The sequence below is a fragment of the Bradysia coprophila genome, assembly GCF_014529535.1.
Source record: "Bradysia coprophila strain Holo2 chromosome X unlocalized genomic scaffold, BU_Bcop_v1 contig_12, whole genome shotgun sequence".
NCBI lineage: Eukaryota > Metazoa > Arthropoda > Insecta > Diptera > Sciaridae > Bradysia > Bradysia coprophila.
In genome coordinates this window covers 6,522,379-6,637,933 of record NW_023503293.1, presented here as the reverse complement: position 1 = coordinate 6,637,933, position 115,555 = coordinate 6,522,379, and the positions used below count along the sequence as shown (strand labels likewise).

Genomic DNA, 115,555 nt, shown 5'->3' with positions numbered 1-115,555 from the left:
ATTAACCATTTCATGCACAGACTTACAATCAAATTCCTAAAAAAAACACCTAAAAAAGATATGACTGAATTAAATTCTTTAAAAAAAGACCTCAATAAACTTGACAATATTTTTTGGAACAGACGACATAAAATTGTGAATATAATCTCCAAATGTATCCCTTCGCTTGACTATAATATACCAAACAGATAATCCACACAATATACGTCAAGGATATCTATAATAAACCTTAAACAAAATCCCTCTCCCAACTTTTTCTTTCTTCTTCGTATAAATGAAACAAAACAAATTCTCATCTATAAAAACAAGGATTTGCGAAAAAAGGCATCCGAACAAATAAAAGTGTTATCCCAGAAAAAGGTTATCTCACACACTGACCCTGTGCGATTTGACGGCAATAATTTTCGATTTGGTTTCCATATATTTATTGCTCGTATTTTATGAATCCTTTTTTCCAACTTAACGAAACATTACACAATGGTAAGATGGAAAATTTATTTTAAACCCTAACGTTGGTTTTTTTTTGTGATCAATTTCGGGATTTAATGTGTTATTGAAGTGTAAAATTGTTTTGAATCGAAACACTCAACTCTCTGTTTTCTATTATAGTCTAATATTTATGATGGTATGGAGGAGAGTATCGGTATTGGTCTATATTATATATATATAAACCGATCTTTGCTGTATAGCTAAATTTATAGCCATGGAGGAGTTATGGAATTGGCCTTTGCGTGTTTCATAAATCTTGTCAGCGTCCGTTTTACGAAAGCGTTTTAGCGTGAAAATTGTGTAGAATCTTTCGTTTATGCACTCAGATGAACAATTGTTGCACGCGAAAACAAAGCGTTTTCTGTTCCGTCATCTTCCAATATCTTAAAATTCAAATGGACTCGGTGCACAAAGTGAGAGTTTGTGGATGAAAATGATTGGGAAAGATGCGTTGTCTTGTCAGCGTAGTAAATGGAAAGAGCAACGAAATCCTAATATTTGCGATCTCACAAAATGGTAAAAATTTGTCGCGCTCAAAGTCTCATTAATTCATCCGCTTAGCGAAAATGTTGATTAGTAGAAGAGGATCGGAATGAATTTCTACTATTTGTAGCGTAAGTGTTGAGCTGTTGAGCAACAATTTGCTTTACAACAATTTTTGGTGTAACTTTGTATCGATAAACTTACTTTGAGATGCTATTGAATTTACAGGGAGAGAAAATTGTAAATGATTGCGCACATGACTTTTTTCACAAATGAACACCTAGTATTTCACTTTTCCAAAAATCTAGATTTTCATTTGTTTAACGAAATTCTCGTGGAATCAATTACAAACCACATGTCGAATTTCACTTTTTTCTCTAGCTCTTCATTGCACAAAAACAAAGGGGTCGAAATTCTCTACTAGTGGCACTGGTGGGCTGGTTTCATTTTTATTTATTTATTCCAATGACTCATCTGATAACACCCACGGCTTCATCTGTTAACAACAACGACGATATCATATAGTAAACTATGGCTATTTTTGACTTATAAAGCAAAATTTATGTTAAAAGAAATGAAGTAGAAGATTCAGTTTTTCAATCTGTTGAAGATGCATAGATATATTCAATTAACAGATGATGCCGAATACGATATAGTTACCCACAAATCTAGACGTTAACTGAATATTAAAAATTAATCGAAAATTAATTCCAAAATTTCTTAGTAGTACGATGTTAGGTGCAACAGTATTTTTCATACCTAGGACCCGAAAAGTGCGACTTCGTCCAATATGAAAAATACTATTCGCACCACGGACTAAACGTCTTTTTTAGCGTATTCGATTCCAGACCTCGCCTTCGGCTCTGTCTGGAAACTTCTCACACGCTAAAGAAGACTTTTAGTCCTAGGTAGGTTGAAAGACGTGCTTCAAACTTGAAAAGTACGGTTTTCGACGCATGTAAATAGTTATTTACGTACGTGTCTTAGACAATTGATTTTAATTTAAGCAATTTCGCAATCCTGAACCAGGTACAAGCTAAATTGCAATCGTCCAAGACAATTTTTCATGCAAAGGACTCGACGAAAATTAACCGATCACGGTAATATAATCTACCCTCTTCCAAAATCAATAAAAACAATTTTTTGGGACAGAGACTATCAGCTTAAGCCTGGTTCCAGTTCACGGTGGGTGAACTGTTGTCAGTGTTGTGGAAAACAATTCGAGCCATTTAAACTTAAAACCATAAATGCTTCTCTCGCCTATCGGAGTATGTCAGTCTCCGTAATGATATAATAATTAAAAACAAATATTTGAGAAACATAATTATTACCAAACCGAAAATGGATTCCATTCCGCACAAATAAAACAAAAACCAACCAGAATGTTATGTTCTAGTAAACTCTTAATGTTATGAGTTAACATTTTTTTTTATTCGAAAAAAGAAACACAAAAATTTCTACTACAATTTCATTAGAGCAACAGTATAGAATGAAACTCATTGTTTCAGTTAGTCAGGCTTTTCAGTGAACCCTTCCAATTTAATATGGTGTGTACTTTATATTCGTAATATGTATAACCAAAATCCAAAAAAATGCCTGTGTATAAACACACAGTCATATTACGTTGGAATATTTTGGCTTTGTGAATAATTTTGTAATTAAAACTGTTGAGTTAGCCAAGTATGAAGATTTAGATAAAAACTGTCTGGATTTGCGTACATATAACATTGGTAACTGTTATACATTATTGTTCATTACATATGTTTTTTTTCAATTTTTTTTTCTTTTTCGAAACCATCATTATGGTCATATGTACGAATTTGTACCTATTGTGTGTGTCTGTTTTTTTTCGTATTATCTGCACATTGAATTGTATGCAATTTTAATTCTTAAATATTCGGGAAACCGAATCGTTGTTGCCTGGCATTACATTTTATATTTTTTTTATTTCTTTTTTTGCGAAATACATTTTATTTGTTTTAATAATTATTTACAAAAGGACAATGCCCTCTGCCCTCTCAACGCAACTGAATGAGTCTGTTCTCGTTTTTTTTGTTGCTGTATTTTCTTCGGTTAATTTTTAACATTTTATTATATTTTGAATTGAAGTTTATGTCTAAAATAAAAACGCATACGACTAATTCTTCCAACAAAAAGAGATTCACGAAAGAAAATGGAGAATATTTTATGAAATGTTAATTGAAGTAAAGAAGAAAAAAAATGGCATTGGATTGGTGGAATGATTTGAATAGAAATTATTTTTTCACTCCAGTAATTTCGCATTTTTTTCAAAACAATAATCGAAATTGCAATGTTTTGTGTCTGGAGCGAAGTCTTAACTGTTCAAATATGCAGAACATTTTTCATTGTGAATTTCGCAATCTTTTTATTTTTTACATTTCAATATTGTGCCTATACTTCAAAATGATCGAGTCAAGTGAACAGCACAGTCTCAAAATATTTCTCGAATTTTTCGAAAAAGGTTTTCAAGAAAATTGGAGAAAATTCACGAAAATTCGATGAAACATTTTCTGTAAAATATGTCCTGATTCTGATAATATATTCAATGATAAAGCATTGTGTGGGCAATATCGAACAATTGGAAGAACAATGAACAAAAACTCGAATGACGAAAAAAGAAAATTCTGAGCAGTGAGGTTTGGTTATGGATTATGGTATGGGCGGAAGTAAGTAATACGAAATGAATCTTGTATGGAAATGACAAGCATTATGACAGTGTAATCAATAAATCTGTTACTTCACTTATTCAAAGTATGGGTTAGTGTTTGCTTTACAATCTTGTACTTCATTAGTTTTAACCTACATCTTGATATATTAAAGGACATTTATCAGTGTTAATCGCTATTTTGGTCGCCGTCGTTGCTAATAACAGATGACAGACCCGTTAATTTTCATGATATAGAATTCAATGAATGCATGGTGTGAACTGCGCAAGTAATTTTATTTTAAATTGCAAATTCTAGCTAATTTTTTTAAATTAAATTTTCATTAAACTAAGCGTATGCGTGGCCGAAGGCAAAGTATACAATTACACTTGTCGAAAAACAGTTGCCGAAGCTAATTGCTCAAAAGCACACTGCTTGCTTTTATCGCAAAGTTCTTCCCGAAGTAGTGCAGTAACCAAGAATTGTATCCTACACACCGTAGGTTGAGCAATGATAATAAATTGAATTATTTAAAAAAAAAAGTGCCAGAAGTGCCAAAGTTGATTTATTTTCATAATGTACCACTATCACGAGCGTGTATGCGTCTATTTAACCCGTATAACCAAACCACCCGTGCAGGAACTTTGTTTGGATGAGTGAACAGCTGGAAAACAGCTGCTGAAGCAAATTTCTATCTAAATTTCACTGACGTCTACTGTATCTATTTCTTCATAAAATTAAATTTTCTTCCCAATAATGTCTCCCGTTTGCGACGTCGCCGGTTGGGGAATTAAAAGAAATGTTGATGACGAGTGGAAAGTGGGTCAAAATGTTTACGCTTTGGAGGGATTTCATTTGGGAATAGCCTGATAAGCGTTAAACACTCTAAAGAAACAAACACCACTTTCACATTCTCCTTATCTGTTATCAGCAGGTACACATGGATTGTGTGACAATTGAATCTGAAAATCGGTAATTATAATCTCGAAATGATTATAAATTGATAGACATGGACAACACTATTGTTTGAATAAGGAAAAATCATAAATCTAGATTAGCATAATATCCCATAAACAATAAACGATCCATCGTGTACACTCATCGTAACAAGGAGTAAGTATAATCAACAATTTGTATTTAGACGTTAAGTACACAAAATTTCCATTTCAATTTCGGTCTGTGAAACGACCGTTATACCATGTTTATATTTGAATTCTCGTCCAAAAATGATAAAATATTTTTCGTTTGGTTTTTTTTTTCATTATCTTTCCCATCTATTTATAATGATGTTTATCACACGCACTTTTTTCCGTTTCGTTGTTCAATTTCGGTAGAATATTCCATATTTTTTGTGTGTAAAACATACACATGAGACTAAAAAGAAAATTATTTTATTACATGGTTAGATAGACAGACATAACACACCATCATCATACATATGTATCTAAGTAGATGTTGTATTACTATACGTATACGTAATATGTAAATTGATGTAATCTTGCACATGGAACATGGGTAATACGTTTAAAAGTTCATTTGTAATTTTTGGTTTATTATTTTTGGATAAAAGAGCAATGAATGCTAATATTAACCGAAAAAAAATGTTTTTTGGTATAATCCCGAGAAAGAAAAAAAGTTTTGTTATTAAATAAAATTAAAAATTATTTTTTTTCTATCATTTGAGTCTATTTTTTCGGTTTGAATTTTATTTTATTTTTCTGGCTTGACTTATAGAGCATCAAATAGACTCGTAAAATAATAAAAACTAATTTAAGGTATATTTGACATTTTAAATTGATATTAATGCTTATATGCTTTATGCCTGTGCATCATACTCGCAGTAATGATAATAATAATAATAATGTTCCACACCACATATCGTATTATATTCCGCAGGTAATTGACAGTAAAATTAACATTTTTATGATTTAAAGTGGTAGCCAGAACAAATTCTTTAATTGAATATTTCTGGGAAACGTTGATATAGAGCGGTTCAGAACGATCATTGAAGATTCGACTGCTTTCACATTTACTTGGAAAATGTTGAGGGTTTTTTTTCCCTGTTTTATTTTGCTTTTTGTTACTAATGACAAAATGGACTTTAATTTATACTTTTTGTCACTCCTTTCCGTAAATTAACCGTAAATGGAAATCCTGATCTGATAAATTTCGAACCCCCGACACCAAAATCCAATGCTTATCGAGCAACACCTCTAACTATTCGACTATTGGGTCGTGAATCAATTTTAGAAGCATACTTAAAAGTAGTCCGCTTGATCATTCATATAATTTTTCGTTCATTCAGTGGATTTGCATTTCAAAAGTTAACTTTTCGCAGCTGGTTACACAAAACGTTGTATGTAACACGTTGAGAAATTCTTTTTTTCTTACTTTTCGTCACCTAATTCCATACAATTCCTCAAATTCTTACAAAATTTCTTTAGATTTGGGGATTTTTTAAGAATTTTAAGCAGTTAAATTCCTTAAATTAGGCAGAGTATTCAATAATGCATTTAATCTAAGAAAAGTTTAGTAGCGTACCGATATTTTATGTATTGGCCGCATCGCGATAAATCTGCTACTTAATTTGTTTAAAGAACAGAAAAAATAAAGATTCAGTAAATTAATGATATAGGCAAGAGGCCAGTGTTATTATTTATTACTTATTGATCGTTACCGGTGAAATTATATAGTTGAAAATTGGGAATTGTTCAGGTCTTATTGGGGACGATCGTATTGAATGAAATTTGTTGTTTAATTTTCCATGCAAATTTGCGATGTCTGTTGAACATCATCATCTTTATTTAGTAAAAATTCGGAGCATTAGCGAAGTTCAGTTTTCTTACAGTAGAGTTCAAATCACTCCTGTTTTGAACTGACACAGTTTATGGATATGCCGGTAATGTTAGCAAACTTTTGCTCACACATATTTTCGTCGCCACTTGACCGAACTCAGCCGTTACCTTTGCAAATTGTCATCAAAAATTCACTGGCTGCACACGATTTTCAATTCCCATCTGAAACCATCAACAGACGAGTCTTAACTTGTTAAGAATTAATTTTCGTATCATGGTCTGGTCTGAGTATGAAAGCAGAGGAAATAATCTGACTTGGTTGTTAACATGGTCTTTTTAGTTTGCAATTACTTACAGGGGAGAAATGTGAAATTTGTCATGTTTTCTGGTGTGGAAGTTGTAGTGGTTTGTAAATGATTCCACCCAAAATTTGTGAGAATCTAAGTTCTTTAGTTTAAATCTAGATTTTCATTTGTTCAACGAAATTCTTATTACAAATACAAACCAAAACAACTGGAATGGATGGACATACACATAGCTGAACTCAATTTCCACTTAGATCCAGTGAGGTTATTTTATTATCAAAAGCACGCACCATTTGCTCTACTCAAATTTTGCACATTAGATGATAATCGACAAAATTTGTAAAATTTCAGTCAAGAGGCACGACGTCTCGACTGAGCACTATTGTTTCAATAGGCAGTGCACATAAAATTAAGCATCCCACTAGGATAAAGACATGTCTATTTCCACTTGACTTTTTTATTTCTCTATTAAAAAAGGTTAACAAGAGAAACCCATGAGCACAAAGATTAGGGAGAAGAAAGGTTGGGTTGTGTTAATGGTGTGACAATCACGAATTGGTTGATTAATTTACCCGAAATGCAACATTACTTTATACCATTGCTAGAAACGTTTATTAAAAGGTTAAGTATGTAAAACACAATAAAACTTTCAGAAACGACCAATCGCACCAAAATTAAATCTGTTACTTCATTTGTTCAAAGTATTGCCTAGTGTTTTATACGAAGAGCACTTTAACTGTAGGTCATCGCTTATTTTTGTAGCTGCTCTCAACAACAAATGATTAGCCATTCCTGAAAGATTAAATGCTCTTCATTTTTCTGTTTTACATTTTAGTGTTTCTTTATCTAAATATATTCCCGGTGGTCTTCTCTATGTAATATAGGCTATTATCCGGAGCTCTTCTCCACCATCCAAAATGTCTTTCTCCTGAAGGACCCGGTTTCCACGGCTCATCGAATGCCGCGAACATTTGGACTTTTACACGATTTGCGAAAGCCCAATTTCTCATTGCATTCCAAAAGTTGCCCATATGTTGTACGGTATTCAAATGAGGTGGATTGAAAAACGTTTCCCCCTCACTAGCCCAACCAGTTTCACCAATGATCACTTCCAGATTCGGATTGAATCTCCAAAATCCGTCACGAGCACTGTAGTACGCGTCACTTATGCCTTGAACTGCCCGAATCGCATCGTCCGAATTGGGGCCCGGATATAAATTGCACATGATGAAATCCGATGCCTGTGCAATTTCACTTAAAATCTGTTGATTGGGTCCGTTCCATATTTCGCCACAAATGTGAATTCGTGTTCCAATGCGTAGGCCCATTGAATGTGCTCGGTCTCTGTTGCCTCTTAGCATACCGAGAACTCTCTGACCTGTTGCCAAATTTACCACGTACTCATTGGTAAATGTCAAGCCCCAAACAGTTCCTGGTCTAATTTGATTTGCCTCTGCAGCGGCAAGAAAGGCGTTATTAATTTCGACTTGTTGAATTGTAGGATTTTCATTTTGATAAATGCCCTGAGACAGGGACAGAACCACGGCTTGATGGTCTCTATTTATTTGGGCAGCAGCACGAGCAATTAAGCAATTGCCGTCTGCTTGATCCCAAGGTCCACCGTAATTCCATTCTAAAAACAAAATGAAAAATTTTGAACAAATTTCAAACAAAAAAATCATTTACGCCGTCTTACCACTAACTCCCATAGAGTAAGATGAAATCGAGTTGTGGTTCGTTAGAACAATTCTCAACATTTGGCTGATCTCCTCTAACGTGTAAGTGTTCCAATAGGAGCCATCTGACCTGACATATGGCGAGTAGCCAACACCGAAATAATTTATGGCTTGACAATGTACCGAAACAATCCCATAAAATAACAAAACTATCGTAAGGAGATGCAGCCGCTTCATTTTTAAGATTCCTGTAGAAGCGTCAACTGACTAACGAAACTAATTTACGACTGAAACGTAATATCGATCAATTTGGAAACTTTTTGGCTGTCGAAGTTATTATCATTGGCAACAATTTTAATCACTTCACACTCAATATTTTCGCATTTTATCAATTCATCCGAACAAAAGCCAAAGTCAAAAAAGATAACAGTGTACCTGGCTATCTGGTTCTACTACTTAAGATCTGTTGGTGGTATGGTGGATAGATGCTCTCTTTAAAATAGTTCAATTTAGTCGATTATTTAGTCGACTCCTTTATAGCAAACAATAAAGATGAAAAATACTAAATATCGGAGGGCCAAAAATGTACAATGAAAAACAGTGTAACCATGTACACTGTTAAGTGCGTATTATTTGAGCTGTCAAGATAGAGTTCGAATCCTAATTTCGGCAAGTGAGTGTTCAGTTCACACTGTTCACTTACAGTTGTCGTAGACTAATCAATTAAAGATGCTGCCAACCAATTCTTTCAATTTTGCTTTTAAGTTTCATCCTTCACTTTGACACCAGTAACTAAAGCGTGGAGATGAATTGAAAACACATGAAAGTGAACCTGAAAACGTTGTCATAAATTTCAGTTGTGGCCGCATTGCATTTATTACCTCGATTTACCTAGCCCCTAATACATCTGAATTTAAAAATCATAGGAATACTACACGCATTTCGACGATACGCAGGAAATTGATGTCCTTCTGTAGCAAAAAGAAATGCATGACGTACCAATACTTAAACATAGCTCAAGAACTTCAATTGACATTGTGAAATTTTAACAATTTTCAAATCAAAATTGCTCCAAAGTTGTATCGAACTAAAAATTCCATTTCAGATATTGAACAAACAAATAATGCACAAAATAAATATCTACTTGGCGTTATGTCTTAACATCCAACACCTCAACCTTTTGCAGATTAAATATTATAAAATGATCGTAAGATCGTTGTAGTGTTAGTATGAAAATGTTTTTCTCTCTTCTTTTATCTATCGTTTTTATTTTTCTTCTTCATCTTCTTGAAAACCATCGAGTTTTTACTCTCTAATTTATTGCATTTACAACTATTTGATTGTACAATTGGTACCAGCATAACATATCAAAAATATTTTTTTCCAATAAAATCCTGCGTGCGACCATGTATCCATAACACATCAACATAATATTCTCGGTAAAAGTTACGAAGTCAAGCAGAAATCGTGACTTGAGAAGAAAAAAACGATTCAACAGGGACACATTAGCAAAAAAAAAAAATCGAATTTGAAAAAAAAGGAACTAAAAATGTATCCCGCGTGCATAAAACATAACACGATTATGTAGAAAATAACAGAAAAAAATACCACGAGACCAGATGGTCAAATTTTTTTTTAGCATTTTATAAACAAAGAATTATAAATATATGACAATCCGATCGGGACAACAGATAGGTGAAGAAATATTAGCAGAATATTATTATATGTTGAACATAACTTACATAAAACACACATAAATATGTATATTATGACCATTTGTATTATTTGCATTTATTTGTTTACTTTTATTTGATTTCAATTTTATTGGAGTGCATTTCGCTGGAAAAATTTGCATCCTTGTTGGGCTGTTAGGAGGAAACTGAATTAGTAATTTGTGTTGTATATGTTTTATTCAAAATCATTTTTTTTCTTAATTCTTTTTTAGTCATGCTTTTTTCGCAATCAAATTTATGATTGGTCGTACGAACTTTTGAGAAATCTTTAAAATTTTGGGATATGGGATATAGCAGTAAAAAAAAATCTTAAAAATTTTGGGATGTCTAAGCTCGTACGAATAAAAAAAATCAAAGATTTACGTAATAGAAAATTTTTTAATTTTGATTTTGATTTATAGAAAACTAGCACTGTTTCCCGGCCTTCGGCCGGGCTGTACTGATGATATTAATTTTAATTTTATCTAATAACGGACACAACTAACTCACACCTAACGTCACTTTTCGAGTTCAAACTTATATAAAATCATCTCTTTGGTAAGACCTACAAAATACATATTAAAAGTCCTTATTTAGATTGAGAATATTTTTCACATACTAACTATGATAATGCCTTTTTATATCGATATATTTTGATAGATTTTCCTTCTAAGGCCTTTGACCATGATTTGCGAATAAGTTCTTCTTAGTTTTCTTCTTACTCATCCCGTTGATATTCACTGCTGAATGTAGGCCCCCTCTTTTGTTTTCCATTCTGAACGATCCATTGCCATTCACTGCCAATTTGTCCCCACCATTAGCTTGATCGGAGTTCGTCCATCTTTCTCGTGGCCTGCATATTGATTGTGTCATTGGTGGTCTCATTCATTATGGTTTTGGTCTATACGTCAGCGTCGGTAGGACACACGAATTAACAATTTTCCTCTTCACCACTGCTGTTGATTTTGCTTTTAAATATCAACCTAAGTTTTCCGAACGTTGCCCATCCAAGACTAATCCTCCTTTGACCTCTACTGTCTGATTGTCTAGACTATCAATAAAAAAAGGCATTAGCATAGGTAGTATGTGAAAAATATTCTCAATCTAAATAAGGACTTTTCATATGTATCTTGTAGCCTTTACCAAAGATATGATTTTATATCAGTTTGAACTCGCAAGATGACGTTAGGTTTGATATGTTCTTCGATATTGCATCCCATTGCATTGAATGTAACAATCTTGATTTAAACATAATAAACATTGGGAGTCAGTTTTCTAAGAACTACTTTTTGAATTCCCTATGTACTAACGCTGCCATGGCCATGTATCAGCGCATAGGCGTGCGTGGAAGAAAAATTTTGTGCCGGCCCACCCAAGTCAAAGGCTACTTTTATACAAAAAAGGTCGTCCGCCCGACTCGACGGTTGAATTACTGTCAGTTTCTCTAAAAAATCTTCAGCGCCCGCCGGATACCTGTTAGTTTTCTAAAAAGTTTCTGTCCACGCGACACAATTTTATTTTGTTTTTTTAAATTATCTTGTATTTTCGACAGATGCATCGAAAGTAAATCTTTTTGAAAACTCCTAATATTTAACAACATACTTTGATTTTTCTAATGCGTGTCATTTCTGCAAATTTACGTCTGAGAAGTTTGGGTCGCCTACACGATAGATAAGCTAAGGGAAGTCCGATAAATATTAACCCGTGGTTAGTTTTTTGTGGACACGTATGATATTGGTATGAGTACCCAAAAAACAACTCAAGCAAATTGAAGAGGTATAAGTGACTTTAACTGTACAATAGAGCGTGTGCGATTTTGAGAAAAAAGTTTCATATTTCAATAAAAAGAAGATTTACCATGAAAACCATTGAAAAAAATATTTAATTTTTTTTATAGAAATTATTGAAAAATATTGTTGCCATCCCGATGCCATCCCACTTATTAGAATCTTAGTAAGAATCCAATTAGAATGAATTAGAATGGTTCGGATATCCCTTTATTTTTATTCAAATTACAGCTTTTAAAGTGCGATATAAAATCAAGCAGACATTTTTCAGATATTCTGTTTACACTTTTGTTCTACAGAATAATAATCTACATCAATTAAAAATAAATTATTTATACTGCACACGGTCTATTCAATTGATATCAGAAAATCGCTTGGAATATCTGTTACTCCACTGTGAAATTTCAAATACGTAAGTTAAGTTTCGTTTTACTTAGATGGAGCAAGACTTATGAGTAAACAATTTTTTGTCTTTGGCGTGGACGTCTCCTTACTGTGTTGTTACGGCTGTGTTGTTTTTGAAAGACATCCACGGAGGTGTGGTCCACTGACCAATCGGAGGCCGAGGTACCACTGTGTTTAAAGTAAAGAAGTCTGCCACACCGTATCTTGGGACGCATTCGAAGAACTTTTTCGCTGACCCGTCGTTTTAGAAAGTCACCCTAGCGGGTTCGGTCCACGGATTCATCGGGTAGTCCTTGGTGCACCGAGATGAGCCGTGGTGCACCGAGGTGAAGCGTGGTGCACCGAGGTGAAGCGTGGTGCACCGAGGTGAAGCGTGGTGCACCGAGGTGAAGCGTGGTGCACCGAGGTGAAGCGTGGTGCACCGAGGTGAAGCGTGGTGCACCGAGGTGAGATGAGGTGCACCGTCTTTGTGTTTTATATTATAGAAGATGTGTGGATTTGTTTTTTATAGCTGTATAGCTAAATTAAAGATCACTTACTTACTTATTATTTGGAATATCTACACAGCTGGAAATATGGGATTACAATTTCTTAGGTCTGATGAGATTACTTTCAAAAAGTAATTATTTCTGGATTGGATTTTTAATCTTCGCAAAAAATTTAAAAAATGTCACTTTGATCAATCAACGACATGAAACATGTTCTCACTAAAACTGTACTTTGTTCATAATCGAGTTTTTGTCATTATGCAATGAATTTTCCTCCAGTTTAAATCAAAACTTCTTCACACCATACAGCCCATAAACTACACCGAAAATTTTCTCATATTAATTTTGAACCAAAATGCATCCCTCTTCAACGTGGTTCCCCTGAAGCAGCCTTCATGATTGATCCCAATTTTGGAACAAATTTCATAGTTTCTGGCCCCATACAACCAAAAATTTTGAAAACTAACGGAGTGAACGAATAATTTTCTTTCAAATGAAAGATTCCTTAATGTATGAAGGTGCTAATGTATCACTGATTGTTACATCCCATAGAATAGCTTTTTCACGACTCCAAGGATTTAAGGCCTGAGTATAACGGAACACGGACACGTGTCACTGTGGTCACTCTTAATTGGTCCAATACGTTTTATTGAATAATTTTACAGCGGGTAAATACTGGCCATTTCGCTCTGAGGCTACCTTTTGTCCGCGTTTTATGTTTTATTACTATACAACCCAATATACAACATCAATTTAAAAATAAAGAACCATCGTAGTTGGTATACAACAAAAACACATCATTAACACAATTCATTTTAACCGTTTTGAGCAGGTGATTTCGTAAAAATGAAAATGTCTGAAAGAGCTTTGCTTACCTTATTAAATAAATGAAGGCGCACGTATTTTTAATAATAATTTCGTTCCTTTTTCGTGGCAAGTCCACAGCACAGAAGGAAGGAAGGGAAAAAACACACACACTGCTCTACACACCCTTAGAGTATATTTTAATATCTACAACACAATATTTAACGTTTGTTTGAATATATAAATTTCTTTTGGTGCTCGCTTATTTATATTCTTTTAAAATTGATAGCATGGCAAGATCCGCTGTTGAAACAGGTGAAAATATCACATTTTAATAGACATGGTTTTGAATAAAAATGCACAATAAAAATTGAATCATGTTACAACCGCTTGCCAAAGTAAAAGAAACGGTTTTTATCGTAATGTCGGAACACGTTTTGTGTTAACATTTTATGTATGTAACCGTAACCAACACACAATGATAACCAACAACAGGTAGTGTGCCAAAAAAAAAAACTGCTCTCTAAGATCTCAAGAGCCGAAATTTGCACATAACAAGTGTTTGAACACCTAACCAGTATCCAGCAGAAATTTCAGCCATGGACCGATAGAAATCAAGAATCATTTAAACATTCGACAATGAATAATTTTTCAGGTAAAAAATTTTTTTGCTCGAAAGTCCTATGAAATCATAAGTCAAACTTAAAACCATACTCACCATCGGTGATCAGTCCCCAAATGTATTTATCGAATCTATTACTTCTTTACATTGATAACAAATACAACAAGTAGATTATGCACCTCTGTCCAATATGTTTATTTTGAAGATTTGGAAGTTATGTACCGAGCCGAAGACGTGGTACATAATCCAAAATGGACATATTTGACAGAGGTGCATACGCTATTTTATCTGTCGAGAAATAAGATGTATCCAGATAAACAAATTTGTCCTAGAGAGATAACTGCGAGATTTCGTTCTAGGCAGATTTTATTTCGTAAGTATGGGCTGGGCATACATTTCGTTATATAAGAACTAATTTACCAGAGTTGAACGAAATTACATAGATCACATATCACATATGACTAAGTCTGTCGATAATAGTTATCTTCAGCAGTATAACTTGAGTTACACGGTGCAATAATATACTTTGACGTTCATGATTTGCAAAACGAAGAAAATTTACGCAAAGAGAATTGTGCCATTGTTTTTGATAAGACCATCATCATGGTTATCATGCCATCATGGTTATTATTAGGGTCTGATGAGAACATCCGATGATGCTCCTCTAATTTGAATACGGCACCATTAGTTTACTAACGATATTTCAAATTAAAAATTGTTATTTTTACAAATCCTTCTATATAAGCGGAAATCATGTTCCGCAACCAACGATTTCGTTTAATTTTCTCCTTCACCATCCACAACCACATTTCAGACAATGATACATTATCGGCGAATTTACTAAAACCAAAAAAAAAAAAAAATTAAGATTCAGGAAACGCATTTATGTGTTTGGAATATATCGTCTTCGTTTTTTCAATAAGAACCTAGTCATGTTCGCTCATGAAATACTTTTTCTCGGTATTTTTTTTCATTTGGCTTGACTTTCATAATGTTCTCTGTCCACAAAATTGCGGTACGATGTTACAAAGAAATTCGGTGCTTCTGATTTGCAAATTATTTTTTTATGAGAACTGGAGAACAATATTTTTCGTAATGTGTAATTTGTGGACGTGAGGAGAAGTTTTTTTTTCTGGCTTAGTGAATTCGGGTACAATAAACTATCCAACGTCTTCAAGTTTACCTAACGTTGATATTGAAATTAGGACGGCAAAATGCAGGGAATAATTTTGGGAAAACGTTTTCCATTATTCCTCAGAATTTTCCTACATTTTTCAAAATTGTCCAAAAAACGTTTTTGGTGAAGAAATAGTAATAGTAAAGTAAAAAGAAGGGCTACATTCATTATTAATTACGAGAAAGAATTGCTTTATTGAGATCTATGAAATGAGAAGATATTGTGTATGTTACTCTACTCATCCACTGATTTTATTGATCTTGATCCTGATTTATAGAAGTTTGATAAGATTTTCGAAGTGTCATTTTATTAGCATTTTTAAAATTTTAGGAATTTTAAGAGATTTTAAGAGGTGTGGGAGGCCTGTAAATGCGAAGATCGCCAGTATGAATCCGATCGCAAAGTGATACCAGATTAAAATGTTAAACGTATATTAGTGTGTGAGTACCATAAGTTGGGGCACCGCATACCATGAGGATAGAACTGTGCAGAAGATTATTTGTCAGCATTAATGTACATTCCACGTTATGACCGCACTATGTGCGGCAAAGATGTACATTGTACTACTATGATAACAATTGGCTCTATCCCAAATTTGTGCTCAAGCATATTCAACTGTTTTTTTTTATCGTAAAGGGAACTGCGTCACGGCCACTTTACTACTGTTCGACAATATGATTAACCATATTTTATTATCAAATACTTGTGCATATCAACGGAAGGGAAAATATTATCTAATTTTCTCAGGCTATAACTAGACGTACAAATTTAGAAGAAAAACCATTCCACGAAACGATTCGTTGTTGTCATTATTCTGTTCGATCGCTGCGGCATAGTTCTACAAAATGAGCGTTTTGTGTGAGAGACCAGACTCCGAATTTTTCCGTACTATCCCCGACTTTTGCGTCGCAGTACAAAAGTTTACTGAAAATGACGTTAAATCGAAATTGGAACACTTCGGGCGTATTTTTGAGAGGCATGGAGTAGCAGAGGAGTTTGGTTTAGCAATGGTGCATCGCCATTTTGATATATCGAAAGACGAAGTTCTCGTCGAAACTCTGAATGATCAGAAATCGATTGGAGTTACTTCGCCTTGGATAATTAAGGGTAAGACTACGCGATTGGTTCTAAATCGCCTACAAAGTTTGGTTTTATCTGTGATAGTTTTAATGGAGAATAATTCGCATAATTAAATCGAGATTTTTCTCTTTAGATACCACTGTGGTAGCACCCGATAATGAAACGTTGTGGATAGAACACGACACGAAGATGAAGCAGTATGTGGTGCCTCAAACTTGGAGCTTCGATAAACACGGTAATCTAAAGCCACTCGAGTTTTTGTCAACCGATTCTCCAATGCAAACACCTGATGAGTCCTTTGCCGCTGAACTGTATTCAGAACTGAAGAATTTGGGCTTAGAAGGAATTTTGGGCATTCGACGAATTGTTAATGTCAAAGGTCGATCATCCTGGGAAACAACTCCTCACAATTCCCGATCTAATGTTGTTGTGTTTGGAACAAGACCCAAAGCTGACGTTGCGAAGAAAATGTTCACCGTTCTGTGGTGTTTCGATGAAAATGGAAAACTTCGTGCAGGTGCTGACTGCCGTGGCCACTGTCGTGGCCACTGTAATGGCCATGACTAAATTCTAAGTGGTGTCTACTGTTGCTCCGTTATTTACATTACCTAATGATAGGGTCGAAGGGCCTATGTATTGAAATGTAAATGAATACTTCCATTAATAAAGATATCAAATCCCAAAAATGTCAAACTATTTTTGAATTTATGATTCGAGATACTGATTCGAGATAATAAGAATTTAGCTTAATTTCCCTTTGTCAGTGATCTGAGAGGGTGTGAGAGATATATTGCTTCAAACGGATGTCCACACACTTCCTTTCCCTGTTTTATAGGTACACATTTTTGCCATGGAAGGTATGCAGTAATCAAACAGTTTTTGCCAATAGTGTGTCCTACCACTCGTCACTTTTCAAGTTACTGAACCGACGACATGGAGATTGAGTTTTTTTGGAACACATCCAGTTCGGCTGATTACTGATAGCTCAGAATCCTCTTTAAAAATTAAAATTTCAGATTTCTGCACTAGTGTGTAAATTGACATTGTATTCGTAAAAAATGAGGATTTCATTGATGTACATAAAATATTGTTGCTAACACGATAGCATTTAAAAAGTTTAAACATTGCGCCTTTCTCGGAGAGCTTCGTTTTGTTTCTACTACAGGAGATAAGACGGAAATTATCGCTTTCGTTCAATATGCTCAAATTCTCTAACAAGTTTCACGCTGTGTGTTCAGTCGAATTCAGTCGAGGTTCAACAACTAAAGAGGATTGTTAAGCAATTAGATACGTTCCGCAAATACATTATAAGTGCTTCAAAATGTAATTTTTGATAAGTCGGTTCAAGCAAGTTTTTTTTATGTTGTACGCACATGAGCGAAGCGACCATTGCTAAAAACTCGTAAAATATTGTAGGTCCTGTCTCAGTTGAGCTACAGTATAGTTTCCACTTAAAAAGAGCACTCCATTTAGCCTCCGTTTACATGACAGTTGTAAAATAGAACAAATGAACTGTAAACGGAGCAAAAAATTGAAATAAATTCAATTTCCGTTCCGTTTGCGTGACAGTTCTTTTGTTCTATTTTACAACTGTCATGTAGACGGAGGCTAAACGGAGTGCTCTTTTTATGTGGAAACCATACTTAAATTTGCAATTTTATTGGTTGACTTAATAATTTTGTATTTGCGCAAAACATTTCAACTTTCAAAAATATGCTCAGGACATCGAAGCATGATTTCATGTTTCGGGGTTTGAAAACGAGGGTTTTTCCAAAGAGAAAATTAAGAAAATAATTCACGGAAAAAAAAGATTTGGAAAGAATTGTTTGCTAGAAATATATTTATATTTGTGACAAATATATTTATATTTGTCACAAAATTTCAGGTAATTTGCTTGTCACAATTATATTTAATTATTTGTGACAAATTATTTCAAAATATATTCGTTACAAATATATAAATATTTGTAGCAAATATGTAAATATTTGTTACAAATATATTTAATTATTTATGACGAATTATTAAAAAAATATTTGTGGCAAATAATTAAATATATTTCGGACAAATATTTATATATTTGTAACGAATATAGTTAATTATTTGCTACAAATGTTTATCTAATATATTCGCCACAAATATTTATATATTCGATACCAATTTTTTACATTAAATTGGTATTGAATATTTCTTTTTTTTCCGTGTTGAACCAAGTTTAAGTATTCTTAATCAAGTAACGCAAAAGCTTATGCAAGAATCATAAAGTTAGATAATGTGACAAACATTCGGCACATCCGCTCATTGTTACAATATCTGTACTGATTTTTGAGGTGATTATGCAGTGATGGACATTTAACTTTCAAAAAGGTTATAAAAATCACGTATGACACTGCTAACCGATTTGCTACCGAATTGTAGTCAGGATATAACGAAAAATATCACAATTTTGATTATTTCGATTAGAACTTCATGCAGGTGGTTATTGTCTGCTTGCATTACGAATAGGGAACGTCTTGAAGTGAAGAAATGAGAGAATTATCTTGAGGATTTTTTACCTAAATTTTTTGTACAGGCGGAGAAAAAATCACACAATGTCACATGTATATTACCAATGTCAAAACATAGCTACCTATGTTTGAAAAGTTTCACTGCAGAGTGAAATAAGCCAGACAGGAGCGGTTCATTTTCGAAACGTCAAATAAGGGGCCTAATACATTGCATGAAAATGAACTCAAATGACATAAATTGAACTAATTTTACTACTAGATTATTCAGGTCCCTGGTCAAATCAAGCGATCCCGCCTGAGTTTTCTCGAGTTTCGTCCCTTTGCATGAAAAACTGCATACGTACCTCACTTCGTTCGGGCCACAGCTATTGAAATTCTAGTGAATTATAATAAAATCAACGTATTCCATTCAGTTCACGCAGTTCGAATCCTATTAACCTTTTCTTAACATCAAGCAACACCACATAGCGATTTGATCAGTTTGTTTTAAGCATCGTGTAATGCTTTATAATCAATCTTGTATTTCATTATTCACGCTGTAAGTAGGGTCGAAATTCAAAATCTTTCTCACGCAAGTCTTTCTAACGCAGCGTCATTTTTATTCAATCCGTCTGTTCCAAGGCCATACGAATTGTCAAACTACTGTCAAATTTTATCCATAGAGACATAACCTCATAAATATTTGTATGAAAACCGAGCTCTGTGGATGAAATCGTGTTCGTTCGGCCAGTCAAATTTCGTGCTTACAGTTACTTGGAACAAACCAGGGCCTATTATTTGGGAATTAATTCCCAAAATTCCCAAATATTCCCAAAATTCCCAAATATTCCCAAATATTCTCAAATATTCCCAAATATTCCTAAATATTCCCAAATATTCCCAAATATTCCCAAATATTCCTAAATATTCCCAAATATTCACAAATATTCACAAAAATTTAAGACCAGGTAGACGTAGACTTAAATAAAATTTGAACGATTCAGTGGATATCATGCTTATAAAATTTGTGATACATAATAAAGTGTTTTAAGCCAGCGGCGTTGGAGGTACCCCAAAAAAATGTATGTGTTGGGGCACCGCATACCATGAGGATAGAACTGTGCAGAAGATTATTTGTCAGCATTAATGTACATTCCACGTTATGACCGCACTATGTGCGGCAAAGATGTACATTGTACTGCTATGATAACAATTGGCTCTATCCCAAATTTGTGCTCAAGCATATTCAACTGTTTTTTTTATCGTAAAGGGAACTGCGTCACGGCCACTTTACTACTGTTCGACAATATGATTAACCATATTTTATTATCAAATACTTGTGCATATCAACGGAAGGGAAAATATTATCTAATTTTCTCAGGCTATAACTAGACGTACAAATTTAGAAGAAAAACCATTCCACGAAACGATTCGTTGTTGTCATTATTCTGTTCGATCGCTGCGGCATAGTTCTACAAAATGAGCGTTTTGTGTGAGAGACCAGACTCCGAATTTTTCCGTACTATCCCCGACTTTTGCGTCGCAGTACAAAAGTTTACTGAAAATGACGTTAAATCGAAATTGGAACACTTCGGGCGTATTTTTGAGAGGCATGGAGTAGCAGAGGAGTTTGGTTTAGCAATGGTGCATCGCCATTTTGATATATCGAAAGACGAAGTTCTCGTCGAAACTCTGAATGATCAGAAATCGATTGGAGTTACTTCGCCTTGGATAATTAAGGGTAAGACTACGCGATTGGTTCTAAATCGCTTACAAAGTTTGGTTTTATCTGTGATAGTTTTAATGGAGAATAATTCGCATAATTAAATCGAGATTTTTCTCTTTAGATACCACTGTGGTAGCACCCGATAATGAAACGTTGTGGATAGAACACGACACGAAGATGAAGCAGTATGTGGTGCCTCAAACTTGGAGCTTCGATAAACACGGTAATCTAAAGCCACTCGAGTTTTTGTCAACCGATTCTCCAATGCAAACACCTGATGAGTCCTTTGCCGCTGAACTGTATTCAGAACTGAAGAATTTGGGCTTAGAAGGAATTTTGGGCATTCGACGAATTGTTAATGTCAAAGGTCGATCATCCTGGGAAACAACTCCTCACAATTCCCGATCTAATGTTGTTGTGTTTGGAACAAGACCCAAAGCTGACGTTGCGAAGAAAATGTTCACCGTTCTGTGGTGTTTCGATGAAAATGGAAAACTTCGTGCAGGTGCTGACTGCCGTGGCCACTGTCGTGGCCACTGTAATGGCCATGACTAAATTCTAAGTGGTGTCTACTGTTGCTCCGTTATTTACATTACCTAATGATAGGGTCGAAGGGCCTATGTATTGAAATGTAAATGAATACTTCCATTAGATATCAAATCCCAAAAATGTCAAACTATTTTTGAATTTATGATTCGAGATACTGATTCGAGATAATAAGAATTTAGCTTAATTTCCCTTTGTCAGTGATCTGAGAGGGTGTGAGAGATATATTGCTTCAAACGGATGTCCACACACTTCCTTTCCCTGTTTTATAGATACACATTTTTGCCATGGAAGGTATGCAGTAATCAAACAGTTTTTGCCAATAGTGTGTCCTACCACTCGTCACTTTTCAAGTTACTGAACCGACGACATGGAGATTGAGTTTTTTTGGAACACATCCAGTTCGGCTGATTACTGATAGCTCAGAATCCTCTTTAAAAATTAAAATTTCAGATTTCTGCACTAGTGTGTAAATTGACATTGTATTCGTAAAAAATGAGGATTTCATTGATGTACATAAAATATTGTTGCTAACACGTTAGCATTTAAAAAGTTTAAACATTGCGCCTTTCTCGGAGAGCTTCGTTTTGTTTCTACTACAGGAGATAAGACGGAAATTATCGCTTTCGTTCAATATGCTCAAATTCTCTAACAAGTTTCACGCTGTGTGTTCAGTCGAATGCAGTCGAGGTTCAACAACTAAAGAGGATTGTTAAGCAATTAGATACGTTCCGCAAATACATTATAAGTGCTTCAAAATGTAATTTTTGATAAGTCGGTTCAAGCAAGTTTTTTTTATGTTGTGGGCACATGAGCGAAGCGACCATTGCTAAAAACTCGTAAAATATTGTAGGTCCTGTCTCAGTTGAGCTACAGTATAGTTTCCACTTAAAAAGAGCACTCCATTTAGCCTCCGTTTACATGACAGTTGTAAAATAGAACAAATGAACTGTAAACGGAGCAAAAAATTGAAATAAATTCAATTTCCGTTCCGTTTGCGTGACAGTTCTTTTGTTCTATTTTACAACTGTCATGTAGACGGAGGCTAAACGGAGTGCTCTTTTTATGTGGAAACCATACTTAAATTTGCAATTTTATTGGTTGACTTAATAATTTTGTATTTGCGCAAAACATTTCAACTTTCAAAAATATGCTCAGGACATCGAAGCATGATTTCATGTTTCGGGGTTTGAAAACGAGGGTTTTTCCAAAGAGAAAATTAAGAAAATAATTGAACCAAGTTTAAGTATTCTTAATCAAGTAACGCAAAAGCTTATGCAAGAATCATAAAGTTAGATAATGTGACAAAAATTCGGCACATCCGCTCATTGTTACAATATCTGTACTGATTTTTGAGGTGATTATGCAGTGATGGACATTTAACTTTCAAAAAGGTTATAAAAATCACGTATGACATTGCTAACCGATTTGCTACCGAATTGTAGTCAGGGTATAACGAAAAATATCTCAATTTTGATTATTTCGATTAGAACTTCATGCAGGTGGTTATTGTCTGCTTGCATTACGAATAGGGAACGTCTTGAAGTGAAGAAATGAGAGAATTATCTTGAGGATTTTTTACCTAAATTTTTTGTACAGGCGGAGAAAAAATCACACAATGTCACAATCACAACGAAACTATTTATTAATTGCATTACACATGTATATTACCAATGTCAAAACATAGCTACCTATGTTTGAAAAGTTTCACTGCAGAGTGAAATAAGCCAGACAGGAGCGGTTCATTTTCGAAACGTCAAATAAGGGGCCTAATACATTGCATGAAAATGAACTCAAATGACATAAATTGAACTAATTTTACTACTAGATTATTCAGGTCCCTAGTCAAATCAAGCGATCCCGCCTGAGTTTTCTCGAGTTTCGTCCCTTTGCATGAAAAACTGCATACGTGAATTATAATAAAATCAACGTATTCCATTCAGTTCACGCAGTTCGAATCCTATTAACCTTTTCTTAACATCAAGCAACACCACATAGCGATTTGATCAGTTTGTTTTAAGCATCGTGTAATGCTTTATAATCAATCTTGTACTTCATTATTCACGCCGTAAGTAGGGTCGAAATTCAAAATCTTTCTCACGCAAGTCTTTCTAACGCAGCGTCATTTTTATTCAATCCGTCTGTTCCAAGGCCATACGAATTGTCAAACTACTGTCAAATTTTATCCATAGAGACATAACCTCATAAATATTTGTATGAAAACCGAGCTCTGTGGATGAAATCGTGTTCGTTCGGCCAGTCAAATTTCGTGCTTACAGTTACTTGGAACAAACCTATTTTGACTCTGCCGCTATTATCCGTAGAGTGTGTGTTGTTTGTATTGAGGGTATTTAGTTTACGAATTAAAGATTAGACGACGACAAAATGTAGTATCAGTAGGAATGAAATTGAAATGTGGACCAACTTAAGATGAATATACAAAATATGGAATTTTTTATTCGTTATTGGATAACTTTTTTTTTTAATTATTATTTTCAATTATTTTATAATAGTTGTTTGTGAGGGCTACATGCGAAAGTGCCTAAAATCAATCGTCCAAAACAGATACTCAAAAAAATTTTCATGTAAGGGGTCGAAAACCCGAGAAAAATCTCGAAACTCCCTCATTTTCGGCCCCGACACATGAAAAGAAATTATTCTAATTAGTTTTAGATTTATAACAAATCAAATATGTTTGAAACGGCATTAGCATCCTCATTTTCAAACGTTTTCAAAATTGATGCACAGTTTCCTCTCTGAATTTCTATTGAATATTGTTGTATCAAGAAATTTGTCGAGCGCTTTTCTCCAGTTTTTTGTTGCAACAGTTTTCCGATTTTATTTATGAATTTCTTAGTGTCCTCTCCCATTGGCCCGAACGTTTCGAAAGCGATGGGAGTGAATATGTAGTCACGTTTTAATGCCATGTAGTGATTATGTTTATGACGTTCTGATTGATCTGCGACCGAGCCAGCGATTTTCGCTGATTGGGCCAGGTATGATGGAGCAACGGTGTCGCTCGTTCCCATGGAGTGATGGTTACACCGTCAACGCGCTTTCCGTCCGATCTGCTTATTCCAGGCGGTTCTAGCATGCTCGGGAAATCGATTTTAGATAAGGCATTCAAGGTTATTTTATTGAATCCTACATGTCTCGGAATTCTGCCAGCGCCCCTAATGCACGATAAACCGTGGTGGCCGTTTTCTTCGACAGTTTTTCCACATCGGCATGTGTGTTTTTCGCATACTTTCCCTCCCAAACGTATGGCAATCGCAATTCGAGCTGTATTGTTGTTCAAAAGTAGTCCCAACTCCAAATTCAATTGACCTAATAAAACATTTGATAAATTTTTTGATTGAAAAATTGAAGAAAGATATGCGGGAATCGCCAAATCTTCAAGTTTTCTTATGCCAATTCCAGCCAATGAATAACGTAACGATGTTTGTCTCCAAACTTTCGGGGTCATTTTAATGTTGCAAATATTTTCCAAAGTTTGTCGAAAAAGTTCATCAACTTCTTCCTGAAGATTTTGAAACATGAAAGTTGGACAAATATGGAATTGTTCTTGAGCTTAACAACCATTTTACTTCAAAATTTTTAGGCCCTGGACGGGACGATTGTGCCAGTGAAATTGTGAGAATTCCTAGACGAAGAAAAAAAACAAATTTTCAAATGAATAATGTGGTCATAGAGAAATCGATCATGGTAAATAACGAAATATTTCTTTTCTTTTTCGTTATTCTGGAACGCACACACGCACATTAACCAACCGTACACACAAACGACAGAATACAAATTTCAAATAAATTAAAATGCAAATGATCTCTATTCGGTTGATCATCGTTCACCTATCAATCATTAGCTTAATTGCCTATATACAATTTACTGATTGGATACCCCATGCTAAGGTGTTATGTTATGTATATATTGGACTTGGCGTATAATATTAAATGTTAATCTAATCAGTTTTTGTTTTACAAATTTGAAAAACGTCGATAAATAATAGGTGTAGATATGTTTATAAATGAGAATCGATTTCTTATGTTTCGTTTTTGTCTGCTGTAGATTGAATAATGTATAAAGCGTTATGGTATGGTATATGGCAGGTATACGGTATGGTATACTATATAATGTACTTAACGTACAAGTAAAATGTGCAGATAAATTAAGTTTTATAAAATCGTGATTAGAATTTTAATTGTTATAAAATTGTTATTTGGAGATCTTTCATTGTTGTTATATGCAATGGATATAATTGCTTGTCACTGGTCACCCTTCTCACCGGTCATATATTGATTCTTCTTTAATTTTGTTAGAATTTTTCCGATTTTTTTTTTTACTTTTTTTGAACCAACACTCTTTTTGCATTCGCTCTACCATTACACCATGAATCATTCGTGTGCATAAAATGCAACATTGGTTTCCTGGCTCAATGTAATTGTCAAAATTCGACCGATCAAAGCGGGTAATGTACGAATTAGTTGAAATCCAAAAAAACGTCTTTGAGCACATGTGATTTCAGAAACGACAAAATTAGATATTCAACAATCGATCGTAAGAAGTACATCTTGGAACGGTAAGTCATAGTCGATTAAATTGTCCAAAAAAGCACTGTCTACCTAAGCAAACGGACACTCTGTTGTATGCTATTTTAGGTGCACAAAGAACAGGTTAAGATACCTCTGAGTTGATCACAAAGCTGTGCCTATTTTAAGGGAATAAATTGCAGAAAATGTCTAAATTGTCTAAAAATTTATATCGAAAATATCCACTGAATCGTTCTTTGGGTGGCAACTGCTTTCAAGTTGTCTTTAACCTGTTTCTTAAGAAACCTATATGATAATGAGAATAAAAGCGACTCTATGATACTCTTGGTATGGTCGTCACGATACATTCACCATCTAAATTTCAAGTGGTCAAAAGTCAAAATAATACGTACCCTACCCATGACAGCGGTAAGTTCGTGTCAGAAAGTTCATCTGTGGCACACACTTCTAGAAGAAATCATTGAAGCGATACACCATCAAATATCCACGACAATAAAAGTCATCCTTATAACCATTAGCACGACAGAGTATAGTTCACCAGGCAGGAGCGCTGAGATTTGACTAGGGACTTGAATAATCTAGTAGCCCTATATTTTTTGCGAATAAAATTTTTCAATTTATGGCAGTGTTCATTTGAGTTCATTTTCATACAGTGTATTAGGTCCCTTATTTGACGTTTCGAAAATGAACCGCTACTGCCTGGTTTATTTTACTGTGCCGTGCAATTAGTCATCTTCAATAACAAGCTCACAAAAGGGACTGAAGTAGTTCGAAAATACTTCAGTTATTTCGACTTGGGCGATAGTGTCTGAGTCCGTGGCTGTTTGTCAGCATCGAAATCATTGGAAATATATGTATTTGTCATACTTTGGGGACGAAAATGAGGGCAATGAGGGTCTCTCGGGTTTTCGGCCCTTTGCATGAAAAATTACAGGTGTAACTGTTTGGGATGGTTGTTTTAGGACTCTTTTGCTTGAAGACTTCGTTCGGCCTACAATTCGTGAAATTACCTAAAGTCAATCGTTCAAAACAAACACAGAAATAACTAATACGAAATCGCTGAAACTTATACGGATAGTAAGTATACCTTCAAAATTGCGTGACGTCGCATGATGTCTTCTCAATTAATTCGTGTGTACACATACTAGGTTACCCACCCTCCGAGAATGTAAATTTGAATGATGCATTTTTGAAGGACATCTAATGGATTCCATTATTTCATTATATTCGTTGACAAAACTGACTGACTGACTACACCTAATATATAAACTGATGTGCATTAACTGTTATGAGTTGGTTAGTGCGCTGTGCTGTATGGTTAGGTGTGGTGAAATTAACTATGCGACATAATGAACTACTGGAATTACATACATTTGGTGTAGACGCATCTACGCTACTCTATGCTTTGAATAATAAAACCATTCTTCAATATGGGTGGTTTTATTAAATAAAATTTTAAATCAAATAAAATCACATTATAATGTCATTGCATTTTATTTATATTCAGAACATAAATAGAATTCCTAATTATTTCAAGAGGAGAAAGAGACAGAGAGATTAAGGTATTTAAATTTTATAGTAGATACATCATGAAAATTCGTTAGTTGTGTCACCCAATGATTAACATTTTACTTAAAAATGAATCAAACGAAAATAAAATTTCAATTTATTCAAGATTTAGCCTTGGCGTTTCAATGGCGGAAGGCACACACACACTCATGTTGAATATATTTTCGAAGAAATTGTTTTCGGAGGATGCTGAATGCTCATCGGAAAATATTAAACAGTTTATTGGGTATTTGTCTGTTCACCTTCGACAAAGGTAATGTTTGGTTTCAGTGCACAAGATCCTTTTATAGGTTTGGCCAGGAAGATTTCCATATGGAAAGGAAGCGCCTCAACTCTGAATTTTTCTGGAATAATTATTTCCTTAAGTTGGCCTCACAGTCATCCGTTTTCATTCCGTTTTGCCTCCGTGTACGTAACAATTGTCATTTCAAACACTATTCATGTGCATGGAGGCAAAACGGAATAAAAACAGATGATTGTTAATTCAGACTTAGTGAAATGGTAGATGATCATTTTGGGACTAGATCATTACTATAGAGTGAGAAAAGACCATTCAACTGGTCTCATTGGAAAAAATTAAGGTCCAGTTAACTAGGAACAAACCAGTTAATTTAACTGAGCTCGATGGGGCACACTCTTTTCGACATTATCTTTTAACACTCTACCAGAGTTTCGCTGCTCTTTGTTGCTGATCTTTGAGACTATTTCATTACCGAAATATTTTACTGTGCCAGTTAGTAAGCTAAGTGACAAGCCTTGTGCCGGTATCGGGTAATCTGGCACACGAAGCAAAAATATGACATTCGATGTGGGATAATTTGGCACACGGTGGCAAAAGAATGCACTTTTAAACTAAGTAAAAGGTGAACTCGCACACGCAAATTCATGGCTGCAAATGCTTTTTAGCCATCTCATCGACTTAATGACTCCTTTTACAAAATTTTGGTATCGAAAAATTGTGTGCGAGTTAACCTTTTAAGTAGTTGAAAAATGCGTTGTTTTAGCACCGTGTGCCAAATTACCCCACGCCTAGTTTAAAAGTGCGTTCTTTTGGCACAGTGTGCCAGATTCCCCGCAGACCAGTTAACCGCTTTGCTGTTGGGTTGGTATAGACAAAGCATGGGTTTACACATACGTTTATGTGAACATATGAAAGTTTTTTCGAACCTTCATAAGTGAAATAAAAACATGCGACTTGAGTTTTGCGTCTTCCATATAAATATAAAGCGCAATTACATTTGTTGAAATGTTAACCGACAGATGACTAAGCCTTCATTATCGTCAACGAATCCGTGCAATTAGGACAGGAATATTGTCTAATCAATGATAAGACATTCGACCACTGTTGCGATCTGAGAAAAAATTGAATGCTTTTGCATTAATATGCAGTTCAAAATACCATTTTTCATCAGGCCATGGCGACAGTGGAACTCGAGACAGTGCTCTATCGAATACTAATGATAGCTCAATATGGGGTTTATGTCTTCCATTGGAGACTCCATCACCCAAATGAAGTGACTTCTGTTGGTTTTCTCTATAAAATGTACCTCTCGGAGAGGAACAAACGACTGCTTTTTGATACTAATTTTTGTAAGCTCGAAATCTAATGTGTTTAGTGTGGACACATTAGATTTCGAGCTTACAAAAAACACAACGTACTTACTGCACCTGTAATAAGTAAATTCATCAACCGTTATTTCACCTCACAACCTTTTCAGAGTTGTGTCACCAAAAACATCATCAAATTTTTAAGTATCGAAATCACTGTACCAAACTTTCCTGCGCACAGAGATATATGACTTTGTTTTAGCAAAAAGAAGATAAGGAAGTCATCATGTCGTCGGTGCGATAAACCCTTTCATAATAATTCATAATAATTAGACTGATGGACTGAATAATGGATTTTTGGTGCTCCAGTCAGTTTCAATTACTCGACAATACAACATGAAAGTGTTTTTATTCAGTAGCTTGGTGCTGGTAGCAGTAGGTGATCTACACACTACTTATCTATTTCGATTTTACAGTTGCTGATTCAAAAGTGTCGTTGATATAGGTCTGTGTTTGGCAGCTGAAAGCCAACAATTGACCGAAGAGAATTGGCAATGGATTCCAACCATCAACGGGGAAATGGAATACGTTGACATTAATGCTATCGATATGGGTATGGAGCCTGCTTTCAATGGAATGAATGACATCCTTTTCCGTTTGTTCACCAGAAGTATGAGAAATTATTTATGAAAATTCTTGAAAATTTCGAAATATATTTTCAAGAATTTTTATTATAAATTTTCACCAACAATATCCTGCTAACGTTTTAAAAGGAAACAGTGGTCAGAACGACGGACAAATCATTCGAATTTACAACAATAACGATTTGATCAACAGCCATTTCAATTTCAATCATCAAACAAGGTTTCGAATTCACGGATGGAGTGAAGGAGGCAACCGAACTGGTGGATCTTTCAGAAACGCTTTCTTGAATCGTGGTGAATACAATGTCATAATTGTGGACTGGGGTGCTGGCGCAGGAACACCGAATTACGTTTTGGGTGAGTAGTGTTGGTAAAAAGTAATGAGAATTTTCCTTACTAAAAATTATTGTTCCATTGTAAGCTCGCAGTCGAGTTAATGAAGCGGGTGCAGTAGTGGCACGGTTTATTGATTGGTTAAATTCAGCCGGAGTAGCATTTTCATCAATTTCCGGTAAAGATCTTTCAATATTTTTATAAGTAGATTACTCAATACGTTCTTGGTCCGGTCAGTCATCGGACACAGTCTAGGTGGTCATGTAAGTAAACTACTTTAAGAATGGGAAAGTTTTATTTTACCCAAAAAAAATGGTTTTCAAAGGTATGCGGTGCAGTCGGTAAAAGAGTGACGCGTGGTCGACTCTCTTCGATTGTAGCTTTAGATCCGGCGGGTCCACTATTTACAATCGACAGACCCGAAGATCGTCTTCATTGGACGGATGCAGATTATGTAGAAGTTCAATTCACCGACATCGGTAGATTGGGCTTCTCTCAACCGATTGGCCACGCAAACTTTTATCCAAACTGGGGTAGGCTTGGCAAAGCTATTTCAGAATTTGTTTTTTGTGTTCCACTTTAAAATTTTCCATTTAAACAGGAACTAGTCAACCGGGTTGTGGAATTGATCTAGCCGGAAGTTGTGGACACGCTTTAGTCAATGATTTCTTCGAAGAGGCGCTAACGCCGGCCAGAATTTTTGGTGCTATCAGATGTCGTGGATTTGCTGATATCCAGAACAGAAATTGTGTCATCAGCGGGCCAAGCAGAAGGATGGGCGGTGAGCCGGTCAATGATGGTTTCAGTCCCGCTGGAAGTGTGTACTTTTTAACCACCAATCCAGCAGCTCCATTTTCTCAAGGACCGAGATAATAGCAGTACCATTGTCGACTTAAATAATAGATTCGTAATACAATCAATTGATGATTAGATTACCAATTTTCGTTGACGTTTTTTTTTGTTTTCATTTGTTTGTTGGCGCTCACTTTCCACTTCACTGGGAACCACATAACCAAAGTTGAGATAACCTTTATCATCGCAGCAAAGAGTAATCATAAAGCCATTCATATTTTGAGACCATTGACGTCTATTGCTATGCTATTTTTATCGTCATATTTTATCTTCACACCTAAAAACTGTGGGATACTTACCTCCAGAGAGAGACTTCTGAAAAAAGTACTGATTCAATTTCATGGAAGACTTGTGAACTTTTACAGCATCGTGAATTGTCTGCATAAGAATTCAAATATTACGTTCATAAGTACCTATCAGCTAATTTAAATCAAGTCGCGTCAGCAAATACGCTTTCAATGAACGACAAAATTGATTAAAGGTGAGAGAGAATTTGTGATCGTTGGCGGAAGGCCATCAAACAACGTCGAACCAGAATAAAGACTGAAATGAAATTAGTCTCACAACAGAATGTCAATGCCAAACTAGGTGTTACTAGTGAGTGTAAGACATCAACCAATTAGCGCCAAACTATTTTTGTTCGCGATGCATTAGGGATGACGCATATAAGACTATAGAGAGGTTTTTCTGAAATATTTATGTTAAGGGCAGTTTGGGAAATTTAGGAAAATGTTTTCCCAAAGATTGTGTCCTTAGTAAAAAGTCGGTTACATTTCGAAAAAATTGTCCAATTTTTCGATATTTTTTGTCCTCGGAGTTTAACTTTCAAATGCCGACTTTTGGTTAAGTTTTCAATCTTCCTATTTTCGAAGTTCAGAGTGATGATTTTCACTCAGTTCGTAATTCGTGGATGAATTCTTAAAGTTACCAACACTTGAGAACCACCGCCCCAAAAAAAAACATCCATCTTGTCAGGGTTTAAAGAGAAAGCAAGCCCAAGTTAAATTTAACTTCGGGGAAGCTACAGCGATAAATTCTCTAAATGACCTTCTTTTCGGTATCGGGGAATCTGGCACACTGTGCCAAAAGAACGCACTTTTAAACTACGTATGTCATCGACTTAATGACTCCTTCTACAAAATTTTGGCCTTCTTAAGTGTCCACTCCACTCAACAAATACTCCGTGAGAGAGCCGTGAGAGAGCAAGCTGTCAAATAAACAAAGATAAAAAAGGAAAAATTGATTTTGTCTCTCTCACACTGAGTACGTTTTTGGTAAGAGGAAACCATCGATATAATATAGATTGGTACACACGAAGAACGAAAATTCGGAAATATATCACACACACAACGACAAAACATTTTAATCACAACACAAAACGAAGCGATGGGACATTAAAAGGTATACATTCAAAAAGGAAAGAGACATTAAGATTTTGAAATATTTGTGTGGCTTTAAGTATAGTTTCCACTTAAAAAGAGCACTCCGTTTAGCCTCCGTCTACATGACAGTTGTAAAATGGAACAAAGGAACTGTCACGTAAACGGAGTAAAAAATTGAAATAAATTCAATTTCCACTCCGTTTGCGTGACAGTTCTTTTGTTCTATTTTACAACTGTCATGTAGACGGAGGCTAAACGGAGTGCTCTTTTTAAGTGGAAACTATACTTTATTATGCGCGCTTTCTCAGAACGTAAGTTACGTTACACATACATTCTTACATTCTTTCCGCACAAACGTTGTTCGTGTGTACCAATCTACCCTATATTGCATCGATGGATACTTATATACTTATATATTATATATTATCACGTTTTGCCTCCGTGTACGTAACAATTGTCGTTTCAAACACTATTCATGTGCACGGAGGCAAAACGGAATGAAAACAGATGATTGTCAATCCAGACTTAGTGAAATGGTAGATGATCATTTTGGGACTAGATCATTACTATAGAGTGAGAAAAGACCATTCAGTTTATTTAGCTGAACTCGATGGGGCACACTCTTTTCGACATTATCTTTTAACACTCTACCAGAGTTTCGCTGCTCTTTGTTGCGGCTCTTATGCTTAGTTTCCTCTTACCAAAAAAAGTACTCCGTGTGAGAGACAAAATTGAATTTTTTCAATTTTTCTTTGTTTATTTGACAGTTTGCTCTCTCACGGCGCTCTAACGGCTCTCTCACGGCGTACTTTTTTTAAGTGGAATCGGCACTTTAGAGACTATTTCATTACCGAAATATTCTACTGTGCCAGTTAGTAAGCTAAATGACAAGCCTTGTGCCGGTATCGGGTAATCTGGCACACGAAGCAAAAATATGACATTCGATGTGGAATAATTTGACACACGGTGAAGTTCTGAGAACTTGTATAATTGTATAATTGCCATGCCACTTTTTGTCAATGGAATTTTCATTTTTTTTTAATATCCGCTACCAGTCGTTGCTACCAAAATGCGATCAACTCAATCAGCTCTTTATTTCTCTCTTTCTCAGCCAAATTGTCAACAAAAATACCAAAATTGTTGCATTGCTGAAAAAGTTACATTGCGCCAAAACGGAGCGTCTTTTTTCAGTTTGCATCACGTAAAGTTTTGTTAATTGTGAAATATTTCAGTTCCCGACCCAAAAAAAACACTGAAAAAATCAGATAATCCATTATCTAACCAACGCAATCATTAAATCGCTTATTTCTCCAACTTCTCTTATTTCTTCATAACGAATATATAGAGAAATGAGAGAAGAGACGCAAGAAATTTAGAAAAAATTTAGAGAGTTTATCACTGTATCAGTGTGAAAACCCTAAATTGAAATAATTTAGAGCGCGGCTCTACGAATCTTTAAAAACAAGCTTTCCATCTCTACTCTAATTTCGACATTTAAGCTGCCAGCGGACTTACTCCGTTTAGCTCTCCGTTTACGTTTTAACAATGGAAAGTTGGAGGAGCTTCCATTGTTCACTCGTAAACGGAGTGCTAAACGGCGTAAGTCCGCTGGCAGCTTTAAACTATTTTAATACGAGATATAACTCTTGCACTGTGTAACACTGTAACACTGTCTGCATTTTGGACAGAACCAAAAAACTTAAATGTTATGATGCTTTGATTTTTCCTTCAGTTTCATCATCGATATGTTTTTCTTTAAAAGAACCGCGTCCAGGGTCGATTTAATTTTTTTAAGTCAGATCTCGAACCAAACGTGATCGGATTACATTTTACATTTTCTTCGAGTTCTTAGGCTGCGAGCGCACTTACGCCGTTTAGCACTCCGTTTACGAGTGAACAATGGAAGCTCCTCCCACTTTCCATTGTTAAAACGTAAACGGAGAGCTAAACGGTGTAAGTGCGCTCGCAGCTTTAGACGAACAACCAAACCAATCAATGATTTACTCATTCGGATATTAAACGAGTAAGATGTTAAATTGCACACCTAAGCTGTCTACCTCTATGAGCTGTCGTAATTCGGAAGGAAAACAATTTCCCATGAAATAACAAGAGAATTATCGGAAAATTTTGTGTTATTTTCACTGGAAATTGTTTTTTATCAAAATTACGGCAGTAAGTACATCTCTCTATCACCAGCACTGCAAATGAGGTATCAACGGAAAGCTTAGACAATGTATGTTACGACTAGCATGTTAGGTTCACATTAAGCGTCATCAGTACCAGCCCAGACCTGTCTAAAGTTCACACAGATTTTGAAAATTTTTCTTGCAAATTTTTGCAAACATATATCAATGAATCTAATCAAACAAGCATGACCCGAAAGTACGTAAGCTCAGCTTTCCAACGAGCCTATTCTCACCCGGAACGATCATTTATAACGGCCAAAAAATTCGGATAAAAAACACTATTTTTCCAACTTCGGAGATCTTCCACCAGCAACTAGGTGTGGCTCGAGACTGTGTGAGGCCTGTTTTGAGGTCTACTGGCAAAGACCTTTCAAACCATGTATATATCCCAGACGAAATGGGTCCGATTTTGATAGATGGATTTCCAAAAGAATCCCTCTATGTGATTTTGTTACAACATTTTTGTATAACATATGTGAGACATGAAGTAACGCATGTAATTTTAGGAATCCGAATTTACTACTTTTTTTACTTTGTCAAACGAATCCAAATTTTTCCATGTTCGAAAGAAGGATAAAGTAATATGCTGGGATGAGTCGATTTTTCGATAATATCAAACCGGGCTTCTAAACCTTCCTGGTCCAACTCATTGAGGTCTGTAGATATTTTTAGGGCATTGCATAAGATAATTTTTTTTTTGTGATCAACCGATTAGCCTCGCAGACTTTTATCCAAATATTAAGGGTTGAGGCGGGTAAATTTTTGAGAATTTGTAATATGTTCCATTTCAACTGGGTTTGTGGACAATGTCACGTGGTAGGAATTTTGTTGTCAGGTGTCAAATAACCAACAGGTTTATTTACGTAGTTTAAGCAAAGAAAAATCTTTTTGTTTTGTTAAGAAATAATTAAATTTTTAATTATTTTTTGTTTTTAAATTTTTATTGTTTTGATAAATTGATTTTCGTTTAATCTTGAATTCTTTCTTCTTCATCTTCTTCATTTTTAAATGTAAAATTTCTATTTATCAATTATGTCTTCTTCAAAAGCAAAACGTTTCTGTATCCTTACAACCTACACAACATAAACTTAAATAATTCGAAAATAAAAGGAGAAAGAATTTATAAATTGAGACAAAAAACAATTTTCGTCTAAAAAATTGTAAAAAACCAAAAAAGAAAAGAAAAAAATATTCTCAGAACTGGGGGATTATATATTTTTATATTTTTTTTTTTGTTTTCTTTTTCTTTTTGTTTTTTATTTTTATTTCTTTGTTATGTTTTAACTTGTTAAATTTATTAATGAGTTTGACTTTTCGAATGAGCAATTAACCATTGCAGTGTAATATCGATGTTATCTTTTGCCTTACATGAGATGCTATAACAACAGATTTCTCTATCTTGAATACTCGATAAATTCCTGAAACGAGATACAAAAATATTGATTTTAATCATGCGAGTCTTTGTAGCTTATTCGTAAGTTGAAATGAAGTTAAGTTATCGCCATATTGGAACAAATACAGAGAATGTATGAAATTCTTGTAAATTCGAGAAAATGAAGAAAACTTTACTTTCTCAAAAATATGCTTGTGTCGATTTCATATGGGGACTGAGTTGGATAGAGATCGAATCATAGCGATGGCGGCTATATTTATATTTCTTAACTTCATCCAGCTCGACCTACAGTGTTTTTGGGAGAATACATGTCTATATTTTCTTGGATTTCCCATGTTTTCGTGAATTTTCCCAGAATACATTTTCGGAAAATGTAGGAAAAGTCGGAAAGATTTGAGAAAACTTTAACAAAAATAGTCCTGGTAACAAGTATTTGTACCAGCAGGATCTTATGGCCACAGAACTGTAATTTTCGGGTCACGCCGGACGGCGAAATATAAAGAAGAGATGAGCTTGTGTAGCACATTTTTAAGCCCACAAGTGTATTGTAACAACGAAAAGGATAAATTAAATTGATGAAGCTGAGAGAACGAGAATCTAGTGTTGCCGCACATTTCGTTAAAAATGTGTATTGGTTGACATGATGACTCCAAATCTCTCAAGTGTACTATAGAACTGATTAGTGTGAAAAATTTGTTTCAAGTCCTTACTATTATCTACTTTCTGGCAGAACTGTGGTAAATGTACGGGGCTCACCTGTCGCCCCACCTTTATTGACACAGTCTTTCAACATGATCTTTGTGGCAGGCGAAATATAATTTTCAATGAAAATCGAAGACGACGGACGCAACTTACATTCGTTCAATTAGACCAGTCTCATCCAAAGCTCCAGGCAAATCTCTCTTATTTCCTAAAACCAATACAGGAATACCATTTAACTGCGGCTTATCCAATAGTGAATGTAGTTCATTCCTCGACGCCTCCATTTTATCTAAATCGGCTGCATCAACCATATACCTGTAAGCATTAATGCGATTCATCTGGTTAGTCGTTGTTTCGTTCAATCATGTTCAATGGGCTACGTACACTATAGCATTCACTCCGCGACAATATCGTTCCCACATCGATCGGAATCTGGGCTGACCGCCAATGTCCCAAACTTTTATTGTTACGTTACCTTTTGTGATTTTTCGCATGTTGAAACCGACTGTGGGTATCATATCTTCACTGAATTGACCAGACTGCAAAGGAGACGATCTTGATAATATAATTTTTGATCAATCATGGTCTTCAGTTTGGGTACATTTGTTTAAATGGGAAATTCGACATTCTAATAGAATATTCAATGCATTCGTTGCAGAAAATTTAATTATGATTTGAGTGACTTTCTTAACTGACACCTAGCGAAGTGTCCGAACTTCAGACACGTAATGACAACAATGTTTACTTACTCGTACGACTCGATTCGTAGCTAAGTAAAAATTGTTTCGGTGTAATTTTCGTTGAACAAGTGCAGCTTCGAGAGGTAGATAAATCCGTCCGTCAAATATAATTTGCTCCGTAATCTTTAGCAAAACAAGGAAATCGGTTGCGAAAACAACACCAAATTTGTACAAAGAAGTCGCTGAAAAAAATCTTTGATTGGAGAAATGGAGATGGAGAAATTAAGTGTGTCCACGCACTTGAGGCCAACACACACTAGCATCTAGTGTCAGTTGGGAATATGATATTTCTATTGTTAAAATCGGTTTTGACAGATTTTAGCTTATTTAAACAATAGAAATATCGTATTCCCGATGACACTAGATGCTAATGTGTGTTGGCCTTTACGACGTTTAGCTCTCCGTTGATTATGAAACAATAAAATTAACGGCGTATGTGCGATTACAGCTGAAGGTTCATCTGCCGCTCATGAACGTTCTTGAGTCTTCAACCGATTGGTAATGTCACATTGTTATCACGAACTAAGTGAGTTTGCGGAGTATTCTTTTGTTCAAAAGAGTGTGGTAACTCAATCAACGTGACATACTGGTAAAACAACAATTCATTCGGATTTATGTGTTATTTGATTTGTAAGTGTTGGGACTCAGCGCAGTTGCGGTCAACAATAAGACCGCTAATGAAGTAATAGACCTTCAAATGTTAAATAATTCAAGTAAGTTACTGGATTGAAATGAATATTGACAAGGCGATATGAGGGTAATAACAACAGTTCAAGACATTAGTTTAGTGGATTTATATTTATATTAGGCTGTCTACCTGTAGAAACACTCATAACAACGCAAGTTTGACATAAAATTCTTTTGTTTTCGGGCTCATTGCGATTCATTTCAATCATCAAAATTTCGTAGTCTTCGCAAGTTTGAAGTTTCAAAACATTGGAAAAGGGACGAAAACAAAAGAATTTTATGTCAAACTCGCTATGTGTATCAGCACAACCCCTTTCTCAATTAATTTTTTGGTTTTTTCGAAAAGTAATTAGGACATTTTCGAAGTTCAACGGAGTAACGAGTTTCGGATGTTGTTTTGCCGCAATGAGTTCCATTACCGAAACGTTGATACCACAGAAGATCTAGTCTACGTAAGAATTGCGGAAGTTCGTGAAGGTAATCTATCGAATTTCCAGAAATTCCAGTATTCCGTTACTGTGATCGAATTTCGCTCATATCGAGTAATATTTAGAGTAATTCGAATGAACGTTGTCAGTCTTTAATATGCCCAGAAACAAAAAAAAAAAAAAAACAAAAAAAACTGGGAAGACACTAAATATCTAATTCTCATCAACCAAAACCACAGCCATTCATCTAATTTATACGCAATGACTGAGTGCCATTTACCAAATTCAGTTTGTGGCATGATATCCTTTAGATGTCAGTGTCAGAAATATCGATTTTTAGAACCGAGCAATTTTCCAATTTCTTTTTTCTTTTGATAAAGTGTACATCCGTGCACGTAGCATTAACATTGAAATAAATTTATTCAACGACATGAATATGATAAGATTGTGCTGTGAATTCATATATTGAAAATTGGAAAACAAAAAGAACGAACGAACATCAAAATGCATATTTCTGACATGTAGGTACAGAATGTTATACAGCCAGTTCATCGGCGACGATTACGGTGTATTAGTCATTGTTTCGATTTTCACACACCAAAAAAAAAATGCCCAATTTGACGTCGCATTTTAATAATAATCGATGATGAATATATCGTCCAAACACAATAAAACTCAAATTGGGATTACGAGTAACAACAACACCAATAAACAAAAGAAGTGAAACATGTTTTCATATGTGAGATTACCGCGATAACATTAACAAATGTTGTTTTTCCCGAGTACTGCAACCCGACCAGAGTGAGCTCCATTTCTTCTTTCCAAAACAGGCTCTTGAACCAGTCTAATATTCTATTTATTATTGCTAACATGTTTGTGGTTTTATTTAAAAATATTTTCTAATTAAACGTAAGCACAACACAACGCCCAACACTTTTTTTCGGAAATTTTCAAAAATATGGAAACAAGCAAATCACTAGACAACACCAACACCAAGAGTGTGTGACACTTCGAACGTAAGTGGTAATGGCTAGCAGATTTATTTATTTTTGTCAGGTTGAATTTCCACAGACAAACTGAGTAATACCGGTAATACCGTTTAGAGGGTTTAGAGCTTTTAATACAAACAATACCGCAAATTTTTAAACTGGTGATTAACACCGAATCTGCTTCAAATTTTTATTGGAATACGTACAATAAACAGGGGCGGATTAAGGTTTTCAGCGCCACTGGCAAACGCAATTTAAGCGCCAATTTTTCTATATGAATTTCATATAACAAGGTGGTACTAACGAAAATTGCTGCTTGTTTAAGACGTGCATTCCGGAGACTATTGAAATGAATGATAGTGTTACGATAGAAGTGGAAGAAATGTAATTGCGAGCGCAGCGAGCAAGAAATTTTCAAAAATAAGGTATCACTACACAAATTCTGATACCATCAAAAAATTCTTTTTTGATTATTGGCATGGCACTGACTGCTGGTGTGAGTTAAAAGTTACTTTTAGTTTATGAAGACCACATCACAATTCGTAGTTTTTACGCTAATTCAATGGTCGAGCTTTTTCTTTTTCGAGGCATCAGATTTCCTTTTTTAACCTGATTTACGCTCTTGTGTGTAAAAGGCAAATGGACATCAGCTCAGCAACTCATTCTGAACTAGTTCAAGTGATCGAATAGGCGCTGTTTTCTCGTTTTGTGACACTTTCCATGATGTGAAGAACTATAGTTCAGAATGTTTCATTTTAGACTTCACCATTCATGTTTCCTCGCAAAATAATTCCTTTTTGTAAATGTTTGGACTGAATACTATGACATACGAATTGCATTTTTCACTTTTAACCCGGGGACTCCTGCACTCGTCAAAATAAAAATTTTAAAAACTACGTGTGTACTGTGCTTTATGTGATTCGGCATCCGCAAACTGTCTATAGGTTTGTGACAGATTACGAGCGGCGCAGGCAAATTTTTTTTTAATTTCAGTTTGAAACTAATAAACAATTTCTCTTCAGACAATAGTTGTCCATTCTGTGGCTGAGCTCAGCGCCAACTGTTTCCAGCGCCATGGGCACGGTACCGAATTCCCATAGGGTAATCCGCCACTGACAATAAACTAGGTGAGATCAAATTTTAATTTCTATCCATAACCTAGCCAAACAACATACATTTTAAATGCAAATACAACAAGTCCTATGAGTGTAAGTAATTTCAGTTCACATACTTCGTTGTATGTCTGAAAGTTATTCTTTTTATAACATCTGAAATTAATTAATTATAGATGAGCCTAAGGTGGCCTCAGAGTCATGCGTTTTGTTTCCGTTTTCATTCCGTTTAGCCTCAATGTACGTGACATTTGATATAGTTCAAACAATAGGTCTAAATGTGCTAAATTGTTTGAAATGTCAACGGTCATGTACATGGAGTGAAATCGGTGACAAAACGAATTTTGATAAATTTTGATCGTAAAGAATTAGGCTCTCGCATATGAATTTATTTCAATTCCATATACAAACAGCAACCAAAAATTATTCTACACTATGCCAAAATAATGTGTCATTTTTTTATAAGGTTGATTAAAAGTGACGAATTTAAATAACAAAATTTAAAGGGTCAAATTCTAAAATTTAAATGATATTTGGTTTGATTCTTTACTAAACATCCCGATACTTTTATGTGTAAATTGTAACAGCTTGAATAATTAAGATGGCGCGCTGGTCGCATGTTGACGAACGTTGGTAATTCTGCTAACTTTACCAATACTTTTTACAATTAAAAAACAAATAAGCAAAATTTTGATGTATGTTAAAATATGTAAAATAATATTCGACATCCAAAAAAATGTAAAAAAAATTTAAGAGAGAACCTAATTAACTGGTCAGTGACGAGTGTCAAAAAATCCAAAACTGTTATGATCAGAGCGAGAAAACCGAAGACTAATTATTATAACTTGCCTTCTAGTACTTGTCAAAGTATTAGCTTCTCTTTCAACGTGGTACGTTGATAGCGAGAGGACAGAAGATCGGTTTATTTTAACTTGTCTTGACGTACTTGCAAAAATGTCTTCTTCTCTTTCATCATAACACTCTATTTGAGATCAGTTTTGGATTTCAGTATTATCAACAATAATTAGTTCTCAATGGGCAAATCGTGTGTAAATAGTGAACATTAATCGAATTATATTTGTTTGTATTGAAGTGAGAGTTGTCAAAATTTAGTTTCATTAACTGAGCGACGAAAAAAATATAATTTCTGTACAGGCCCTGAATTCAATTTACCGCATGTTAGTGATAGATTCTGGCAGCGGGTGCAGCGGGTTTAATGAATTGGTATCTTAAATGGTAATAGACAGTGCCTGTATTCAACTTGACAAAACCAAAAAACGTTTTTTTTTTGTTTAAAGTTACAACCCTTACTAAAATCCAGCCAGAATTTTTTATTAATACTGACGTGATGCACTCTGCATTGTAACGATTTGCAAAACCCAATCAAAATTCATTCAAAATCAAAATATATTTTCATTTCTTGGAATTATTCTCGTAATTCAGGAACCCAACATGAAAAGTTGTATATGCGCATCTGTGGTGGACGGTTAATTTTAGGCACTTTCGCTTGTCGCCCTCACTTTGTACGGGCTACAACTTGCAAAATTGCCAAAAATGTACCGTCCGACACAGATACATAAATAACTACTTCAAAAAGTTATCTTGAGACAAGTGCGAGCAGCAATGACCACGTTTTGTAATACTAACTATTTGGATCAGGTTTGCAGCAATGAACTCGAATTTCTACTTGAGTTCATTAAAGAAATTACTGAAATTTTTTTAGCAATGAAACTCAGCTCTTCTTATTCTCTAATTCTGGTAGCTACGAATTTTTGTGATAAAAAATCTAGTAACAATGGAACGCATACCAAACAAAGGCCGAACGGTCTCCTAAAGTACCAACATATACACTCGAATAGACTGTTACAATACCCTCCCTAGCAACCATACTACAATTATTAAGGTGGTAAATACGTTTATGAATCACTGCTACTTTGTTTTCTCGTGTTGTTGTTGTTGTTTTGAAGCCATATTAAAAATCAGCGTTTCTCAAACTTATTTCCCCCCCTAAAGCGATTTTTTGAGAGAGTTTGGATGCTAGAGAGAGTATTGACTGTTATGATCAGAGCGAGAAAACCGAAGACTAGTTATTATAACTTGCCTTGGGGTTTTTCTCAAAGTATTTGCTTCTCTTTCATCATAACACTCTATTGCTTACACACACTACACTGTTAATTTTGAGTATTATGCTGAAAGCGAAAGAAATATTTTGACAAGTACCCCAACGCTAAACTGGTCTTCGGTCTTCTCACTCATATAATGTCATAACATGTTGAAAGAGAAGCAAATATGCTACTTCCTTATTAGCGTTTTCTGTATATAAAAATGATTAGAATTGAAAATGTGATCGAGACGAGGGGGAAACTACTCGAGGGAATCTTTTCCCATCTACGTCCGGTGCAGAAGCTACTTTTTAGAAACTTTTCGACAAATCAAGAAATCAAGAAATTCCAAAATGCCGTGCTTCTAATTTTCCAGGCAATCAATAACCTCACGGCAGAGTAAAAGTAACCCAGGCAGGAGCGCTTGTTTGACTAGGGACCTGAATAATCTAGTAGATAATCTAGTAATCGACGAATAAAATCTACTCAGGACACTTCAAGCATGAGTGGTACTCTAAATAGGGTACTGAAACTGGACAGTGTATTGAACAAAATTTGGCACTGTAAATAAATTCGGACACTCTTTTCATACAAACTAGTACTCTATTTGACAGCTGTCACTAATAGCACTTTTGCTTGAAGTGCGTTGGCTGACTAAATAAAATGTAAACATAAACAAACGATCAAAATCTGGCAACAAGTGCTTCTGCGTCACATAACCGCGAGATGGAAGGTAATTGAGGGTATCACGGCAGAGTAACATAAACCAGGCAGTAGCGGTTCATTTTCGAAACGTCAAATAAGGGACCTAATACAGAGATTCTAGCAATGAACTGAAATTCGAATTAGAGATAACCCTTACAATAAGTGAGTATCAATGCCGTCGTTTTAACTTCTGCAAAAAAAATCTATGAGTTGTCAAATGAGTTTACAATAAACCGTGAGCCTGTCGCTACACGTATTTTTAATCCAACGAACACATTGAAAGAACATCGTAACTGTACTTTTCCTAACTAGTGTTGAAATATCGTACCACGTCATTTAGGAAAAACGTTGTTCCTAACTTATGCTAAAAGGCTTTTTTAGCGAATTCGATTCGAAACCTCTCATTCGCTAAAAAAAAGCCTTTAAGCATGCGTTAGGAAATTATTATCGCTTGAAAAAAATATTAATTTGTATTTTTAATACGCGTCTAAGTGCCTCTGAAAATATTCTCACGCTTTAAAAATAGTACATTTCGTACCTAGGACTAAAAGTCTTTTTTAGCGTGTGAGAAGTTTCTAGACAGAGCCGAAGGCGAGGTCTGGAATCGCATACGCTAATAGGAAATAGTATTTTCCTTTACTAGGGAGGGAAAATGAACTTTCCGTCCATAGAGAAAAGTCTTTCCCTCCTTCGTAAAGGAAAACGCTATACTACGCTCGGGAAATAATTTCATATTTCGTATCTGGATACGAAATATCAAATTCCTTCCATTGTATAGTAATATACTATAAAGTAGTATATAGTGTAAGGGTTACAAATGTAAGAAAAACAATTAAAACTGTCATTGACACTTTATTGTTGATAATGATGTGAAATTTTAATTCCGAACATTTTCCTAAAGAAAACATTGTGATAACATAAAATTCTGAATGATTGGACACGGTATTTTCAAATCATCAACAAACGAAATATCCCCATCAGTTTGCAAATAATTTCCCATTTAATTTTTATTTAGAGTTTCCGTACTCGAAAAAATATCTTTCTTCATGAGTCCATCTCTACAATGATTTTTTTAAACTAATTTCTATAAAAAAAAATATTTAAAAAAACATTTTTTTAATAGTTTGTCAGCTAAACCAGGTTTTTATAACAATACTAAACTTTTATTCGAAAAGGCTATCGGTCTACTTATAAAATCGGTCAATTTTGCATAAACAAGATAACGCTTCGCGACTTATATTTTAAGTTGATGAATTTTTCTAATACCAAATCGAAGTCATCATATTTTTGTATTAAATTTGAATATTGTTTTTATATTTTCAATGCTATTTAGATTGTCATTTTGTGTTTCATTTTTCAAGTAAGTACCTGATTTTCATTGAACTAAAATAGTAGTCGACGAAGGAACGATCTATGCAACAACAACCATTCACATAATATTACACTTTTTAAGATGAGTAAGTTGGTGAAAAATACATGCAAAATGCGTGAAAAATAGACCCATGCAAAATGCCTAGCCTTTAGCGTAACAGTATTCTTTCAGGTTTCTGACGTTCTCTATTTCATCAGCCTAGTACGATAATCTCGCACTTATCTCTTCTAGGGCAAAACTGTTTATCTCGATATATCTGTTCTCGGCTCGGCTCGGTATACCACTCCCAAATATAAAAAAAATAACAATTTTCAACAGATAGTAGCAAAGTATTTTTAGTATCAATAATAGTATTAGATTAGTAGATTTAATTAGACCGACTATTAATGACCTTTCTGTTTTCTTCGAAAATGGAAATTAAGAGGGGATGAAGTGCTCGGTATAAATATTGTAGTGCATACAACAGTGTTGTTTTTAGTTTTGAGTGATCCAGTAAAATTTTAGTGCTTTGCAACAATGTCGTTTCTTCGATGTGCGTTTCTGTTGTTCATCTATCAGCTGATTGTGATCCGTTCACAAGAGAATATTTCTGATAATGTCGAGTACTGCTATGTTACTGATGAAGAAAGACCACAAGCGAAATTATTTGCAACAATAACTGCATACAGAATAGCAACAAAAGATCTGCCACATTCGAACGATGAGTTCGTGCTTCCAAGTGAGTACAATCAGCGACTTCAAGTAAATTTATAAAGTTGAACTAAACAAAAAGAAATGATTTGGCAGATTGTGTAGCCTCCAAAGCAATCATTTGGGCACGGCACGGATTACGCTTACCTTCAACTAAAGAACAAAAGCCACTTCGAAGAGTGGAACAGGTGAAATAAGAATTAGAATAAAAATTGAGGTTATTCAAATATTTAACGTGATGAATATCTGATCAAATTAGTTGCACAAAGAACTTATTGCAAACATTAACGCGTTGTCAACGAATCCATTATGCTCTGACGATTTCGAAGCAATTAAAGAATGGACATGGAACCGCACTGTTACTGGTGATCGTGGATCCGACTTGTCTAAGGAAGGATTTGAAGAATTGCGTCATATTGCACTCAAGTATCAACAACACATTCCGAATCTTTTCAATCGTAGCTACGATCCAAACGAATTTCATTTCGGGCATACAGAAAAAAATCGAACAAGAGACAGTTTTCGTTCATTTGTCGATGCATTATTCGGTGAAGATGCCCATCAACACATAAATACCGCACTACCAGACGGTGGTCCCGAGTTACTGCTCAAAGTAAGTGTTTATCAGTTTCAAATTACCAAGCCACCGAATTGAATAAAGTGTTTGTCTCGTTCAGACCTATTCATATTGTCCGGAATGGACCGATTTGAAAGAGTCTGTGAATATGCCAGATTCTGAGCCGAAAAAATTCGAAAGATCCGAATTATTCGTGAATATGGTGGAGGATATCAATCTACGTTTCGGTTTCAATGGAACATTGCAAGTAGATGACATTATCAATATGTACGATATCTGTCGAAATGAACAAGCTTGGAATATAAATGTTGGCAGTGCCTGGTGCTCGGTGAGAAATGGTAGTTTAAGTAATGCGAATAAAATTGTTTTAACAAATTCCTTTCTTTCAATTTTAATTCTCCAGCTTTTCACCACATTTCAATTTGTACTACTTGAATACCTGGAAGACGTGAGAATGCTCTATAAATCCAGCCAAGTATTCAATATTAATAGAAACATTGCATGTCATGCAGTCAAGGATTTACTGAACCGTTTAGAATCGAATGAATCTCCAATAGTAACGGCTTATTTCACGCATTCAACTAGAGTCCAACAAGTCTTGGCAACGCTGGGGGCTTTTAAAGGAGAAAAGTTACCGCAGTCGGACAATTTCAATGAAATGCATGACAGGAAGTGGAAAACGAGCGTTGTCAGTCCTTCTGCAGCCAATTTAGCTGTTATTCAATACGAATGCGGCACCGAATCAAACGTCAAATTTTTCATAAATGAACAAACTCTGCACTTGGATTGGTGTTCAGCTGATGGAGTGTGTAAATTGTCCGATATGCTAAATGTATTTGCACGCTTTAGAAATGCTGAATGTGATACAAACTTTTGTCATGGAGAAGAATGAACGATTTACCTAGCGATTTACAACATTGGAAATTTGAATTTGAATAAAAAGTTGTTTTGTAGAAATTATTGATTTTTCTCTGTAGAATCTGAAAAAAAAAACTTCAAATCTGCTCTGAAGAATGATTGCTTGTGGCTTATAGAATTTATACAGTGTTAGATCGACAAATTCTAAAATTCCCTACGAAGTGAACTGCCAAAAAACGGAAAATTCGATTTGCTTAAATGTCTAGGTGCTCTTAGTTAATCCATAAAGGGAATCACTCTGTCCGAGTGTGAATTATATTAGAGAGGTTATGTTTTTTCACTATTATAATTACTTGATAAAGTATGTGATAAATTCGTATGCCAATATTAAGCGAGGAAGAGGAAGAAGAAAATTAAACCTCTATATTTTTAGATATTGCTCTTTCATCTGCAATTTCATGAGTAGTATGTAGATAATTACGACATTTTCCTTCTCGTTCAAGGTATGAACAATTTTGAGACAATATGTGAATGAATCGCCCCTTGGTTACATATTGTCTTCGATAGTTATGTTAAAGACGGCTGTCATCTGTTATCGACAACGACAGCAATAATAAACGACAAGCTCTGACTGATAGCAAAAAGCATGTTCAAAACAAATGAAGTAAAAGATTTCTGAAATCAATCTCTGAAAATCTTCGATCGAATGAAGTAATAGATCAGATAATAAAACTATTAATATGTTTTCCGTCTGAATGAGAAGTTTACGTGGGATTGGAAAACTCCTCGGATTGCTCAATATTTTTTATTCAAACCAAATATTTCGGTCTCATATTATAGACCATTATCAATGGTAATCTGAAACAACAACAATTTTCATAATTACATAATTCGACAAATGTTCAACAAAATTTACGTTGACACGACATACTTTTCGGGTTACGTATTACAAATACATAGTCATGAATGGCCACAAATTGTGTAAAACAGTCGTGGCGGGAATACTTTCTTCTGCAATTAATTCATTAGGACTAACTTAACAATCATTCTTTGATAATTACACAAACTTTGGTTACCTCAAATATGCTTTGAGCACTATCACAGATTAACGTTCATGAACAATCTAACAAATCGAAAACAACCGGACAATCAGCAATAAATTAGTCAGATAAACAAACTAAGCTACACCATGAACGGTTGTGCATTATCACACCGTCGTTACGAACTAAATCAACCCGTGCATCATCACTGGACTGACACGCTATTATCGGAACGTGTCTTTGATAATGTTACTGTATGTGTTGGACAAGAATTTACATTCTTGCTGCTTATTGATCGTATTAGGTACAGTCTTAATCGCAATCATTTCCATAACGTCTCTGTTGTGCCGTTTAGGTTCTTTGCACAAAATTTTAACATTATCCCAATTCACTTGATGCCCCGTTTCAATAACATGTTCACACAACGCGCTATGTTTATCATTCTTCACTCTGCAATTGTATTGATGTCCATCAAGACGCTTCTGGAGACGTTGAATTGTTTGACCGATGTAAACTTTGTCACACGAGCAAGTTACTTTATATATGAGTCCAGATTGAAGCTGAGTCGGAATTGCGTCCTTAAGTTTCGTGAACAATATTTGTTGCAACGTATTATCACCTTTACCGACCACTTGAATGTTCTGTTGGACAAACTCTTTCTTAATTTTGTCAAACAAACCGTCAATGAATGGAATAGCAACATATTTGACATCGGCTTTATCCACTCTTTCGTTGGTTTTTTTGTCGTTGAAGCTGTTAACACATTCATTCATCACTTTATCAAGTAATTTGGCTGGGTAACTGTTGTTCAGCAATGTCCTTTTAATCAGATCGAAATTCTCATTGTGGAACACTGGAGATGACAATTTCAGCATTCGTTCTGTTAGTATCGTAATCGTGTTTCTCTTGTAGGTGAATGGAAGACTTGAATGGAAATTAAGATATCGTCCCGACCAGGTTTCTTTGTGATACCAATTGGTAGTGATAAAACCAGCGTCATCACGTATAACCAATGTGTCTAAGAACGCTAACTGTTTGTCACGTTCAATTTCCATTGTAAACTGTATATGTTCGTTGATACTGTTGAATGTGTCTAGTAGTTCATCTGTTTTGTTTGCAGGACATGCGGTGGAGCTATCATCAACGTATCTGTAGTAGAAAGGTGCACGTATTTTTGACTTTATTGCAACTTCATCCTCGATCATTTCCATCACCATTGCATTAATTGTCCGACATATAATCTGTCGAAAATGTATGCCAACGTGTTAAAGAACGTGACAGGGAAGACGAGAAAATCCATCAAAAATGCATTCGAATTTAAAGAGAAGATCAAGAACACAGTGTTACCAGAAGGTTACGTTTTGGTATCACTAGACGTCATTTCACTCTTCACGAACATCCCTAATGAATTGGTGTATAAAGCCGTGGACAAAAAATGGTTTCAGATCAAGAAATTCACGTCGTTACCCAAAACCGAATTTTTGAAGGGGCTCAAAGCAGTGTTAGAAAACTGCACGTTCAGCTTCAATGACACCATTTATCACCAAACTTTTGGAACGCCGATGGGTTCACCTGTAAGCCCAGTTGTTGCTGACCTGGTGATGGAAATGATCGAGGATGAAGTTGCAATAAAGTCAAAAATACGTGCACCTTTCTACTACAGATACGTTGATGATAGCTCCACCGCATGTCCTGCAAACAAAACAGATGAACTACTAGACACATTCAACAGTATCAACGAACATATACAGTTTACAATGGAAATTGAACGTGACAAACAGTTAGCGTTCTTAGACACATTGGTTATACGTGATGACGCTGGTTTTATCACTACCAATTGGTATCACAAAGAAACCTGGTCGGGACGATATCTTAATTTCCATTCAAGTCTTCCATTCACCTACAAGAGAAACACGATTACGATACTAACAGAACGAATGCTGAAATTGTCATCTCCAGTGTTCCACAATGAGAATTTCGATCTGATTAAAAGGACATTGCTGAACAACAGTTACCCAGCCAAATTACTTGATAAAGTGATGAATGAATGTGTTAACAGCTTCAACGACAAAAAAACCAACGAAAGAGTGGATAAAGCCGATGTCAAATATGTTGCTATTCCATTCATTGACGGTTTGTTTGACAAAATTAAGAAAGAGTTTGTCCAACAGAACATTCAAGTGGTCGGTAAAGGTGATAATACGTTGCAACAAATATTGTTCACGAAACTTAAGGACGCAATTCCGACTCAGCTTCAATCTGGACTCATATATAAAGTAACTTGCTCGTGTGACAAAGTTTACATCGGTCAAACAATTCAACGTCTCCAGAAGCGTCTTGATGGACATCAATACAATTGCAGAGTGAAGAATGATAAACATAGCGCGTTGTGTGAACATGTTATTGAAACGGGGCATCAAGTGAATTGGGATAATGTTAAAATTTTGTGCAAAGAACCTAAACGGCACAACAGAGACGTTATGGAAATGATTGCGATTAAGACTGTACCTAATACGATCAATAAGCAGCAAGAATGTAAATTCTTGTCCAACACATACAGTAACATTATCAAAGACACGTTCCGATAATAGCGTGTCAGTCCAGTGATGATGCACGGGTTGATTTAGTTCGTAACGACGGTGTGATAATGCACAACCGTTCATGGTGTAGCTTAGTTTGTTTATCTGACTAATTTATTGCTGATTGTCCGGTTGTTTTCGATTTGTTAGATTGTTCATGAACGTTAATCTGTGATAGTGCTCAAAGCATATTTGAGGTAACCAAAGTTTGTGTAATTATCAAAGAATGATTGTTAAGTTAGTCCTAATGAATTAATTGCAGAAGAAAGTATTCCCGCCACGACTGTTTTACACAATTTGTGGCCATTCATGACTATGTATTTGTAATACGTAACCCGAAAAGTATGTCGTGTCAACGTAAATTTTGTTGAACATTTGTCGAATTATGTAATTATGAAAATTGTTGTTGTTTCAGATTACCATTGATAATGGTCTATAATATGAGACCGAAATATTTGGTTTGAATAAAAAATATTGAGCAATCCGAGGAGTTTTCCAATCCCACGTAAATTTACTACATGCTCAGACGCAAGTCAAAAATCTTAAAATGAATGAGAAGTAGAATATAAACCAAAGTCAGAGTGATGCTCTTTAAAAATTTAACTCATAATACCACAACACTGGTCATGATATTGGACAGTGTTGAGTTTGTCATCATTCCGAAAATTAGCCGTAAAAGCCTTAAAATCGGTCTTTGCCCATAAGAAGAAGTCAAGCCTTATTCCAAGTCTCAGAAAAGAGAAACAAGAAAGGTAGAATTACGTAATTACGTTAGGCACCGAAATACGAATAGGAAAATTGGAGTGATGCTACGTAGATGTAGATGATGTAGAATAAATTTTCACTGGCGCGATTGAAGTTTTGACTAGTAATTATAATAATTCTGCGTTTTGTGCGGAATAGTTACTTGCTATTTTCTTGTTGTACGTCGATAAATATTAGTGAAAATCACTTACTCTCAAGTATTTGCAGTAGTACATGTTCTCAATTATTTTGCAGTACTAATCGATGTAATAGGCTGACATAAAATAGAATTCAATATAATATCACCGAAAACAATTTCTGACTATGAAGAAGTCCTAGTATTCTTGATGTGAAAATATTGTCCTACATGTCCTACCGAAGGACTCGAATATTTTAGTGGGACCACTGTAATTAGAAAAAAAAAACATGCAAACGAGGGTCCTCCTCGGCGACACCAGCAGGGTGTAATTCCCTTGACTGTAAGTCATGGGTTTTACGAAAACAAATACACTGTACATAACACGTTCACTATGATTAAAAATATATGGAAATGTGATGAAAAAACGTTAAATGTAAAATTTTGTACCCTTTGTTAACACGATAACTTGAGTAAATCTCAACCGATTTTCAAAAACTTTTTTTTATTCGACGAAGTATTGAAATCCTCAGGTCAAGTTCGAAAATGGGCGGTATTAGTTCAACCATCTGGTGGTAGTTCTCGAAAGAAGCCTTTTCTGCTCTTTGTTAACACTATAACTGGAGCAAAGTTCAACCGATTTTCAAAAACTTCTTTTTAGTCGACGAAGTAGTGAAATCCTCAGGTCAAGTTCGAAAATGGGTGGTATCGTTTCAACCATCTGGTGGTAGTTCTCGAAAGAAGCCCTTTCTGCTCTTTGTTAACACGATAACTGGAGCAAAGTTCAACCGATTTTCAAAAACTTTTTTTTAGTCGACGAAGTATTGAAATCCTCAGGTCAAGTTCGAAAATGGGTGGTATCGGTGCAACCATCTGGTGGTAGTTCTCGAAAGAAGCCCATTCTGCTCTTTGTTGACACGATAACTGGAGCAAAGTTCAACCGATTTTCAAAAACTTTTTTTTAGTCGACGAAGTATTGAAATCCTCAGGTCAAATTCGAAAATGGGTGGTATCGGTTCAACCATCTGGGAGTAGTTCTCGAAGAAGCCTTTTCAGCTTTTTGTTAACACTACAACTGGAGTAATTCTCAACCGATTTAAAAACAAAATGTTTGGTGGAGAATGGAATCAATTCCTGAGGTTAGGTTCTAAGATAGATTATGTTAGTCTAACGAACAACCTGATGTTGCTAACAGAATTTTTGTATCTATTTCAATAGTATTTTTCTTGTTATGTGACTTTGCCTTGTAAACAAAACCGAATAAATAGAACAAAAATTAACGAGTGTGAAGTTTAAATTTTATTGAATACATACGTCATTTTTTACCGGGGCATTTTATATACATAGTTTCGAAGATTTTCAGTGAAACTAAACAGAATTAAATCATCAATGAGAGATTTATTAGACCGTTCTAGTAGTTCTTCTTCTAAATGCGTTTTTGTGGCATGGCAATCTACATACAAAATTACATTTCATTGAAATAAATCAATAAATCATTGTCAATAAAAATACTATTGAGAAGCTCAGACAAACAGTCAAGGGATCTGACCCACCCAACAGGTGGTGCCTAGTTTATTCGTGGCTACACTCAAGGCTGTATACTTTGGGGAGGTCACGCAGATGCAGATACGCGGGTTACACACCACGTTTCATACAAAAAATTCATCACGCCATACAAAGTCAATTTTGGTGAATTTGTTTGTATGGAAAAGGTGTGTTCCCGCGTATCTAATAAAATGGCGATCTGCGTGACCTGGTGTTGAGGAATTTCGCGCGCGTCATTCACAGTAACCCACAAAGTGACATTTTCCTTATACAAAATATGTCATTTTGTCAATTATTGTGAATGACGGGGCGCGAAATTCCTAGCAGCCGCGTGACCTCCCCAAAGTATACAGCCTTGGCTACACTCAGAATTGTTGAAACATCAAAATTATTAAAACGAAGCTAACTGATGTTCAGCGAACTTTCATGAAATCTAAAGAATTTTAAAGTATTTTAATGAATTTTAATGAAATTGCTGAATTTTCATGAAATGATGAATTAAAAATAGGCCCTGGTAGGAACAATTCAAACTCCTTCTTTACACGCTTTGTAGAAACATGAATTTAGTTAGAACAAGGGAAACTCCTTTCTTACACAGTTTGTAGAAGAATGAATTCAGTAGGAACAAACCAAACTCCTTCCTTCCTTCTGAAAGAACAGGTTAAGACAACCCTGAGTTGATCACGAAGCCGGTGACACACAATTGCGTCAACGGCTGCGAAGTCTATATGTAAAATGGAACTTAACAAAATCAAAATTCCGAATTTTCGAGAAAAATATTTTCTTCAAGTTGATTTCTCACACTATCTGTTTATAAAATTTGGTGTCACCGCCTTCGTGGTTGTCATAACCAAAGTATATAAACTCTGAAGGTAATGCAAATCCGCAGTTACACGCGGATCCAAACTTTCAGGTGAATTTTAGCGCCGTCATGTGCACACGTATTGAATTCGTTTGCGTCAAGTTGCATCTAGTGGTGAATCTGGTACGATTTAGCGGCGTTATGTTGCACACATATAAAATTCGTTTGCGTCAAGTTGTATTTAGTGGTGAATTGGAAGTATTTGGGGCCGTCATGTTGCACAAGTCTAAGTTAGACAGGTTAGACAACATACGAAAATGAATTGCCGGGATCCGTGGAGTAGCGCTCAGTCTAATAAGGAGCTATCTCAGCGATAGAAAGCAGTGTACAGAGTGTAATGGGGTCAGGAGCGAAATGACTGACGTAACGGTTGGTGTACCGCAAGGAGGTGTACTTTCACCGCTGCTTTTTATCATCTTTATAAATGACTTTTTCGATCTGCCGATCAGGTCTTCGCCGTTCGGTTTTGCCGACGATACCAACATGTTCGTGTCTTCAGCCTTGATCTCTGACAACGTCGGTAACCTTTCAGATGACCTTCGTATTGTTGCTGAGTATTTTCGAGTTAACAAGCTGACACTGAATTTGAAGAAAACCAAGGTGGTTCACTTCCGTAAGCCGCACGTCAAAATTGATGGATTGCCTGAACTCTTTTTCAATGGTGTGTCGATTAAGGTGAGTGCCTCGGCCAGGTGTCTGGGGTTGTTGTTGGATGAATTTGTCAACTGGAATGAGCACATAGCCGGTATATGTGGTACCATTTCCCGTGGTATCGGTGTTATGAAAAGACTTCGTTTTCTGCCGGTGAAGATTCTCCGTCTTATATACTTTTCAACTGTACATTGCCACCTTACATATTGCGCAGGTGTCTGGGGTTCTGCCAACAAAACTGTGATAGATGAGTTACAAGTTCTACATAGAAGAGCTCTCAAAGCCGCTCACAAGCTGCCATCGCGTTACCCTACTAAGCAGCTTTTCGAAGTTGAGTTCCCCCGCGTGCTTACGATTCCTAAGACTTATGAATTCGCAGTATGTAAATATGTGCATTGTTGTCTGCACGATTCGAAACACCATTCTTCGGAATTTTTCGACAATGTGAATCGCTACGGTACGAGGTTCTCCTACCTTCTTAAGAGGCCACTAGTTTCGTCTAACTATGGTAAGCGTAGTCTGCAGTATGCTGGACCGACGCTTTTTAATGCATTGCCTCGGACGCTTAAGAACGAAACTCGACTCGAAAAATTCACACGTGGACTGAAAGCGTACTTGCTAGCGCGGAGTGACTTTTAACCTTAACTTTAGTTTGCATTTAATGAACAATGACGCACGATAAATCATTAGATCACGGTAATTGATCTAGGAGCGGACGATTGACTTAGTACTGGATTACGATTATGTTTTTTGAATTTGCTTCGAATTTTTTATTATAAACGCTACCATCGTTTATTCTATTCTAACTATCCTTGCTTCTGCCCATTTTATTCTATTTTGCTGTTGATTTTAATTAATTAGTTTTTGTTGAGCCGGCTGTTTTGTTTTATCAATTTTTTCTTTCTATTACTCAATGTTACTTTGATTCATACTTTGTTCGATTTTATGTTAAGTACCTAAAATAGCTCCTTAGAATTGTTATTGAGCATACTGGAGCTATGCGGTTTTTATGTTCAATTTGAGATCTTATCAATAAATAAATGAAATGAAATAAAAAAAAAAAAAAAAAAAAAGAATTCAGCTGAAAGTTTGGATTCGTAATTTCTCTGATCCGCTGAGGGTCTGCATTACCTTCAGTGTTTATATACTTTGGTCATAACCTGTTCTTTCAGAACCTTGACGCAAATTACTATTGTGCAGTTATATTGTTTGCGCTGGGAAATCCATCCAATGTCAAAATGTTGCGTGACAGCAGTGACAGCTCACATTGACATACAGTTTTTCTATTTAGATTTAGATATTATTTTCGCTACAAGATTTGCAATTTCATTAAAAATGTTCAATGTAATCAGATTGGCCCCCATAGCTACACCATTTCATCTAGCCGATTACGATGTCGTGACAGAATCATCCTCAAAGACGGCAGCATCCTTTGCAGATCGCCGGCCGAATCTGGAGACTGGCAAGGACAGATTATATGCCATGTACACTGTAGAGTAAGTGGGACATCGATTCCGTTTCTTCGCACGAAAAAGGTTAACTTACGATATGCCATCACAGCGAATTCGGGACCATATCACCGGAAATAAATTCTGTTTATCAGACTGCATTCGTGAGCTTTCTTACTGGTGCTGTGTACGGAGGATTCATTCAGTCGAGGGGAGCTTACATGGAGTTTATGGAAAATAATCAAGCTACTGCCTTCAAATCACATTTAGATGCAAAGGTCAGTTGGACCCTTGGTGGTAAAGTAATAATCCTGTATGACTGATGCTCCGTTCTTTTTTTGTTTTGCTAGAAAAAGCTTCAAGACCAGGTCACAGTCAATTTTGCCAAAGGAGCTGTCCGATGGGGATGGAGATTGTCGATGTTCACTACCACCTATGTGTAAAGACATTGGACACTAACACAATGAATGAGTGGAAATATTTTCACGTAAAATTTTCCGTTGAATTTCTCAGAGGAATCGCGACCACAATATCGGTGTACCGAGGAAAGTCTTCGATCTATGAGTATCTTGCGGCTGGCTTATTGACCGGATCCATGTATAAAGTGAACGGCGGATTGAGAGGGATGACAGTCGGTGGTTTGTTGGGTTGCGGTCTTGGCGGTTTGGCTGGCATATGTTCGTTGTTGGTGTTAAAGGCTTCGGGCAAATCGATGGAAGAAGTTAGATACTGGCAGTACAATTGGAAGCGTGAAAGAGATATGATCGAAATGGAAGCAGATCTGGTAGGTTCACGTTGTATACGACCAGTTCTATTCGCTAACAGTAAGGAATTGAAAATATTTTTCAGGCTAATTCGATAAGCGAAAAAGATCCGTTGCTGGAACAACGAGGCAACCGATATAAGGAAAATACGTTGAAGAACGTTGATCTGGATGGGAACGCAAAATCCGGTGGAAATTAGTCAAATGTTTTGTGTTATTATGAAATTGTTAATAAAACGCTTAGATAAAGTAATCCGAGGTTTATATCTGTAGCGAAGAGGGCTGACATTTGACTAGTTATCGAGTATTTCGAAATGTCTTGGTATAAGGAATAAGCTCGTGAACAAGTGTTGGCAAACTCGAATCTAAATTTTCGAAGAAATCTCACAATCAAAACTCTTTGAGGCGTTCTCAGTTCAAGTATTGAGATGAGATACTCCGTCTGGATAATCGTAGATAGTTATCGAGATACATGCACAACTCATTGAGTTCCTAGTTTATAAATTGTCGACCTAAAGAAGTAATCCGATGAATTAAGCCTTTGACGGATAGTTTCGTCAACTTCACTCATCGTTGCTATTAATATTGACAAAAATATCACATGTGCAAGGAGAACGTACTCCACTCTTGTATCATTTTTGGATTATCCTTCAGACGCACATGCCCTATGTCCAATAAATATAACGTCAACTCGGATGTCAGTATGTGTTTGATTGTTTAGGCGGAAAAGACATTGGCAGTTTTCTGTGGAGAACGACAATTAGGCTGGGTCTTCCTACGTCTTCCATTGTTTAACAATCCTACAAATCGGATTACAATAGATTACAATAGTTATTCAACGCAAAATTGCTGGTCTTCAATCTCGTCATACAAAAAAGGGTTCATTTAGTGGGTTAGGAACAATATCTCATTCTCACTCTATAATACAATTGTCCGTAAGGGGTCCGTAATAAAGTTGTTGCTAGATTTCGGATGTATGAATTAATTAGGAAGACAAAAATCAGGAATCCAATAATCAGTAGACAAAAATCAGGAAACATTATTCAGGAAACACAAATCAGGAACTCCACTTATTAGGAAGCATTAAGCATTGAGAAAACCATGAATCAGAAATTGTAATGAGTTTCGGGACAAAATAAATTTCGGACAAAATATCCACATCAAAGTTTATAAGGACGTGCAAGGAAGGATACTCCCCCCTTGACCCCCCTTTGCGGGGGCTGCCGCCCCTCGACCCCGCTTTCTTATTTTTTTAAATTCTTCACGGCCTGCGGCGCTACATCATCTGTAAAAAACATAATATTACTGGCGTGCGCAATATTGTACTTATGTATATGAAGTGAATTCCAGTACAATCGAGTCATAATTTATTTCGATATATTCTCATATGCTCAATGAGCATTGGTCATATGCTCGACTATTCCCGGATATAGTCGATGTACTCGAATAAAGCAGACGACGTCCTCTAATATAGTCGATGTCCTCAAATATAGTCGATGTCACGTAATATAGTCGACATCCTCGAATGTAGTCGATGTCCTCTAATATAGTCGATATCCTCGAATATAATCGGTGTCCTCGGATTTAGTCGACATCCTCGAATATAGTCGACTTCATTGAATATAGAAGATGTTCTCGAATTTTGTCGATGTCCTCGAATATAGTCGATGTCACGTAATATAGTCGACATCCTCGAATGTAGTAGAAGTCCTCTAATATAGTCAACTTCTTTGAATATAGTAGATGTCATCTAATATAGTCGATATCCTCGAATATAGTCGATGTCACGTTATATAGTCGACATCCTCGAACGTAGTCGATGTCCTCGAATATAGTCGATGTCATCTACTATAGTCGATGTTCTCGAATATAGTCGATGTCCTATACTATAGTCGATGTTCTCGAATATAGTCGATGTCCTCGAATATAGTCGATGTCCTCGAATATATTAGATGTCCTTGAATATAGTCGACATTCTCGAATATAGTCGACTTCATTGAATATAGAAGATGTTTTCGAAGATAGTCGATGTCCTCAAATATAGTCAATATATTTGTAGATGTCATCTAATATTGTCGATGTACTCGAATATAGTCGATGTCTTCTAAGAAAGACGATGTACTCGAATGTAGTTGACATCCTCGAATATAGTCGACATCATCGAATGGCGAGTTATTGGTGAGAGTCTATGCAACTCTCATGAAAAAAAAAACTAATTTTTCTTCCAACTTTTCATATTTTTCGTGTTACTTGTTTTATGTTTTCCCAATTTCACATTTTCCCAATATTTGGTTTCGTAAATATTTTTCCTAATTTACGTTTCCTAAAATTTTTTCCTGATTTTTGGTATTCTGAATTAAAATTTTCCTGATTAATGAGTAATACCAAAAATAGTGGAACTTTCTTCACGTTGCATATATGCAGCGATACAATAGTTTCACTTTTTTCTTGTAAGTGTTACTCTCTTCACCCTGCATATATGCTACGTTACAATAGTTCCATTCTGATTTTTTTTTTTTCAATTTTATTGAGATACATCTTCGATTAAGGAGTGATTGTCGTAGCTGAACAAAATCGACCTAATGCTCATTCGAGAAAGATTTTTTTTCCTGATTTTTGATAGCTTGAGTGAATATGAACCGATTTTGGAAAATTTCAGATGGCATGTGCCATGCTCAGCTAACGATTCTAGAGTTAGGAAAATTCAGGAAATTTTAATTCTCGAAAATAGGCTCCCCATCGTAGTACGACATCCCTTCTACCATTTTATTGGAAAGAAACAATAATTTTGTGTTTCACATTAAATTTATTTTCGATAATTTTTGTAACTTTTTGTTTTATTTTTCATTGGAACCAACAAAATGTCGTAAACGAATTTTGTTTCATTTTTATACTTAAATTTCTTGAATAAATAAATTCTACTTTTTCATATTTTTTTCTCTCATTTTAGTTTTACTTCATTATATAACATTGGTTATAACTAGCGTGCACTACCCTAGTCAAACGGATTGGAAATAAAAATTAAAAATTAAAAAAAAAAAATCGGATCAAAAATTGTAATAAAAAAGGCGACGCAAAAATACTCTCTTAAATCACAGACTATAATTTCTAAACTGATGAATTTTTCTTCCTTTCCTTCCATTTTGTTTCATTGTTATCCTTAACTGATCATAGCTATGCAAATTAATCATCATTAAATTTATGGAACTAATACAAAAAAATGCAATTTCCTTCTTAAAGCGAATTTTATCAATATTTTCAGTTAGTTTTTCCATTTTATTTTTAATTTCCTTGTTTTTATAGGACGTTTAAACTTAAAGTTAAAAAATATTAATGAGGGAGGAATCGATGTTAGTTCGCCAATCGAAAAAGATGTGGACCCGACAAATGAAACATTGATTTTTCATTTAAACATTTTCTAAGCCATTTGACAGTGCCACGGTTTTATTTATTTATTTTTGGATTGGGCGAACGATTGCATACATCCCTTACCTAAACATATAATCGATAATATAATTGGAAATTAGATACAAATAAGTAAAATAGCCAAATGATTACTTTAAGTTATTTGATTGGAAAGTAAAATGTGTGTGCAATATATATACCGCAATTGCTTATACGATTCTCTGTTAAACTATAGACGGATTAACAGTTTGCCATTTTGTTGCAAATATATTGCTGGAAAAGGTTCACAAAAAAAACAAAGGTTGTCTACGTGATCAGTGTAGGAGAAAACATACTGTTTTGCACACGCAAAAAATCCCATTTTCGTATCTTAGCTGTTCTTCTTGGTTTCTATGATTTCTCCCATTTGTCATTTGAAATAGGATACGAAACGAAATGAAAAAAATCAGAGAAACGAAGAGGAACAGCAGTAACAGTGGTAACAGCCTAGATACAAAAGTGTGTTTTCTACGTGGGCAAATCAGTATTTTGAATTCGAGTGAATTTTGTCTACTCAAAATCATATACTTATTAAAAAAGGACCTACATTTGGAACATTATTTTGCTTAATTTTTTGAAAGAAAATGCAAATTTTGGAAAATTTAGCCAATCAATTTTCCAAAAATAGCTGATGAAAGTCTGACAAAGTTGGAGTAAAGCTGGGGCACTAAGTTTACCTCGTTTGGTTTTAGCACTCAGATACTAAAATCGTAGCACATTGCACACATATCGGGTCAGATTTTCTTTTTTAAATGATTTGACTGACGAGAGCTTTTGATAATTAGTTTTTCATGCCTACGACGAAGTCGCACTTTTTTCCGTTGGATATGAAAAATATTATTCGTACCACGGACTGAAAGTCTTTTTTAGCGTATTCTCACACGCTAAAAAAGACTTTTAGTTCTAGGTGCGAAATATACTATTTTCTAGCCGTTTTTAGCTCTGCCGAGATATCGGTAAAAATTGAACTACAGTAAATGTAATCTGCTTCTTAGGTAGTGTAACAATGGCATATTGGTTTCGAGCAGTTGCTTTATAAGGAACTGTATATTCACGGGTGTTCTCGGTCTATCTGATCACTAGACCTACTCCGACTTTTTAGTTCTTTTTACATCAATTTATTTGGACAACAGTAAGTGAAACTGTAAATCCGTCTACTAATTTTGTTGTTGTTTGTTTTTTTTATATAAGAGTTTTAGTTTCTTTATTTTACTTATTTTGTTTAGAATTCTTTAATAAATATATTTTCTTCTTTTTAATCTAGTCATTAGTTCAACAAAATATACATTCATTACTATTTAATAGAGTTCTCTTATTCTTGCTTTTTCTTCTTTTATTTTTTTTTTGTTTTAAAACGATTTAGAGACAAATCTAGTCCTTCAAGATTTTTTCTTTTAAATTTTTTTTTTCATTTTTTTTAGCATAAAACTGAAATAACTTGCGAACATTTGTATATCTGGTTAACTAAAAAAGAATAAATTTTTCCACTTTTTTCTTTTAAATTGCAATTTACGAGGCAAATATATTTTGTTGTGATGCGTCATTTTCAAAGTCGGTCCATGCGTTATTTAATTCCATGAAAATCAATTTCGCAACATTTTCATTTTCCGTGCCCATTTGCTGCAAAAGTAAATCGAAAACAAATGTCGGTGAGATTATTGGCGAGTTTTTATGTTTTTCCAGTCTTGGACTACGTATTTTAATAGTAGTCTTTCGGTCGTCACTGATTCTATATTCGGAATGCGAAAATTGGGTTGACAGCCCAGCCAGTGGAGTGGATAATGGATCAATGTTCATCACTTGGGTTTTATGCTTCTACAAGCTACAACTTTGAGATACTAAATCTGACAACATATTAGGATAATGTGAATCAGACACAGGGTCTCAGCACCTTGGCCCTCTGATGGATCATAACGTTACGCAGGAATTTTATCACAAATGGCAGAGGTGTTTCTATGTCTTCGCATTTGTCACAGTTCGGTAAATCCTTGAAACCTAACAAGCGATAATTAAGTGAACAGTAGCCCGTTAGGACGTGTGTAAGCCTTTTAATATTCTTACTGTTAATATCTTAAGAGAACCTAAGACAGATGTATACGTTACGAGGTCTTTGGTTGACATTCAGTACTTCTGCGAAGGTGATTTTTCAGTTGTATTGAAATGCACAAGATCTCCCAGTTATGAAAGAATGCTGTCGATAGCAATAACATGAACATAACATCATGTGAATGCGGTTTTTATAGTGAAAAGTATGTTCACAACTAAAGAAGTACTAATTTGGTGTCTACTAAACGAAATGTTGCCATTTCAAAGAATGTCATAACCATTTACTGTCTACTTACATCGTGGAGGACAGACTAGAAATCATCGTCTGTGACCATTTCGAACAAAAACTGTCTCAAGATCACTCTCATCTCTCTGGAATACTTTTCATTACATTCGTGATTTTTCTCGACTCGGACATTGGACACTCCATGTATAACCCTACACTACCGTTCTTTCCAAAATTATTTATCTGAACAAGGTGGTGGCTCATTAGTCTTCGAGATGTCGCGGGAACAAGCTAAATTTAATTTTCTTTTTCTTTTTAAGAATTGCTTTTGAGAAACATACCTTGTCAGGATGAACGGCTAAGCAGGCTTTCCGGTACATTTTCTTCACATCCGCTGCAGTCACCAATTGATGCATTTCACATTTCACCCACTTGGCGTCGGCCCATAAAACTGTGTGCATCGAGCACATTAGCGCTCGTATATTACTTTTCTTCCCTTCAGTCTGCGAAGCCGTAAAGGTTGGTTTGTTAATTCAACGAAAACTTAACAACAGCGGCAAATCCACTCACCCATTCTAATATTTTCAGCTTGACTGGGTCCATATCTTTGATCAATTCCTCCTTCCGCATCTCATTTATCGATCGCGGACCTGTGTTCGATTTACTCGCAAAATTGTAGCCCTGCTGACCGAGAATGTCGGCGAAAATGTCGCCACCAAGGCCACCGCCGGTTTTCGGTTTCTGTGTACCATTACTCTGGTCGAAATGAGATCGACTGTAGTCCGGCTTTGACGGCTGTTGCGGTTCGCTCGGACTATTCGTTTGATGGTATGGTGTAGCTCGCGGTGACGACGTGCTACTTCCATACTGATGTGACGGACTGGACACATTTGTTGCATAGGGACTGGGTCCTGCTGATTTGACATTTTGCGGTTGTGTTGCTGTCCAATTCATATTCAGGCCGGAAGCTAGGTCTGCGATATCTGCAAACGGATCTCTGTTTGTCTGTGCAATAGAGAAATTGAACTCATAAGAAGGATAGTGGAAACATTTGGTTCGGATTGCTTGATCGTTACCGGTTGCGGGTGCTGTGACTGCTGTGGTGATGATTCTTTACTTGGTTGTTGTGATGGATTCATAGGTTTCAACGGCACATTACCACTATCCCCGAATCCATTGCCGAATGGATCGAAGCTCATGCTATTTTTCTCATACGATATCCCATTGCCACTTTGACTGTTAACGTTCGGATTTGGTTGAGCGAAAGCGTTAAAGTTTAGATTCAGATCGTCGTAGGCGGATGACTGTTGGGATGATCCTAAATTGAAAATATCGTCTAGGCCTGGAGGATTTTTCGGTGCATTGCCTGTCGAATTCGAAACAATTGCCAAATCAGAAAAGTCAAATTTATTGTGAATTGATTGGTGTAGTTACCTATAACGTCTGGAGGTGGTGGCTGTGTGTGCGCCGATGATTCGAATCCGCCCAACAGATCGAAACTGGGCTCTTTCGGAAGATTTTTCGCTATTGTCTCTGGTTTCGGTTGGCTGATATTCAACAAGTCAACGTCTTCGGCCTTCTGCTCCGGTTCTAATCTTGGCGGTAATGGTGAAGGCGGTGCAACTGGTCTCGGCGGTGGATTAGATGGTCGAGGAGGTGGACACGATGATTTTGCAGTTGGTTTTGAGACTGTAAAAATACGTTGGAATCGCTTGAGTATCGACGAATGTAATGGCCTGTAATGGGAAACGGTTTCACTCACTGAAATTTTCCACATTCTCTTCATATTCCAATTGAGAAGAGAACAGCAACGACGCATTTCTAGACGATTTATTCGACATCCAGGGTGGATTGCTTGCTGGAGGCCGTTCGGACGAACTAACCGCTATTGGAACGGATACGGAAAAGTTCATTGGAATGTGTTCATCGTCCGGTAAATCATCCAGTTCCGATTTGTCCAGATGTATAAGCGTTTCTTCTTCAGTTATGAAACCGGTATGCATTTGGAATTGGCAAACTTTTATGCCTTGCGGTCGTCCCATTCCTTTCAGCGCGTTACGTGCATGGTACACGGATATCATGAAATCACCGCAAACGGTTGCATTCAAATTAACGGTAAATTGACCCTCACTGGCATGGTATAATCTGTAGGGAACGAAAGCAATTAAGCGCCAAATGAATGAACAAAAGAGCGCGGGAGACTCACCTCATTCTGTCGTATTCTTGCAGCGTTGTGACAATAACTTTATCGTTACACGACACTTCCACGAACACTCGGCAACCATCTCGGGCTCGTGTCATTCGAGGAACGGGACTGCATGTAATTGACATCAACGTAACGGGTTTGTAATGAGGATAATGTGGCGTTGACCGAACTAAATCTCCCATGTAATATAAATATCTGAGTTCCGATGGTCTCAGATTGGGCGGTGCTCGTTTAACGGCAAAAATTTGCATGGCATCTTCTGGTTCGACCACTAGGGTGGCGTATGTAAGTAGAGCACAAACCTAAAAGACAAGGAACAATGAGTGAGACTGCGACGTGAATTTTTCGGTTGTGTCTAAATTTACAATCATCGCTGCTGTACCCTTTCCGCCGTCAGCGCTCTGTACGAATATCACACTTTTCGGATCAGCACTCAAAAATCCAAACATGTCTTCAACCATCGAATACAATCCGGCTAATAGTGGTGCTCGCATTTGTAACGGATATAGAAAACTGCCTTCGATGGTCCGAATCGGAGGCGGTAGCCGGGGACAAGTTCTTGAGCCCAAATTGTAAACACTAATTTTCGCTGGCGTAAACCTACTCTCAATGTACAGCTTGATGTCATCAATGCTATTAGTCTTGTAAGCTGATTCCAGTCCTATTGCCGTAAGAGAATGAAATGCTACAATCACCGCAAATTTCCCATCAAAAATTGTGTCTCGAACTCACCTTCAGATGGGCATGGCATGACCATTATACGTGATGTTATGGCACTGATATCGAGATCCGTTCGTGCAATGCTCTGTTGCACTGTTTGCATCACCTTGGACGATGTGTCCTTCAAATTTTTTAAGAAACTTCCAGCCCCACCTTTGATTGATGAAAACAAACCACCACCCATGCTAGCCGAGGATGGAACGTCCTGATGATGCGAATTATTGATTCTAGTAATGTCTGGTGGACGTTGAGGAACTGATCTATTTGAATGATTGATCGTTTCGGGCCGCGGCGGTGCGGGACGATTCGGTGGATGTACATGTGATTGATTTGACGATTGTGGATTTCTATTCGCCGAATGCATTGGACTGGGATTTGGTGTTACCGCTGGCGGAGTATTTAATGGTTTACCCTGTGAATTCAGAGTAAAATGTTTTAAAATTCGACCGATTTAACCCCAATATGCAGTGTGGTGTCTCACTTTTATATTCAATGGACCTTTCAACGGCCAACCTTTCGTTTCGGATATTGCAGCCAGCCGATCCAAAATGGTTGAAATATCAAATCGTTTATTTGGATCTACCTGAAAGCATCCCTTGATCACGTCATGAAAACAGGAATACCGAGCATCACCGGGCATGGTAAAATTGGCGTTTATAATGCCGAGCTTAGCCGAATCTTCGTACGGATGCTTTCGAAAGCACAAATAATACAGAACACAGCCCAATGCCCAAACATCGGTTTGGACTCCAATCGGATAGTTCGCCCACATATCTAACTGTTCGGGCGATCGGTACATCGGTGTCGTTACACTAGCCAGTTGGTCTTCGAGATTGTCTCGTTTTTGAGCATTCCACGTTACATCCGGGTAAAAAACATCAGTTGTCGCTGAACCGAAGTCACAGAGTTTCAGTAGTCCATCGGTTCCCAGCAATAGATTCTCAATCTACAATTAATGAGATCTTCAAATCTTGACCGACGATCCACCCAATGCGTAAATATTCAGTCGGCCGGCCACAATTACCTTAATATCTCTATGTGTGATCGGCATACTTTGAGAGTGTAAATGCTTTACTGCTTGACACGCTTGGTAAAACACTTTCAATACTGTTTCCGGTTCTAACTGAGTGCCCATGCAGTCTATCAACGATCCACCTGAAAAATTGGCATCAAATGTTACACTCATGAACATATCACCGCCGATTTGTTATGGGAACCTTTGCACAATTCCGAAACTAGTAAATATTCTGCATTTCCCTGTGCACTGCCAGTTCGATCGATATACGTTGCGGCTATGTACTTGATAATGTTCGGATGTCCGGAGACCTGCTTGTGTAAGTTGATTTCGCGTATGATGTTGTTGCATGCTTGCTTATCAGCTCCTAGCAGTCTTTTTAGGGCGTACTCTTCGCCATTTTGTAAGTCTTGGACGACAAATACGAAGCCAAATCCACCTACAATTTGCATGGATCAAACGGATCAATATTTTATACTGAAATGACACATGAGTGTTGCGGTTGTGGTTGTAGTATGTATGGTTTTAGGTGAGAAGATAACAGGTACACACCAATGACGAAATTGTGATTTTTCGTTCATTTTTTTGTGTTGCCTGTGATTTCAGGTCACAATTAACTTGGAACATATTTCATTGTTGTCGTTTAGCACATTTTTGATTTTTTTTTAACCAGCCCTGTTCAAACTGAGAAATGGAAATTCGGGCAACAACGATTTATGCTAGAAAATAGTGCAATTAAAGCTAGGCGCTTTTTTCATATACTACTTTAGGACACTGTTCATGTTGAAGTCAGAAATTTGGGACGAAATAAAAAATCGTCAAAGAAATTGGTAGATTCTATGAAAACAGTTCATAGGAAGTGTCACAACCGTGCTGTGATTACAACAAAGAAACAAACGCGGAAACAGTGAGAAAGGTTAAGGTCAACATTTATATCAACTTGTATGTGTTCGGAATATTCGCCAGATGATGAGCAAGCGAAATTGATTTTTTTTACTCATCAAGAAAAAGTGGTGAATCAACCAACGCAATTTTCAGCTAAAATATCCCATGTCTGGACGATGCCACTTTGTGTGTATGTGGCCACAAAATTACAATGCACACCCGCGAAACATAACATTTCGATAGAGTTCGGAATCGATTCGAAATAAAGACAAAAATTATCAATGCAATTTTGACCAAAAAAAAATCATCTTTTATTTACACTGACGAGAAAAACATTGGGGAGTAAGGGGTGTGTATGTAATATAGAGATGTGTGTATGTAAGAAAATCATTGAGCAACACTAACCTTCAGCAATCACTCGTTTAACTTGCAATTTAATAGAGCCTACATCGACGATCTGGCCAACAAATTCGTTGTCAAAGGTGCCATTCGTGCCCGAATTGAAATAGCCCATCGCTGATTTCAGAAATTCACTCATTTTGTGTGGGGGTTTCCTTTATTTCAACCAAAACAGCTATCAATTGTGTAGTGTTGATGATACGCCATTGAAGTTTTGTCACTCTACGATTTTCGATGTGACAGTAAGGAACAGATTTTTTTTGTATGGATGTGATGTGTAGAACTTGCTGTATTACCGACAGGCATAACTAACTACTTTTGGGCTCGGTTGAAGTTTTGAAAATAATGTAATTTCTCGTGGGGGTGTATTCTACCGTGCATTATAAGGTTAAACAGCCTCGAAACGATAGAAAAGATTTTGTATTGATTTTCTCATTACGAAATCTTCTATCTCTTTCCGTTTCCTTTTAAATTTGTATTGCAATATGCTGCAATATTTTTGAAGCATTTCACCATAGCACTACTCCTAGCATTAACACCACTCGTATGTCAGACGTCAAAAAGTCTCCAAATTTTGATACATTTTGAATCAGTGATCTTTTGCTAACTTTTGTCTTATTATAGTGTTACGTGTCCAGCCCATTAAAATATATATGTGTGAATTGGTTGATGGTTTTTTTGGAGAGAACACAAATTTCAGAAAATGATCAGATCATTAAATGATTTGTGGGTTGTAAACGTTGTCACAAAAATGGTCCACATCAACGATTAACTATTATAACGGCGTTAATAGGTTTAAAAAATAAAATGTTTGTGTCTGGAAATGATACCTCGTTCACAAATTCAAGTTGAAGCAGTGTTAACGGTGTTAACACAACTCAATTTAGTAAAAAAAAAATAGTTTTTCTTAAAATGTTTGATTCGGAGCGAGTGAGAGTAGTCATAGCCAGTATGCCAGTAGCCACTTACCTTAACTGAATAGTTTAGTCAAAGTCAGTTCGTCGAAATCTTAAAAGTAGCCAACCTACCAGTGTTTACGTAGCCAATTTAGGTGTTCAATTTTTCTAGTCCAAGACATGCTAAAAATTACCGTCAGCATGCAAGCAAATAGCGATGGATGATGCATATGCAACAAGATTAGGTAACGCTTTTTTCTTGCCAAAAGTTACCAAACTTATGCTAACGGCATTTAAGTTCTCTGGACTTCTTTAACAGATCGTTTGATATACAGACCATCAACAGCCAACTGTAATTTCATTATCAAAGAACAAAATTATTCATCAAATCAACGCAAATAGAGTTCTAATGAAAAAAAAATTCCAGAGCATTTCACAGTGCCGAAATTTGTTCGATAAACTGTCCAGTTTCAGTACCCTATTTAGAGTACCACTCATGCTTGAAGTGCGTTGATCAAATCAATTCGAATTTCTACATGTTACACAACTAGAGCGAAAATTTTGAAAAACAACCTAATGAGTATGAAGCACGAGATTCCAGTCTTGATGGTCTTGATTTCTTGCCCAGATTCTTTTGATGATATTCGGAACACTGTAATTGACTTGTCGGATGAACTGATTCATATAATCATACGCCGCGCCGTACTCTAAGTTTTTGTTGTAGAAATTTCGATCGCAAGAAAAGATTGAGTGAACGAGGCTCCCCTCGGCCCATAAGTTATTTGTTTCTATTACATTCTTGCATGTATAGAAAACATTTATTCAATGAGTATGATAGAAGACATGTTCAATATTCTACTATTCCAACGCTACTCTTTTTTCGTCACTTGTTACTAAGTCACGCCATTGCAAGATTTTGAGCAGTCAAATTTTGAAAAGACGCCGTTTTTTACCAATTTTCAAAACTCTGGCGTTGGCTTAGTAGAGGTATCCTCAACCGAAGCTTTTCGATTTTACTTTGCAGCAAAGCACCTAGCAGGGATGATATTATAAGTGTGCCCCGCCTCTTCAGAACTCATAAATAGTATAATTTGTTGCAACGTTGATACCATGTCCGTTGAAAGTAAATTGCTTTCTTTCGGTGATTTTCTGTAGCACTGCCATTATTTCCTTTTCTAAGATGAAAATTGTTTCTTTGAATCGTTATCAACAGACTCATGATACCTACCTAATATCAGCTGAATATGAGCTCTCACAAAATAGTTTGATTTCGACATAAACTCTGTTTGATGTTATAAATATGAAGGCATAACTAAGTGCTGGTATCACTATAATCGGCGTAGCTAAAGGAAGTGAGTTCACTGGCATTCACTGAAAACTACTACTTTTTGGACTTTGAAGTCAGCTGAATGAGTAACCGACTGCACTCACTACGTATACGTTGCGGTAGCAAAATAAGCTAATCGGAAATTATAAAATGGTAAAAACCATTGATGAAATTTCAGATTTTTTTTTCTTTCCAACATTGAATTTCGTACACCAATCAAGCTTCAAATGCTTTAAGAAAGACGCAAGAAATGAGTCAAACCGAATCTATAACTAACGACGGTTTTCTGATACACTGAAGTGGTCGCATCCAATCGACAAAATATCAAGATGTAAAATCTAATTTCCGTCGGAGATATGTTCAAATCAAACGAATTCGATTTAGCATTCCACTGGAGTTGTTAATATTCTCAAGCAAAACATCGATACGATCGAACAACATTGATAAAATTCGAATTCAACTTTTTCTTTTCTAATTAGTCGTTCTTGTAGGTTGTTCTGTTGCAAACGATGCCATTTAGGCTGGAAATGATACTGTCAATTTTAAATTGCTAGAACGACAAAATATGCTGTGTTTTCCATTTGCGCTAGTGATAAAAAGTTGGAAACTAGAGTCTACGTGAAAAATTGATTGATATCGTATACGGCGAAGCCGAGGTTATGCAAACGCGACATTTCGTTTTTATCCTGACATGAATGTGTACACAACTTTACACACTATTACACTACTGAAGGAGATAAGTAATTATATCTTTTCCACCAAATTTTTAAATGTTGATTTTTTTAATACGAGCGTAGCGAGATGAAAATTTGTAGTATTTCAATTCTCGGTTGCAGAAAGTACCAACACCAAGAACTTGTGCATGTTTTGTGTCTTACTACCCACGATATGACATGTAAAAATTAAAGTTCTGTTTTGAATCAACGTTTCGGCTTCTGCCTTTTCGATAAATTTGTATGTATAAGGGCCGTTGCTAATAACCCGCGCGGGCGAATAGTCACTTCGTATCTTAATTTTCGTCACTAACTTTTAATTTTTTTTTTCTAATGGTAATGACTGATTATCATTTTGAGTAAGCTTACTGAAAGAATACTGAAAATTCACATGAGCTTTTTAATTTTTCCTCAATGTGTTCCACAATTGGGTGCCTTACTCTAGCATTTTTCATTACTTACATTTTCATTTCTTCTTCTATTTAGCTTAAACTTTGTGTAGTCTTACGTGGTAGAGTAGATGATCCATAAAGTACATTTGCTTTGGAGGTACGTAATGAAATGAAATAACACGATCGGACATATAATCCATTGGATGCATTTCATCGGCTATGTAATCATGTAACGGGTTAGCAGAAACGGTCTCTAAATTCTCACCCTGGTAAAAAATAAATTATTAGAGACCAGAGTTGCTTCCTGTTACAATGTTCAAAAATTCAGGATGTCAGACCTTACTTTCTGGATAGTACATGTAGAACCAATATTTATCTGACGGATTTCGTGGTACTACTTCAATCTGAGGGTTGAACGGAAGAAACCGGTAGCGACCAATAGTGTCTCTGGTATCTGTTGTTTCTATGCCAATGTTATACAAACAAGTACCTTAAATCGAACTTAGTTTATTTAAGAACGTGTATTGAAGAAAGACTTCGAACAAACCCATCTCTAAGTCTTCGAGACCATCGTGCTCTTGGCGGCATTTGCTTCCGTCTAATAAACTATTCTCCACGAACCGTTTGACCGATTCTTTGCTCAGAACGTATCCTGTTGCACGGAAATTTACATTATACAAACAACTGGAAATATGGTTTTTAATATCCAACCTGCTCCTCCACTAAAGAATCCTTGTGTAAATTTACAGCCAAGGGAAACTGCAAATGAAGAGTAGAAATTTAATTTTGAAATGATATTTGGGGACGTCAGTGAAGTTTAGACATCAATTTGCTTCAGCTTCAGCAACTCAGGTCTAAATTTCAATGACGTTCCCTGTGCCCTGTCACTCGTAACTAGGTCACGACATTGCAAATTTTTCAGCAGTACAAACAGACTCCGTTTTTAACCGATTTTATTTCTTATTTTTTCACTCAATCTTAAAATAATATGAGAGACAAAGAAAAATCTTACTTACCCGCATTGTTCGAATCGAAATCTTTGAGAAAGAATCGCAGATTTTCTGAAACAAAAATTTTCCACATCTAATTTACTTCGAATTCCATGCACTGTCGATACTTTGTAAAGCTTACCGACAATAACATATGTGTCGTCGTCAGCTTTCAGAAACCATTCGGCTTCGTCGAGATGATGCTGGTATATGTACTTAAACGCTTCTTTCGTTTTAGCCCAAAGATGATCGCGCCCTTCTTCAACATTTAGTGCTACTACACTACTCAATTCAGGGTCTGTTAATAAAAGAAAACGTCTTTAAAATCCACTCACATTCAAACGCATAAAAGAGCTTACAATTGAAAGCTTAGAAGTTTTTTGATTTGACTTTGATTTATATTCAAGCAACTAGTCGGATATTTTGCCTTAAAACCTGTCACAGATAACAGTTTTATTATCTGATCTATTACTTCATTTCATTGAAGATTTTCATAGATTGATTCCAGAAATCTTTTACTTCATTTGTTTTGAACATGCTTTTTGCTATATAAGAGCTTGTCGTTTATTATTATTGTCGTTGTCGATAACAGATGACAGCCGTCTGTAACAGGTTAAAGCAGATATAAAAAGTGTGCGCTACCTTCTTCAGAACTCATAAATATTAATTTGTTGCAACGTCGGCCCCATGTCCGTTGAACGTGAATTGCTTTCATTCTGTGATTTGTCGGGTTGGTCATGACCCAGCACAATACACGACCTTCTGTAGCACTGCGATTTTTTCCTATTCTACGATGAAAATTTTGTTTCATGCTTTCATTTAAAATAGTTCTTTTCATCGAATTTCATGAACTCTCGCCAGCCCTAACACGTAACATTCGTTACAACTCAAGTTAAACGTGAAAAGTCACGTTACCGTGTGATTATTGACCTCGGCTTCGCCTCGGGTCAATAAAATTCACACAAAAACCCGCCTTTTCAACTTATTACCCCTTGTTATACCACCGTGTGATAAATGGCTTTTAGGCACTAGATTTGTAGATTAACACTCGAGACCGTAGGTCTTGTGTTTAAAAAAGCTTTTATCACCGAGTTGCATACAACATTTTTCTCAAAAAATCCAATCAAAATTTTACTCTTCGTTCATCGATTTAAGAAAATTGCTTTTTTCCTACAAATTGTTATCAATAGGCTATGATACCAACCTAAAATCTGCAGCTTTCAGTGGTGAACAGCTCAGATAAAAAGTGATGTAAGTCACAATTACGAGAACCCACAAAATTATTGAATTTCGACATAAACTCTGTTTGATGTTATAAATATACGATGGCATAACTATGTTTAACCGCTGGTATCTTTATTATCAACGTAGATATTAGAAGTGAACGGACTGGAATTCACTGAAAATTACTGTATGTGCCCGACAACGTTAATTTGTCACATTTGTTGGATTCAGTGAGCTGAATAAATAGCAGTGTTACGCAAAAAAAGTTAATGCAAGTGCGATAAAATTTTAAACTTTAAGTTTCCTACACTAATCAAGCTTCAAATGCTTTAAGAAAAACGCAAGAAGAAAGCAACACCGAGTTTATTACTGACGATGGGTTTTCTGATATATACTTAAGTGGCCTCAGCCAATGTACAATCTAATGAAAATGTTTCCCATTTCCGTCGCAGATACGGTTCCAATCGAACGTACTTTTATTACATAACACATAAGCTAAGAATTCGATTTAGCGTTCAACTCGAGTTGCAAATGTTAAACCAAAACGTGATAAGATCGAACAACATTGATAAAATTCGAATTCAACTTTTTCTTTTTTAATTAGTTGTTGGTTGTTGCAAAGGTTTGCATTCTAGATTAAAAATAAACTTGCAGAACGAACCGTCATTTCGCACACGAAATGGAAAGGGTTGCCCCGGTCCCGTGTATTCGTTGAGGTTTATAATGTTACACATGTTTTGCTATCTGATCGATGCGAAAGCTGACCATTACATAGCCAACGTTATACAAACTATTACCTCAGATGGAACGATCACTTTAACTTAGTTTCTAAGTGTTCGAGAGAAGCATGATCTTGTCGGCATTTGCATCCGTCGATAAACTATTCTCAACGAACCGTTTGACCGTTTAATACCTTGCAAAAATGATTGAACTATTTTCGTTTTCTTTTTTTGATTTTCCTACGTGGTAAACTTACTCGTGTGTTCGGCAACTGGTTTTCGACAAGTAAAGCGTAGACTTCGCCTTCGGCTCGGATATTGAGAACTTGCTTTTATCATAAAATTGTTACATCGTGCAATGAAGTACTTCCGAAGCATCCGATGTAACCTACTATTACTTTTACTTTACGTTCAGTCCCACATAAATCCGTCTATCTGTGCTATGTCGATGGTCGTAGACATATATTTTGAGCTTAACGAATTAACAAAGATTGCAATTTTTATTAATTTTTTTAAAATTAATTTTTGACACAATTTTCTAACATTTTCCGTTTCCCACTTTTCTTTGAATCTTAAAATATTTTTAAGAATCAATTTCACGAAAATATGCTGTCTATATTTACGACTGTAGGACGGTGTATTTGAATCATTTAAATCATGCTGTGAATGAGTGACATACAAGGAAGAGAGTTCGGCATTTTATGCTGTCGAAAACAACGTGGGGAATACTTTTCGGTAACAAAATAAAATTTTAATTCGAAGATGATAAATCAAATTTATGTTGAACACTCGTTTTCACCTGTCTCACATAACTGTGCAAACATAGAACCATCGATATAATATAGGGTAGGTAGGTAATAGTCATTTGTGTACCTGTTTTGGACGATTGATTTTAGGCAATTTCGCGGATTGTAGGCCGAACGAAGTGAGGCTTACAAGCGAAAGTGCCTTAAATCAACCGTCCCAAACAGGTGCACATGTGAGTTTTCATGCAGAGGGCCGGAAACCCGAGAAAATTCGAAAAATTGCCCTCATTTTCGGCCCCGAAGCATGAAATGTCAAAGTAACTTTATGCGGAAAGATCACATGGATGTATGTGTAACGTAACTTACGTTTTGAGAAAGCGCGCGAAATAATGTCATACAAATATTTGAAAATAATTGAAACTCTGCACCTCTCAATTTCCATTTTCTCTTCGTTTTGTGTTGTGATTCGTATTTTTTTCACTTGTATGTGTGCATGTGTGCTATATTTCTGGAATATCGTTCTTCGTGTCTCATTATCTACAGTAGGGTGGGTCGATTTTAACAACTTGAAAATCCACAGCCAGTGACATGTGCAGCTTGCCAAAACTAATCAAACTGCATCATTACTTTTTCGTTTCCGAATACTTTTGAGTACCGCACAACTGTTTGAATGGGTTTGTTAGGCTACCCGTATTTCCTTTCAAAATTTTATAAACAATTTTCTTAAAAAAGCTTTGATAAGCCTTGCAGAGGCTGTAATAGACTGAAATAAACATAATACAACTTAATTTGAAAAAATCGGTTCAGTCGAAGTGAAAATATGTACATTTTCTATGTAATATTGGGAGTCTATGAACTTTAAACCACCATTTGTACGAAAGAATTCCACAAATGTGGTTAGTTCTTTCTGCTAGAGTAAAAATACGTAAAAACGACAATGATGGATATTTTCAGAATGTTTCAGATTGGTTATCAACGATGTGATAGTTCTAGGAGATCGAACTACTCTATTAGAAAAAATATTCCGTGTTAGAAACGTCATTTTTCGTAGTAGATTCGGATGTTAGTATGAAATAGGTGATTTGTTTCGCTCTATAGGCAACTGTAAACCCAAACTTTGATAATACGAACGGCAACGATTTCATCCACAGCAACATAACCTACGTGATTTTACATATAAATGTTGATGAGGTTTTGTCTCCAAGGATGAAATTTGACAGTAATTTGACCTTGGAACAGACCTATTTTATTTTTATCATGAAGACAAACAGACCGAATCCCAATAACAGGTCAATCAGCGACTTACAAAAACAGAAAACATTAGGAAAAATCATAAACCAAAAGCACAGCAAAATGTGAACAATATGAAACTGCCATTTGCATAATCAAAAAACGAAATGATCCTTGATTGATTAGACTTTCAAAAACAGGAAACCTGTCATCCATTATATTCAATCGTTGGAAATACACGTCATGGTGCTCTTGCAAGCGATAAATAGGAAAATTTCTCTGGACATTAGTCTTGAACTTTGGAAGATAAAACAAATTCTTTAGCCGTGTGGGTTTAGATCGTCCGTCAAACTTAAGATAATGATAAAGTTCAGAATCGATACGAGGATGGATCAGTTTGAACAGAGTCAGCTCATCATTCTCCAACCGACGCGATTCCAATGAGTGTAATTTGAGAAACTTGAGTCTTTTAAAAATATGTGTTTAATACTACTTCAGAAGTAATATAAGTCCATTTGATATTTCCAAAGAGCTCTTCAACAAACGTGTTCAAAAATAACATATTTTTGATTTTAATGAATTCTACAAATTTTGACAGCCCTGATATTGAATGGTTTTTTTTGGGTTTTGTCTCAGAAAACTAGTCTTACGTATGCGTAGAAAGTTTTGACTTCGAAAAATATTTACACAATATCACAGCTGCCAGAATCTGTGGGTCGAGAAAATCGTAGGATCCGTTAAAAACAAAAATGTGATAAATGAGTAATAACACACGACTTTACTGTAGAGGTGTACCAATAGAACTGACTAACAAATCATTGACCTCAATGCACAATTGAGCTCATGTTGCTAAGTGCATGCACATGTGTAGCCTCAACGATTACAAATTAAGTGTTGCCATATTGACGACTTTAAAATGTATACTATCAACGATCGTAGCAACCAATTAGATGTAATGTTAAAAACTCAACCGTTTCTGCATTAAAATGGGAGAGGCAAGTACAGATTTATTTATAAATCTAATACAAAACAACCGAATCGTGTTCGATAAAAGTTTAAAGGACTTTAAAAATGTACGAAAAAAAGAGGAAGCGTGGGTAAACATCGCAAAACAATGTAGAATGACTGGTAAGCTAGTATGAACGTATTTTTAAGACATCACCTAACCTAAAAACTTGTAGTCGACGCAACGAAGAAGAGATATTTTTCTCTTCGTCAAAAGTACTGTCGTGAGAAGAAGAACGCGGAAACGAAAAGACGGAAGAAGATTGTACACCGAAGTGGTTGGGTTTTCTACGATCGGCTCCAATTTCTTGATCAATATATACAACCTAGATCGTATGTTCGACATAATTCTTGCATAGTTTTGTGTTTTTTAACAAATTGTCCAACTTTCACTTAGAACTTTCACTAACGACACAGAATTCGTGGAAGATTCTGATGATGGAAATGGAATGGAAATTGATGGTGACGACGATTGTCAGTCGCAAGGTGTTCGTATTGAGGTGGATCCAAGCATCGATGCCGAAGAAATAAACGATTTGTTAGACGGAACTACTAACGAGATTCCAGAAACCTTTAACGAACAATCTGAGGATGCCGATTTTGTGATCGAGAGTGTTCTGTCAGAATACACTGGTGAAATTTCTCAAATACAGTACTTATCGAACGCTTCACAAAATGATGTTTTGCCGGAAGTTCAAGAACCTGACAACATCGAAACAGTTCCGGAACCAACCGATGACGATAATTACATGTCGTTGAACCCGACTACAAGTTTTTCAACACAACGTTTCGCTAAGCCATTTCCGGTCGATAAAAGTAGACCGATAATTTGTGGTCAGAAGCCATCGATGAGCGTTGGTTTAAGTGGCGGTGGTTCTTCATCACAATTACCTGACAGTCAATTGCCTGCGTCTCAACGAAATTCTTCAACGTCAAAGAATCCAGCTTTTCGAGAAAATGTGAACAAATCAAAACGAACTTCAGTAGCGGCTCCATCATCTCGAAATAGTGTTCCTTCGCATGTTGTCGCAGCAACTGCTGCAACAATCTCAAATGAAAAGAGTATTGATTCGATCCGCCAAAAAATGAATTCTTGTTTGGCGAACAAGATGACAGAAAAATCGAACCGTTCTCCTCACGCCCCGTTTTTGGCATATTTGGGCACCAAATTGCCGAGAGTGCCACAAGAAATATTGCCGGGTGTGGAACAGGAGATTCTAGAGATAGTAAAGTTTTATTCGAAGTAAGTTTTATGTTAAACGAACCAATACAAACGTTTGTATAACTTTTTTCCGCGGAAATACTGGATTGTGAGAAACTTTCGAATTAAAAATGAAATGAAAACTGAAATGTGGTCCTCCCTTGTTGCACTTCTTTTATAGTATTCACGGGACATCTTGCATTTCAAATTGCACAACTCACAAAAATCTGGTCGTTCACTGGTAAATAGCCCATTTACTATGTCATGATTGACACAGTGACATTCGTAGGACAGCCAGGTTGACAAAAACAACAGGATTTCAGATTTATGATTTAATGAAAGCTTACATTTTTTTCAGCGGAAATACAGGATTGTGAAAAACTTCGAATTAAATTGAAATTTCTATGCAAATTAAACGAACCAATACAAACGCTTCCTCAAATACACTCAAACTTACATTTACTTCAGAGGAAATACAGGATTGTGAGAAACTTCGAATTAAATCCACACGCTTAGTGGTATGGTATATAGCGCTGCATAAAAAATCGGTCGAATCGGTGTGTATCTTTTACTAAGCTTTATCGATTACTTAGAAAACAAGTTTTCTCAAAATTTTACACAAAAGCAATCGATAAAGCTTCGTAAAAGAAACACACCTAGCAAAATCTGGGTCTTATTCTTTAATTCAAAATATTGGATTCGACCGATTTTTTATACAGCAATATATACCATACCACTAAACGCGTGGATTGAAATTTAAATTCGATTTCCAGCGATGAAAATTCAAACGATTTTCAAAGTACATTCATCAAATAATTAGCGTATGTATCTCGCGCGACACTAGGATATTCGTTGTCATTTGCTGTCGAAAAACGAAGTCCTGATTCGTAAAAACTTCGTAGTGAGTCAGTTGTTGGATATGAGATTCTGTCCTCTCGCATATACCGTATCGATGCTGGGTCGTCAAATGATTTGATGTAGTTATGCAGCACGATGGCAGCCTTCACAATTTTATCGACTTTCGTAGGATGGCTTTCAATCGGTCCATTAAATATTTGCCATCTTCTCACCAAAATCCCAAACGCATTTTCAATAATTTTTCGAACACTGCACTGTTCACTGTTGAAATTTGACTCTATGGCTGACAAATTAAGGTGATCACCAGCGTACGGTGTTAGCAAATTTTCTTTCAGGGGGAATGCACTATCTCCTATGACAAAAAACGGAAAAGCAATATTCGTGTGGGGTAGGTTTGTTGGTTCCGGAAAGTTTAATTTTTTCATGTCCAGCCGCTTTCCGAAAGATGAATTGAACAAGATACCACCATCGGTTTGTTGGCCGTAGCTGCCGATATCAACATAAACGAAATTTTTATGTGCGTCGCAGATCGCCAACAAGTTTTCACTGAAATATCGGCTGTAGTTAAAGTATAACGACCCAGTGTGATGAGGTGCGAACATTTCGATTAATTTGCCATCAATTGCACCGACACAATTAGGAAGATTCAATTTTTTACGGAATTCTTCCTCTATTTTCAACCAGTCTTCTTTTTCTGGAAACTTCAAGTAGATCGGTTGCAGTACGTCCCACAATGCTTCGCATGTTTCAGTTATTATGTAGTGAGCCGTAGATACTCCCACTCGAAAATTGTAGTGGATGCTTTTCAATGAGTCGCCAGTCGCTAAAAATCTAAAAATGATTATTGAGGTTAAAATTGAAACGAAAATCATTTAACCTTTTACCTCAGTGTAAGAAGTAGTCTACACTTAGCAGGAATAGCATTAGGTGAGTCTTTAGTGATTTTAGATTCCATAAGTTCGAAAAGATGTTGAAATCTTGCAGGAGTCATCCTGGTATAATTGAAAAACTTGTCGTGGTCGTATTCCAACATTTCTTGAAATAAGCGATGGAAATGTCCGTACTCTTTTCTCATTTGATTGATGGGATGTACACCCCATCTTCGATTTCCCTTACGTCGCTCTTTAGGAAGCAGTTCTTGCAGATCGTATTCTATTGCTATCATGTTTATTATACACTGCATTATATCATTATCGCTGTTCATATCATCAAATTCCATCCGTTCATTGTCGATAACATCATCAGCATCTTCAAAATCAAGTTCACGATCCATCTCGTCACAAATATCACGTTCATCATCATCACTAGTGTAGTCAATCAATACATTACAAGCGAAATCTAAAAACTCGGAATATTCCTCCAATTCATTCACCTCCATTTTTATGGTTCAAAACGTTCAAACGACATTTAAAATAAATGATCTACTTTGCTTGTGCGATATGTTGTTGCTGGCAACACTAATTGTAACTGCATATGCGAAACCGTTCGCATAAGTGTAACAAGCAGCATGAACACAACTTATGCTACGATAGTACAGACTTTACAAAAGTGCTATGTTATTCCCAGGCCACTGAAAGACACTTTAAACTGCTTGCTGAAGTGGAGTCGCTTTTCACCCCCCAATGAGCGTAAAGAAGGTGCTATCATTACGATAAATGAAGGACGAAAAATTCGTTTAAACTTCGATTCGAAGAAAGATTTTGTATAATGACGTAATTCAGGGAATACAAATATTCTTGAAAAATTTAAACACCTGAACTTTTCTTCAGTTTCACAATTCTACAGTAGAGCGAAACTAATCACCTATTTCATACTAACATCCGAATCTACTACGAAAAATGACGTTTCTAACACGGAATATTTTTTCTAATAGAGTAGTTCGATCTCCTAGAACTATTACATCGTTGATAACCAATCTGAAACATTCTGAAAATATCCATCATTGTCGTTTTTACCTATTTTTACTCTAGCAGAAAGAACTAACCACATTTGTGAAATTCTTTCGTACAAATGGTGGTTTAAAGTTCATAGACTCCCAATATTACATAGAAAATGTACATATTTTCACTTCGACTGAACCGATTTTTTCAAATTAAGTTGTATTATGTTTATTTCAGTCTATTACAGCCTCTGCAAGGCTTATCAAAGCTTTTTTAAGAAAATTGTTTATAAAATTTTGAAAGGAAATACGAGTAGCCTAACAAACCCATTCAAACAGTTGTGCGGTACTCAAAAGTATTCGGAAACGAAAAAGTAATGATGCAGTTTGATTTGTTTTGGCAAGCTGCACATGTCACTGGCTGTGGATTTTCAAGTTGTTAAAATCGACCCACCCTAATCTACAGTATATTATATCGATGCATGGAACCTACGCACCAGAACATCGTATTTGGATTTCAGATATCACAATCGGACAGTGTATCATACATTCTACAACTATATCTATTTTGCTAACTAGTTAGTAAATGGTGTTGTTTTGCGCAATAGATGTGAAATTACCGATACAAGCCGAAGGCGAGTTCGGCAACACATCATGTGCGAAAAACAAACCACATTTTTACAAGATTTTATGTGCAGCAGTAAGATCCTCATTTTTAACAAACTTCAATTTACACACACTAGTGCGTAAATATATAAATGAACATCTATTTACGCACTACTTTGATCGCATGGCTGTACGTTTCATGTCGTTTTCAATGGCTGTGCGATGATAGAATCGAAAACTTGGTCATTGGGACTGGTTGAAATTCCCTAAAATTCGTAATTTGTTTACTTATTTTCTTCCAAGGCCACATATTGAACAACTTCTGTATTTTTTAGCTGTTGCCCATGTGTAAGCCAAGCAAACAATTTTGAGTGTCAATTCTAAAGATTCACGAACAAATAAAATTTGTGAATTTTCGAGAATTTTCATTCCTTAAAATAGGCCCTGGTTGAAATCAATCTTGTGTTGATTAATTCTTGGTTGGTTGGTTGGTTGGTTGGTCATGGTCAATGACTTACATGTGACATGTGATAAAATCCTATAAATTAAAGTCGTCTACAAGAGCTACAACATTCACTTTTAATTATCCTCCTACTGAGCTTGAATACGAAAAGGAATTATTTTCTAGACTACACTGCACCACCATTTAAGTAATTTCACGCAATTAATGACGAATACGTAGAGCTTTTCTATTTTTTGGTCCAAATCAATTGAAGAAAACGACTTCCTCAAAAAAGTTATATCAACTTTTGTCTTCATTTCCATCATTAAAATAAAATAAATAAAAAAAACGAACTGACATATAAGAACAAAAGAGAGAAAATCTCAATCTGACATAGGCGAATTTGCAACTAATTGCGTGGATTTGTTGCCAAAATTTTAGACCGACAAGACTTTCAAAATTCTCGTTCTTGTCATTATTTCTCCATGAAGACTGGAGAATTCAGAGAAATGAAAAGCCAGAGTGATTTTAAATACTTTTTATTGGATAGAGATATTTATTTGTTGGCAATTTATCCGGTATTTTATACGCTAAACAATAATTTTTTCTCTGACGCAAGAGACGAGAACAGAAATCTTGACAAACTAAAGACAATTTTTTTTTTAAATATTTTCCTGTTCTACACAGTTCTACATTTCATTTCAATACACAATTAGATTACACTGAAACTGAAACGGGAGGAAGACATTTCGATAAAATAATTTAACTTTATTCCGCTGACGGTTTGGTCAATCGTTTCGCTCCACGGTTCGGCGGTCCCTTCGGTTTCGCAAATTGCGGACGATGCAGGATCTTCTTCGGATGCAGTTCGTCTTGTAAAAATTCTTCGGTCAATTCGGCGCCCGAGTCAATTTCTAACTGCAATTGCAAGGAAGAAAAAAATTTATTTGAAAATGGAAATGTCTTTCAGTAAAACAGTCCTTGATGTGCCTGATTCAGTTGTCTGTAGCATGCATGGGATTAGTCGTCAACTGCTGATTCAATATCGGTAACATCGACCCAACGACGATACACCTTGACCTTGACAGGCCGAAAACGATCAATGTTCACAGGAACGAACGTATCCAGAACGTAAACGAATTTTCGTTGTTCGTCTTTCGTTAACTTTTCGTCAATTTTCAAGGTGAAATGTCTTTGGAGTAGGCATACCGATCGATATGTACAATCTAGTTGTGACAAGTAATTCCGTGCATACCGCAATATGATATATTTTCGGGCACACCGTAACCTTAACTGAAATGCAACATTTTGCCTAGTTACCCGTTTGACAATGTCTAATCCTAGTTTATGAATCGTTTCACAGAATGTTGCCTTCACACTCGAATACATCATACGCTCTTTGACGGGGCAAGAATAGCCGGGCATCGAGTAAATGAACACAATACTTTCCAAGTAGTCGCCTTCATGCGTGTGCTTGAATAAATACAGGTGATAGCTAATCGAAAAGCAAACTTTAACCACTTCGCCAAGCTAAAAAAAAAAGTTTCCGTCTGTGCTAAATCACATACCGTGCCGCATCACTGGGAACCTCTTTCGGCAATCGATCCAATTCCACATTCGCCGCTTTAACTAAATTCACCTGTTCCGCTTGCAAATCAATGTTGAACTGGAGATAATTGTACGATCCCCTAGCCATATCCTTGATACCATTACTCGCCGACACAGTCAATGGTATGCTGATGCCACTCATTGTCTGTTGGCGTGTATCGGTGGATATGTGTGTATTCACTTCGGACCGTTTCAATTCGATCATTTCCTCTTCGCGCATAGTTAGCGGTGCGGGTGCAGCGAATACAGATTTATGTTTATGGTAGCCGGCCAGTGTTACTTCATCCTATGGGGAAGAGAAATGATGCCATTGGGTGAATTCAATATCATTTGATAAAAAAGAAATCGGAGTTCCACACGTACAATGTCAGTGGCATGAATCTCTTCCGTGATGTGCGCTGAACCGAATTCCGTTTTTAACGTCGCCTTTGTGGATGCGTACAACATTTTTTGCCGTATCGTTGCCGAATCGGGTATCCAACTAATTAACAACCATGCAAATCCCAACGGAGTCTTTGCGTCTAACCTGAAAGGGTGCAAAAATGGGGGAAATTGTCAATTTGACGGAATTTCGGTGATGAAATCTTAGGCAGTCGGTGTCTACAGATTATGCGAAAATAGGGCCGCACTGGTCTCATGAGCTACATGCAACTCATTTGTAAAAAGCCGAAAAATTCAAAATTTTCATACAAAAGTTCAAAGGGCCATTAGGAGATCGACCGAATTCACTAGAAGTAAAGACTGTTGCAGCACTTAAATAGGTTAACCAAATAGTTGGTTGTGCTATTTGCTGTATTGGAATTTAGCGGGCAAAGGTCCACCCTTGAACCGACCAATTGTTTACATAGGAAAGCAAAAGAGTAAGAAAGACGGATGTGAATTTTCTTCAGAACAAAGGAAATTTTAACTCATTCAGACAGTCAGTCCCGAATGGGATAAGATATTTGTTACTCGTCTCACTGCATCAGCAAACAGCAGTCGTGGACAGAATGTGTGAACAACCGAAATATGAATGACTCACCTATACAAAATGTAACAAGGCGTATCTCGTTCAACGAGCGGTTTGAGCATTTTATCGAAATCTTTTTCCCAGTCTTTATTCACAGTTTGGACCGATGCGGATGTCAATTGTTCTGGAAATTCGAACAATTTATTTATCCTCCAACTACACCCAAGTCCATTTGACTTACCATTTTCTATTGATATTTTGATCACCCGAATTTTGCCATCTTTCGATTTTCCAAACACCTTCTTCAACGCATCGTTTGCTGAAATGAAAATTTGTCTCGTTTTCAATTCACAGAACACTAAACTCTGAAAACTTTTAAAGCGTTTCACTTATACAAAATCCATTACGAAAGAATCTATAACTGGACTGGAATTCAGCCCACGTAATAAAGAGTTCTTTGACCACTCACAAAATAGTATAGTCTCCGAACACTTGATGCTTCGATTTCATAACTTAAAACACAACAAAATATGGAATTTACATTGACCGGACAATTGACTGGATCGCATTCGGATTGCATTGCAAAGCAACCGATTGATCGCAGTTTTATCATCACAATTTCATCTAATCTAAAAATAAAATGTGAAATGTTCCAACATTGAATGCGAAGAATGCAGATAAGATAAGACCCTTTACAGACAATTTATTTCCCACAACGTCCTACGAACGCGTACCTGTTATTCCAGTCTGATGGGACATTTTTCCTTTCTACTTTTTGTTAGTTAAAATTAAAATTTTATTTTAAAAGTTAAATTAATCTTCAACTATGTTGATGATTCTGCTCTGCAAATATATTATTAATTTTCCCTGTGTGTTTGACAGCTCTTTATATACTTTTCTTCTTCTTGAACAATCATCGAGCTTTGCAATGGCTTTAATTCGCAGGTAAAAATCATAACTCGCAGAGAATTTAACTTGGCAGGAGGTAAGCCATTTCTATATACTATGATAAGAATTTAAAGAATTAAAATTTAATTTACAAATGCAGAGTTCCTTCACAAATAAATAAGCCCTGGCGAAAAAATGAAGCGCCTCTGCCTACCTTGTGAATACCTTGGATCAAATCGTTGGGCGCACACCTGGATACAACAACTCTTTAAAGATTGAAAGCGAACAAAGCCGTCGCAACAGAATTGAAAGGATCAGACGTATCGAATTGCAGATGATAGAAAATATGGTTTCGACAATTTTTCAAGAATCGTGCTGTCTTTACCATTGTGCTGTAAACTTTGAGGAGGTGATACAAATACGCGGGTGACACACCACAGTTGACGATAAAATGGGGAATTTCATAGAAAAATTCACCTCCTGTGACGATTCTCGTCGCCGTGACCAAAGTATATAAACACTGAAGGTTAAATTGTTGCATCTGTGATGTTTGGCGTAATAATGTTCTGCGTTGCTCAGTATAAACTTTCCTGTGTTGAGTATTGAAGTGCAACCTAACAAAGTGATTTTTTACTCGATTTTACTTGTGTCCAACGTTATGAAAATTATATTCACCCAAAAGTAGGCCAGTCCTTTGTGTCAATTCGCTCGCTTTACATTTTTCAAGCTTTTCAGTTATCATAAATAATTGGGAATGGAAAGTTGTGGGAAAAACTTTTTTTTCAAAATTCGCTTATTCGATTATATTTTTTGGCAAAAGAGGCTTATTCTGACTCAAGAGCCTGGACTAATTAGGATGATAGAGGATAAGGGGGATAAGGATAGAAATGGGTCGACCCGGAGTTATAGAACACGCAGTACAAAACACTAATGTACCGATGAATCTGGTCGATTCAGATTTTTTTAAATAATTTTTTACGTGTTCTATACAGACAATACAGGTATATTTTACATGTTCCAAATGTATGGAACCAGGTAAGAAAATGTTCAACCCATTTCCGATCCTTAAAAGCAGTGAAAGCATTAAAACAATAAATATGAGTTGAGATACTTGTAAAAATGTTGATAATCCTGTAAATTTCTTTTGTTTCGATGTTTGACAAGTCCCCGCAAGGTGGAAGCGTACTTAGCTTACACAACAAAATTATCCACAAGAAAATGATAAAGAGAAAGAAAAATTTTGACAAGTAACCCAAGGCAAGTGTTAAATGAGCGTAAAAGAGAGAAAAATGGCCAGTTGCTTAACTGGTTTTGATTGGTGATACGTCAAAAATTGTATGTAAAAGTCCAGTTAACTTTGAACAAACCAGTTAATTTAACTGAGCACGATGGGTGAACATGACTCTTTTTGACATTCTCTTTTAACACTATACAGTGTTCAAAGAGCGTAAAAGAGAGAAAAATTAACTGGTTCCGTTGGGTGATACGTCAAAATTTGTATGTAAAAGTCCAGTTAACTAGGAAAAAACCAGTTAATTTTACTGAGCTCGATGGGTGAACACTCTTTTTGACATTCTCTTTGAACACTATATATAATAAAAATTGATCTTCGGTCCTCTCGCTCGCATCGTAACATGTAGAGAAGCAAATATTTTGACAAGTACCCCAAGGCAAGTCAAAATAGACCAGTCGTCGGTTTTCTTGCTCTGATCATTTCATTTCATTTATGGTCATACAAAAGAAACCTTTATCAAATGATCCGCGTAGCTCCAGTATGTATGCAATTCTAAGAAGGTACATTAATAGTCTATTCACCCGAAAGAAGGGATCCGCAATTTCTCTGATCGGCAAAAGGTTGGCTTTACCTTCAGTGTTTATATACTATGAACATAACAGTGTAATGCGTGTAATGCATCGTAATACCATCCCAACAGAAAAATGTTACACTAAAATGTACGTCAAAGAAGAAGTTTGTATTGCCATCAACACAATAATGAAGAAGAAGAAAATCGAAGCGGTTTTGAGTGCTTCATGAAATAAAATCTCTGAAAATTAAATCAACGACGACGGTGACAAATTAAAACAAAACTTTTTGCCTGAAGGACCTATTTTACTGACCAACTCTACAATGTACAATGATGAAGGTAAGAACTTCCGACTTTTGAGCACGGAAAATAGTGAAATTCGACTTGGTTATAGGTTACGTGCTGTTTGTTTTGAAATTTGTTTGCACCGCAATAAAATTTCGTCTGAATATGCAATGTCTAACACGGCCACAAAATAATTTTTTAATTTTTGCAATTTTTCAGACAATTTCGAAGAGGAAGATGCGGAAGATATTTCTCACGAATTGTGGCAAGAAGCTTGTTGGATTGTTATAAACGCATATTTCGATGAAAAAGGTCTTGTGCGTCAGCAGTTGGACAGTTTCGATGAATTCATACAGGTAAGTGAAATTGTCACAGACGGAGGAGAGAAAAAAACAAAAAAGAATTCGCTCCCATTTGCAGATGTCCGTCCAGCGTATTGTTGAAGATTCTCCGGCCATTGATTTACAGGCAGAGGCTCAACATACGTCGGGAGAAATTGAAACGCCGGTAAGTTGACGAAATTTTCATCGAACTACGGAAAGTTTTTCTAATTTTATCGTTATGACGCAAACAGCCTCGGTTCCTGCTGAAATTCGATCAAATCTACTTATCAAAACCGACACATTGGGAAAAAGATGGTTCACCCAGTCCAATGATGCCGAATGAAGCCCGTCTGCGTAACCTTACATATTCAGCACCACTCTATGTGGATATCACCAAAACGAAAATTGTGGAAGGACAAGAACCAGTGGAAACCCAGCATCAAAAGACGTTCATAGGCAAAATTCCGATCATGTTGAGATCGACCTACTGTCTGCTGAGCCAGTTGACCGATCGTGATTTGACTGAATTGAACGAATGTCCCCTGGATCCGGGCGGTTATTTCATTATCAACGGATCGGAGAAGGTGCTGATCGCCCAGGAGAAAATGGCTACGAACACAGTGTATGTGTTCAGTATGAAAGACGGTAAATACGCGTACAAGTCCGAAATTCGATCGTGTTTGGAACATAGTTCTCGGCCCACATCCACATTATGGGTGAATATGATGGCTCGTGGTGGACAAAGTTTGAAAAAGTCAGCCATCGGTCAACGAATCATCGCTATATTGCCGTACATTAAACAGGAAATTCCCATCATGATTGTATTCCGTGCGCTCGGTTTCGTTGCCGATCGTGACATCCTCGAGCATATTATTTACGATTTCGACGATCCGGAAATGATGGAAATGGTCAAACCGTCACTGGACGAAGCCTTTGTGGTACAGGAACAAAATGTTGCGCTGAATTTCATTGGTGCCAGAGGTGCCCGTCCCGGTGTCACCAAAGACAAACGTATCAAATATGCCAAAGAAATTCTGCAAAAGGAAATGTTGCCTCATGTTGGCGTTTCCGATTTCTGTGAAACGAAGAAGGCCTACTTCTTGGGCTATATGGTGCACCGACTGCTGTTAGCGGCTCTCGGTCGACGTGAACTTGACGATCGTGATCACTACGGCAATAAGCGATTGGATTTAGCTGGACCATTGCTGGCGTTCTTGTTCCGTGGATTGTTTAAGAATCTGATGAAGGAGGTCCGGATGTATGCCCAAAAGTTCATCGACCGTGGAAAGGATTTCAATTTGGAACTGGCAATCAAAACGAAAATCATTACCGACGGACTGCGATATTCGTTGGCTACGGGTAATTGGGGCGATCAAAAGAAAGCTCATCAAGCGAGAGCCGGTGTGTCGCAGGTATTGAATAGATTGACGTTCGCATCAACATTATCGCATTTACGACGTGTAAATTCACCGATTGGTCGCGATGGTAAACTGGCCAAACCACGTCAATTACACAACACATTGTGGGGCATGATATGTCCAGCCGAAACGCCAGAAGGAGCAGCCGTAGGTCTGGTGAAAAATCTCGCACTGATGGCGTACATTTCCGTCGGGTCTCAACCGTCTCCAATTCTGGAGTTCTTGGAAGAATGGTCCATGGAAAATTTGGAAGAAATTGCTCCATCTGCCATTGCTGATGCAACGAAAATCTTCGTAAATGGTTGCTGGGTGGGCATACATCGAGATCCCGAACAATTGATGGCCACATTACGGAAATTGAGACGTCAGATGGACATCATCGTTTCGGAAGTGTCCATGATTCGGGACATTCGAGACAGAGAAATTCGGATATACACCGATGCTGGACGCATTTGTCGGCCGTTGTTGATTGTGGAAAATAGCAATTTGCTGCTGAAGAAAACTCACATCGAAATGTTAAAGGAGCGTGACTACAACAATTACGGTTGGCAGGTATTAGTGGCGTCCGGTGTTGTGGAGTACATTGATACATTGGAGGAAGAAACTGTCATGATTGCAATGTCCCCGTATGATTTGAAACAGGACAAAGAGTATGCCTACTGTACCACCTATACGCACTGTGAAATCCATCCGGCTATGATCCTGGGCGTTTGTGCGTCCATCATTCCATTTCCCGATCACAATCAAAGTCCGCGTAACACCTACCAAAGTGCTATGGGTAAACAAGCCATGGGTGTTTACATTACCAATTTCCACGTTCGGATGGACACACTAGCCCACGTTTTGTATTATCCGATGAAACCGTTGGTGACAACCAGATCCATGGAATATCTTCGATTCAGAGAGTTGCCTGCTGGTATCAATTCAATCGTTGCTATTCTTTGCTACACGGGATACAATCAGGTTTGTTTGTCATTTAACTGAAAAGAAAAAAAAGAGTATTTTCACAGTCGCTGTAACGCTTCCACCTTTGCTACATATAGGAAGACAGTGTCATCTTAAACGCGTCGGCTGTTGAGCGAGGTTTCTTCCGGTCGGTGTTCTACCGATCGTACAAAGATGCAGAGAATAAACGAATCGGTGACCAGGAGGAGCAATTCGAAAAACCGAATCGACAGACGTGCCAGGGAATGCGAAACGCGTTGTATGACAAATTGGACGATGATGGAATCATTGCGCCCGGCATTCGTGTGTCCGGCGACGATGTGGTCATTGGAAAAACAATCACACTGCCGGAGAACGACGATGAGGTAAGACTTGACGGAATGTTGTGGCGAATCGCAATGGTTTTGATTGAAATCAAAAATTAATTTTCAGCTCGATGGAACGACCAAACGATTTTCGAAACGAGATGCATCGACATTCCTGCGTAATTCCGAAACTGGTATCGTCGATCAGGTCATGTTGACGCTAAACAGTGAAGGCTACAAATTTTGTAAGATTCGAGTTCGTTCGGTGCGTATACCACAAATTGGCGATAAGTTTGCGTCACGGCACGGACAGAAGGGTACTTGCGGTATTCAGTATCGTCACGAGGACATGCCGTTCACGTGTGAGGGCTTAACGCCGGATATTATCATCAATCCTCATGCTATTCCGTCTCGGATGACAATTGGCCATTTAATTGAATGCTTGCAAGGTAAGAAAGTGCGAAGTGAAATTTTGACGCCAATGATTCTACAGCAGAGGTGTCTCATTCATAGGTAAACTCGGTTCAAATAAGGGCGAAATTGGTGATGCCACACCATTCAACGATGCCGTAAACGTGCAAAAAATCTCAACATTCTTGCAAGAGTACGGCTACCATTTGCGTGGCAATGAAGTGATGTACAACGGACACACCGGTCGCAAAATCAACGCTCAAGTGTTCTTGGGTCCGACATACTATCAACGTTTGAAACACATGGTCGACGACAAAATTCATTCGCGTGCCCGTGGACCGGTACAAATTCTGGTCCGACAGCCTATGGAGGGCAGAGCTCGTGACGGCGGTCTACGTTTCGGTGAAATGGAACGTGATTGTCAAATTTCCCACGGAGCCGCTCAATTTCTGCGCGAACGTTTGTTCGAAGTTTCCGATCCGTATCGCGTGCACATCTGCAACTTTTGCGGTTTGATTGCCATCGCCAATTTGCGGAACAACACGTTCGAGTGCAAAGGATGCAAGAATAAGACGCAGGTAAGTGGCCGGCTCGACAATCGTTTTTCATTGTTCGACTTCTGACTGAATCAAATTTTCAATTTCAGATTTCCCAAGTAAGACTTCCGTATGCTGCCAAACTGTTGTTCCAAGAGCTGATGTCAATGAACATTGCACCGCGGCTTATGGTTGTGTGAACCAGCTGATTAATTGAAATTTGTTCGGTTTATGTTGCTTATTTGAATTATTTTTGGAAAATAGAAGTGAAGACAATTAACAAAGTGATTCAATTCGTGTACCCGTCCGTTCATCACATTTGACTTTCGCTTTTACCTTGGCATCAGAGTCGACCCACAATTTCTACTTTGATAGGGTTGCCAGCACTTTTATTGATAGTGACAACAATACACTAATCAAATGATTGAGCAGTACGGCCGAAATTTCGGATTAAAGTTGATTCAGAACTTAGGTGTGTTCGTCGGAGCTGCAAATTTCTCATTTTAATAATTTCGTTTAAGAACTGAAATAAGGACCAGGAGACCACACACCCATCCATTTAAACACATAGCCGTTACGTACAAATTGAATATTTATTTGCTTAAAGCATCTCTAGGTCGTTCAAACCAATTTTTAATTGAAATCCTCTTCCAACTAACGATTCATTGAATCAAACATTTTTATAAACTGAACTGCCCGCTAATGATGGAACAGCCGAAGATTCGTGTGAGCCATTACGATTCCATGGTCATTGCATGCATTTATCACATCAGCATCGTTCGTCGAACCTGATGGGCTTCCAATGTAAGACACACCGCTCTACAATGGAAAAATTGTTTAGAATTTTGCCTTCCGCATCTACAGTCAACGGAACAAACCATTTTAGCTCTGTCGATGTTATCACGGAACGGGAAGAAAGCATCCGACGCTAGTGCAACTTTGGACAATTTCTTGCTCCAATCGAGTTTCTCCGAGTCTGTCAGGAATACTGGTACTTCGTCGTACCTTAAGTTGTTCGTGTTAAAGTTAGATTTCGATTTGGAAACAAGGAACTCATGAAACTCACATCGATTTGAAGAAGTCTAACGGCATGTCCTTTCCAACGGTTCCGTTAACAAAATTGTCGATTGCATTGGAAATTTCGGCTCGTTTGACTCCTTTCTTAAATTTCATTGATGTAACTCTGGGATGCTGCCGTAGCCACCTGAAACACACAAATTAGCAAGTTAAATCGACTCTTTCAGCCACAATTGAGCGACAAATTCTGACCAATTATCTGCTTTGTCACCGGCCAATCTAGTGCAATGAATTCGTGATTGTTGACCCGCTCCAATACCGATCACCTGACCGTCTCGCGCAAAGCACACCGAATTACTTTGGGTGTACTTCAGTGCAATAGTTGCGACAATCAAATCCCGTACGGCAGATTCCGGTAGAATTTGTTCTTTCGATACAACCGATGAGAATAGATCTTTGTTGATCAGGCAATCGTTTCGTTTTTGTTCCATTTGAAGTCCGAACAACGTTTTTCGTTCGATTGGACTCGGTTCGTAGTGTTCATCGATCTGTAAACGGATTATGACATTGCAACCGCAACAATGGCCTAACAAATCAAACGAACCTGTAACACACAGTACGATCCGTTCTTTTTCTTCTTCAGCAACTCCAGTGCGTCTGGGGTGTATCCGGGCGCTATGACACCGTCGGAAACTTCTCGTGAAATAATTTTAGCCGTTGCAACGTCGCAAACATCTGACAATGCCACAAAATCGCCGAATGACGACATTCTGTCAGCGCCTCGGGCTCTAGCATAGGCTGTTGCTAGAGGTGTTAACATATCGAAAATGTCGTCGACCATACACAGTTTTGCTTGTTCCTTCGACAAAGGATAGCCTACAGCTGCTCCAGCTGGTGAAACGTGCTTGAAACTTGTGGCAGCCGGAAGATTCAGGGCTTTCTTCAGTTCACGGACAAGTTGCCATCCGTTTAACGCATCACACAAGTTGATGAAGCCTGTGGTCAGAATAGAAATTTGGTTACAAAAATGTCTGTCGTTCGCAAACAATGTAAGTACCTGGCGAACCGTTAACGACCTTCAGTGGCAACTGTTCCAATGTAGTAAATAGTTGGGCCGGTTTTTGATGTGGATTCATGCCATACCTCAATGTTAGCTGCGACACGTTCGACGAAAATTGCTTTCGAAAATAGTCGGAAATGGCGTCATCATACTGAGCCGTATGGGTGAATGCTTTCAGTGCCAATTTCTGGCGCGTTTCTTCCGTTGTATCGCCATTAGATTTGATCTCCAACAAGACCCTATCGTAATCCAATGGATCACAGATAACCGTCACGCGACCGTGATTCTTTGCTGCGGCTCGCAACAAGGTCACTCCACCGATATCAATATTTTCAACCGCATCCGCAACCGTCACATTCGGTTTGGAAACGGTGTTAACGAATGGATACAAATTACAAACGACCAGCTGAATGTAATCGTAGCTTTGTTTGGTCATATCGGCTTTGTCGGTGTCGGATACACGAGCTAGAATACCGGCGTGCACAGCTGGATGTAGGGTTTTTACTCGACCACCTAGCATTTCGGGGGCATTGGTGATGTCGGACACATCTCTTACAGATAGACCCTCATTGCGTAGCGATGTTGCCGTTCCTACGTAAGTTTTTTGGTAAGTAAACGGTGATCATTTCAGGATCGGAATCAATCAGAACAAACCTCCACTTGCCACCAAATTGAAACCGAGATCAACCAGTTTCTTTGCGAATGAAATGACGTTCGTTTTGTCCGAAACGCTTAGTAGTGCTAAGTGGGGGAAAAGAAGATTAGTCCTCTAAAACCCACGAAAACTATACAGCTCGTCAAAGACTAGAAAATATTCGAATTACCAATTTTCGGCGGAGACATGATTTCCAAAAATTCGTTGGATTTAATTAGGACGCCTGGTTAGAACTGAAGTTGATTGAAAACTGAAAACAAAATAACGAAACGAATAATAAACAACAGTCTGACGGGATCAACCAATGCGCTTGTTATCAATAATATTTTTGTTTTGGAGTGGAAATGATTGGCCGTGAGGGTTAAATGTTAAACCATTGAGATGATAAAGGCAATTTTAATACAAAAACACTTTTTTGGACAAAGACGTTCAAAAAATTGTTTATGCATTCGGAGCGACTGGTTCAATCAAAAACATTTTTGTAAAACAAATCGAACAATCGAAATAACAAAATGTGCTCTCTCAACAATCAAAATTCAATGTTTCACTGATTATGGGGTTAAGTTAATTTAAAGTGCTAGTCAATGTGCCGGCTTACCTTCGCTGAAATTATGTGTCGAATGGAAACACTACTTCTCGACAGAAAATACAATGTTCTGACAATTGATATCGCGATAGATGGAACACCAAAATTTATTTAATTCAATCAAAATTGTAAATTGACTAAAATCAAATACTCGAATGAACAAAAAAAAAAGTTCTTAGCAACAACTCCGACCACTTGTTTGAATTCGTTTCGTTATGTTTAGTTATTTAAGTTGTCTCTTTTCAGCGCTCTGCGCTATGCATATATAAATGTTTCCCCTGTTTATGAGTATGGTAGGTATACAACATACGACATGTGGTTACTTAAAAGCTGAGTTCGTGTGTAATAGTTACATCGCACCATATTAATACATCAGAAATGGTTCTTATTGTAGTATAGAGTGAGAGAGGTCTCAATATTGATGCAAATGAAAGAAAGCCTTCGCATATTCTCTAGCAAAATCAATTAGCATGGTCGTTTTCGTGCCGCAGGTCGCGTATTTCATTTCACAGTGACAATAAAATGTTCCAAATAAAACAAGTCATTTGATTTGTCAATCGTTTTTTCCACGTAGAAATTTAACGTTTCTTCAAAACACATCTTCTGCGTAAAGCATCCCTTTGATAGATCGCAGAGATCTGTATTCCATCGATTCGGTGAGATATGGACATGAAATCGTATTGGTGGACCAATCACACATCGGAATATTATTTCTTGCCGAAGTGTGAGAATTGTGTGACCGGTTCCAATTTCAAAGGAATAACAGTACCTTGTCTCGAAAAAGGTTGTTTGGCCTGGAATTTATGTGGTATTCTGAAACTGAACGGTTTCAGGAAAATTTTATACTTTTTTCGGCTTTTCTTGATTTGAAGCGCTGCTATTCAGAGAGTAGTTCCTACAAAATATTTCTGCGAAAATAATGATTCGTTCATCGTTCTTACAAGCTTCGTCAATGACTCCAATACTCATCGTTTGTAGCTTTTGTGTTTGGATGGAAATAAACAGACAGGACATAAATTGAATTAAATAGTTTTGATGGACTATTTTGTGGAAAAATCTGGAAAAACATTTTTCAGATTTCTCGGTTCATCATGTGACTTAAAGAATATCGAAGGTTTGCTCGAATCTATCTGCACACTTCATTTTCATCAGATATTATCAACGTAATTCAACGTAGTTAAACGATGTCACGGTGTTCAAAGCACGTGTAAGCAATTTAAAGGGCTCTCCAATAGAACTACATATGCAAGTTAAGGGTAAATAGATGGATCAAGTCACTTGTACATTCAGTCGTTTATCGTGATTGTAATCATTCGTTTTTTTTTTAGTTTTTAATTTTTTCAGTTTTTAGTGGTTTTTTATACATTTTCGACAAAAAATGGAAGACGTCGGCCCGCATTATGTTGATGATTGGAGAAAGTACCCGCCGAAACATATCGAGGGTATTAAGTTGCTTCGGAAAGGCCCCACAGTAAGTTCACAAAGAGAATAATTAAAATTGTGATTACCGTTTCATCTCACTGCAATGCAATTTACGGTTAATCTTTTTCGTTTTTTTTTTTGTTCAACAAAATATTTCGTTGACTTTATTCAACGCCCTTCAAGTAATAATTCTAAATAGAATTCTAAATATAGCACTGAAGTTATGCAGGGTATCAAACAAATGTTGGCAGTGTAAGAAACAATTTTCAAACAACTCTAATTGGCAACTGTCACTCGAAGCACTTCTGCTTGAAGTGCGTCGCTTTACTTAATAAAATCATGTGTTCAGAGCTATTGTTACGAGCTTTTCAATAGATTTTAAATTAAAATGAAGAATTGCAAGAGTTGAGCCGTTCCAAAGTTTCAATTTTTGATTTTTACCGTTACAATATCAATCGCTTGACGAATCAAATTTATGTCACTGCATTCCCAAACCATTTCTTGATTCTCTTCCACCTTTATGAACCTTTAACGAACCATACATACGATGAACATTAGCACAGCTTGTTCTCATTGTTTGATCAGTATACCTATATACTTAACCACGATTACAACCAATCAATATAGAAACTATAAGTCCGTTTCATTCATTTGAATATATTCCGCCATTGCCTTTGCTCCCAAAATATCCCACACTAATCCGACCAATCACAGTGAGCCATTTGGAAATATACACGTCAGTGAAACATTTTGCATAAGAATTGAGTACCGACATCGACCGGTTGACAAACCATTCATTTCTCAAACGTTGAAAAGGAAAGTGCACAAATTATAAGAGGGTTCCCTTTTTTCGTTGTTTTCCATTGAATTTTCAAAATGAAAAATTTTGTATATTTGGTGGTCGCACTGTGTTTAGTGTCGGGTAAGAGCAAAAGTTAATGTTTCTTTCATGTTTCGGCTTTTTTTTTTTGGTGCTGCAAATTGTTACGCCTAGACTTTTGTTTATACTCCCATCGATCTAGACTTGGGGTCGAACATTTTTTTTTTTTAGAATTACAAATTCGTTCGATTCAATTTGATTGCGTACAATGGATTTAAGTTAATTTCTCTTTCATTTCTTTTGAATCCGCTGTAGCATTTACACCCGCATTTGCACTCGATGAAGATGATGTGGAAACAGTGGACATTGACTTGGGCTCGAGCAGAGAAGCTTCCAGAACAGGTAAATGATTGTGTCTTTGTACTCTAAATTATTCTGTTCAACGGGGGATCAGCCGGTGTGTTCATAAAACATTGGATGGATGCATCGTGCATTTTGTCGGTGTATTAAAAGCACGCACGTTTTCATACCTATCGCTATAAAAAAAATCGCTCTCAGAATTCGGATATACTCGATGACATACGTGGCCGAATAGAATTAAAAGTTATGTTCCCCATGGCCACATATCTGAATAGCTATTCGTCGGTAATCTAATACGTTTCTTATCAATCAAGGCACATTATGGGTTTATAGAAAAATAAAAATAAATTCGCCGATAAAATCTGGAATGAATGTTTCGTAGGCTGCTCGTTCGAATCAATTTTCAATTATTATTTTTTCAATTTCCTAATTTCTTGTTTTCAGATTCCGAAACAGTTAGGCGAGAGGAGGAGGCTATCAAAATCGATGAATTGAACGTTGCTCAAATAAGGGAACTTCGGGATCAGGTGAGTCTACACGAAAATAGTTTGATTCTACTGGTTGTATTCATATTGTCACTGAATCGAACGGTGTTCGTTAGGTTGCATTACTTTCGTAAGATTTGCTTTTTTTTAATTAAATCAAACAAACACTTTGTTTGACAACACCGGTTGTGTGACTTACGTTGGTCATTTCTCATTTTAACTGAAAAACGTCGGTGCGTCAATATCGTTTGCATTTTATGAGATCGTTAGTGATGATCGAAAATTGTTCATTTTAGTGAACCGATGGAATTTGTCAAAAAATATTGAATTTCATTGCACGCTCTTTTTGTGCTTCCAAAATGTAGTGAATCTAGTTGTTGGTCTATTTTAAGTCAACCAGCAACGACTTGAACGTAAATTTACCGGTTCCGATCTGATCTAAGAAATGGTCGCTCACATCCACTGAACAGTGCTTGCATGAATAGTACAACGGTGGTTCATCTCGTACACAATTTAGCTTAGTTTTTGAATCATAAATGTCCACAGTGTAGGTCCCCAATTGTTTTTCGATTCGTTCTTTCCGTTGATTTTAAAAATCGAAATTTTATACAGGGCGGTTCAGTCGAGAACCTTCCACAACATTTTCCTTTTACGTATCGCACCGACTCCAATATTAAGTGATAAGCCACAACTGGTGTTATGAAGCGTTTTTGTGTTCCCATCAATTTATAAATCGACTAGACTGCAATTTTCGTAACTGCCGTCGACTCGAATACATCGATTATAGCCCAGTTCTCAGTGTAATAATTAGAGAAGACAAGAATGTGATAACAAATATTAAACGTGCGTCTAGTCGCAAGATCTGCTCCACTCCACATGTTTTATTTATGCGAAATACTTGGACATCCTAGTGAATTTCCAGCGGAATTTTCCGATACCCAGTGACAAGATTACCTCTTCGGATCTCCAATTGTTCCTCAAGATTAACATGGGATTTTTTTTCCTATTTTTACAGGCCGAAAAACATACATTCCAAGCAGAAGTCAATCGTATGATGAAATTGATCATCAATTCGTTGTATCGCAACAAGGAAATTTTCCTCCGTGAATTGATTTCGAATGCTTCCGATGCTCTGGACAAGATTCGTTTATTGTCGCTGACCGATTCCACACAATTAGACTCGAACCGCGACCTGCAAATTCAAATCAAAGCCGACAAAGACAATAAAGTGCTGCACATCATCGACACGGGCATCGGTATGAGCAAAGCTGATTTGGTCAACAATTTGGGAACGATTGCAAAGTCCGGTACGGCCGATTTCTTGTCGAAAATGCAAGATGAAAAGTCCGAAGGCCAAGAGGAGAACGATATGATTGGTCAATTCGGTGTTGGTTTCTATTCAGCGTTCTTGGTTGCTGATCGTGTTGTCGTGACCACCAAACACAATTCCGATAAGCAATACATTTGGGAAAGTGATGCCAACAGTTTTTCGATCATTGATGATCCACGTGGTGACACATTGAAACGAGGCTCTCAGGTGTCATTGTATTTGAAAGACGAAGCTCAGGACTTTTTGGAAGAAGACACTGTCAAACAGTTGATCAAGAAGTATTCGCAGTTCATCAATTTCCCAATCTATCTGTGGACAAGCAAGTCGGTTGAAGAAGAAGTGCCAATCGAAGAAGAGTCAAAGGAAGAAACTACGGAAGATGCCGTTGAAGATGGTGACGAGGATGCAAAGGTCGAAGAAGATGCTGAAGAAGATAAGCCAAAAACAAAGAAAGTAACAAAAACCGTTTGGGACTGGTTGGTAATGAACGACAACAAACCGATTTGGACTCGTAAGCCATCTGAGGTCACCGACGATGAATACAACGAATTCTACAAGAGCCTTACGAAAGATAATTCCGATCCATTCACCCATACGCATTTCATTGCCGAAGGTGAGGTCACCTTTAAATCCCTGCTGTTCATACCGAAAGTGCAACCATCTGAAAGCTTCAACAAATATGGCACCAAGTCAGACAACATCAAATTGTTCGTACGTCGCGTTTTCATCACCGACGAATTCAACGACATGATGCCCAATTATTTGAATTTCATTCGTGGTATCGTCGACTCCGATGATTTACCGTTGAATGTGTCACGTGAAACGCTCCAGCAGCACAAGCTGATCAAAGTTATTAAGAAGAAGTTGGTACGCAAGGTGTTGGACATGATCAAGAAACTAGGAAAAGAGGAATACAACAAATTCTGGAAGGAATATTCAACCAAGTAAGTTTCGACCTTCCCATACCTTCTCTCGATGTCATGGGTTCGTTTACTAACATTTCTGAATTTCATTTTCAGCATCAAATTGGGAGTTATGGAAGATCCTAGCAATCGTTCCCGTTTGGCTAAGCTATTGCGATTCCAGTCATCCAATGGAAAGGACAAAACAGATTTGACAAGTCTCGAAGAATATGTAGCCAGAATGAAACCGAAACAGGAACACGTTTTCTGGTTAGCTGGATCCAGCCGCAGTGAAGTTGAAAGTTCACCATTTGTTGAACGATTATTGGCCCGTGGCTACGAAGTCTTGTACCTCGTCGAAGCCGTCGATGAATATTCCATCGCATCTCTGCCCGAATTCGATGGCAAGAAATTCCAAAACGTTGCCAAGGAAGGATTCTCGCTAAACGAATCTGAAGACTCGAAGGCCAAATTCCAAGAATTGACCGCACAATTCGAACCGCTAGTCAAATGGTTGAACGACAACGGATTGAAGGACAAAATCAGCCGGGCTCAAATATCTGAACGTTTGAGCAGTTCACCATGTGCATTGGTAGCTGGTATGTTCGGCTGGACCGGTAATATGGAACGTTTGGCATTGTCTAATGCCCATCAAAAGTCGGATGATGCGCAACGCAGTTACTATTTGAGCCAGAAGAAGACACTCGAAATCAATCCCAGACATCCGTTGATTCGGGAATTGTTGCGACGTGTTGAGGCTGATGACAACGATGCAACCGCCAAGGATATGGCACTAATGATGTTCCGCACGGCTACACTACGATCCGGTTATATGTTGCAGGAAACGTCCGACTTTGCTGACAGCATTGAGAAAATGATGCGACAAACGCTCGGTGTTTCGCTTGACGAACAAATTGAAGAAGAAGATTTTGTCGACGATCAACCGGAAGATGGCGGCAACGATCAGGAGGAAGAGGCTGATGAGGTGGATGCTGAGCACGACGAGTTATAAGTGTAAATCAAATTTTTTTTCTTTGACTGAGAATTTTACGTTTAAGTGAGTATTAGTGCGTGTGCATGTTTTGCCGTTCTTTCCTTGAATCAAGACTATCGTCAGAGTTTACAATTCGAGTGATTTTGGTGATACACAATATGATTCCGGGCAAATTTCTTTTCTATTTATTTTTGTTACGAAAAGAGAAGAAGGAGAAATGTTTTGCGATGAAAAAGGAAGCGCTTTTTTGAAGCAAAAAAAATACAAAAATTTTCGTACCAAACGCACCTCTGTTTTAATTTGAAAAATTCCGTAAACTGGCTACAACACCAAGTCCATACAATAGCTTATCCTCCAACGTCGACCAGCCCTTGGATTGAGCTTCCTGCAATTCGTTCAACTCTGCCTTCAATTCACTCGTCTCAGCTACTGTCCGGCCGTGACATTTCAGAAATATGCCCAGAAATGTCTGTGCCAATTCAAAGTTCACATTCGTGTTGAACATGTACTCGATCATTTTCATAAACTGAAGCATAACTCCAATGGAACCACCACCATCCGGATGTATGGATTTCACCTCAAAGTCTATCATCGACGGACCCAGATTCATTAAATGGTCGACGCTTTCCTGATAGTTACCCGATTCGATGGACGCCTCCAGTTTTTTGCCGAATATCGTCAAATTGTGAAAATTGTCCGGCATCAGCAATTTCGTCTTGCCGTCGTTCACTTCGTTGGGCACATCGAATTTCAAATCCAGACCGGCAACGGTTGGTAGAAAGAATGGTGCTTGTTTCGGGGTTTTTGGTGGATCTTTCGGTTTGTTGCGCTTTTTTACGAGATCCAAATCGAGCAAATTTTGCCATTTCGATAAAGCCACAGTCGACATGGTCACTAAATCACTGTCCAACTGCAACGGTGAGTCATAATCCATGTCCAATTTTTCTCCGTCCAGCGACAGTTCTTCGATTTCTGGCAACTTTCCATCACTCGATTCGGTCGATGGTAGTTCTAAGAGTGGGGCTTCTGAGTGAGGATCGATTGAGCGCAACGATACGTGACTGAACAAGGTTTTGTTGGCCCAAATGAACAGTCCCAGATAGTTAACGTGAGCTGTTGCTAAGAAATCGCCAGTCGGTGACATTGTCAAAGAGATGCACGCTGTTTCCAGCTGTAAAAAGAGGAAAGAAATATAATGGCCAGGCTATGACGACAATAGCTACACCATGCACACCTTAAAATGGTCGATCAAATAAGACGACGGAATGTCCCAGACTTTGATTGTACAATCCATTGACGATGTCAATAACCATCGACTATCCGGACTGAAGCATGCATCGGTAATCGGTCCGGTGTGACCTTCAAACTTACGAACCACTATTTTAGTGTCACAATCAACAATGGCAATGGAGAATTCTTCCAGCACCACGCACAGCATAGCACTCTCGCGGTGTGATCGAAACATTCGAACGCCGTCGTTCATGTCCAGCACACCGGACACAGTATTCGATTCTTTGAAATTCCAGAATTTAACCAATCCATCGCTGCCTCCGGTTATTACGTACTGATTCAGATTGTCACAATGCACTCCTCGTACGGCACTGCTGTGTGCTGGATTACCATACGTTGCACGATGTATCCCCGATTGCATGTTAAAGCGTTCAGCGTCACCAGACGAATATCCTGCGCAAGGAGAACATAGTTTAATAACGACGCCCCGAAGCAAACGCTAACCGAGGATCTTGTTTACCAATTACAACGAAGTTTCCGCATTGCGTCAAACACAGACACACCGCTTCCGATTCAAAATCGGTCCGATTTTTGTTATGAAACTTTTCGGGTACAATTTTCAAGTCTCCCATTCGGCATTTGTCAAATGACCAAGTTGTTGTCATCACTAGGCCACTATGCACAGCCGCTATACTGTCCCATTCTTTATCTCTAGTCGTTTCGCTGGCAAAGAATGTTATTGGTGGCATCAGCAGCGAATCTTCTTCGAATTTATCTGCAAAATGGATAAGACTCAGTTCGATCTGTGAATGTGAAAGCTCTCCCAACGCTCGACATACTTTTCCTTTTCGATGCTTTACGATTGTAACTCGCTCGTCCCATACTTTTGTTGAGTGTTTCGGTCATTGTATTGAAAATGCGCAACGACGAGTCTTCTCCTGCTGACAAAATGTTCTGTCCGTTGATTCCGTGGTAGCGAACGAATTGCGGAGGTGCTGAATGTCCTTCCCTGAATGCATAGAAACAAAGTGTTGGAGTTTAGGACTCAATTTGAAAACCGAAGCAATTGTCATTTTACCTGACTCTAAGCAGTCTAGCTCCGCCGTCTGGCATGTCAAATATCCACAGTTTCATTGTATTGTCGGGTGATGTGGTAAATACAAGTGGCTCATTGGACAAACACTTGAGCGTCGTCACCGATTTATGGTGTGCCAAAAGTTGGCTCGTAACCTTGGAAGGATAATTTCTATTTTCAGTAAATTGGAATGGGGCAATGGAACAGCGGATCAACTCACCTTCATTTCATCCAAATTCCAAAATACAATTTTCCCATTTGTACTTGACGTTGCCATTATCGACTGACCGTCCGTTCGGAATGTTATGCCTGTGACTGCTCCCCATTCCTGATTGAATTCCATCAGTTGTTTGCCGAACTTCAGATTGAGCAGCACAATTCGTCCGGTGATTAGGCCGATAGCAGCCACGTCCACAGCTGGCGCTGCTTCGAGGCATGTGATTTTGTTGCCATAACTCTCGAACGTATGCACCAGGCGACAGTCTTTGATATTCCACAATTGCAGGCCACCTTGTTCGCTTCCCAGTAAGATTTTGTTCAAATACGTTGGTGGATGCATCACGGCCGATATTTTGAATTCGTCATTTTTGAACGGCAGATCCAAGTATTCGTCGGCCAATTTAATGTTCCAAACCTTCAAATTACTGTCCTCATCAATCGACACAAGATGTGCTCCGAATGGTAGCATCAAGTGAACGTTGCTGCGGTGGCCTTTGTACACATGTTTGATAACATTTCCCGATCGCCAAGCGTAAATGTTCTTAGCACTAGCAGCGTACACGACATAATTATCCGATGCTATGCATGTTATATCCTCCGGATGAATGCCGGACACACAGATTAAACGGAAATGATCACAACTGTACGTGTGGAATAGCCGACCGATGCAGGTCACAATCACATTTTCTTTCCTTCGGCGAATGTATCGAATACAGGCCGGTACATGGTTGGTAACGAAACCGAGCGCTCGATTCCGCCGGAACAGTCTACTGCCTGACATATTTTCTATGTTTTCTAATCAAAATAATATTTCAATTCACCGCACCGATGAAAACTATAACCCAGGTCTTATGAAAAAGAAAACAATATCGTAGCTGTCAAACCGAACGCATGGCATGGACAAAAGATTGCAGCCATGAATTCATCCTTTAAAATGAGAATTGAGCGCGAGAAATTCAATATTTGAAATCGAGAAAATATTGACGTTCGATGCGCACCGTTTTATGAAATAGTGCAGCATCGGTGTTAGAAAGCTTAAGTGTTGCTATCAGCACAAATAAATTATTAAACTTGAGGGCTTAATAACTCTACAGGACTATCGAGTCTCTGCTAGTGATAACTCTTGACGTGACTCTCAGGGAAATTGGTATTGTGGTAAATGGATAATGTTAACCATGAACGACAATTTTTTCATACTCTCCACTATTTAATGTAATTACTCTGGTAAGTTATACAGGAAGCTTGTGAAAATATTTAAAACAAATCTTTTTTGATTCACCCACCCGATTTCAATTGTAAAAAAACCTGAGACATGAAAATTCACAGTACCCGAAGTAGTCAGGTTACTCGAAAACCTGAAACAGTTCAACTAAAACGAATATTCGCACTTTTCGTTAGCACAGTCGGCAACTTTGAAATAAGTGACTCATTTCCTTCTAGTTCATCCACTCATACCAACAAACATGTTTTCAAGCCGTTAAACGGTTTTACAATTACGACGCGCATGCGTGTAAATTTTTCACCAATATAAACAAGTATTATGACATTTGCTTGTATGAGTGGATCAGCTGAAAAACAGTAGAAATAAAATGTGGCGCTTATTTGAAAGTCGCCGACTGTATTACCAGCCCAAAGCTTATTTACATCGAAGCATTTCCTACAGTTTGTTATTATAAGATTTTTTTCCTTCATTAATTTAAACTAACTAGACACAGTCGTCTGCAAAAAGTAAATAGTATGTACTAGATCAAGATATAATCTTTTAAAAAGTTTTTTTTTGTTGAAAAGTTGGCAAACATTTTGTTTCTTCACCGAATTTAAAACGATTCAAAATAATTTATTTGGTCGATTTTACTTCGAGAAATTAGCCCTACGACACATTTACCACGAAATGAGAGTCCAGGTGTAAAAATGATCAAATTCGACACTATTTTTCAGTTGCAGAGGTCCTGAGCTTCAGTACATTTAAACATTTTCATCTACATGGAGAATGATCTCTTAATTTACGATATTTTCTCTCTAGTTTTGGTTTGCTCGAATCTATGTGGTCATCATTAGCATTAAATCGGTACATGTTGCGTTGTGATAGCTCATTCGAAAGGTATTTCGATAAGAAATATTACATAAATTATCTTCTAGAAATATTCCTTTAAGCGAATTGATATCTATGAGTTACACTGACAAAAAAGATTCGAAAAACTCATTTGCTGCAGGTAACTTTGTCTCCAGGTAATCTAGCTGCGACAGATAATGTAGATTACCTGGAGACAAAGTTACCTGCAGCAGTTGAGTTTTTCGAAACTTTTTTGTCAGCGTATATCATAGAGTTATACTCGAGAGGTGACATGGGTGACATGGTGGTGCGGTCTATCGAAAGAAACAACAATAAATATTCGTCTAGTCGGTTGGCCTGCAGAGGCGCCACATTTTTTTATAGTACTTCAATCTCACTGGACTATTTTTTGTGTAACAACTTCACATTGATTCATTCCATTGAAATGTCACAGCACTGAAGTTTGTTCATGACAGAATTCGGTGACAACAGTCTTTTTATGAAGAAAAGTACTAAATTGTAATAGAATTGTAATATAAATTGTACCCTAAATTTCTAAACTTCATATGGGAAACCATACATGTTGAAATAATGAGTGTAACTCTATGGTATAGATTTGTCATTTATTCTTGTTTTGCTTTGGATAAAATTGCCTTGATGGATGTGTCAAAAATTTATATGAAAATATGCAATGACAGGTACCCCAGGGAGGTTCTGGCATAAGAGCTATTTGCAGGGACTATTTTGCATAATTCTTTTTTAGAATTTTGAAAATTATCAAGAATTTCGAGAAATTTCACGAAAATAGTTTCCGGATGAACCCTTCGAATGAATGTTTCATCCGGTATGTTTGCGTTGCGGCACACTATCTTTCGCAACTTTTTTTGTTAATAAATAAAACAATCTGTAATTTATGATATTAACTTTTATTTAAATAAATATTTTGTTTTTATATGATGAAAAATGCTCCAGCCTTACATTTTACATTATATAAACATAGCGAATATTTTTTGCTCATTTCTTTTGTTCTAATATAGAGGGGATAATGTTCTTACAATCATAAAGAGTTCGCCGGTTGTTAGGCAGATTTTATTTTCATGCATCTATATCAACAGGCGACCCATTACGTGATACTTTATTTACAATTTTTAAATTATATTCCCGCCATTGACACGAAAAATAATTTTTAAATTTTTAAAAGTTAAAATAAAAATATTTTTTTGTTTTGCTCTATGGGATTTCTATGCAGTTAAAGTCATCGAGAACGGTTAATCGGAAAACTTAATAAATTATTTTGTTGTTATTTTCTCGATAAGGTCGCCATTGTTTTGGTTATTTCGTCGAGAATTTTCAATCTGAAAGAATAATTTCTTGTTTAAAAACTTCCACCCAAATCTACCATTTTTATGATGACCGTTACCATTTGCCTCATAACGTTGTACACAGCGTAACGAAGTTCTTTTTCCTGGTTTTCATAAAAATCGTCCCCAACTGGCTGCTCAAGTTCGTTCATGTCGACCTATTATTTTAAAGTTTTTTTTTTTAAAGATCTCTTGGGTCAGTACACAGTTCATGCAAAATGAATAGCGCCGTTATGTCACAAGAGATAAAACAATTTTTATAAACGAATTCTAATTATCGATTCATGATTTTCCGCAGTCGTGTGGTTTCAACGTCGATCGAAGCATGTAATCTCTCATGAACTGTGTACTCATCTCAAAAAAATTATTTCAAAAAAAGTTTACTCTAAGTTCCTTGTTCGGATCGCTCCTGAACGGATTTTGAGGAAATTGATTCTCATCGTTTGATATTTGAGGCTCTGACCGCTTTCCATGTCCACCGTAGCATGAATGCCCGTATAGAGCGCAGCCACCTTTCATTTTGAGCGAAAAATAAAGAAAGTTGAGAGAATTTTCTTTAAAATTATTTACATCGTATGAAGAAAAGCAATATTTTGATAAGATAATTTAGCATACAGCGAACACTGATAAACATTGTGTGTACTAAAAATGCGTATAATTAGGTGCGTGGGTTTATACGTTTGAGATTTTTGTGCGAACGTGATTTTAGAATCAACGAATAATAAAATTCAATTTCATTGTCTATGTTCGTTCATCATATCCAACACCTATGCTCCCATCTCGAATAGTTAAGTGAATGAGTATGTCATCCATAAGGGAGTTCAATATGCACGTGCGATACATTCAACAACCCACCGTTTCTACATTCGAATTATTTTTTGGTCTAAATTTAGGTCATACCAAAAATGTAAATAGGTCGCATTGTAACACATTAGAAAAGTTAAGGGGGATGAAATAAGTATATTATCGTTTTATACCTCTGTGTCATTTTATGCTACCACGTTACTATTCTTGTTATCAACCGGCGCTCAAAAAAAATTTAAATGAAGAACATACCAGAGAGTGGGGGTGCTCTGGTAGTTTCGTCGCAAATATGATAAAATCATGTCTGTCTGTTCGATGTCACGTTCATCAATAAAAACATTTTCGTGTAATTTTGTTTATAAATTAGAACGCGTGCTAGTCTTTGCGGTAGTTACAGGAACATTTACGGTGGGTAGTGAAATCGTATGTGATTACGGTTGGGTGATTTTAAAAGTATTTTCAAGTTGTTATTTCAAATTAATTTGCTACCTGCAAACAATGACGTCGTTACAACAGTAAACTTTTAGAAACATCCCCAGTTTCGTGAAAAATCTGTTAGGTCTGCTACTTCTTTTGTTAAAAGTTTCTAGTAGTGTTTGAGAGTGATATCGCCAAATCTTCAGGCTTTCGGGGAACAATGGTTCTTCGGTTTTAATGAGTGATAGCTCGTTAGATTCGTCTTTTAATTCAAGGAAATACTTATTTTTCATTTTTTCGAAAAAAAAAACATTTTTCTGTGAAACGCGTTCCAAATTGAAGGGATATCAGAGTGTCCAGGAAACAGTTTTTCGGTAATAACTCGAGAAATAACTAATCAAAGTTAATAAAATCACCAGAAGTTTTGGCGATATCACTCTTGATACGAAATCTTTTATCTTAACTCATTAATATTTTGACATGAATAAGAAAACACTAGCCAGTCTCTGAAAAGTTTTGTTTAACGTAGCTATAAAAAAGTCTTCACAGTAAACTTATTGTTTCTTAGTTTACTGTGAAGAATGCGTGTTTTGAATGCGGTTTGCAAAGAAAGGACTATGGTGTGGCCGTATTAAGTATACAGAATCTAAGGTTGAACATGCACGTTTCATTTTCTACTCTGTCAGCGATTCAATTTGAATCAAACTTGTCACACCATCGATTCAGTCAATGTTAATTCTTAATTGAGTTGGCCAGACAGAGAAGTGTGATGTTTAATCTTTTATACATTTTTCAGAGAGCTTTTCCGATCTTTAGATTTCATTTTAATTCGAATTTGACACTAAACCTGTCACATACGTCTATTCATCTGCTATCGATAACGATGACAAAATAATGACAAGTTCTAAGTAACATGGTCATTTATACAGTAAAATGCATGTTAAAAAAATTGAAGTACAAGATTTGAAATCAACAGATTGAAAATACTTTGATTGATGGAAGTAGTAGACCCAATCATAATACTGATCATATGCATGCCGTCTGTAACAGGTTAAATAAAAAAAAAAATATACTGCCGCATAAGCTCTTTAAAGTTGCAAAGACATTGACCTATTACGTCGTGCAACACATCGATTTCCCAACGTTTTCTCTATTATTTATAAGTACTTACGTTTGGCATAGGTTTTGGTGGAAATGCTTAAAATTAAAATTATTGACAGAAGTATTGCTGATAGTTGATACATGGGTTTCATAATTGATTTGTTTATTGCACTGTTATCTGAAAAGAAATAAGATAGATTTCATATTTTAACACTAGACATATCCACCCGATGAAATAGTAATGAGAAATAAATTTAGAAAATGTGTTTAATCATCCACGAAGACAGTTGTCTACGAGTTTTTGATAAAGGTAGAACATTTTTCTATAAATAACAGCTTCTGACCAAAAACTAATCTCAAAGGCACTACATTTTATTCCGTAACCATAACCGTAGCCATAACCATAACCGTAAGTGTAATGGACTCGGCTTCTAAGTCACAATTTTTGAAAATTGTAGAAATTGTTAGCTCTAACCTAACTGTCTTTAGGTAGCCAATCCAGGAGGTATTACAATTATTCCAATTTTAATTTATTGACTCTATTGAACCAAAGTCCTACATCGGCTGCTTTTAATTTATTTTTCTCTCAGTGTACCGAAGACGACCCAATGATGTCATCGAAGGCCCCGCGTGTTGCAGGGCAACAATTTTCTAATTTTCTTTTGATAAAATGTTTATCGACAGACATTGAATGGAATGATTTAATCCATACGTCTGTCTCCACGTAATAGAATTAAATGAAGAGGAAATCAAATTCAATTTTATACTGTAAAGAATGTCTTTTCGCCACGTATAGAGAGTGAGATGATTTTTCCACATTTTCTAACACAGGTTTTGTTGGCTGGCATTAAATAAAATTTATTTTCGGGAAAAGCAACACTTTTGCATTACATTTTTCTGATTCAATTCATTTTTTTTCATTTGTTTTGAATTTATAAAATAGCACCTGTGGCTGTGTGTGATGATAAGTACCAAGTACGCATACATTTGTTTCACATGTGATTACCCTCGAATACGTTATGTGGGAAAATGGGAAAACGTTGGCAGATTATTAGATTTACGCTTATAATGAAAGGGAGGGTGATCGATCATTTAAAATTCCATTTGTTTCCAGTGGAAATGCTGCCTTCGTTTACATAGAAATATGCTGGTTCCAGTAATAACTCTCTACCCTTAGTACCTGCAACATCACTCTCGACCAGTGAAAAAAAAACGTAAAGCGAGAAAAACAATGTCTTTCAAGTCTAAAGACAAGTGTATCGGCTGATGTTTCTCTAAAAAATTTATAACTCGGGCTTTGTTCCACTTCGATTAAAATAAAAATTGGCAAAAAATAATCCAACAATCGGCACTTTCCTTCCGGATATAAAATACAACGAACGATGCTTGAAATGGAGTAGCTAATTTTTGGTTGGTATTAGCACTTAAAGATTTTATACATACACGGAACCAACCAACAACATTGATATGAAGAATATTGTGTGAACCGAAACAGTTATCGTGGCAAGGGAAAATTAAGTCTAATTAAAAGTGCGCTCATCAGGAAATGTTTTTCTTGCAAAATTTGTGGTTAATGTTATTCCCAATGTTTCTTTACCGCGTTTGTTCTCACATTTTTACAATCTAAACAATCAAAACGCCACTCATCTTTTCTCGTCTTTTACATCGCTCGGCTGAATTATTGGAAGGCATTTGTATCGCTGAATTTACCTCGAAAAGTAAGCAACACCTGGCTTCCCTTTAGTTATTTGGCATTGTTAGTACGATTTGCTCTTATCAGTTCTATACTAGTTCTAGTCATAAACTCAGGTATATTATGAGATTAGCTCGACATACACAGATCAACGAACGTTATAATGTTGACCAATTGAAGCAAAGTCGATTTAAAAGGAATCGCTTACCGAAAACTGACTTATTTCCCAGCGAACTAAATTTTTGTGTCTAGAAAGATATTCTACCCTAGAATCCAAAAATAGTTTCAAATAATGATCTGGATTCTTGTGTAATCAGAGGGAGGTGATTGAAAAGCGAGATACATATTTGCCAAATTCCTCCATTCGGTGTGTGAATGTTGCACCTCAAAAGCACATTCATTGTACCCATGCATGTTTGGTATGATTGGAAAGTTGAGACTGGTATAATGATGAGGAAAGAAAGTTTAAGAATTCTTTAGAATTTCGCTGATATAATCAAATTTGTCAATTTTAGTTTCACGACATAAGCTCTCCTCGTTACCTCGTGAGAAAAATTTTACAAGATTCAAGCCATTTTTTGAAACTGATCTTTACTTCAATGGTTGACCGCTTTTGAAAAGAATCGTCCAAGCTAGTTATGCATATGAATATTATTTTAGGACAGCAGGACATCATTTTTTGCATTTCATCCATGGACTATTTTAAAGAAAATATTTTCCAATATTTTCGGAAAGTGTTGTCCTAATTTTCCTACATTTTTTAGAAAAATCCAAGAACTTTTATTGGAATCACTGCTTTTTTGGAAAAATAATTTCGGCAGAGAAACTAATTTAATTGGAACTGCTTCACCATTAATTTGAAACTTAATTTGATTATTTGCAGTAAAGTTTGCAGACAAATTGACCACACAGCATATGGAAACAAAAAAAATTCATTAAAAGTACTGAGTTGTGAATTGAATGCGAACTTGTATAAATTGTTTAAATCGTAAAGATTATCTGCAACCAATAAAAGAATAACAAACAATTGTTACGCAAAAGTAGTTTAAAAAACCCACGAAACTATTAGAATAAAAAAAAACGTATTTTGAGTGAACTATGAAATCCATTTCGAGATGTTTGGGCGAATAGAAACAAAATTACTCTGTTCAACTACGTTTTTGAATGTGTTCAACCACAAGCATTCAGAATAATTTTTTACATGGACATTGATTAATGCTCATTGTTAAAAGTTAACTCCTTAATTCAAATGACTTCATGAAATATTGAGAATGCTGTTCATGTGTAAAATATATTCAAAATTTGGTATATGCTAATTGGAAAATGATGGACGGCGAAAAGATTGTGAAAAAGTCTTCCATATACAATTTGCACATTGCATTGTTTGTAGTCATCCGATTCTAAGAAATTGAGAATTAAATGTCGTAAAATAGGAAGGTAAAAAAAGTGTGGAATTACGATCCATTCATAGGGTAGCTCAAGGCTGACTTGATGAAAAAGTTAAGTTATAATTTATTCGGTTTTCTTTTTCTAAAATTTTTCTTAAATGATATCATCCCTGTGAGTCTGGCACTTTTTCCCTCACAATTGAGTAATACCCTTCATTCCCAACAGTGTTTGAAAAGGCTGATAAATTTGTCTTTTCAATAAACTGGCGAAAAATTGCAGCCTCGGACCCTCGGAGTTTATTAATTCAAATTTGACACTGAGAAGTAAATTTATCACCACCTAGAAACTGTGGTGGACGTTGAGCTCTAATTGATTTTAGACAGAATTAAAAAAAATTAAAATCTAATGGATGTAAGCGGATGTACCTCAGAAAACATTTTTATTTTGAGTATTAGTCAAATACGATAAAAGTGGGTCAGAAACCGGCCCACGTAATTGGATTTTCGATTTTAACTTGACTCCTATTTCTGCTGTAACTCGTACAAATTGCAGAAAAATGTACGACCAAAAATATTCAATATTTACTTCCATCTAATGAATAAATCCTTTGAAATATTTATTCTTATGAAATTATAGCTTCCAAAGTTGTAATGCAATTCATTACATAAAGGAATAATCGACATTACATTAGTTACTGTTATAGCAATTCCTTACGTGGAATTTATTGACTTATTTATATCACCAGTACAACGGACTACAATATTTAACCGTTCAATTTAAAAATGAATTATAGATTGAAGTCGTATATTTTGAAAGTATTTTAATTAAAAGTAAAAATAGTACATAGGAGACCCGAAAATAGCTCTGAAAAATATAAAGAAATTGAAATGTCCCTAACACCGTACAACTAATGAAAAACGAGATAGAACACAGAGCCCACTTGTTGAACCTACCGTGTAAACACTTTGTCGAACCTTTCGAGTTGAATTAATTAGTTACATGTAAAGACAAGTGAAATTCGACATGTTTTTAGTTTTGGGAGTTGGTGTGATTTGTAAACACACAAAATTTGTTTAACAATTTAAAATCTAGATTTTTTATTTTAGTATTTTATCCAAAATTCAGAGAAGAAAAATCTAGATTTTCATTTGTTCGACGAAATTTTCACAAACCACAACAACTCTCAAATTAGAAAACATGTCGAATTTCACTTTTCTTATTAATGAAAAATTTCCATTTTTGACTATTATTTCTCAAATAAAAGGTTTCAGCTTGAAGAAATTAAATGTATTGAAAAAACACTGTCGCTTTTCGAGTTTTAATTAGTTAGATTCTAGGACTTTAATTACACTGAACAGGAGTGGTGAAATAGTTAGACGATTCGTGAAAGATGAAACCTCTGAGCGGACAACAAATTTGCCGGAAGATTTTTCTATTTTGTTAAAATTAGTAAGAAATTTCTTAACAGAAAAATTATTTAAATTTTAAAAACAGATCTCAGTCCACATCAAAGAAGTTCTAAATTACAACAGTTGGTATTGTGTTGTTCCCATCATTAAAATGATGTAATTGGAAATTCTTTTTTAAGCTTTAAACTTTCTACGCAAATAATTTATTCAAAGAACTATAGCAATTAAAAGGAGCAAGAACTTCAAGAAAATTGCCAACGAAAATTGTTAATTAATTATGCACTCAAATGGTACGGAAAATAAAGGAATCAAAAAAAAAATAACAACCTGTTCTTCAACGAAAATCAGTTGATTTTTCACAATTTATTTTTACTATCACGCAAACGTTATTACACCAATTTCTACTAAATGCTAATAAAATTATTCTTACACGACTCTGTTTATATTTATTATTTTTTTGTTGTTAGTACACGGTTCGAGATCAACGATATGAATGAACACTTCATAAATAGTATCTTGACTTTATACTGGAGCCGCAAATATACTCGCACACAATATACGAGATATCCTCCAATATACCTACGTATACGAAGAAACAACGTACAGTATAATAAGGGTATTCACAGTTGCGAACTTAAATACTCGAGTATATTCGACTGATTTGAGAACTATTTCACAGGGCTTTCAATGATTGACGCTGTCGGCAAGTCGGTGTTCACTTCACACCAACAAAATTTTCATGATCAAAAATTTAAATTTCTTTACAAATGATTTGTTTCTTAAATTTTGGAGCTCAACACACCGACTGCCAATCTATTTCAGTATAAATCGTATAACGACAACTGTTAACTGAAAAATAATTAAATTTCGAGTCGTCGCGTTTATTTGGTCAAACTGGCAGTGTGTATTTAATTTCATACACAAAGCCTAATGTAATATCTATGTTCACACACCACACATACACTACACTTTCAATCTAATGGCGTTCGAAGTAAATATCATTTTGTCTGAACCCGTGGCTTTGGCGCTAGAGCTTTCGACTCATAATCGAGAGGTCCCGAGTTCAAATCCGTGGTTTGCCAAGATGATTTTTCCTTCATTCGCTTTCTATGTAACACTTCCTCGTAGATATTCCAATTGTCCGTTGCCAATTCGCAACGTTGAAAATATCGAATGTCCCATTTAATTTCATACACAAATTAAATTGTGTTAGTACCCAGGTAAAGTAATTAGTTTTTTAATCGGCGAGGAAATTTGAACGAAATTACGTAAAATATGTGGTCCCAACATTCAATGCTAAATCGAAATGTTTGGTAGTTTGTGTTTGTCCTCTGAATTAAGTGACCAAATTGAAATATCAGATGCGTCAAATGTATTGGTGGAAAATCGTACGAAATGTGCATCTTATACAAACCGATGTTGGAGCATTTTGTTTTACCAAAATCCGTCGGTTCGAAATTTATTTATTTTTCAGTTGACAGTTTGCATTATAGGATATGTTCCGAATATACTCGATATACTTAAATGTACTGAATATACTCGTTTATAAGTTGACAACTGTGAATACCCTTAATGTTCGCTTTTCACCATCCACATCGATAAGAAAATGGTAAAAAAAGAGAAGAAGAAAATGTATGTTCCCACATTACGGCTGTCGACACAGGTAGCAACATGATTCATCAATATTCAATGATAACGTTGCAAGCAGTTCCTGAGCTTTTCATTAAATTCTAAATATTTATAAGTAAGGTATTGTTATTCCGTTTAAATGCGATACGCTTAAAAGATAGACAAACATCATAAACACACATACACACAGAGACAGTCAGTCAGGGTATCTATGCTACTTGTTGTAGATTGTTATAAATGAAATATTATTGGAAATAAAAGACGAGATGTGATGTATATATAACTCCGGATGAATTTACTCCGTTTGTGCGAATAAGACTTACCGATTAATGGGAAAATAGCAGATATGTGTGTGGGTATCTGACGAATGGGCTGCTTATTCGTATTTAATCGTTATTACATCAAAGTTAATAATCAGCCAAACCGTCATTATTAAAGTGATAGCTCAGCTCAAATCGTAATTTGTAATTGATTA

The 115,555-nt window shown here is 36.4% G+C and overlaps 14 protein-coding genes and 3 long non-coding RNA genes across 18 annotated transcripts; 8 read left to right on the top strand and 9 right to left on the bottom strand.

The window, feature by feature from the left end:
• Window positions 1-7,531: 7,531 nt before the first annotated feature.
• LOC119067363 lies at window positions 7,532-8,727 on the bottom strand. Its single transcript, XM_037170278.1, has 2 exons — window positions 8,435-8,727; window positions 7,532-8,371 (listed from the first exon to the last, which is right to left on the bottom strand). The coding sequence occupies exons 1-2, from the start codon at window positions 8,649-8,651 to the stop codon at window positions 7,581-7,583; spliced, it is 1,008 nt and encodes a 335-aa protein (XP_037026173.1). The 5' UTR covers window positions 8,652-8,727; the 3' UTR covers window positions 7,532-7,580.
• A 7,466-nt stretch (window positions 8,728-16,193) lies between these two features.
• Window positions 16,194-17,176, top strand: LOC119067365. Its single transcript, XM_037170280.1, has 2 exons — window positions 16,194-16,516; window positions 16,623-17,176. The coding sequence occupies exons 1-2, from the start codon at window positions 16,255-16,257 to the stop codon at window positions 17,054-17,056; spliced, it is 696 nt and encodes a 231-aa protein (XP_037026175.1). The 5' UTR covers window positions 16,194-16,254; the 3' UTR covers window positions 17,057-17,176.
• Window positions 17,177-20,385: 3,209 nt separating this feature from the next.
• Window positions 20,386-21,375, top strand: LOC119067364. Its single transcript, XM_037170279.1, has 2 exons — window positions 20,386-20,713; window positions 20,820-21,375. The coding sequence occupies exons 1-2, from the start codon at window positions 20,452-20,454 to the stop codon at window positions 21,251-21,253; spliced, it is 696 nt and encodes a 231-aa protein (XP_037026174.1). The 5' UTR covers window positions 20,386-20,451; the 3' UTR covers window positions 21,254-21,375.
• Window positions 21,376-24,084: 2,709 nt separating this feature from the next.
• LOC119067368 lies at window positions 24,085-41,254 on the bottom strand. The gene is made up of 4 exons (XR_005085926.1): window positions 41,244-41,254; window positions 33,612-33,741; window positions 24,759-24,764; window positions 24,085-24,096 (listed from the first exon to the last, which is right to left on the bottom strand). It is a non-coding gene; the product is annotated as an uncharacterized LOC119067368 (long non-coding RNA).
• Window positions 29,229-30,821, top strand: LOC119067362 (lipase member H-like). Its single transcript, XM_037170277.1, has 7 exons — window positions 29,229-29,347; window positions 29,414-29,578; window positions 29,682-29,909; window positions 29,974-30,063; window positions 30,123-30,148; window positions 30,211-30,418; window positions 30,487-30,821. The coding sequence occupies exons 1-7, from the start codon at window positions 29,305-29,307 to the stop codon at window positions 30,756-30,758; spliced, it is 1,032 nt and encodes a 343-aa protein (XP_037026172.1). The 5' UTR covers window positions 29,229-29,304; the 3' UTR covers window positions 30,759-30,821.
• LOC119067366 (ADP-ribosylation factor-like protein 8) lies at window positions 35,521-39,275 on the bottom strand. Its single transcript, XM_037170281.1, has 4 exons — window positions 39,005-39,275; window positions 36,785-36,939; window positions 36,554-36,715; window positions 35,521-35,723 (listed from the first exon to the last, which is right to left on the bottom strand). Exons 1-4 carry the CDS (start codon window positions 39,125-39,127, stop codon window positions 35,603-35,605), a joined length of 561 nt encoding a protein of 186 aa, XP_037026176.1. The 5' UTR covers window positions 39,128-39,275; the 3' UTR covers window positions 35,521-35,602.
• A 3,647-nt stretch (window positions 41,255-44,901) lies between the features above and the next one.
• LOC119067361 (multiple inositol polyphosphate phosphatase 1-like) lies at window positions 44,902-46,741 on the top strand. The gene is made up of 5 exons (XM_037170276.1): window positions 44,902-45,253; window positions 45,322-45,413; window positions 45,485-45,838; window positions 45,903-46,130; window positions 46,206-46,741. The coding sequence occupies exons 1-5, from the start codon at window positions 45,052-45,054 to the stop codon at window positions 46,692-46,694; spliced, it is 1,365 nt and encodes a 454-aa protein (XP_037026171.1). The 5' UTR covers window positions 44,902-45,051; the 3' UTR covers window positions 46,695-46,741.
• A 3,577-nt stretch (window positions 46,742-50,318) lies between these two features.
• On the top strand, window positions 50,319-50,784 carry LOC119067369. Its single transcript, XR_005085927.1, has 3 exons — window positions 50,319-50,476; window positions 50,542-50,621; window positions 50,695-50,784. It is a non-coding gene; the product is annotated as an uncharacterized LOC119067369 (long non-coding RNA).
• A 4,708-nt stretch (window positions 50,785-55,492) lies between these two features.
• On the top strand, window positions 55,493-56,677 carry LOC119067359 (RPII140-upstream gene protein). The gene is made up of 5 exons (XM_037170270.1): window positions 55,493-55,713; window positions 55,778-55,943; window positions 56,016-56,104; window positions 56,179-56,449; window positions 56,515-56,677. Exons 1-5 carry the CDS (start codon window positions 55,553-55,555, stop codon window positions 56,626-56,628), a joined length of 801 nt encoding a protein of 266 aa, XP_037026165.1. The 5' UTR covers window positions 55,493-55,552; the 3' UTR covers window positions 56,629-56,677.
• A 4,416-nt stretch (window positions 56,678-61,093) lies between these two features.
• On the bottom strand, window positions 61,094-67,616 carry LOC119067358 (cyclin-G-associated kinase). The gene is made up of 13 exons (XM_037170269.1): window positions 67,376-67,616; window positions 66,288-66,524; window positions 66,095-66,225; window positions 65,552-66,016; window positions 65,083-65,482; window positions 64,716-65,011; window positions 64,351-64,652; window positions 63,907-64,289; window positions 63,579-63,833; window positions 63,221-63,510; window positions 62,715-63,149; window positions 62,486-62,647; window positions 61,094-61,492 (listed from the first exon to the last, which is right to left on the bottom strand). Exons 1-13 carry the CDS (start codon window positions 67,506-67,508, stop codon window positions 61,382-61,384), a joined length of 3,600 nt encoding a protein of 1,199 aa, XP_037026164.1. The 5' UTR covers window positions 67,509-67,616; the 3' UTR covers window positions 61,094-61,381.
• Window positions 67,617-70,700: 3,084 nt separating this feature from the next.
• Window positions 70,701-73,300, bottom strand: LOC119067357 (glycoprotein-N-acetylgalactosamine 3-beta-galactosyltransferase 1-like). Of its 2 annotated transcripts, none has more exons than XM_037170267.1 (8): window positions 72,891-73,299; window positions 72,329-72,474; window positions 71,829-71,984; window positions 71,714-71,758; window positions 71,409-71,456; window positions 71,245-71,349; window positions 71,036-71,187; window positions 70,701-70,963 (listed from the first exon to the last, which is right to left on the bottom strand). In XM_037170267.1, the coding sequence occupies exons 1-8, from the start codon at window positions 73,016-73,018 to the stop codon at window positions 70,793-70,795; spliced, it is 951 nt and encodes a 316-aa protein (XP_037026162.1). In that variant the 5' UTR covers window positions 73,019-73,299; the 3' UTR covers window positions 70,701-70,792. The 2 variants fall into 2 exon arrangements, with proteins under 2 accessions (XP_037026162.1, XP_037026163.1); XM_037170268.1 differs by having other exon boundaries at window positions 70,842-70,963; window positions 71,041-71,187; window positions 72,891-73,300.
• Window positions 73,301-82,123: 8,823 nt separating this feature from the next.
• LOC119067356 (twinfilin) lies at window positions 82,124-85,046 on the bottom strand. The gene is made up of 7 exons (XM_037170265.1): window positions 84,888-85,046; window positions 84,395-84,472; window positions 84,226-84,337; window positions 83,568-83,730; window positions 83,165-83,490; window positions 82,917-83,091; window positions 82,124-82,514 (listed from the first exon to the last, which is right to left on the bottom strand). The coding sequence occupies exons 1-7, from the start codon at window positions 84,910-84,912 to the stop codon at window positions 82,365-82,367; spliced, it is 1,029 nt and encodes a 342-aa protein (XP_037026160.1). The 5' UTR covers window positions 84,913-85,046; the 3' UTR covers window positions 82,124-82,364.
• Window positions 85,047-87,026: 1,980 nt separating this feature from the next.
• On the top strand, window positions 87,027-91,349 carry LOC119067354 (DNA-directed RNA polymerase II subunit RPB2). The gene is made up of 8 exons (XM_037170263.1): window positions 87,027-87,185; window positions 87,351-87,487; window positions 87,552-87,638; window positions 87,706-89,835; window positions 89,916-90,182; window positions 90,250-90,571; window positions 90,636-91,111; window positions 91,180-91,349. The coding sequence occupies exons 1-8, from the start codon at window positions 87,170-87,172 to the stop codon at window positions 91,267-91,269; spliced, it is 3,525 nt and encodes a 1,174-aa protein (XP_037026158.1). The 5' UTR covers window positions 87,027-87,169; the 3' UTR covers window positions 91,270-91,349.
• A 355-nt stretch (window positions 91,350-91,704) lies between these two features.
• Window positions 91,705-94,603, bottom strand: LOC119067355 (bifunctional purine biosynthesis protein ATIC). The gene is made up of 9 exons (XM_037170264.1): window positions 94,400-94,603; window positions 93,971-94,051; window positions 93,801-93,887; window positions 93,144-93,737; window positions 92,691-93,082; window positions 92,339-92,634; window positions 92,136-92,273; window positions 91,948-92,074; window positions 91,705-91,888 (listed from the first exon to the last, which is right to left on the bottom strand). Exons 2-9 carry the CDS (start codon window positions 93,987-93,989, stop codon window positions 91,769-91,771), a joined length of 1,773 nt encoding a protein of 590 aa, XP_037026159.1. The 5' UTR covers window positions 93,990-94,051; window positions 94,400-94,603; the 3' UTR covers window positions 91,705-91,768.
• A 1,938-nt stretch (window positions 94,604-96,541) lies between these two features.
• On the top strand, window positions 96,542-100,983 carry LOC119067352 (endoplasmin). Its single transcript, XM_037170262.1, has 5 exons — window positions 96,542-96,731; window positions 96,945-97,031; window positions 97,434-97,516; window positions 98,490-99,748; window positions 99,824-100,983. Exons 1-5 carry the CDS (start codon window positions 96,686-96,688, stop codon window positions 100,716-100,718), a joined length of 2,370 nt encoding a protein of 789 aa, XP_037026157.1. The 5' UTR covers window positions 96,542-96,685; the 3' UTR covers window positions 100,719-100,983.
• LOC119067351 (WD repeat-containing protein 36) lies at window positions 100,745-104,115 on the bottom strand. The gene is made up of 6 exons (XM_037170261.1): window positions 103,226-104,115; window positions 103,009-103,160; window positions 102,770-102,939; window positions 102,451-102,705; window positions 101,935-102,383; window positions 100,745-101,871 (listed from the first exon to the last, which is right to left on the bottom strand). The coding sequence occupies exons 1-6, from the start codon at window positions 104,003-104,005 to the stop codon at window positions 100,996-100,998; spliced, it is 2,682 nt and encodes an 893-aa protein (XP_037026156.1). The 5' UTR covers window positions 104,006-104,115; the 3' UTR covers window positions 100,745-100,995.
• Window positions 104,116-106,187: 2,072 nt separating this feature from the next.
• LOC119067350 lies at window positions 106,188-113,960 on the bottom strand. The gene is made up of 5 exons (XR_005085924.1): window positions 113,779-113,960; window positions 109,031-109,138; window positions 107,023-107,150; window positions 106,698-106,796; window positions 106,188-106,632 (listed from the first exon to the last, which is right to left on the bottom strand). It is a non-coding gene; the product is annotated as an uncharacterized LOC119067350 (long non-coding RNA).
• Window positions 113,961-115,555: the final 1,595 nt, after the last annotated feature.

Coding starts and splice junctions, on each gene's coding strand:
- LOC119067363 (XM_037170278.1), bottom strand. CDS start 8,651: ATGAAGCGGCTGCATCTCCTTACGATAGTTTTGTTATTTTATGGGATT. Junction 8,372..8,434: donor TTACTCTATGGGAGTTAGTG/GTAAGACGGCGT, acceptor TTTTGTTTTTAG/AATGGAATTACGGTGGACCT.
- LOC119067365 (XM_037170280.1), top strand. CDS start 16,255: ATGAGCGTTTTGTGTGAGAGACCAGACTCCGAATTTTTCCGTACTATC. Junction 16,517..16,622: donor TTCGCCTTGGATAATTAAGG/GTAAGACTACGC, acceptor TTTTCTCTTTAG/ATACCACTGTGGTAGCACCC.
- LOC119067364 (XM_037170279.1), top strand. CDS start 20,452: ATGAGCGTTTTGTGTGAGAGACCAGACTCCGAATTTTTCCGTACTATC. Junction 20,714..20,819: donor TTCGCCTTGGATAATTAAGG/GTAAGACTACGC, acceptor TTTTCTCTTTAG/ATACCACTGTGGTAGCACCC.
- LOC119067362 (XM_037170277.1), top strand. CDS start 29,305: ATGAAAGTGTTTTTATTCAGTAGCTTGGTGCTGGTAGCAGTAG. Junction 29,348..29,413: donor CTTGGTGCTGGTAGCAGTAG/GTGATCTACACA, acceptor TCGTTGATATAG/GTCTGTGTTTGGCAGCTGAA. Junction 30,064..30,122: donor AGCATTTTCATCAATTTCCG/GTAAAGATCTTT, acceptor TGGTCCGGTCAG/TCATCGGACACAGTCTAGGT.
- LOC119067366 (XM_037170281.1), bottom strand. CDS start 39,127: ATGTTAGCAATAATAAATAGAATATTAGACTGGTTCAAGAGCCTGTTT. Junction 36,940..39,004: donor CATTTGTTAATGTTATCGCG/GTAATCTCACAT, acceptor TCTCCTTTGCAG/TCTGGTCAATTCAGTGAAGA. Junction 36,716..36,784: donor CGCGGAGTGAATGCTATAGT/GTACGTAGCCCA, acceptor TAATGCTTACAG/GTATATGGTTGATGCAGCCG.
- LOC119067361 (XM_037170276.1), top strand. CDS start 45,052: ATGTCGTTTCTTCGATGTGCGTTTCTGTTGTTCATCTATCAGCTGATT. Junction 45,414..45,484: donor CACTTCGAAGAGTGGAACAG/GTGAAATAAGAA, acceptor TGATCAAATTAG/TTGCACAAAGAACTTATTGC. Junction 45,839..45,902: donor GTCCCGAGTTACTGCTCAAA/GTAAGTGTTTAT, acceptor TGTCTCGTTCAG/ACCTATTCATATTGTCCGGA.
- LOC119067359 (XM_037170270.1), top strand. CDS start 55,553: ATGTTCAATGTAATCAGATTGGCCCCCATAGCTACACCATTTCATCTA. Junction 55,714..55,777: donor TATGCCATGTACACTGTAGA/GTAAGTGGGACA, acceptor ATGCCATCACAG/CGAATTCGGGACCATATCAC. Junction 56,105..56,178: donor ATGTTCACTACCACCTATGT/GTAAAGACATTG, acceptor TGAATTTCTCAG/AGGAATCGCGACCACAATAT.
- LOC119067358 (XM_037170269.1), bottom strand. CDS start 67,508: ATGAGTGAATTTCTGAAATCAGCGATGGGCTATTTCAATTCGGGCACG. Junction 62,648..62,714: donor AGCTGAAAATATTAGAATGG/GTGAGTGGATTT, acceptor ACGGCTTCGCAG/ACTGAAGGGAAGAAAAGTAA. Junction 61,493..62,485: donor TAGCCGTTCATCCTGACAAG/GTATGTTTCTCA, acceptor TTACTTTTGCAG/CAAATGGGCACGGAAAATGA.
- LOC119067357 (XM_037170267.1), bottom strand. CDS start 73,018: ATGCCATCGTATATTTATAACATCAAACAGAGTTTATGTCGAAATTCA. Junction 71,985..72,328: donor ATTTATGAGTTCTGAAGAAG/GTAGCGCACACT, acceptor TTTTATTAACAG/ACCCTGAATTGAGTAGTGTA. Junction 71,350..71,408: donor ATTCTTTAGTGGAGGAGCAG/GTTGGATATTAA, acceptor TCCGTGCAACAG/GATACGTTCTGAGCAAAGAA.
- LOC119067356 (XM_037170265.1), bottom strand. CDS start 84,912: ATGTCCCATCAGACTGGAATAACAG. Junction 83,731..84,225: donor CCTTGTTACATTTTGTATAG/GTGAGTCATTCA, acceptor GCACCCTTTCAG/GTTAGACGCAAAGACTCCGT. Junction 82,515..82,916: donor GATTAGACATTGTCAAACGG/GTAACTAGGCAA, acceptor TTGCAATTGCAG/TTAGAAATTGACTCGGGCGC.
- LOC119067354 (XM_037170263.1), top strand. Junction 90,572..90,635: donor TTTAATTGAATGCTTGCAAG/GTAAGAAAGTGC, acceptor TCTCATTCATAG/GTAAACTCGGTTCAAATAAG. Junction 91,112..91,179: donor GATGCAAGAATAAGACGCAG/GTAAGTGGCCGG, acceptor TTTCAATTTCAG/ATTTCCCAAGTAAGACTTCC.
- LOC119067355 (XM_037170264.1), bottom strand. Junction 92,635..92,690: donor GATCGTACTGTGTGTTACAG/GTTCGTTTGATT, acceptor ATCCGTTTACAG/ATCGATGAACACTACGAACC. Junction 91,889..91,947: donor ACATCGACAGAGCTAAAATG/GTTTGTTCCGTT, acceptor TTTCCATTGTAG/AGCGGTGTGTCTTACATTGG.
- LOC119067352 (XM_037170262.1), top strand. CDS start 96,686: ATGAAAAATTTTGTATATTTGGTGGTCGCACTGTGTTTAGTGTCGG. Junction 97,032..97,433: donor CAGAGAAGCTTCCAGAACAG/GTAAATGATTGT, acceptor TCTTGTTTTCAG/ATTCCGAAACAGTTAGGCGA. Junction 97,517..98,489: donor TAAGGGAACTTCGGGATCAG/GTGAGTCTACAC, acceptor CTATTTTTACAG/GCCGAAAAACATACATTCCA.
- LOC119067351 (XM_037170261.1), bottom strand. CDS start 104,005: ATGTCAGGCAGTAGACTGTTCCGGCGGAATCGAGCGCTCGGTTTCGTT. Junction 102,940..103,008: donor GCTAGACTGCTTAGAGTCAG/GTAAAATGACAA, acceptor CTATGCATTCAG/GGAAGGACATTCAGCACCTC. Junction 102,384..102,450: donor CGGAAACTTCGTTGTAATTG/GTAAACAAGATC, acceptor CTCCTTGCGCAG/GATATTCGTCTGGTGACGCT.